The sequence below is a fragment of the Apostichopus japonicus genome, chromosome 14, assembly GCF_037975245.1.
Source record: "Apostichopus japonicus isolate 1M-3 chromosome 14, ASM3797524v1, whole genome shotgun sequence".
Lineage (NCBI taxonomy): Eukaryota > Metazoa > Echinodermata > Holothuroidea > Aspidochirotida > Stichopodidae > Apostichopus > Apostichopus japonicus.
In genome coordinates, this window is record NC_092574.1 from 20,207,168 (window position 1) to 20,351,346 (window position 144,179).

Genomic DNA, 144,179 nt, shown 5'->3' on the forward strand with positions numbered 1-144,179 from the left:
ACAGGAGTCCTCTGTTTTTAGAATTATATTTGAAAATAATTTTATAAGAAATTACTTCATGCAGAGAATAGGCTACTTGGCTGGTCATCTTCAATTAATAAGTTTTCATTTCCGTTCTTGGTCATTTTCATCTTAGTGCAGAGTACTCTCCCTCTACATTTAATAATTCTTTATCGAAACAAATAACTCATCAAATTTTTACTAGCTGTTTCCTCATGATATTGATAAACATTTTAAATGTTATAATAATAATAATTTGCCAGCTTAAGTTTATTATTTATGTATTATAGACACTATTTTCTTTTAAGCTATAAAGTATTATCAGTATGCACAACATGTAACCTTGAATATCACAGAGTGTAGATAGTAATGTTGTTAGTACTCTTAATAGCAAATTAAGAATACTTCTTACAGATGTCATGGCTCTGATTCCTTTCATATTAACTAAGTTAAAGTTGAAGGTTTGCAATCTTATTTGAGGCCCAGCCTCCCCCCCCCCCTTCCCCATGCAACTTTACAGCCTAACCCCTGGTCATTGGTAACTTGTCACACCCACACACCAAAGTGTGCACAATTCAAACAACTCCTGGGGTCCTAATTTTTTCTTGCAAAATTATAGTAAAAATCAGTACTTTCCGCATAACAGCTCTAAAAGAACAAAATCAAAATTATATATATTTACCATTTACGTTAATGTCAATGAATGTTTTTTTTATTTTCATCAATGTTTGTCTCAAACTTCAAGTGAACAGAATACTTGATCATGATTTGACATTTAAAAGCAGTACTTTGTAAATTCAAGTTAATTGGAAGCATCTATGTAATAGTTAGCATTATAATAAGTTATATTGAACCTTGAAATTTATTGTTAACAAATTGTTCCCTTTGATAAAAGTGAGGTCTTCTTTGTGATTATTTTGCTTTGAACATCATACAAGGAAAGGTGCTGGAATACTGAAAACATGCACCAGATGTAAGTATAAAATGATATATGTATTTTTGTTTATTAACAGCCCATCATGTAGTTATATTTTGGACTGCTCAAGTATATTACATTTTCCCTTTCCACATCCCCTCCCACCACCCCCCCCCCCCCCTCCTTGTTTCTTGGTGCTACTTCCAGGTTTCATATTGAACAGAATAAAACATGTTTTATGTCAAGTAACTGCTAGCCATGAAGTTTATTCATTAAATAAGAATGTATTGAATCGTTTTGGTTTATTACAAATACTAACGTGTACAAACTCTGCTGGCCTTGGTGCTTAGCAAGGAGAATAGCAGAGGTTTTTAACTATACTATTCAGTAAGAATGTGTATAGGTTGTTCTCAAAATATGTCAGCTTTGCCTTCCTTCTTTTGAAATTATCATATCTCTACTTAGCATGCATAAATTGCACACTAAGGGCATCAAAACTGTCACAAATTAGACACCCTAAGTTATGGAATGCCCATGTCCACAATATTGATTCTGGAAAAGTCAACGCTTGATGTGTTCTACAGCATGTGATTTTCAAATTTACAACAACTTCTATTGTCAACAGTAAACTTGGCTAGTATGGTGAATACATGGTAATAAAAGATAATGGAATGTCTAAGCAAAGTTTGTAACTGCTTTAGTGCATCGTTTTTGTTCTAGGTCAGGTGTCTGACGTACAATTGAAATCCTATCAGTAACCTATCCACATTTATGCATACAGTTTCAGAGTGTCTTTATTTCACAATTCCATAACTTCCTCCTAATAGCTACTACATATTTATATATTAATCCTTACAATACTGAACCATTTAATCCCAAACTTAGCAACCCTTCCTGAATGAATTGAACTTTGTAACCCTTAAGGATATTGGCATTGCAACAGCCACATTCTTTCCTTATCTAAACTGCTGTATATGCATCCACATGGCACTTATCTGAATTTAATGGGATCATTGAGTGTTTATAGTCCCCACATAACCTTTCAGTTTCATGCAGTGTAAACAGCTGCTGTCAATCATGAAATTAATGTAGTACACAATGAGTAAGAAAAATGGAAGGGATAATGAAACTAATCTCCATTGAACAAATACTATTATAACTTAAGCAATCATATTGTAAATTAATGAACAAAGATCCATTGTTTCCAGACGTTTAAGACCTTGAATGATGTCATTCCATGCAAATTTTACACCGGTAGACTTTCAAATGGCTTCCATGAAACACTTGGTTGATTAGGAACCATTGGGTTTTAACCCTCACTGCCTTTCCCTTCTACTTTTGACTTTTTCTCTTGTTAACAATATAAGTTTACTTAATAACCAATGGTAGGTGGGTGAGGTCATCATTAATGGTGTTGTTTTATCTCCTGGAGAATTTCAGGGACGGGACAGGATGTATGTTCATGAGAAAGCAGGAGCTATAAATAGAGTGATGTCAACACCACTGTTAACAGCCTTGCTACAGCTACCATTGAGTAAGCTGTACTTTAGATGCATGTCCTGTTTGTCACGTTGGTGTTGAAAGTTTTTCTATAAGTTTATGACACATACATGGTGGTGGTTTCCTGATATAAGTTAATTCAGTTATATGATTTTATTGTTCAATATTTAAAACAGTTTGCTATAAAGTTCAAACACTTAAAAAAGAGGGAAACTTTAACATTAAAATGTTAACTTAATTTAAAGCTTAACATGATATGTATGCATGTTTTCAATGGTATTGTCCTTCAGTTTGGTTGCTAACTTTTTTCTTTGCTTTACCAGTCATTTCATTCCAGTTCCACCTTTTTTGTGTGTAAATGCTACCTTTTTGAAAATTGTCTTCCAAATGCACAGTTTTGAAGAAAGTGAAGAATTGTCTTGCATTATCTGTTTTTTATGCAACTATGGATGAATTTATTTTATGAAAGCATATACAACTCAATATATTAATATTTTATATAATATCCTTACAAGTATCACTGCTCTTAAGAAGAAAAAAAATGTATGTGGTTTTAAGTGCAATATTGTTATCAAGGGATGGTTAATGTGTTATACTGGTGTCCAAACAGAAAAGGACAAACTGCAAATCACCGAATGGTGTCTTTGATGAGGAAAGCTTTATCCTTGTTTGTTAGATAGATTGTTATGTGGTATGTTGACTCGGGCATCGTTCCCATGTAGTCTGGAAAATGGGGAGGAAAGGAAAAGAAAGCAAAGAAGAGAAAAAAAAATCATGGGTCTAATTAATCCTTAAAATCTGAAGTTAAGTCTGGAAACTAGTAAGGAAAATCCTTATTTGAACACTTGTTACTGTTATAGCTACTTATATGAAGTTTCTGTTTTGGCAAAAGAACATTTTTGTTGCCAGAGTGTTCAATTTTGGATGTATTGGATGTATGACTTAGGCTTACTATACATTAGCCTAACATTACATCCTCATTAGTGTGCAGACTTCATGGTAAACCCATAAAACATGGTTTGGTCTTGAAAAAGTCAGGAATTTGATTTGTTGGAAAGGTTGGGAACCATCCTCAGATCGTTTCAGCATTTAGCTTTGTTTTGCGAAGTTGTTCTTAATGTGCAAGCATGTGGTTTGTCTCAGACTTGAATTGTAGAAAAACTCAAAGAAATAATTTCTCTCTAAAAGGAGACGAAATCTGTATTATTACAAAAGGTAAAAAAAAAAATGGTGATTTAAATGTTTCTCCATCAGGATGGAATAGCTGACTTTGAAATATGTTATGAATGCAAAATGTTAAAAAATTCTTGAATTATTAAAATCAACCACTTATATTACCTTATTATGTTTTCTCATGTAAAGAAAACAGTTGATACAAAACAAGAAAATGGTACAAAAGGTGATTAGTGTTGCCACAAAATTTAAAAGAAGAAAATGTGCCAGGTGCTGAAAGTTATTTCTCTAGAATGTTCAAACCCAGTGTGAGAGGTAACATGTATTATTGGTGGCAGCAAAAGACTTTCACCATGAGTGGCCAATGCTTGACTGTCTAGATTATTTGGAACTATGTTATCAATTTTGACTTATAAGGTTGATGTTTAATTCAAATTATACCTTTGATACCATGAAAACAAATGATACCACGTATCACAGAATCTTATCCGGTATGCTTAAAGAATAATAAGACTGTTAATAAAAAAGCTTACTAAGCAACAAACTTTATGTGATTTGCCATTATTTGGTGCCTTTTCTGAAATATGAAACTTTGTTTAAAGTACTTGCATACACTGCCATGTACCTCACGGTCAGTATGTGGGTTCTTGAAGTGGTGGCAGCACACTAGAATCTAATTTCTTCCCTAATTTTGCGATATTAGCCTATACATCTGGATAAACAAATTTGTAACAACCATGTTTACTTGTAGGTGTATATATGTCTATGAGCCTAGAAAATACAGTGTATAAGTGGAAAACAAGTTTATTTGGTCTTTTATTTTATTGGCTTCTTTGATAAAGCACTTCTCCATTCATCAAGTACCATACATAACTGGTCTTGCTATCCCATTCTGTATTGTTAGTTGTTAGATTTATTCCCCCATAACCCCATCTTACAACATAAACACCAGTGGTGTCTGGTGCAAAGGTAGGGTGGGGGGGGGGGAGGATGACCTCACCACCAACTAGCATCAACTCGGGCTAAAGTTGTCATATGTAGTTTGTTGCCAAGATTTGACAACAAGGTTCTGTCAGAAAAGATTGTAACTTTGAATGGTTTATTGTATAGTTTGTGTGCCGACTTCGGCTTCACATTTGTTGACATGTGGTCATCTTTCCAGGGTAGAAGGGATTTGTTCGCCAGGGATGGTTTGCACTTAGCTAATACTGGGGCCTCGTTGTTTGGTAGGATGGTGAATTACTCTGTTGAACAGCTATGTTTAAACTAAATTGGGGGACGATGAAGTCAGGAATTAGTTTGGATAAGGATTATGTTCCTAGTGGAGGCGATTATAGGCGTTTTGAGAGCAAAATAAGTGATAGTCATAGTTCTAACTTTAGGAGGCATGCTAAGGTACATAGTTTCAGGGATAGGCTGAAGATTGTCTTTACCAATGCTAGAAGTATTCGTAAAAATTTTGCTGAATTTACTGTGCTTCTCGAGGATCTGAAACCGGATGTGTTTGGTATCACCGAGTCTTGGTTAAGGGAGGACATTGATAGTGCTGAGGTTTCTCACCCGGGGTATGTTGTGTATCGTCAGGACAGAAGGGATACTCATAATGGGGTTGGTGGGGGAGTTTTACTGTATGTTAGGGATGACATTGTAAGTGTTGAGAAATCTCAGTTGCAAGGGTCTTTTGTTAATTCTGTCTGGTGCGAGTTGTCCACAAACAACTCCAAGAGGTCCAGGGACGTTATCACTGTGGGTGTTGTTTACCGCTCTCCTAACAGCAGCGATGATAATGATGTCGTGCTGTTTGATTCAATTAGAAAGGCTGCTAAAGGTGATATTGTTATAATGGGCGACTTTAATTTTCCTGACATTAATTGGATAGATGGTTCTAGTAGTAGGAAAGGTAGTAATTTTCTAGATGTTGTGCAAGATTGCTTTTTACATCAACATGTTACTTTCCCTACTAGGGGGGATAACATCCTGGATCTTGTTTTGAGTTCTAATCCAAGCAATGTTGTTGATTTGACCGGTCTAGGAAAACTAGGAACTAGTGATCATGATATACTAGCTTTTGATGTTGTTTGTAAGGTCGTAAGTTCTATTAGCAAGGAAAAAGTCCCTGATTTTTCGAGATCAGATACAGAGGCAATTGAAACTTTACTAAAGGGTACAGATTGGATTAATTTGTTTAGGGATATGAGTGCTTCTCAGTCTTGGATTTGTTTTGCTGATAAATTAAAGGTCATTATGGAAAATCATGTTCCGTGGAAGAATCGTCGTCGTAAAAGCAGTATGCCTCACTGGATGAATAAGAAAGTTAGATGTGCAATTAGGCAAAAACGTAGAATGTGGAAGTTGTTTAGGAGGACTAAATCTGAATCTCTTTTGGCCAAGTTTAAAATTCATCAGCTGAAAGTAGAATGCTTAGTCGCTGATGCAAAATTGAATTTCGAAAAAAGCATCGCCCTAAAAATTAAGGATAACCCAAAGGCCTTCTTTTCTTATGTCAGGTCTAAGCAGAAAGTTAAAGATGCAATTGTTTCCCTTAGGGCACCACAGGCTGATAAGATAGTTACTGATAGTCAGGATCTTGCAGATCTTTTGAACGACTATTTTGTGTCGGTTTTCACAAGGGAGGATACGAGTAGTATTCCAGATTTTCAGGGGGGCAGTGATAGGCCTAAACTGGATACGGTCTTATTTTCGGATGACGTTGTCTTAAAGGAGCTGCTTCGTCTAAATGTTTCTAAAGCTTCTGGACCGGATGCAATCCATCCGTATTTGTTGAAGACTTTTGCACACTATTTCTGCGTTCCACTCTCGTTGATTTTTAGTAAATTTATGGATGAAGGTTATGTTCCTAGGGACTGGAGATGTGCTAATATTACCCCAATTTTCAAGAAGGGTGATAAGACTAAGCCCTGTAATTATAGGCCCGTTAGTCTCACTAGTGTAGTTTGTAAGGTCATGGAGTCTATTGTTAAAAAGTCTTTGGTCTGTCACTTCAGCAGTCAGTCTTTGATCAGAGAGTCTCAGCATGGCTTTTGTCAAAAAAGGTCTTGTCTCACTAATATCCTTGAGTTTATGGAAGATGTAACAAGCTCACTAAATAGGCAGAGGTCTGTAGATGTTGTGTTCCTGGATTTCCAGAAGGCCTTTGATAAAGTTCCCCACCAGCGTCTTTTACTTAGGCTGAAGAGCATGGGTGTCATAGGGAATTTACTGTCTTGGATCGGGAATTGGCTTGGTAATAGGGAACAGAGGGTGGTAATTAATGGCTGTGCTTCTTCTTGGCAGAACGTTACTAGTGGGGTTCCACAAGGGTCTGTATTAGGTCCCCTGTTGTTTGTTGCCTATATAAATGACATCGACGGAGATATTTTGTGTACAGCTAAGAAGTTTGCTGATGACACCAAATTGTATTCTGAGGTCTCTTCCAAAAGCGATTCTGAGAAATTTCAAGCGGATTTAGATAAGATTTTTTCCTGGTCTCAGGGGTGGCAAATGCTTTTTAATATTGATAAATGTAAGGTAATGCACATTGGTAGTAGTAACCAAAAGTTTGCATACAATCTAAATGGTGTGGAGTTACAGGAGGTCTCTGTTGAAAGAGACCTAGGTATCTACATTGACTCGTCTCTGCAACCTTCCAAACATTGTCTTGAAGCTGCTAAAAGAGGTAATAGGGTTTTAGGTATGATCAAGAGGAACTTCAGTTTTCTGAAAGAGGACATCGTAGTTAGGCTTTATAAGCAGTTGGTTAGGCCTCATCTGGAGTATGCTGTGCAGGCTTGGAACCCTTATTTTGCTAAGGATAAGGAAGTACTTGAAAAGGTCCAGAGGAGGGCTACTAGGATGATTAGTTCCTTAAAGAGGGTTCCTTATTATAGGCGGTTACAACTGTTGAATCTCACTACACTGGAGCTTAGGAGGTTACGTGGGGACTTGATCCAGGTTTTCAAGATTGTGTATGGTTTCGACAATTTATCCTTTACCGACTTTTTCATGTTTGCAAACAGTAGTTGTACTAGAGGTCATTGTCTTAAACTTCAAAAGTCGCATAGTAGGATTAATATTCGGCATAACTTTTTTTCTAATAGGGTTGTGAATGAGTGGAATAGTTTGCCTGAGAAAGTTGTACTTGCAAGTAGTGTCAATGGGTTTAAGAATGCTTTGGACAAGCACTTTAAGCATTGTAATCGGGTCTGAGTGTTTGTGTCTTCAGTTTTTTTCCCTCTCTTTATAGGGTCCTTGATGGGGACTTAAGTGTCCCTCCTGATCCTTTTTTCTACTAAACTAAAACTAAACCTACCATTGTCTTTCGGGGAATAATGATTCGGCCATTGCTACGGGCGTATACACACTACTATGCAACCTCACACAAAACAAATCATGTGTAATTACTAGCAAAAGCTTGCTTTCTAGCAAGTTATAGACCTAAGTTATAGTCTAAAATATACCACAGAACGCACCATTTGATGTCTCTTTTTTCTAGGAGGACCCTAGATCCCTCTTATGACCCCAAGAACACACCAGTCCTTTACAAAATCTTGATTTGCCTATTTCATATATGACGTGATATTTCAATGGTCAGGGGATCCCAGACACCGTGTAGGAGTCATCGTATCGTTTTCACGACAATGATTTTCACGCGACGTTTCCAACTCTACTGAATTCTCCAGTCTTCTTGAAAATGACTACATACCGTAATGACCTCAAAGTTACCTAAACAAGCACAATGTTGTTCATATTCACCTTTCAGTGAATCGTCGTCTCTTAATAATATAATTATATATATTAATTTTTCAATATAGAACTGTTAGTTGTAATAATTTTCTGTTCCATGCACTTGAGTTTTTAGATAAAACGCATTGAAACGGAGGCAGGGTATAGTGTCGTTAGTAGAGGGATTCGGTACGGTGATCACCTATCAGCCCTGGCGAGAAATTTCGTTTGTCAGGTGCGAACGGATTGTGTTTGTAGCAAAAACAATTGCACAAACCTAATTATTTTTTTATGTTATAAATAGAGATTATACGTAATTATGAAGTGTGGAAACTTTGCAAGAACAAAGAAATAAACCAAAACCGATCCCTACAGAAATTATTATTTTATTAAGTATCAGTATTATCTTGCTTTAGAGGGCCTCGGAGATATTAGCACTTTGCTAGCCGAGTATTTTAACCCTCTTAAACGTGTGTAATAATAATAAAATTTAAAACCCCTCAACGGTCAAGAGAGGAAATGTGCACAGTGTTGTTTTGTACATAAGGTATAAGTCCCTCTCAACCGTGACTAGTACAGAGACGGCTTGATATTAGCCGAATTTCATGCTTGACCATCACGTGGATAACGTTTGAAATGCACCCATTCCTTACACTCGAGTTCACCAGGCGCGTCACCACCGTTCGTACTGGTGGGGGGGGGGGGATAAGATGTTAATTCGTAAGGGGGAGGAGTCTATAAGTGGAGGGGAAAGCCTTCCCCATTGAGAAATTTTGATAAAATGGAGGGTGCTTAGATGAATAAATGGTGCTAGTGCTACTTTTGAAACGATGTTAAATTTTCGACTGTTCAAGTTGTACTACACATAGGCCACATCATCTATTTATGTACTGTACGTAACTAGGTATTCTGTATTTTTTGTATATTTTTCCCGGGGAGGTTGATAAAGCCCTCCCCCTTCAGAATTAGACGTCATTCCTGCCATGGAGTTCACTTAACTAAACTATTGATGCGATTTTGCGAGTTCAACTATATATCTCTCGTTCTAAAATAAACTAGCTTCAAGATTTGTGAAATTTGAGAGAGAGTTTCGTTTTATACCAGTGTGCCCTCCAACACTGTTTGACTTACTTTAAATCGTTTTATTGTATCTTACAGATTTTCCTAGCTGTAGTTGAACATTTTTGACAAGGACAGCGGCATCCCTTTTATTAGCAAATCACGGAACCAAAAGAAAGTGGCACGATGGCGAATGAACCTGGACCAAGTGTATGCCTTTTACATTTTTTTTCCGTCTAGAACATCAAGTTAACACACGTAATTCGTGTTGCTTCACAGTCACAGTTCTACCAGGGCCTAACGTTTAACATTAGGCTACGACCTAATCATATTACTACTACTACTACTACTTGTACTAGGCCTACTGACCGTACTGTAGCGTATTCTATACTGTTGTAGTGTAGCCTATGTAAAGCTGGGCTTAAGCCGTAGTCTGCCGGTAGTAACATCGTGAAATTTATACAAGTGAAGGAATCAATGTTAAACTTAGGAATATGATTCCACAAGTAAATTAGTAACCATTTTGCTATGTGACCGATACCGGATAAATTATTGCCTGATTTTCCCTCTCCCGGAAACAGTGAGGGACTGATACAGATAGTTTCCACAATAGTGTTAGTTGCATCACATATTTAGCAGAAGGCCGTGGCTATTCTTACGAAGAGTCGTAACAATTATTTATAAACTATTCTTACGACAAAGGCAAATTCAAGAGCAGTAAAGTAAATAAAGCAACTGCGCATGTAGTAGGGGTAACCCTAACCCTAAACATAACCCTAAACCTCGATCCTAACCCTAACCCTAACCGGAAATTATTGTTACTCCTCGTCGTAAAAATAGTACTCCTGGTCATGAAAATAGCAACTGCGCATGCGTAGTCGGAAATTATTCTTACGACTAGTCATAAGAATAGCCACTTTGTTAGCAGAAACATCTACATCATTTTAAGTTTCATAAAGTCAATTGTAGTCAGGAAGCCTTTGCACCGGTGAATAGGTCAGTGGACAGGTTCGTAACATAGGATTTATATCAGAATAGTATGCCAAATGATGTGATATCATATGCATTCATTTCATGGAATTCAACATTGATCAGTTAAGCTGTGTATACTGATTGTAATGCTTTGGGTAGGAACTTCTATACCAGTAAGCTTAAACAGCAGATTCTATGTGGTGTCTGCTCCACAAACTGAATGTAATAAGGTTCAGAACATCGATAATGTATTGAATTTTCTTCATCATATTTTTAGAAGCCAGATGATCATCGACGGAAGTGGGATCGAGATGAATATGAGAAGATTGCAAGAGAGAGGATTGACAAGGAGCTTGAGGAGTTGGAGGAGAAAGGTACTGAACAGTCCTATCTTAGACTATATCATGAATGACATTCCAACTTAATAAATCCATGCATTATTCCAACATTCAGAACCTGTAACTTTACACTGCTGTTATATGTTTGCACTTTTCTTGGGTTCTTTATAGTGTTGCTGCTTGTACCACTGTCCAGGTATGTAATGTAATAAAAGGCTACCAATTGTCACCCATTAGCCTATGTGCAAGTTCTATTTAATCAAGAGTTCTTCCATGTAAATGCAGAAAATTTAATAGTAAATTATGCTGTAATTATTTGAATAACCGAGAGTAAATCCTGCAGAGGTGAGATGTCCAATGAAACCAGTTGGTGATTAGTTATGAAGGTATTGTGTGAAAGTGCTGCTCTTCATTACCAGAATATTCTTAGAAGGTAAACTTGCACAAGTACTCTTCAGTTATATAGCTAATAGGGTTTATGCTCAGACCCAAACCAAAGTTCGATGATTGTCATTCCCTCATTTGACACAGTACAGTAGTTGTGTTAAATATTAATGGCCACTAACCTGTTAGAAGCAATGTTGAGTCTGAGCTCCTTGAAACTATTTCAAATTGGATGTGGTTGGAAGCCTTCGATTCCTCTCAATAAATTTTCAGTCAGACATTGTTGATATATGTTTTAGTTATCTCGTTTTAAATTAATACTTTTTCCCCAGCATTCTGTTATCCCATTATTTTATTTTATAACTTATTATTTTAATTTCTCTATTATTTTGCTCCTTTCCACAGAAAGTAAAAAGAAAGAACCTCCTGTCAAGAGAGAGCTGCTGAAGAGAAGAGAATATAAAGTGGATCTCGAGTCCCATCTCGGAAAGAGCACTGTCATCACCAAGACGACCCCTGCCTCTCAAATGGGCGGATATTATTGCAATGTCTGTGACTGTGTCGTGAAAGATTCCATTAACTTTTTAGATCACATCAACGGCAAGAAACGTAAGTAGATATGTCGGCTCGTTACACAGAAACTTGGTAGTGTTGAAGTGTTTATCTTGAAATGGTATGAATTGTATCTTTAAAGGTACATCACCTGCTGTTGTACTTCCTGTTTCAGTGAGAATTGGGGAGAGACATCTAAGACATTGAGTGTCTATGAGAGTATCCTGTATGAGTACTAGATATATTTGGTTTGCTGAATCACAAGGGTCTACTTCATGAGACATGTGGTGAAGTTGGGCTCGGAACAGGGAGCTAAGGTGTTGTAAACTTGAGATCACCTTAATAATGTTATATACCAGTGGTCCTCAATACTTTGTGTTAAGGGAAAATTGCCCCCCACACAATTTCAGTCCGATCCTCCAAAAGAAAAATTGTTCCACAATCATTGCACTAATTGGGTTTGCAGGCTGTGAGAACCTTAGACTTGAGGTCCCTACTCACCTGCCCAAATACATGGCTCAATCTATGTAGAGTGAGTCTTAGATCCTGTCTGGCTCTTTGATCTGACTAGTGGTTTACCCCGGCTTTCATAGAACATTTGTTTTACAGAATCACTGATCATTTCTCTCTATTGGCATTATAGCATTGCCACTTGCATCTAAGCGTTGCAAATGTGACTTAAGATCTAATGATATTATGTATAGAATCAATTACTACTACTGTAGTAAGCCGACATGATGTTCACATAATGTACAAATGTATTTATAGGGGAGTCCTATTAACCCGCTTTTTATTTACTTTGTACCTGCCTAGACCAAAGGAACTTGGGTATGTCCATGAAGGTCGAGAGGTCCTCTTTAGACCAAGTTAAAAAACGGTTTGAATCAAACAAGAGAAAACTAGACGAAAAGAAAAAGGAGTATGATTTTGAGGCCAGAATGGATGAGTTAAGAGAAGAGGTAAGTAGTGTTGGACTATTCATACTATTCAGAGGGGTGTGGGTGTGGGGGGGAAGGTCTTTTCTCTCTTATCTGCTTGCTTGTACATGTCAGTATTGCTTATTGCAGTGGATGAGTTAAGAAATAAGGTAAGCTGTGTCAGACTATTCTACTATTCAGGGGGGGGAGGGGTGGGAGATCTTTTCTCTCTTATCTGCTTGCTTGTACTTGTCAGTATTACTTATTGCAGTGGATGAGTTAAGAAATAAGGTAAGCTGTGTCAGACTACTCTTCTATTCAGAGGGGGAGGGGGGGTGAGTATTTCTTATTGCAGTGGATGAGTTAAGAGAAGAGGTAAGCATTTTCAGACTATTCCTAATATTCAGAGGGGTGTGGGTAAGCAGTGTCGGACTTATTCACTTAATATTCTTTGTAAGGCAGAAGGGGGGGGGGGGGGAGGTCTTTTCTGTCTTATCTGCTTGTCGGTACATGTCAGTATTGCTTATTGCAGTGGAAATAAGCAAATGGGTGAAAATGCAAATCATTTTCATTTTGTTTAACAAACATTTAAGTAACAGTTGACATGTTTGACATACCACAAACAAAGTAAGGCAGAGTTAACATTCTGCATTGTATTTTGGATGTAAAGATGGTATGAACATTAATCTTTTATGTATAAACACTCCTTAAAAGAGAAAATGGGTTTCCACAATAGCCAGGTTGCTGCATAACCTTCCAAAGTGTGTCTAGCAATTTGTGTCTAGCAATTTGGCCAGTTTAGAAAGCATTTTGGTTTTGAAACCAGACAAGGTATTTCCCTTCATGAAGTTCATATAGACAAAACCTGTCATTAATAGGTTCAAATGTATTATAAATAAAGAGATTGCAAACAAAAGCTTTATCCAGACAAGATTTGAAGACAATCAAAACCATTTCTTGTACTGACCTCCAACTGATTAGGGGTCATGACGTCTTGTGTCAATTGCTCAGTTTCTTTAATGTTCTAAAATCTTGAGTAAGAACTGTTGTATCATTTCGGTTCATCTCAGGAAGAAAAACAGAAAGCTTACCGACGAGAGAAGAGGAAAGAGAGGAAGAGGCGGGCAGATGATGACATCGATGGAGATCCAGAGATGGCAGCCATGATGGGATTCTCTGGTTTTGGATCCAGTAAAAAGTAAGCTTGGATGAGATGGACATTGCAAGCAAAAGTAATAATAATAATTATGAAAGGGAAATCTGAGCTCCTTCCAGTTATCTTTTGCTTGCATATGTATATGTCAAAATTTTCATTTTTTTTGTTTTTTTGACTACCCCTTCCCTGTTGAATTCCTGATTCTGTGAATGAAAAAGGCAGGTGTGATACTGTGCACATGGAATGCAAGGTCCAGTGGCGTTTGATCGTCAGTAGCAGAGCAAGGGTTCAATGGATAACTCAGCTTGTGCAATTTACAACACAGAATTAGTATTCCTTAAGTCACATGTTTAAGTGAAATTTTAGCCAAAAGTGTCCTTCAAGGTATTGGTAGTAGTATTGGTATTAGAAGTGAATTGGTAGGGTGGGGGGAGGTTGGGAATGGGATGGGATTTAAGGGATGGTTGTGGCATTTTATTTGGGATATATAGTTCAATAGCAATATGAAAACACATGACCCTCATCTTGTGTAAACTACTCAATATAGTTCTTTTGCTTTTCCAAGAGAGTTCCTTTGCTATACTAAAATTATAAAACTGGCACACAATGCTAAAAAGATTTCTAAGTCTGTGACACAATTTCCTTTTTCATGAACAGGAAATGAAGACTGTTTGTAACTTCAGATGTGGCAAGAGAAGAAGCTACACTGGCAAACTTCAGATATCATCAATTGCTGTGTACAGTTCTGAAGATTATCTAGAATTTAATTATATTTGGATTTTGGACGATATTTCATGGCAAGACTCGAAATTGATGATTTCGGAAGGACTCAAAGATATTGATGTGATCCAGTGCTGTTCACATAGGTCTGTCAATTTATAAGAGGAAGAGGGACATCCTACACGGAGGATGCCGGGAAGTGGATAAGAGGATGCTACTACCGTCTCCTCATTGTCAGTCCTTCTTCATCTTTTGAGATGTAGTCGTGGAGCTGTGGCCCTGTTTTTCGTTTTAATGAATTTACCTCTTCTATTTTAATTTTATGTTTTTACACATTAAGGTCAAAAAGGATATTTCTATGGCAAATTTCCTTATCTGTAGAAAAAAAAGAGGGTAAAAACAAGCAATACTTTGATTTTGCCTATCAAAATAATTCTTATAAACTTCTTATGTCAAATAAATTGTGGTCAGCTTGTGTAGGATATTTCCAAATTTAACTCAGATGCTACACTTCACTAGATCTACCTCAAACTACATAATCTCCCGAAACCTTTGACAAAACTCACAACATAAATCCAGAATACTATGACAGGGTTACCAACTGAAGTAAGTAGAGAAAGGCTCAGGTTGGGGTATTGGATAAGAATGTGGGATCCAAATTTAACTCAGATGCTACACTTCACTAGATCTACCTCAAACTACATAAACTCCCGAAACCTTTGACAAAACTCACAACATAAATCCAGAATACTATGACAAGGTTACCAACTGAAGTAAGTAGAGAAAGGCTCAGGTTGGGGTATTGGATAAGAATGTGGGATCTGTAAAAATTTTATTGTGGTTTTGGAGGGAGGTGAAGGAAAATGTTGAGGTTGTAATGGTTTGCAAATGAAAGGCATGATAACCTCTAGATTTATTTGTAATATGAAAACAAGTTTGAGTGTCGGTAAATATTGAGTCAACTCCAGTTCAGAAGTTGACGATACTGTTTCTGAAATTGGAGGCTGTTTATGTTGAACCTGGTGACAAAACCTCATTGATTTGGTAACTATTCTGTTTTCATTTATTTACAATAGTTATTCTGGTATATTTGGTTATGCATTTGTCTGTAACTCTAAACCTTATTTGTTAATGTGATGCATTCCCATTTACCAAACTATTCCGCCCATCATAGTTAACGAGTGTGCATTAAATGGGGTGAGAAGGCATGAAGGGGGAGTATGGAGGGGGTGACCAAGAGAAGGCAGTGAATGGGGAGGAAGGAGGGGGTGACCAAGAGAAGGCAGATTTGGGGAAGGAAGGAGGCGGTGGTAATGTTTAACATTGCTTGTAGGTTGAGTATATCTTGTATATGTTAAGTTATGAATTTGACAAAAACACTGGCAAGGTATTAGAGTAACAGAAGTGATCTGGCAGTGTCCGTATCACCACTTTTTCTGCCAAGTTTAGGTAGCTCCTGAATGTTGCTGTACTTCTTTAAGTTCTCTCTCTGTTTAGGAGCAAAAGTAACACATTTTTTATGCCGTTTTACGCAAAAACGTTACTTGAGAGCTGATACTCAGGTTTGTGTTTCTTGTAATATCCTTTTTTCACATTGGTGTAACTATTAAAGAGGGGGTGAGGGAAGGAGTGATTTGATAGTTGGGGCAGGGGGAGGGTGCAAGGGGATGTTCCCATCTTCCCATGCAGATCACTTTTGCCTATAAGCCTGCACTTACTTGTAAAAATATTTTGTTCATTTCTGTTATTCTTACTGATGAAATGCATTCCATAGATATTGAATGAATAATAATATATGAGTGTTTGCAGAGGGGTAAATTTCATCTCTGAGTAGGTGTTTTAAATATCTTCACATCTTATTCTCCAAGTGTCCAATTTTAGAAATAATAGATATGAATACTTAAAAATAAGATAGATATGTTTATCATTGTTTCAGTTTTTGGAAAGTTTCCTGTTTGCATTTGTGTGAAGCAGAGGTATGGCAGAGGCCCTTTAAATAATTTTGTCTACCCCATCCCCTCCCTCTCTGAAGTGACAATTTAGAAAGAATTCAGAAGACTTGCAAAATAGTAAAGCCTCATAGTTTGTGCTTAGTATTTAAGCATTGATTATGTTATGTGTACTATAGCTGTTGTAAGGAACCAGTTTTCATTGTTGAAATTTGAGTGCACAAAGATTTTCACCTTTATCTCATTTGCTTCGTGTGCACACACTTACGTTACCCCATGGTATCCTTGGCTTTGATTTAAGATAGTCAAGTGTGGCAGATGTGGGGGGGGGGGAGGGGGAGGGGTGACTGCATGAAAATGGGGTTGATTTGTATATGAATTCTATAAATGTTAGGCTATCAATATCTTGGCAGGTGTGGCATAGGTTTGGTGACCCTCTTTCCAGGGCAGGATCCAGGATATTATAAAAGAAGGTGTGGGTTCATTCAAACCATCTCACATGTAGGGACGACACCTGCGAACCTACCCCAGCAGCAATATTGAAAGTTTTAATTAGGTCTATAATTAAACCTAAACAGTGGCAAGGTTGTGGTCATAACTACTTTTGGATTCTTGTGGAAGGTTGAAAGTAGAGGGGAGCATAACACATCCCCCTCCCCACCGACCCCCCCCCCCCGAACTCACCACCTGGTATCTGCGGCTGCCAAAAGCAGCCAAACAGGAGACATCTAAATTCAAAAGACTCGTTACTTGAAGGAGCAAAAAGTAAACGATACAATTAACCCATTTTAATTAGCTTTGACTATCAAAATGACCATAATGCCAAAATGTCATTTCAAATTCTTAGCACTTGTAATTTATCTTTCCAATAATGCAATATCCACCACTGCAACCATCTACATGTAGCAAGATAAAATCGTCCGATGAAAAGAAACATATACCAAATTTGCCGTACCGTGTAGATTAATTTGGGTGATAACCAGATATACGACATATTTGCCTACGAATAGTATGTTTTAATTCCACATGAATATCTTACAATGCAAACCTTTTTAATTTGAAGTAGTTTTGTAGTTGTATCAAACAAGTAAAGCAAAAATAGTAGTGAAATGTACTCTATCAATATATGAACTATTAAATTACAGTAGTATTAATTATTTAGATGAAATTGATACGACTTGCTTTTACATACAACACCCAATACTAAATTCAAGCTAGCAAAATTTAATTGCATATATAAACGATTTAATCCTCCTTGTACAACTGAGTTATGATCCAGCGAAAGATGTGGGTAGGGGGAGTGGGGATGGGATGTCCAAGCTAAGATCACAGGACTAGGCAAGTTTCTCGTGACTAAAATATAAAGTACATCTGATTATGGGTTAGCTTACTGTCAGGAGTATATGATAACTGACAAAATCAGTTTTACCCTCCCCCCTCCCACTGATCAAGCCTAATTATTGTACAATGTTTGACTTAATTAATTACGGACGTCAAATATCAGTATACAATTGCTGTTTCTTCTCGATAATGTAATAAATCGCCACTCTTGCGTTATTCAGCTTCGTATAGGTTACACATGATGCAATAATCCCTCACTCTTACGCTAAACATATAAACTGTGACGGGTATATAGGCGTAATATCAAATAGAAGTCTAGTATGGATGATAATGCAATTAAGGTTTAAAAAAAATCCGCTCAGTTATGTTTTCTAGGTTACATATGCCATATACATTCACCCCGATTAGTTGATACCTAAAATTGGCTTACTTAAAAAATACTTATCATAAATGAAGTTAAACAATACACAATATGAAGTATTATTAATGACATGTATGTACGTTAATTTGAGCGCAAGTGCTCAACCAATTTGAAACCGCTGTTCCGACGTTTCTGGGCTGTAAGTTCTCAATCCTTATTCTCGACATTCGTGTGATCCCCCTGAGCTGTAGACTCGCCTTTGACCTTCGGATCGACCTTTTCCGTAAATTGATCATTTCCGCTAGAAGGCGCATCACTTGCAGCTGTCTTAGGTTCGTCTTTCACAATCCGCGGTTCCTGTTGAATAGGAATATGTCGCTCATTTTGGACCTCAGCTTGTTGCAATCTTGGTGCCTCGATGTTCAGAATACCTTCGGCGGTGAGAGTCGAGACAAAGTTAGTGTCATCTACATCCATGGGCAGGTTGTAAGAATGTGCAAATTGACGATTTACGTAATGGCTATTGTCTCCGCGTTCTTCATGTTTACCTTCAATTTGCAGACATCTCCCAATAATCTTCACTTTGATTTCCTCTGGTTTAAATACCTCACCAACTTTGAGAGAAACTTTGAATATTTCGTTTCCCTTGCCATCCTCAGGAGAAATCTCTTGTCCAAATCCAGGAGACTCTGTACAATTTTTCGCTTGTTTCTCACCATGATTTGTCGTGGCATCGGACTTTGCGGGGCTCGGTTCATCCTCGCACCAAAACGATTCTGCAGACAGATCAGCGATGCGGTTAAGATTCTCAAACATTTGGGAGTGTTTTTCCAAGATTCGACTTAAATTGTGAGGTCCAAAGGAAGGCAACATCGCAGGATGTCCCCATCCACTGTGCATCCACGGTCTCATGCCCCAATGATCATAACATACGCGCGGAGAAACTTCCTTAGCCAGTCGACGGGCCAGGCGGAAGGTAGGTATCAGTCGAAATGAAGACATTATTCTTGTCAAGTTGTCAACCCCTTGGAATCGAAGCAAGAATATTAAAAGTACACACTTTCCAATGGATCGAGTGAGTGTTAAAATGTAGTGCGACAAGATGGTGCTCTAAACGAATGTTATCCGCAAATTACAGGCACTGCAATTTATATACTAGAGAATTTTCTGGTTCATTCGGTCGTGTGTGACGTAATACAAAGCAGTTATTGCGAGAAACTTCTACTGAGCTGCTAAACGAAACTTCTAATAATTTTAAATAAAATATATTATCATATTACATTAATAAAACCACAATTATTAATATAAAAATATTTATTTACTATTTTAATGTATCAAAAGTTATTCATTTGCATCTGTGTCATAAAACAGCATATTTTTGTAGACCTTTAATTTTGTTATTTGTTTCTATATGGCAACGTAAAGTTGCGACATTGCACGGTTTGTGTTGTGAATTTTCTTGCATGGTAAGGCATATTGGTATTGCACTACTACTAGTACACAGTGGTTTGCATATCACATGCGAGTCCATCAGGGCTTTTCACACCATGACAACATATCATGACGAAGTGGAAATTGAAGATTTCGAATACGATGAAGAAGCAGAGACTTACTACTACCCTTGTCCATGTGGAGACCGATTTGAAATAACGAAGGTTCATAAAATGTCTTGATCTTTCAGTAATTAATCACTTACGTAAGCATTGTAATTTGTATCTACGCCTAACCCTACTTTGGCCATATTAGGGAACCTGTTCCACGAAATAATTTCGGCCTACAGACATCAACTTTGCACAGATTATCTTTGAACACATCATCTTTGCATACATTTACTGACATGCCTTTTAGTTATTAATACAAGTATTGAATATTAAGTTAGAGTTATGGTTAGGGAGAAAGAGGTTCAGTGCAGAGGTTACCATTAAGGTCTTATATGAGTTTTAATTATCAAAGAGAAAAGGCTAAATTCTGTGTAGCCCCAACTATAGCCAGGAAATCCCAAGTGACTGCAACTGATGGGCTAGACCAGCCACTGGCCATACATACTAGAAATACCATCTGGCTGAGTTGCACATCATGAATTTTAAAAGGTAATTTGAAAAGTTCACACAGAAAGTGTGAATGCTACTTTAAGAAGTTACCATAAATTTATACATTATCACATGTGTGCATTCCACCACTTTGCACGTAGGGGTCTCAAAATTCCACTTTTATTCGATAGTCGAGGAGACGCCCCTCCAATTATGTCCCTTCCCAATTTTGTGGTTCACATTTATAGTAACCAACATTGTATCAGGAAAAGTTGGGAGCTATGTAGACTGATCATGCTGATGTTTTGATAGCCTAACTTGTGTATGCATTGAGTTAAAGGAGCTTAAACCATTTGTTTGGTTATCACTTGGTCAGTATAATTCCTCCTAATGAAAAATAATGATTTGTATAATATCGGATGTAGATGGTGTTTGCTTTTAAGTCTTTGGCCTTAAATTTTTTGGAAGGCCTTATGTAGGCTAATTACATATTCAAATTGACAAATTCATATTGCAAAAAGTTACCAAAATGTATGTTTTAATGAAGTTTAAAAGAAAGAAAAGAAACTATACAGGTTAAAATCATAATGTGATTATTTTATTTATATCACAGGATGACTTGGCTAATGGTGAAGATGAGGCTACATGTCCCAGCTGCTCCTTAGTTGTTAAAGTCATCTATGACATCGTAAGTAAAGATCTTCAAAACCTTACTTTCTTTTTATTATCTACTTGTTGATTTATGTTTCCTTTAAATATGATATATTTGGAATTTTTCTTTGTTGCCATTCTGCTGTGCATTTAGAATTTCATCAAAAGGTTTAGGGGCCTTTTCCAAACTCGCCGTTGCGGTATGCCGCGGAAGAGCACAGCTCGTGTGCACTCAGGTGTGTCTCATTATTGCAGCAAGCTCAAGTGATCACTCCCGAGCCTTTCCGAAATATTCCACCACAGAGCTAGCATGCACTTAATCCGATTAGAGTTACAAAGAAAGCACTGCTGCTAGGAGCAGAAACGATCGATACTCTCAGTCCAGGAAGTTATTATACTGTAGTGATTTACTGAATTTGACCTACTGTTTCGTCAAGAAAGTGTTTCCCCACCTATTGTTGTTTACAACATCGTAACTACAACTATCGTAATACAAGCACCATCAGTATGCACCTTGTCAAATTCGTAGGCATGCATGAGCCTATCCTAGGCCTACATTGCACAACAACGGCCCACAATAAACTTTCAAGAAAGGAAAACTTTGACTTTCTGTTGAAGTTGTCACTTCCTAACAAAAATCGATGTTAATTATTTTTTTAAGTTTATGGCATATATAAAAAGGTCTTAAATGCAACCTCTTGGTAAAAATTGTTCCGTTTGTACATTTATTGCCCTTATCGAGCACTGAGTTATGGCCAAGTCACGCAGTTCATTGAAAAGCATCTAGCCTAGCATGTGTGAAATAGCGTTATGTGCTGCGCGTTTGAATATGGAAGTGTTTCCAGCATATCTCTCGCCGCCTAGCGCTAGTTTCCGTCAAGAAAGGAGTCCGTGGCTTCGGCCTTAATTATATTTAGACGCTCAATATGTACTGCGCTTGCTGCTTAGTATATGTGCAATGAACGTAATTTTATCAGAGGGCAAACAGATCGAACCTATTATACTGTACGCGTGCTTCCCATCGTCGGCATAAATTTTGTCTGGGTGTTTTAACTCCTTTATTCCCAATTGTGATCATATAATTGTTCCCCTGGGGGAAAAATATTAACACATTGTAATTACTTAAAATCTGTTCATTTTGTCAATAGGGACCCAAGTATTGACAAATAGGTATTGAAATGAGGTTTTAATTTTTATAATTTTTAAAAGTGTTGTTTATTGATGCAGCCTGCAGTCTGTCTTATGTGCAAAATAAAGCTATGGCAAGCTCTCTAGTGTATTCCTATCTCGAGTAATGACTTTCTAAAAACAATGGTCCACATTTGGACCATCTGAAGGGAGGGAGTTAATACCGATAACTTTAAGAAAGCCATTTATAGCGTCCGAATTGACTAGCACATAAAACTTTTGGCTAGATAATTTTTTATGTATCTTTTAAAACAACATTCTGTTACGTTTTCATACCATCATAAATCCAACACAACTTTATTATTTTTCACCTTTATCGACCAGACTATAAGGACTTCGCAAAAAACAGACCAACTGACACCCATCGTTAATATATTGAACACAATCTTTATTACAAAACATTTCTTAAGACAAAACAGCAAGAAAATATAAAGAAATTACAAAAGAGCTAGTCTTCGTCCTTCTGACCTACATCTGTCGTTTATTGCTACACGGAGTTTACCGAAAGCTTCGGTTGTTTGTGTGCAACCCTGGAACTCCAGCTCTGCCTGCCTTAGAATGGCTTTGACCTTTGAACGGTCCAACTGGAGTTTGGTTACTTTTCCCACACCCGTTACAACTAATCCCCCGTCATAATTACTCTGCAACATCTCATCCGAGCTAAAGAAATGAGGCATCAGCCTGCGAACAAAAGACGTTGCAGTGGATGATCCCAAAAAGTATTGTTCGTACTTGTCCTTGTCTACAAATATAGCGTTCTGGCTATCCACCGGTATTTTCACCAGATTGCCAAGGAGGGTTCCGTAAAAAGGAGAAATCCTCCTAGACGATCTTCCAGTTGGCGTCTCAGGGGAGTTGCAATCTCCGCGGTTAGGTCTGCGAGGTGTACCGTTCTCCGATCCATTCTTGCGGTTCACTCTTTGAGTTATCAAATTTTGAAGAGAATCTCCCTGGTGCTTGACCTCAGCAATTGCTTCAAGCATCGCATTAAGTTTTTCCTGAAATGTTTCAGTTATGCTACTTTGAAAAAGTTTGAAGTCCGATTTCAGCTCCTGTACGTCTTTCCTTACACTTTGAAGTTCGCTTCTAAGTTCATTGAACTTTTTCGCAGTCTCAAACTGAACTGCTGGATTGACGTCGTCAAGGCGTTTATCTGCAATGTCCGTTTCCTCAAGGCGAAGACAAGGTGGCTGGGTGTCTGCCGTCGGTGAAACGGAGCTTCTAACTTCCGACTCTTGTACGTGAGGTGGATGGTTTACCTCTTCGCCACCACGAGAATTTAACAATGTCGATATCGGGGCATCGTCCTCAGCATCCAACATCGGTTCTTGTTGAACCTCGTGCTCACCTTTAAATGAAAAGGATTGGGAGGGTCAGGAAAAACATATATGTTCCTTGATAAATGGTCTATCTTACGAACACTGCATAAAACTAAACATTTATTGACTTGGTGTACATTTGACTTGAGGAGGGGCTAACAAGATATGTTACCTTTTTCATTCATTTTTTTTTATATTTCGGTGACAATCGTATTATTAATATGCAAAGCGATGTTTATTTTGGAAGTTACTATATAGTTGTGTGTACACGGAAGTGATCCACGACAGAGGACTATACATAAATCTATATGACTAATACGTCATCAGATAAAAATAACGAATGGCTTGGGAATATGAAGAAATGAATGAAGCTATCACATATTAAAGTTTGGTATAGTAAATCAGGGTAAAAAAAAACAGGGTAGTTGGGGTAAAAAAAAGCCACCCCCACTACAAGTCGTGAGAAATTGAAACACATTTTTGTATGGTGTATGTGAAAACCATGGTGCCCAAGTCAATTCTGACATACTTTATATATTGTTACTATTCTTTTCCATCAGCGTACCGATACTTTTAGCGCCGATTTTTCCCATACTCTAAAAATAGCAAATATTTAGGTTCTGAACACTGTCCTTTAACTAATTTATCCCGCCAAAAAATATTAGAACTGATATAGAGGATTTTGTTTCTTGGTTATGATAACAAGAGGTGTACCTACATGAATCAGTAATGTAATTACCCGCACGATCTGCCAGTTTTCTCGAATGACGTGGATTTTTTTTTACCCCAGGGTTTTGTGTCCGTTTGGGGTAAAAAAAGACCAATCCTATTTTCCTCCCAAAATGGTTTTTATTTATCACAGAATGTTAGAACTGCTATATGATTGACACAGGGAGTACATCTATGCTCCTCTAATTTCTACCAATATAATAATTTACATTTTTATAACTAACTGTTGCCTGTTCTTAACCCAAGTTATTGCTATGTTAGCCTAGTGTTATAGCCTAACACAATATATGTCTGTTGCATACGGTTATCTTGTTATATTTAGAGTCCTAAATTATTCTCTACCCTAAGTCCCAACCCCACAGCTGGATGTGATACTAATATATAGGTTAAACTTTAAGGAAACGGGTTTTTTTTTACCCCGTCTTACTATATATATTATTTCGAGGATCAGCTGTTCTGAAAAGGATATTCTAAGAGTATCTGCTCAATGCTAAAGCCAATGTCATTAAACAATTTAAACATTATGAGAATGATGAAAAGTATGAACCTACCATCTATGGCTTTGATCACTGCCTTATAAACTCGTCCTGATGATCGCCACCTCACCAGGGCTGTCACACCGATACTTAGCTTACTTCGGTGGGGTTTTAGCACACATTTTGCCCGGACAGTGGATTCTCGCCCACGATCCCTTGCGGGTTCCATCCAGCAAACTACAACGGAAGTGTTGGCTGTGATTTTGGGAGCCATAATGTCACAGTAGCAATATGGAATAGAGTAGATCCAAATGAAAAAGGCAACGAGTCGTTTTCGCCGAGTGGTAGGTGCAATATAGGGACACTATCGTCGCGAATACTTTTTTAAACCAATTTTAAACCGCATCAAAGCGCAAACATGGGCCAATAGCTGCACTGCTCTAGTTCAACGCACAATTGCGCGCGGGGGATCAAACAGCAAATACAATAGGGCCGTTTAGGGTGTAATAAATTTGTTTTGTCTGGGGATTATCGGCAGGGTGAATGAAGTTAATAGGGAATAAATTGTGCAGAAAGCTATTATACCGTTCAATCTCGGAGAGTCACTATATCAATACATCAGTTTCAGTCAAGACCAAACTTTTCCGATATCAATTTAATGAAAGTTCAGCGTTATATGCAGCTACCAAACTTCTGAATATTTCCTAATCAAAATGGACGCAGAAAGTGATTGTTCACTTGATTCGTGGCTCGATGCTCGATTTGATTACGAAGACAAGGAAAACTGTCCAGAAGAATTTCCGACGTTGACCTCGATATGGACACAAGAGAGCAGAATAAGTGTAAGTTCATAATCCATTTTGATTCCGACCAAGCATTGAAGAAGCCCCTCCCCAGTTTTTTTTTTCAGCACGCCCTGTATAAATACTGTATAACACATTAAGTTTCTTATTTCAGAAATATAAATACTGAGGGAAAATTATACTTAAAAGAATCTAAACTAAGAAGAACAACATATGCAAAGTCCGCCGAAATACCGTTTTTTTTTCTAAGTTAATATACATTAAAGTGTGTGGCGGAAGGAAAAAATCGCAGAAGTAGTACACATACTGCATAGTGTTTCTTAACATAGAAAGCCTATATTTATAGTATAGGCCCTATCCAAAAATCATTTTGATAGACCGAACGCCGTTTAGTATTATCTGCTGCCCATTAGTTTTTTAATAAATTACGTCCTATATGAGTGAAAAATTTAAGTGTTTCATGGTTGTAAATGAATTATTACTAGCAATGCTTTGGAATAATGTAAGTTTCAGTATAAACTAAATAACGTACTAACGTTGATCAAGGTGGTAGTTAAAGGCTATACACTGTAAGCTACTGTATGTAACGCCACGTCGCATTACACTAACTTTTGGTTATAAAGAGCTCGCACTCGTATCTCTAAGTGACGAAAAATGTAAACGCTCTTATTATTTTTTTTTATATCTTTTTTCTTCTGGTTGTACCGTACGGCAACCTGTGTAAAACTGAAAGTAGTTCGGCGCATTTTTTTGTAGATTTGGAAAAATATGTTTGTAAGCGTATTAAAAAATATTGATTCACGGTGAAAATGCTAAATGAAGATGGCTAATTTTTTTTTCGTTTTCCGTCTTCAGATACCTCTGCCTGAGGTGAAAACACCACCAAAGGTAAAATTACAACACCGACAGGACCCTAGGCATAACAGCGGGAGGAAACCGTTCAGGCTTACGTTTCCCCACCTCGTTCCTACCGTGAATGAATTTATCGGAGACAACGGATTTACAGCACACGAAAGACGACGATCAACGACTGGCAGAAGTTGCGGAACGTCCCTCGAACAACTTCGACAACACGTTGTGTGTACTTCAAAGTGCCCTAACGAAGTAAGTGGAGTTACTCTCCGACGATTAATGGAGCCACCCTCGAAACTCAGGAACTCTCGCAAGCGGTACAAAGGGCTGGTGAAGGCAAAAGTTGCGGCGAAGAGGAACGATGTTCGGAAAACTAATGCAGACGGGCACTACTATGCTGCTAGGATCCGCTACCGATTGGAGTTTGGAAGGGAATTCGAGGAAAACACCGTTGTTATGTCTGCCGATTGCATGAACAAGGTTCACATTGGTGGGTTAGCAGTCAGCAGATACCATCAGATTCGACGGATTTTCCCTAACGATGACCGACCAAACGTGCCTGACCATGATTTCCCGATCAGCAAAGGCTACAAAATTACGCCATCTGGTTACATGGTCCTGAAAAGCAAGCCGGGTTTCAAGAAGACCACACAAGACAAACTGGGCCGTGAGGTTTATCAGTTTCCCAGGACTGGACCTGCTTTTGTTTTCAACCGTGTCACCAACTTCCGTAAAGTAAACATTCAAAGTCACGTGAATGACATGGACAACATTTTGAGTAGAGAAGGTGAAGGGAAGACAATGGTGATCTTGTCGGTAGATGGAGGGCCAGACTGGAACCCAAAGTCGTGGACCGTCCAGCTGTATTTGCAGAGACTTTTTAAGCGAAGGGACCTGGATTTGCTTTGTGTGTCGACGTACGGCCCTGGACTTTCTGCTCTTAACATGATAGAGCATCTATGGTCCCCATTGTCGGACAAACTCTCGGCAGTATGTCTTCCAGCTGTCTTGCAGGGAGAAGAAGTCCCGCCCGCTCTTCAAACAGGACAGACCGAAAAGCAGAAGGAGGAAAAAGAGGTCATCGTCTTTGATACGGCAATGGATCGATGCGGAGAGTACTGGAAAGGCACGACATATGACGGGTACGAAATTGACGTCATACCGGAGTATTGTAATGGTCAGGATTTTCCTTGGGCGGATTACGACACAGTACATGCTGCACTTCAGAACCCAACTAGGAAAAGTATGAGGAACCACCCTGACATCCTAAGTGAACTTAAATTCATTGCAGCCCATTGTGATCGTCGGTTGGGTGAATTTACGCTAATTAAATGCATGGAAAGGTCATGTACTCACTGCAGCCAGCATCCTGTAAGAAACGCACATGCGATGGAGAAGATCTTGGGACAGGGAATGCCTACACCAACCATGGACGAATCCCTTCAAACACCATCCCCACATTTTTTTACTTATATGGAGGCGCTGCAAAGACCATGGCAGACAGCAGATGAGGAGATGCAACTCTACAAGTCTCTCAAACTGGGCCGATGTTCTGAATGTAGATACGTATTTACTTCGAAGAAGGATAGGAATCAGCATGTCTCCATTCTCCACAGCTGAATGTTTGTGATGTAGATAATATATCCTCAATTTATATCATACCATATATTATAATTTTTCACCCCCACCCCGTCTGATAGGCTATGACTGTTCATATTTAATACCGTAATTAATTATTATTGTGGAAGCATAAATTAATAAATGTCGATGATTTTAACAATAACCTTTTTCCTTATGTGTTTACAAGTGAAGTGATAAACCAAATAAACGAAACGAAACAATCAAAGAATTCGTGTTCGACCTAATATATCATCTGTCAAGTTTGTCATAGTCTGTGTTGCAATCCTCTTCAGTAAACTGACAAGTGATATTTAATTGAAACATAACACGCTGCATCAGTTAGTTGGTAGCTTAGAATGTATAGTTTTTAAAGCCTAAAGGTATGCTGTATTATATATTATTGCTGTATTATATATATGCCAGAAATTCAAATATGGTCACCTTTGGTCAAATTCTTTAACTGTTTTTATTATCACCTCGGAGGAAATTTACCTCACTGGAACATTCAGTCATCTTGTGTGTTCATTTATAATGTCTGAGAACAATTTGGAGAGTAAAGACATTGAGGTAAATATCTTTTAAAACTTCTAGCAATTCAAGCACGCTATAATTTGGGGCCTATATACAGGATATTGAATTGAGGGGCCCCCGAGTTGAAAGAGTTTACTGTGAAGAAAATGAGTGCGCGGTATCGTAGACATTTATTTTGCATATAGGTTTCAATAATAAACGATTCACGTGTCATGATATCGCTACTAAGAAACAAGTATAGTAGAGCAGTCAAAGCTAACACCGCAGTTTGCCAAATTTCCTTTAGTCTTAAACACCGTTTCCACTATTATTCACGTGTAACGGGCCACATGTACTTAGGTCTCCTGCTAAATATGATTAAGTATTCATTGATTATAACACAAAGTAGTTACAGTTCGAAATTCGAAGTTTCGTCGAACACCACACACGCGCGGCACGAGTGTTAACAGTACATATGGGTGTATGTACTGTAGGCAACGTTGTCGAACTCCTTCAGCTACTGTACTCTGTTCACTGGCGAATCGATTAAAGCGTTTAATCAGGGAGTTGTTATGGAACAACTACCCGCAAAACAACTCCCTGATTTAATAAAGATTTCGGTTTGTTTTTCAGGGTATTAAATATCAAATGGCATGTGAAATAACATAAAAAAGAAGCAAGCAAAAAAACAAGTAAGCCAGGTTGTGTTTATTTCTCTCTCCGAACAAAATAAACTTGCATTGCAGGACCGGGTTTCACTCTGCTGAACACAATAGGCATAGGCTAGGCCTACTCATTCAATCCACGATAAGCCGTTCTATTCAGTGCAGGCTGTCCATTGTGCCAGCAGACAATGCTCTGTCCGCTGACTACCTAATTAATCTTCGGGACTTATCGGTCAAAGCCTAGTGATGTCATTCAGAATATTCATAGCCTCCGCGGAAATTCGGCTCTCCGCGGCATACCGCAACGGCGAGTTTGGAAAAGGCCCCTTATGTAGAATGGTGTTTTCTGTGACCAAAGCGTGTTAAACAAAAGCATTTTCAGTTGAATTGGCACGATGACATCATCCACCCAGCTGTTGCCAGATGCCTGCACAAAATGCCACCAAATTTGAAAAATCCATATCTTTGCCATCAAACATGCTATCAGGATGTGATTTTGACCGACAGATACAAAAAATCTGTAGTATTTATATTAAGCAATCAACTTCAGCCTCTGGAATATCCCTTTGAGTTACCCAGTGACATTGAAAAAGTCCATTTTCAAATGCTAAGGAAATGTTCATGCTAACATTGCAACTTTACTATATCTCATCTATTTCTCCAATTAGGATGATTTCATGGAGGGGGAGACAGTGCCAGCTGTCGGACAGAGAGATGTAGAGGTTGCCACGTGACAAGATCTACACAGAATGATCACTGCTAGCTTCTAATGAATGAAGATGAAGAAATATCTCTCAGGGTCATGCCTTGGTTTAAATCTTGATGAAGTGTTCAGGAAACTCGGTGCAGACACTGCTACATTGCAAGTTACTGTACCTGTGTGAATATTCATATCCATATGCAGTCTCATGCAAAGTTTGAATTTGGATTTTGTAATATTGCCTTTACTGTACAACATCTTTGAACATATATTCTTTGAAGTGCTATGCTGTAATGTATAGTATGTTGATGCCAGGGATAAGAGAAACACAAACTTATATTTATTCATAGTTTTGATATATTTTAACAAACTTTTAATTAGAATAGCCATTGTTGCAGGTAGTTATGTACATTATAGTGGAGAGGCAGGCAGCTGAACACATGGAGGAACCTTTCTAAAGGAAAGTGTATGTACTGTATGACTTTACTGTAAGGAATGAGGTACATGAAACCCGTACAAGTTAATGGAGTCAATGGACAGAACTTACATGACTACAAATACCTTACTGTACATAATAAACATATATGAACAGCAAGTTCATTTTAAGATTTGTGTGTTAACAAAGTCTATGTAATGTGTTATTTAATATTGAAAGTCTTTAAAGGGAAATCAATAGATGGTTTGAAGAGTTTTAAAGTAATCTCAATTGTTTTATCTATAAGCTTTTATCCTTCATAGCTTATTCTATTGCTTACATTTAAAAGGTTTCAGTTTATATGGTGAAGGATGATTTGACATCAAAATTTTCTTGAGTATTTACGGGACCCTGTAGTGAAGAAGTACTCAAGCTATACACAATGTCAATAGCTGGTTCCGCTAGCTGGGACAATTTCACAGTACTATTGGTACTCTATACTGTCCTCCCATTCCGTGCTTCACAGCACTCATACTAACAGTATGAACAGTTTCTAACCTTTTATGTGATAGAAACATGATATTCATATGGCTCATACTGACAGTACAATTGCTTTGAAGTGGGACATGAAAGTACAGTGTTGAAAACATTTTCCCAACTAAGTGGCTGGTTCCATGAATAAGTGCTGTGTGTGAGGGTTCTGTGAGGCATGTGCTTGCTATTGTAGAATTGTTAGTCAGTTAGAGGAGAGTGTTTTAGTGTGCATCAGTTCTTAGCCCCTTGAAGCTCCAAGAGTAAGTGCATTGCAAAATATGTGGCTGATTTTCAAATCACATATTATTATTAAATATATTTGTACAAGTAGCATACAGGTATGGATATTATTTAGCATTAAAATCAAGCTGAAAACATAACTTGCTCAACATAAAGTAATTAGTTTGACGTCAATTGCGATAAATTTCATGACTTACTGTATTTTAACATTCCTGCCGAACTCATAAGCACATTTACAGATAGCCAAATAACGTAGTATATACTCATTATTGTTAAAATGTTATCTGTGTCACTATACATACACATATAAACAGGGAGAGTTTCTCCTACATCTTTTTTGATATCCACTCGCCCTCCCCACACTCTCTATGAAATCCAGCAAAAACTGCTTGTTTGAATTAGAAAATTTCATGGTGATTTAGGAATAGGCCTTTACTTCTCAATTAGGGTAGTTTTATATAAATCATGTAATATCTGTGATACTACTGTAGTTTCAATGATGCATGGAGTGCAATATGTATTATGCATGATAACTGGGTGGAATAAAAGTTAAAGACAATTGTTATTTTGTACGCTATAGTGTTTTTATTTCTGTCGCCCTGGGGTACCCTTATGCTTCCTGTACTGTAAAGTGACTTAAACCATTGTCATCTCCTTTTAAACAAGATTTAAGTAAATTTTTTTAAGGAAATTGATTCGTCAGTTTTAGCTATTAATCAGGAAGATGGAGGGAAGAGGTATAAAAATAAACAGAAGCCCTAATACATATGGGCAAGACATAACAGTAAATGTGAAAGGATCAAATATGGTAGGAAATTGGCACCCCACTGTGAATTTCATTGGAATATATGGAGTTTGATGATAATGTACTGGGAGTGAGCTTTCTTACTCTGCCATTTTTGTCAACTTCTTTACTATTTTACACACTAGGAGCCACCAAATGAAAACTCTCTACCAAAGTCTGCCAGTCTATTGAGAAAAAAAATATATTCAAAGAACATATTTTTTAGAGATATACATAGTTAACATCTTAGCTAACAAACTGTTCACAGTAAACAAAAGAGACCAGAGAAGCAATATAAGAGATGATTTTATGATTTATTATGATTCCTCTTGAATTACACAGAGTCATATAGACTGTCATACAGTATATTGGATGTAAGCAGTACTATATATAAGACATACTGAATCTGATCTCAAAAAAGTTCAAATTATGGAAGTAGATATACCAAACTTCCAGGGTTTGTCTAGCAATGATGTAAGTAGTAGTAACAAGAGATGAAACCTATTGCAATTTAAGAGCTTTCAACCTTTAACTCCAATTTACTTACCCTCTCCCCCTTCAAATTAGGACGAATATTTCAAATTCCTACGTATACCAATCACTGTATGTTAGTATATGAGAAAAATATGAAACAATTGTTACACTTAACAGAGCTATCAAATATTAATTCCAATTTCATCTGTACCCTACAACTCCTCCCATGCTATCCACCCCTCCCCCCTCTCAATAAAACATAACCATGCAAACTGTCAACACTCGGTATATCTAAACAAATCAAAGTTGAATTCCTTGATCAATTAAAATCTTGTTTCTTATCATTATTTCTTTACAATGTATTGATTCCTTCATTCATAGTCATGTTTAAAGAAAGTCACCTCAAATGTTTATAACACCTCTTTATGTCGTCCAAACATGAAACCATATCATGTATTCCATAATTTTGAAACATGGCAGCTGTGAGGCTTTGTCTTAATTGCATTATTTAATTCCAGAGTTCTTCATGGATGGTGCAGTAACCACACCCTTCCCTTCCACTTTAAATGGTGCTCCTTTGTACGTAGCTACTTTCTCTGCATTGGTGTTGAGGTCTGGCTGGATCTGCTCAAATATCTTCTTCTTTGGGTTCATCTGAGCTGGGAACTCTTCACTCACTTCAAAATGAATTAAAATGTAAAAATTGGAGGGTGTTCACGATTTCTAAAAATCATCATGAACGAGCTACCAGTGGGAATATAGATAGATGAGACTAATTGAACATTTTACTACTGGATGAGCTTGAGGAAGTTTGTTCAAACATGGACACATTACAAAATTCCTGAAAGGAAACTGAAAAGGATTGCCGTTATATGAAAGAAAGAAAGAATTGAACTCACTTGGATATCCATCAAAGCTAACCCTATCACCAGGCACTGACCCCAGAGGGGGGTCTAGGATCTCCACCTTATCTGGACTACTGGCACACATGACCATAGCCTGGCTCAAGATACCCCTCATCTTGGCAGGTTTTAAGTTACAGCACAGTACCACCATTTTATTTTCCATCTGACAAGAAAAAAGATACATAGAGGAAACAGCAAGAGCTAAGAATGGAAAAAAAACAAAAAGAGCCCAACAGGCACTATGGTTCCTTGCATAGTGGAATATTAAAATGCTATCTGTCATCATCTAATTTTTACACCCACATGTACCAGCTATTAATATACAACTTATTCCAAGTTTGGATACAATCTGATTTAAGGTTGTGGAGCAATTTTAAAATTTTGGTCCCTCCCAAAACAAAAACAAATTGCCCCCATAAACGTTTGCGCCTAAATGGTCCCAAACAAAGTGGCTCAAAAATATATTTTCCACCCCCCCCCCAAAACAATTTGAACCCCCAAATATGTGGGCCCAAATGGTCTCAAACATAATGGGCTCCACAAATTCAGGCCCAAAGAATGTGTCCCAAAATGCATTTGAGGTGGAAATAAAATTTGGGTCCACCTAGCCCAAAAATGTTTCCGGAATTTGTTGGCGCCCAGATGGCCTACATGTACCAGCTATTAACCAACAACTGTATACCAAGTTTGCCTACAATCCAACTTATGGCTGCAGAATTATTGCAATGTAAAGAAAATGTGGGCCCAATGGTCCAAAATTATTGGGATCCACAAATTTGGGCCCCAAAAATGTGTCCCAAAATGCATTCCATGGATATTCCATGGGAGTATGGAAGGGAGGGGGAGGTGTGATACTCAAAGCAAAGGAAATAATTCAAAACTCTTCTGGAACAAAATTATTGGAACTAATTTGTTCTTTAGTCATTGGAATGCCATACCTGTTCAATGGGGATATGCTTCACCAATCCAGACACCACTGTACGAGGATTCGCTTCCCCACAGTCAACTTCTTCTACATAGAGGGCATCAGCATCTGGATGATGCTTCACTGCTTTTATCTGACCCACCCTCAGGTCAAGCAATGATACGTCCACCACAACTTCTATTGCAGGGGTTCCCTTTTTGCCACCTCCACCACCTTTTTCGTTAATAAACAAAACAAACTTTTGAATATTAGCTCAAGGTTTGAATATGGAGTAACCAGATTCATTCTGGAATCTACTGCAATATATGCCAATTAATTATGTTTACAAATAACCAGTGAACCACACTGATGAATCTTGTTTTTATACCATCATAGACTGTAGTCATCAATGGTATACAAGCGACATGTCATGTAACGCAGTGATAACGATACTAATATTATTCTTTCTGACTACTTTAAGTTTTTATGACTGATACAAGAAACAAGAGAAATTAAATAGTAGATTCTACCTTTCTTTTCTCCTTTAGGTTTCTTCTCCTTCTTTCCTGCTTTCTTCTGTTCTTCTCCTGCTTGGACCTCTGTCTGCTTAACCTCTGATGGCACCTGGTTCGGTTTGGGAACATCATCAATCTTGGACTGGTCACCCGCCAAAGGCAAGGAAGATTTCAAAGGTACTTGAATTTGAATCACTGCCAAAAACAATCAAGTTTTATACTTAAGAAACTTATAAATTTGTATCATTCCCAGATGGGGAATTTGTGCTTTTGGGTCCAGTTCTTCTCCCATCCCATAGGATTTCCAATAAGAGTGATGTACTAGTTACACTTCAAACAATTGTTTCATAAATTCATACTTAACTACCTGAATAAAATTAGTAGGTTGCAATGAACACCATGTATTGAGAAAGACTAGTTTCATCATATATATAATCTTGTTTGTGACCAAACAATGCTCTAGATGTACGAGTATCAGACATCAATCAAAAATCATTTTACATTGGTATCTATGGCAACAGTGACAATACGAAGGATGGAACAAATTCGGAGGAGACCAACTGATCATGTAATTCAACAATTATGAAATTGTCATATCTGTTTAACGTGAGCAGAAAAATATTTTCCGTTTTTGTTGCCACTAAAGCATATCCAGCAAGTTTGGAGTTACTGTATTTAGTCCCAAAAAAAGAAAGGACCAGTTTGTCAATGGGCCTACCCTCTACTTTTTTTAAATATCAGTCCTGCTTACCCTACACAGACCTGTCACCACAGTATGACGTGAGATAGTCACTGCTTTGGTATTTGCAAGTTCACTAACTGATCATACTTACAACCATTTCTTGCCTCCAGTATGGCCAACTTTTCCTTCAGAGTGTCGACTTCTGACAGCAATTTAGCATTTTCTGTAGCAAGACGTCTCTCTGGACCTTCAATAAACGAGAAAAGCCATAACAAAATTGACAACAAATTACTTTTCCTTACAGATTAGTACTGAAATATTGCCCATTTCATCCTTTTCTAAAAAATATTCTCATGCATACATTTACCTGCAGCCTGTTTCAGCTCTTGAAGTTGGCTCTTCAGTTTTGAAATCATCTGATCAGCTATATGAGATCTTTGCTCCAATCTTTGCAGCACCTCTGGTGAAGCAGCCATGATGAGACGGCAACCGCTTCTCAACCTAAGTAATCCACAAAAACAAAATATGTAATGGAGAACAACTGTCAAACTGGGGTCATAATGTGCCTGTCGCATGAACTAGACCTGGACTTTGGGATGAGTCCTACCTCTGAAGTCATTTAAGAGGCCACCCTACCAGTGTATCATTTAATAACCTCTTTTACACCAAAACATACTTCCTACTTTTTCCTAGGTGAAAGCCTGTTTAATGTTACTTGCTAGTGTTACTGTAGTGTTAGACATACTGTACACTCCCGTAGGCCCTAAGCATACAATACCTCTACTGAGGCTAGTTATGCGAAACAGACAATATGCAATATGCCCTAGTTTTCATAAGCTACCGAAAACAAAATACCACATACATTTACTCCAAAATATGTAACAGTTGGTTCCTTCCTTTCTCTACCTTACAATAAACAGCCAAATGATACTAATAAGGTAAAATTGTTCGTTACACGTGCCGAAAAATCGTTTGCACGTGCCGTTTCAGTTGTCACCTCTCTAACTAATCTCTAGAGTCTAAGTCTCAATGTTGGTGATTCAAACCCCCATTCAGTATCTGTAACATTTGTTCCTGTAACTTGTACAGATCATTTTTGAAACATTTACTCCGGTCAACAGAGGGAACATTATTAGCTTCAAAACTTCTGAGTTGGAAATTATACCTTGGATAGAAGAACTGAAATACTAGGCAAAACTCGGTTGAATGTACCAAGTTTTAGCGATCAATGTGTCGTGTGAGTTGTTTTACATCCGTGTTACCTATAGACTCAACTCTTCGAGTAGTTGTCTGTGTTACGGAGACATGGCGAACCCAACCCTCAGGACAGTCCATTTTGTATCCCCGGTACTTCGGGGTTTTCGACAGATACATTTTTCAAGATTCTCATCTCTAACATGCAAAACAATTGGTTCCCTTACTTGCGAAAAAGAAAGGTTGGTGTTCTGGTATCTCTCTAAGAGCAATCCCCATGTTTAGTCTTTCGCTGTCGCAGTCCTAGGTTTATAGGCCTAGCCTATACTTTAGTAGCGCGGTAGGCTACCGTTTAAAATTTATGCCCAAGTTGGGATGATGGCAATACTGTAGGCTAAGTATGGGCCTAGTATTCATGGATTGATCTACATATTCTAGAAAAGAAAAAGAGCTATTAGCACCGTAATGGGAGGTACATTTATTGTAATTAGACCCTCTATAAATCTGAGTGGGATGGTCCTTCAATTACCCATAAGGCCATAATCCCTCTAATGGAGGACTACTGTACATGAGTGCAAGCATTGTCACTCTGCATAATGCATGGCACCACCATACACTTGTTAACAACATATCACCAGTTATTTACACTGATTTCCTGATGGTAGGTTAAATAGCCGTAGTTCCATCCTTGTTTTCCTAACAATCAGGTAAATTTGGTACAATCATGATGCCTGTTTCACCCACTGTCAACTTAGTTATAAACAATTGATGCGACCTTTATTTTACCGATGATTCGGTAAATAGCTGCCACCATTTCCTAAGTTTAAAGTTGAACTTCTTTGCCTGGCATTATGCACCGTGTGTAAGTGTGTCTAAGCTCTGTTGGCATCAGTCAGTCACAGATATATTGTAAAAACTTCCTGCACCTCAGATTTATATTTGGGCTCAAATTGTATGGTCTCTGAAAATTTATCTCTGCCAGAGATATAATAATGTACATTATATGTATAACATGCTCATTGGTTTTAATCTTTCAGTCTCTTGGATATATACCGACCAGTTATTACTGAAGCGAAACATGGTGTTCATACAACATCTTGTCGTGGAAAATGGGAGATGAACAACTGTAGGAAGTACCCCCCGCAGGGTCCAGAAGAACCTCGGCGACCAGCGGTGGGTTTTCAGACTACTATATAGGACATTAGGTCATATCTGTTGTGCTCAAATGAACTACTTCATGTTTCTTCAAAAGGTCAAAAATCAAAATATAAAGCAGAAAATGTCTAACAGATTCTCGTTGTAATGATGACACCAAAACTACCTGAAGATGAACTCATAATTTTATGGATTTGCTGTATGCAAGTTTTATATTTCCAATCTAAAAATGTTGCATAGTTTTGGAAGATTTCCAGGTCTTTGATCATCGACATAAACTGAACATTGAGAGCATTTTATGCTGAGGCTCACATACACACTTGTTCTCAGGAGGCTGATAAAGAAAACTTTATGTATGGAGAATTTTAGTATACTGTAGACAGAGTGTGAAGAACTTACAGTAACTAAAGGGCTTTCAAATTCACATTTTTAGAATTTCTATCTTGTAATTTTCTTTTCAGGAAGTATTTTATGTAAAGAAAGACATCAAACACAGCAAGCGTAAGATGTGGTATGCTGCTTCATTTGTAAGTGCCAAATGTGAAATTATACAAGACAAAGAACTTTGCGTTTGCCCTTTATTTGATTGCATTGACAGATTTTACCAACTATTTTAACCAGAAATGAAAATGCCAATAGTGCAACTCACCTTTTTTAATAATTATCCAGTTACCATCCACAATATTACATTATCATACAGTTTAGATCATGAAACCAAAGCTAAACCTACCAATAGAAGAAAACAATATATAATTTGAGTTTCATTCTGAAGTTAATAGTGGTTGGAATGTCATCCAGCTCTAATTGTGATGACAATGTCAGTTTTTGTAGTATGTATGCTGTATATGTTCGATGTGCCTTGGTTAATTACATTCTGCTTGTAGACACACACAAGAGAAGCTTGGACAGATCCCATAGGGTACTGAGACATTGTGGATGCATTACACTGAGTAAGAGAAGCATTTTGCTCTTTGCTGGAGGTCTTTAGTGGTCCACACTCAACAGAATGTAAAAGCTAGGAAACATGGATAGATGTGATATGTGACAAGTTCATGACTTATATATTAATTGCAAGACGTCTGTTGTTGTTTGTCGAGGTAGGAGTTCAGTCAGTGTCAGCCAAGGTGACAATTTGAGAGGGTGGTATGAAACAGGCCATGATCCCCCATCCTCTGGTTTCATTATTGTTGTGGGTTTTTCTTAGCATAACTTGATCATTTTGATATGTAATTTGGTCACATGTCTTACATAAATTGGTAGAATTTGTTACATAATTCGCTCATTTTGTTACATGATATGCCAAAAGATGCTATATATTTAATGAGCTGCTAACAAGTTGATATTCCACTCATGTCCCAAACAGGTCAAAGGTATGATGATCGATGAGGCCCTTGTGCAATTGAGATATATCAACAAGAAGGCAGCGAATATTGTGAGCGAGGTAAGCAAATATGACATACATCTTCCACACTTTGGTAGTGCAATTAACTTAAAAGCTATTGGCATCAACATTGTCAACCTGGTTTTACAAGAACTCAGTGTTGTACTTTTAACAGGTACATTTTGAAAAAAAGTGGAGTTTGTTGCCTCTGTTACTGTAGTATTATTGTGCATTGCCCTGAAGAGGAAGTCCAGTCTTTGACTTCAACCAAACTGTAATACTGTTTGTTTATACACGTTAAGGGTTCACCAACACCAGTTGTAATTTTTTTTAATTATCATAGTCCTACAATTGATTTAGGTGTGATTCAGTGTATTTTCCATCCCCTTGAAGACGTCATAATCATCGGGTGGTTGTGTTTTCGTGGGCTTGCCAAAGTTCAAACCAGAGTGTATGGCTTTAAGCATTGGCATTGTCTGTTCTTACCAATTACAGGCTCTCTTGGAAGCTCAAGAAGAAGCAGTGAAGACCCACAACGTGGAGTACAAGAGTAACCTTCATATAGGTCAGTTGTAGTGACTGGCAGGGGGATTGGGGGGGGGTGGGAAATTCTGTTATGGGGGAAATGCCCTTGATCATGTAACCAGAGAGTCCAAGTCATTGTTTATGTTCTACTGGATAAAGGCAGTGTCATATTAGAAGCAATGGCACCTGCCATCGGGAAGATTGTGAGTTCGAGCAGTTAGGTTGCTTTTCTTCATCTTCTAGGTTCAATCCATGGTTTCCTGTCAGAAGTGTGGTCGTGATAAAACAATTGCACTGATCTAAAACTTAATAATTGGATGACCTCGTAACTGAAGCATAATAAACTAAATCCATCTTGTTGTCCAGACAAGCACATATGGTGCTTTGTTCATACAAGAACTTTCTACCAAACTGTTTGTTATGAACTATCCTTAAATAGAAACTGTTTCCCCACTCTACCTCACCATTTCACTTTCACTTGACCGATTTTCCTGGTTATTTCACAAGCTTAGTTGTGTTTTTTCATAACCTACTGTTTGCATGCCTTACTTTAGATACCATCCCTGTTAACTACCATTCCTTTCTTGTTCCTCTTTGTGTTATGTTATAACCAAGACTTCAATATCCATGCAGAGAGTATCACAAAGTATTTCTATCAGTTTTCTTTTTATATTTCAGCTGCTTCTTTTGCTACGAGAGCCAAGTCAGACCATGCCATTCGATACCATGCCAAGGGAAGAAACAGCGTCCTAGATTTAGTCTACTGTCATTACTTTGTCTGCCTCAAGGAAGGCCCGCCTCCAGAAGAGCAGAAATTCACTGGTTACGATCAGGCAGAAGACTACGTGAAGCTGTTGAGAGAGAGAAAAATCTTAGGATCCTTGTAAGAAAGATAAATCCAAGAGGTGGACGGAACCAAAAACTTCATATTTTTCTTGTAAGTAAGACAGGGGTTGTCACCAGGGCCTTTAATGGCTAGTGAGACCTTCTGGTAACAGATATGTGACGATAGTTTTTTGCTTCTTATGAATCTGTGAAACCATGTTTTAATTTGGAAAGCAAAAAGCTATATTTGATTGCATGATTTTTAGATGGTCATTATTGCCTTCTTAGACCAGTATGTACTAGTTGCTAGTGCAGTACTTTGAAAAGGATTATAAACATCCTAATAACAACTAAAATTCATGCTTTAAAGCAGTGGTCTGCAAACTGTTAAGCCCACAACCCAGAAGCTTCCATGAGGACTGAGCCACAATCCACCGACTCTCACCCCTCAACGTTGATGCTCAGAACTTGGACATCAGCAAGCTCTGGAGACATTCCATGGGCTACCAGCAAGCTCTGGAAACATTCACTGGCTATCGATAAAATGTTCTCAACCCTCTCTTGGGTCTCACCCTTGAGAGATGCGTAAAGTGTGCTAGCTTGTTGTTTGTGTGATTAGCCAAAACTCTGGCCAAATTAAAATGTAGCTCTAGGAATAGAAAAATTTGACCAACCATGGCTTAAACTTCTGTAGTTTGCCATATCATTATGGGATATAGAAGCCCATCCCTAAATAACAGTAAGCTTCATTCTGTTTATGACTCAGATCAAGCTTGGGAACTAGCAAGAACTGTTGTGTACAATATTAATATCATCAACCTTGGAGATGTCAAATTTGTTGACAGTCCCCCCACCCCCCAAAAATATATATATTAACAACTGAAGAGAAGAAAAAACAAGACCTTTATTACTTTTGTGTGTTTTCTTTTTTTGTTAGAATGTTTATTTGATAATTATAATGTAAATGAGATGGGTTTTTGCATCAGCAGGTCTAGAATGTTCTAAGTTCTTTAACATGAAGTAATGTTAATACCGCCAATGGTGTCAGTGACAACACTGTCTTGCATGCACACATTGCAAGTGAAATGTTCCACCTTCTAGTGGCAAAAAATAGCATTACATTATTTGTCAAAATGGCTGTTCCCTGATATGTGATAGCTTTGGAGCAGAGCAAGAATTGCCATAATATTTGGGACTTGATCTTCACAGATCTTATCTCCATAACTTCACCTAATTTATGATACATGGATATGGTTTTACTTTACATCATTTTATTTCCTGGGTGCCATAAGTGTGAAAACCTAACAAAAGGGTTCTTTAGTTGATATTGCAAGAGTTTTACTATTTGTTAACTTCTTGGTTTGTTTCTCTCATTACCTTTCTATGTCACATATTTTTTTCCCTTCGAAATTCCATGTTTGACTTCAAGAATGAAAATTTTCACTGACTCACAGATGCCTTAATAATAACCATGATTGCTGTATAATTGCTCCATGTGCCGTGATAAAGTCCGCTAACACATTTCTTCATAAATTCATCGCAAGAATTTGAACCGAAAACCCCCCCAAAATGGAAATTTAAGGCACCGCTTCCTTTGAATCTATGCAATTTCACTTACTGTATGTAGATACTGGGGGTGGAGTCACCTGCTGGTGTATAGGTCATGTTTTCTAGCAGATTCTAGCAGATTGACAGACTTATTGTATGATGACAACACACGAAATGTACAGTCACCCCCGATTGATGGATGTTTTTTATGCATTGTACAGATTTCAAGATTTTCATCTCTATTGTATGTTAAAATACAATAAACCTGGGATATCTGGCCAGTTATTTCATTCTTGTTGTGGTAAAAGAATTTCTTGTTGTTTTTACAGTTTTCTCTCTTTTTCTAGTATTTCTGAGTTGTTCTGTTATAGTGGGAGGTTGGAGTCATGGTAGTATCAGGCTAGATATGGTAGTGTTAGGTGGCATAGCACTGCTGGTGGGTGGGAACTTAACAAACGCAGGAAGGATGATCCTCCATTTTGTATTGTGGTGATTACCATCGTGGCAACATAAGTGTTAAATTGTGACTAATTTGGCGTACGATTGTATGAAATGTGATAATGTTGTATTATACAATGTCATCGGATAACACTAGTGTTAAAGAGTGACAAATATGATGTATGATTGTGTGGAATTTTGATTAGTATTGCTGTAGTATTATGCAATGTCATCGGGTAACACTTGTGTAATTGTGACTAATTCAATGTAAGATTGTATGAAATGTTGTGATAATGTTGTATTATACAATGTCATCGGATAACACTAGTGTTAAAGAGTGACAAATATGATGTATGATTGTGTGGAATTTTGATTAGTATTGCTGTAGTATTATACAATGTCATCGGGTAACACTTGTGTAATTGTGACTAATTCAGTGTATGATTGTATGAAATGTTGATTAGTTGTTGTATCATAAAATGCTATTGGAGTAACACAGGTGTTATAGTGACTGATTCGATATTAATATTACATTGTAATTATCATTATAATACAGTACCACAGAGGTAAAAATAGTGTTATCGTGACTGAATCTGTTTTAGACTATTTTTTACATTGGGAATATTACTGCTGTCATCAAAGAAAAACACTAGTGTTATTGTGACTAATTCAATAATAAGATCATATAAATTAGGATGATCATTTCTGTTGTATAATACAGTGCCATTGAGGTAATTGTGAGGCCTTATTGTGAATGATTCGATATTTAGATTATATGATACGTTGTGGTTAGTATCGTTGTTATACGACACAGTGCCATGGCGGTAACACTGGTGTAACGTGACTGAATTTGTGTTAAGTTTCTATGTTACATTGTGATTATCATTGTTGATGTATGATATAGTGCAATCTATGTAACACTAGTTATTGTGACTGATTCCTGCTTGTACGATATGATGTGATTAATGCTGTTAGTGTATGGTGTAAGACCATAGAGGTAACAACTTGGTGCTATAGTGACTGATTCGGTGACATTCATTCTTATACACTCAGAGGTGTGATTGTGACTGATTAACGATGTGATTTATGCTGTTAGTGTATGGTGTAACACCATGGAGGTAACAGCTATTGTGACAGAGATTCAATGTTATGATTATATGGTTTTGTGTCATGATGTATTCATTTCATTCATTGATTGCTATCTTCACAACGTCGATACAAAGTAAGTTATGTACATTTTAATAGTTTAAAACAAATATAATGATATGCTATTGGGGTATTGGTACATTGTTAACCTATGGGTTTGATATCACCAAATACTGATATGTTTTACTTCATATTTTCCCCATTCTCTGGGGTTATCTCGCATCGTGGTTAATTTGGTGGTCATGATTGAAGTAAGTCTTTCTTCGCTATGAAATCATTCCTTCAAAATGATTTGCAAGTTGACATTTTCGTGATTGTATTTGAGTAATTCTTGCAAAATAATAGCAATTTTTGTATTTTCAAGATTTCTCTCACTCATAATTCTTTTTATTTTGAAAAAGAAGATTTTGCTCTTTTTTTTTTGGGGGGGGGGGGTTCGTAATGTTCGTACATAGAATTATGAAGCTTTTGACATTACTTTGCGCCAGTGATTGAACAAGTTATTAAAGTTTCCTAAGGAGAGATATTAAAGCAAGGAGTTGATCGATGTATCTGTACATGTGCTTCCAGTTAACTTTACATTTACTGAACATTACATTTACATCTTGTCGTTAAATTTTGTGGATGACTGAAATTTCATGCGAGTGGAAAATCGTATCCATTTTCTCTATGAATGAAAAGAGGAGAACTTATATATATAGAAATATTTAGGAGCCGAGAACAATGAACGTGACTTCAGTTTATCTGCCAGATATAAAACTTGTTATTTTTGTTGGTTTTCTAAATATATTTCTCTAAATAGTAAAGTTCGGTAGCGTTAATGTGTTGCTTTATGTGATGGATTACATACATATAATATTCACACAATATTTTATGATTAATTTTATTAGCTTATTTTACTATAAAGCAGGTAGTGGGGTCGTTGGGACCGACTACTCATGTAGGTAGGATGAGAGCATTCTCTCAATCTCTTCCATATCTAAACGCAAGATGGGTGCTAATGAGTATACTTTTTCAATTTGTGTGTGAGGTTGAACAGGGGCACGAGTGTTCTCAGATGTTTTCTTAAAAACGTCCGAATATTGTATCACCACAGATTTTTTGCCAAAGTTAGCTATAACATTTATTAAATTTATGTAATAACAAATATTAAAATTAGCGCTAACATTTATTAAAATTTAGCAACAATTTTAGTTATCTCAAACAGATCATACAATTGACAGTTCAAGAAAGTTCGAAACAAGGGTTCAAAGAAGAAACAGCTTGGAAACCCTTCAACTTCAAGGCATGAGATGATCTATTCGACGTCATGACTGACGATATACCAACCAGTAGAGTTAAGATCTGTGTACCTGATCGTGCAAGCTTGCAAATTAAAATGTCGATGTTGACACATGTAATATATTTAATATATGCATTACTTCTGCATTACTTATGCATTACTTCTGCTTAATGACTTACCGTCTGTTGTGCTCTTTTGTTTTGCTTTTCTTGGTAGCCCCTTTAGTTTTTCATTCCCTATTACCGACATAAAGGTAAAAACAACCGGGTTGTTATTAGTGTTAGACGGATCGACTTACATAGTAATTAACCATGATTGGCTATGTGGTAATAGATGTTTCATTCACCGCTCCATATTTCCTCACTGACAAGATGTCATCGATTATCTGAAGTTACACGACCATCATCTTGTGGCAAAAGTCATTTTGTGTGGAAGGCACAACGAGCACACAGTCAGCAAATTAAAAGGAATTGCGAATCCACACAATAACATACCCATATACAGGGTCAATTGTCATAAAATACCAGAAATCCGTATTTGGCTGTTTTCTACTTAAGTTGGCCGCCACGATAGTGGCCGGTTTTGCGTCACATATAAACCTTGTTTGTTAAATCGAAGTTTTCAAAAACTGATAACTTGTGCCTCGGGCCCGCTCTTCGGAGAATTCCTGGATCTTTCGAAACTATATCAAAATGCTGCTCTAGATAACGTATATATTAGGGGGTTTTCTTATCACTATACCAGAGACCACTCCTCATTACATTAAACTTGTTCAGATATTAGTTTTTATGTATCGACCTTATTCGCCGTGATCCATACAATTCGTTACAGCCTATATTATCGTTCATAACTGGCGCTGAAGTATACTACCAGGTTGTCAGCAAGCTGTAAATGACATACATCTGTTGGGTATAAGAGCGTTGTGCTTGCTCACTTTTTGGAAGGTGGAATACTGCCACTCCCTGATGCGGTAACCTTCAGAACTTACCTACTTGTTCGAGTAAAATGCGTTAGGTCGCGTTTCGTTCGTTGGGACGTAGACGCTGTGTTAGAGCATTATGAATGCGTTAGTTGGGCCACTGTATGATTGGAACAGCAATAAATTAAGAAAATATATCTTGTTGACTGATATATTAACAGTAGGGAACTAGTTCATGTGTACCGACGAAATGTTCCAAATGTATATAGGGAGGATGAGGGAGGGGAAACTATAGTATCCACTGAGTAAGAGATCTAGGGTGAAGCATTCTATCATCAAGATTGGAGATGGAAACCTTGCCTGTCTTGTATACCTGCACTGAATGCTAGGCCAATGAAGCGATTTACGGTCAAGTATGAAACCACATTGGTTCCATACCAAATAGTTTACTATAGCTTGAATGCTACACAGAAAGTAAACAAGGTAAAACAAAAGTAGTTAACCATTTGCGTTACCGGGAAAGGCGGTATAAATGCAATGAGTGACAGAAGCTGCTGTTAAATTCCTCGAGCATGCAGCTAAGATTAAAATTATCGAACTGCTCCGAGGTTCGACACAAGTCTGAGATGGGGAGGGGAGGGGGTGTAGGAGTGAGATCAATGTTCGTTGGTGTTCAAAGTACCGTACCGCCTGGGGTGGTGCCGGGGTTCCTCCGTTTCGGTCGTCGTTCGTGCATGGGGTCATTCATACTGGTGGTCCTTCCTTCTACATGGAGCACAGCTTCAACTCTCATCCACCATTAAATTGGTGGGCCGTTATATATATCAAAACCTTGGTCCTAGTCATAATCAAAATCCCAGTAGCTTGGCAGGCAATTCCATATATAGTGCTTGACAAATATTAAAGGACACAGTGAAATTCGGTAGAATTTCAGCCCGTGATACGTAATCATAATCGAGTTCTAGACAAAAGGGGAAAATGAGAGCTGAAAATGTTTTTTATATAGTTGTCCCAGTTTTCAAAATATGCTATCGTGTTATGATATCCTGTTCTATAGTAGATCATTCCCGAAATCCAACTTTCACTGAATATATCATGCATGTGATATCCATACAACGTGAGCTGTCAAATCATAGGACTATAGCCTATATAAAGACAACCCCACTCACACCACAATCCATCCACAGAATTCCACTTCACACTTATAATGATTTATGATTCTTTACAAAAAACAAAATGTGGCTAAAATTTTGTTAACCTTTTTCTACCTCGTTGAACGGCAATCTTCATGAAAAAGAACGCACCGTCCCCAGCCGGAGGCGTTTTATTTGTTCACTCTTCCTATACTGCTACCGCATGCCCATAATCTCTTACCGACCTATGTGTAGCCCAAGGGTTTGAGGTGGAAAATACCGCTAAATTCAGTTTCCCGTTAGGATTGCCTTTCAGGTTTTTACACTGTTAGCAACCCGAATTTGCTAAGAAAACTTTATCCACTTGAGCTGTGCTTATATATAAACATGGAGCTACTTATCTCATAGAAATCGTTACCAGTAATGAGTCGTTTCTATCCAACGAGGAATTGGAGTATGTTTGTCAATAATCTTATATCAAAGCCTATACATCCGTATATAGGCCTATATACGCTCTTTACATGCGGGGCACGACTATCCCATTCATAAATCAAGCGGTACGATTGGGTTTTTCAAGCACCTTAGAAAAATCGATCCCTTTGCATTCATTCATTTTGGTGGTGTTACATAGGTTCTCTGATCTCTGCCTGTCGGCGTTTGCGGTCCAAACGTAATATTGCGAAAGTTGGTAGACTCCTTCTGTCGTTGTTATAATGGGTTAGATATAACCCAGTGGAAACTGTACTTTTTGGTGGTCGGTTCATCGTAATATCGTGGAAGATATACTACAACCTTTGTAAGTGGCTTTTCGGAACTTTTTCACTATCCTGGGGAATCGTTGGACTTTTTTTTCTCGGTCACAGTTGCCAAATGGGACTTAATTTGACCTTGTGAGAACTGATACGTTTGTTAGCTGTGCTCGAAATTCAGTAACTCAGCTGTTACACCAGGGAAATATTTTGCTCGGCAATTGTCTAGCTATACGAGTTTGAAAACTAGAAGGGCGCTTCTTCATTTATTGCGGTTTGGCACTTGATACGGGAGCTGGAGATTTGTTTGGAAAGCTTAGCCTCCGAACAACCTGAGATGATGTTTCTACAGATGTCGTAGTGGTAAAACTGTAAGTGGATTACACAGTAATCTGTCCGTTTGTATGTCTGTCTGGTGAGTTTGGAGGACAAGGAAAGAATAACGAAATTCATTGAAGTGAACCAACTAGAACGATCTTTCAAGGACCCTCTATACTATATAGGTTCAATGAGTGTAATTGTCTGCTGCTGTATATAGGCCTGAGTGAGACTGTTGTATCCTGATAGAAGCAGGGCAAAAAAGGGAGAAAAACCGAGGTAAGATGTATGCCAAAACTTTGTAATAAGAAATTCTACTTTCTTTTAAGTTTTTCTGAGGATAGGCCTACAAATCAGTATACAATGTATATAGCATAATTGAATAATACTGTGCTTCGTACATATACAGACATTCATAAAATAATATGTTGTTGTGCATGATGCGAGGGTAAACTTAGCCTGCGTTTGACAGATAGTAGAGGACAACTAAAACAACGGAAGGGAAAATGAATTAGGTCCTATTTAGGTAGGTGTTTGCATCTCGCCATAACGTCATAAAGTTTGTACCCTGCTGGATATTTCTAATTTTTTTTTATAAATCTCAGATGGGTGGGCGTTGTGTGTATATGAGAGTATGGTGGGGTGGGATGGGGGGGGGGAGGTTGGGGATGTCTAGCCCACCGATTTCAAGTTCTACATTTCTGACTTTCTCTTTGAAACTTTCAGTTCCAGACTCAACCATCTGACTGATGTTTTAAGCCTTTGTTATAGTCTTGTCTTACCAACAAAAAAACAAAAAACGGAAAAGAAAAATCGGTCATGTTATCAGTCACAAATAAATTCTAAGCCTGACATTAGGGATGTCAGTCATCCTACTGTTTTCCCAGACTCTGGTGATGCTGACATTTTGAGATATGTTATCATTTTCTAAATTGGGCTAAAGTAAACGTATTTATCAGCTTAAACCACAACGGTACGTATGTTATGTACAGAACAAAAGGAAAGGTGCACAGTGATAGGTAGTCATGCGTAGCTTCACCGAGCTATGACCCCATCAACAAAGAAAAAAGAAAAAAAAAGAGGCAAAAAGGTACGGCCTTCTTTGAACCCAAATGGAACTCCAAAGTAATTCATTTTTAAGTCATCTATTCCTCAACAGCTTAGTTCATGAATATATGTACAAAACAACGTCACTTTCGGTATTGGTTGATGAAGCATTTCAGTCAACTTTCAACCCCAGAGCTACTGTACTCGTCTCTGCTTCATTACCCTTGTCTAATTTTACTTCCATATAGTTACACTAACAGTATTTCTATATTCGAGTTAGTATTCTAAAGTATACGAATCGGACTCTGCAATCAGCCTGTTATATGCATTCAAATTTGAAGATAATAACAACCTTCGCCCAGAATTTAATATGCAAATTAGATTAGATTTGTCTACATATACTACGGAATTATTGAAGGCATATATCTAATCCTATATAACTTCATGATGATATGATCCAATGTTGATAATGTTTTAAGAACTATAGAGCAGATTAATTAATGCTCATGTTTTTGTGTGAACTCTATGTTTCATCTGCAACCACTGCCATATAAAGCAGCGTTTCGCCCTTTGACCCATATATCACTTCTTTATACGTTTTCTCAACTCAGAGAATGTTCTCAAGATATTGTCACAATCGTTCTATATACGTCGCACAGACAATTTGAAATCCAATTAGACAAGTCAAGTTCTATGAAGTTATCAATTGTGTTGTGATGGATGTTTTGTATCTCAATGTATCAAGACTTGATCAACATCGTGAGCCAAAAGGTTGCTTTAAGTAGGTCGTACAATCCGACAGGGCAATCGAGGGCAGTTGAATTAACAGACAGTATGAGAGGGCCTGTATGTATAAATAAGACTCCTTGAACTGTTATGGAGTGGGAAACCTCAAGCCTGCGGTTACATGCTGGTATTTTCACGCAACCCCCTAACCCTCTCCACTCCGTTTCCAGAGACGTGAAATCTGGTTCATCTAGACGCTTTGATATTTTGATATTTGGGTCATTTCTTAGCATGCTTTAGCTGTCTGGGTTTTCGTCATCTCTTGAAGTCCTCATAGACTCAAGTCCGCGTTCTCCACTGTTTTATTAGGTCATCGCAAACTGTACGGTACTTGATGTGGCTCGCCACATCATCATGACTAGAAACCTGAACATTTCCCAGATGTTGACGGTGCGAAAGTGACTAATGCTAATTAATATGTACTGGATGACTAATGTCTTAACTCCCAGCATATATATATATATATATACAGTATATATATATATATATATATATATATATATATTAAAATCTCTGGTTCGCCCACCTAGGCCCAATATGGGCTATGTATGAACCCTGTTTGGTTAGCCCAGTTGTTTTTCAACTCTTCAAGTAACCGATAGCGTGTAAAATTAATTAATAAGGCATCAAATCACGCTGTATATAAAATGTCATTACCATTTCATATCCTCGGTACAGAGCTTTGATATAGCCTATACACACATATTGGCTTCGAATCGCCATACAGACTGGCTTTATTGTCCAATGGTCGATTGTCGAAGAACGGAAGCAGTCGTAACAATAGACTATATTATATTTGAGACTGTATACAGAAACTTTAATTACTATGTATACCAAATGGACACGCGACCTCTGGAGAAACTTTGACCTTGACTGTTTACAATATTATATCAGTGTTTATTGATCGTGGTATTGATAAAGTAAATAAGTTTTTTTGGTCCATTCATTATACAATAAATTCGTGATTACGTTATGTACAAATAGGGTCTGTGCAATAGCCTTTGCAATATTCTTTCTTCTTATAATCAACACAGTCGCGATGTTGCAGGCAATGCTTTGGTATTCAAACAAAAACAGTTAGCCATCAAAGGCCTTCCAGTTATCGATACGTGTTTAATTACAAACCAATCGTGTCCTTTATATAGACGTAGTGCAAGAATGGTGACGTCAGCAGAGTACAGCTTGTTGAACTTTGAACATGGCTGATCATTTATTTGACTTCCTATATATAGCGGTCTTTGGAGGAAGCAATGATAGCCTTTAGCAATAAGAGCGAAGATGCGCGATGTGCCCCCCCCCCCTCCCCGTGAGCGAGGAAGCGCGAGGTGGGTTTAGGGTGCGAAAATGCGCGATGTTGGCTTCTTGTAGGATAAGGGTGGAATGATTTGGAGCCATGAGGAGATAACAGCACTTGCCGTTAAACTTGATCGTAGTATAGTAATATACAATACTCTTGATTGTATAGACAGCTCATATAGGGCCCGTGGAGTAATCCCGGTGTAACCCCCCCCCCACCCATATATCCCATCCCATTGTCACTACCTCATGGCAATGGAACTACAAACGTCGAAGAATGGCGAGGATTTACGAAGCTAACGATATAAAGATGATGAACAAAACAAATCAAGCACGGAAAACTGATAGGGAAACTATATACACACATTTTATTGAAATTTTCTATTTTAAGAAAGAGACCCAAAAGTTTTGCTCTTTTGAAAGAGATCAAAGTTGGTATCGGTTTTAAATCACTTGTGCATGATCAGAAAATATGTATAGCTTATATGGGAAACAGGTATACCTTTGAGACTGTGAATAGAATACAAGTCTGTGTGTAGACTTAATATGAAAGCTGCAGCTTGCGGACATCAACCAATACCGGTATTTATCATTTCTCAGATTTGAAAGCAAACCACTGTTTATTCAATTCTTAATTCTATCAGGGAGTTTCCATAACAACTCCCTGATTCTATAGCTTCTTTATAAGAGGGGTCTTCATCTGTCTGCAGAATGTGAGCCTTTTCTGCAGGTTCATATAGTAAAACCTAGACTCCTGCAGGCTATCATAATTTCACTGTCTTTCTGGGTAACTTTGCCGAGAATCAATTATTTCTATGCTTCGTGAAAAAAAAAAGATGCAACAGGTCTTAAAGTGATTTGTAGGTCATGGATAAGAAAAGTGATGAAAGATAATCAGAACAAATAAAGAGATGTTGTGTTATCTTATGAAAACGTTAAGAACAATAATGGATAAGAACAGCGATGAAACATAATCAGAAGAAATAAAGAAATCTTGTGTTATCTTATGAAACCGTTAAGATTAAACTTGTCACACTTACGTGTCACACGTGTCAAACGTGTCACACGTGTCACACTTATATGTACTGTCACTATAAATAATTGAATGAAAATATGATGAATGTGATTTAAGAAAGGCGCCCTTCATGGGGCGGATGTAGGATTTTAAAATGGAGGGGGAATGACCCTGGGATCCTGCTCACCCCCCCCCCCTCCGAAAAAAACAATAAATTTATAACGTGAAATGGTGAATTCTGAGGAATATTTAAGCTATTAGTTAGGTCTGTATTTTGGTATATACGAAAGAATGTGCTTGTCATGTATCTTGTCTAAATTAACCAGGTTCGTGTTAGGAATTTAAGGCAATTTTTGAGCTATCTTGTAAAATATGAAATCCAATAGAAGCTATTAGCCTATATAGAGCGTTTAAAGATTGACTCAACAAAAACACAAAGTTGATTCAAAATACATGCCGCAGGCTTCGGGGCCTTGTAAAGGACTGGTCAGATAGATTCGTGGGGCAGGAAGGTGCTATTTAATGGATCGAGAGATTCCCTAATTTAACAATTTCTATATAGCACACAAATTTAAAAGAAATCTTTGCCGTAATAAATGTCATCTTGCAAACATTCGAAGGAAATTCGGAAGGGGTGAAAGTTGTCTATTGTCAGTTTCAGAGTATAGGCCTGTAATATGTTTGGTTCCTTGCCGGAACGGATGGAATCTATGTGATGGTGATGGCATTCGAGTGTGTGTGTGTGTGTGCGTGTAAGTAGGTATATATGTCTGTGAAACTTGCTTGTAAACACGGTAACTGGTGGATTACTTCATACTTGGTATATTTGATCAGTATAATTGGGTACAAGAACATTATTGGTTTCTGTGAAGTTCAAAGGTCATTCAGGGTCAACAGAGGTCAAAGTCTGAAAAATTTGTGAACACGATAACACAAAAAGAACATCTTTGTTGAACTTCATACATGGTATACAAATCCAGCTTGGTGAGCCTACAGGAACCCTATTAGTCAAAGTCTGAAAATATAACTCAAGAAGTTTACGAAAAAAGAAAGAGAAAGTCAATCATGGGAAGAAGTGGTATTATGTTCACTCCTAAGAGAGATAATGCGATACCCCTACCCTTTCACTTCCCTCTCCTTCTGCCTCTCCCTCTCCCTCTCACACCCCAAAATGAACATGTTTTACTTCACATTTTCAGTTGTAAGTCCAGTAACTTTTGCAATGCCCTGTAATTGCAAAATATCAATAAATGCTTGAAGAATGTCTTCAAGCAAACTGTGTCTTCAGGTATGTCTTCAAGTGCATCTTCGTACTCATAGTACTGAACAGTTCTGTCCCGTTTCTTGTATTCAAATTAGGCTATATATCCCCCGCCTGCATAAGAAAGCGTATATGCTGTGTACCTAGAATCTGTTAGAAATGTTGAGATATTTGATATTTACGAAATAAAATAACGAACTTTTTTCAAAAGTTTTAAACATCACCTGTGGCATTAATCTGGACTATGTAAATGAATAATGTAATTACGAAGACAACCTTCTTCATGAAGAAGGGGCTGACAGGGGAATGGACGGGTTTAGTCCGGGTTGCGAACAAACTTTTGATCTGTAAAATTATGCGTTGGCCTGTATTAGGTATGACAATATTGGTTTAATTTAATGACAAGAAAAGTGCAGTAAATGTTGTGCACTAGTTTGTATAGGATCTTTGCATTCATTGTTCTCATTAAGAAAGTCACCCAAGATCGTGCAAGATCGTGCTCACGAACACCAAACGAAGTGTTCCGGTCTCAACCCCCCCCCCCCCCCCAAGTCTCGTTGAAGGCATGGTACAGCTTAATACGATGGAAATTCAACAAAGTAATTGTGAAATTCGCTGCCAGAGACCATTATTACTGGACAATGTTTCATGGCAGTTATACTTACACCCATCGTGATAATGAAAAGTTAATGAATCACTTTGTTCGCTGCTGATGTTACGTTACGGTATATACCGTACGCGAGCAAAACAATAACCAGATAACGAAATCAACAGGGGTTATCGTAGCAGTATTCAATCCAGCAATTTAAACAGTCTTTTGTTGTGAACAATGTAGAAGAATGTGACAATGAAGATGGTCTAGTGAGTGTATGTTTACTATGGACGTGCTATAATGACAATCGATACGAGACCCGGTAGGGCGTACCAGGAAGGTACGTTTACATCTCATTCAGGGGTTTGACACGCTCACGAGAGCTCTGATGGCCTTTTCGAGAGAAAAAAATGATAGAAAGTCACCTATAATGTTCAAACTTCAAAAAGCGTTTTAAGACGACTTACAGACCACCTGGGCCTCTCTTAGATGTTTATTTGTCTAATTGAACCCTTAATGAAAGTATGATGTTAAGTGTCAAAACATCCAGGAAAATACTTTACAAAAACTCAAAAAACTTTGGAGCAATACTGATCATATTTAGCACCTGTATGTACAAGGCACTTCCGGCCCTCTCGGCCATGAGGCATAGAGGTGATATCTGTAACAAAAACGACAAGACAAATATGCGTATCATTTGCGTACAGTCAGGACCGGTGCTAGGCAAAATCATATTTTGACTTCGTAAAGACGGAAGAAACATTAAATCTTCACTAGGCTAAAAAGCTGACCAAACGACCAGAAGTTATTGGAAGCGAACCCTCAATGTGCTCAACTTAAGAACACAGTACTAGCTAACACAGTGAATTAAACTATATGGAAAGGGTGTGCCACAATAATATCCCACATAGGGCCTATAAATATATGCACGTTTCATAAATCAAATGAAATCCGCCCCTATTTTTTTTACAGCATAATCATGCAGGGGGTCATTAACCAATGAACCTAACCTAATTTTTGGTAGTTTTCGGTCATTTATACGAATATATGACAAGTTAATTATACCTGCATGGAGCAAAATTGTTAGTAATAAAATATGAATAGAGAAAAGTATACGAGCTAAGCGCATGACTAATTGTCAATAGGTAATTGGCAGTAAAAAAAACGCAAAAAAAATCGCGATGAATATTTAATTACTCTTTCTTCTTGTGGATATTTTTTTATACCTGAACTTACTGTATTTATCAGAATTTGCAGGTATTTAAAAAGCCTGTGGGTTATTTTGTGTTAATGTAGGGTATAGTTCATTGCCTTTAATTAACACGTTTTAAGTGTTGTTGTTATAATATCAATAGAAAAGGGAACTATCTTTTATCTGTGTAGTCTAAGAGAGTAAAGATAGCGCCAGATACACAACCGTGCATATATACGCATTCACTATTTTTCAGGTGTAGAGCGATATCGAATTCGACTAGCATTTTGATTGAGACCGACTAAGTGACTTGCCGAGCAACAATATGAAAAGTAAACCAACAAAAGTGGCAGTTTGTTTCATGTTGTTCTTGGCTGGGACAACGGGGGATGGGGGTGAGGGGGTGAAATTCCCCCGGCAGATGAAGCACTTGGAGACATTTATTGTTCTTTCGCTTTCTTAAAAAGAGAAACTTCCAGAAGCAGTGACATTTGTTTGCCTTTATTTTAGCCAAATATGGGAAATGTAGATGGAAGGGAGAAACAGAGGGAACGATTTAATTATATTCTTCTTCAGTTTTGCTTTATGCCCATGACGGCATAAGACCCACGATTGAATTGGCTCCAATTTGAAAACGGCATCGATTTGTGACCGACTTTTGATTTTCGCTAAGTTGGGGGTGGGGATGGGGAGGGGTGTGACACCCACACACACCCCGTATGTACGCCCCTGTATAAAGCGTAAATAATTATGAATACAAGTCTATATATACATATCAATGCCACGCTGCAGTAGTTCTATATCAAGTGATATTGGTTCCCATGCGCTATATCCTCCGGTAGGACAAACGTCTAAAATTAGAATTGTTCAGAAACGGAGTCGATTTTGGCATTTGCATGGGTCGTGACAGAGAGGGAGAAAGTAGCATATGATTTCATGGTATGAGAATAGTCAGTCTTTGCATGGGTACAGGGGATAATTTTGTTCAGGTACACCCTCCTACATGGTTCTCTGTTAAACAACATGGAACTGTCTTAGGAATGTTATGTTTTTGCACGATGAGATCGGACAGGGAAGGGTACAGGTTGGGATGATACGTGGAGTAGGAGAATCCATACCCTAATATCTAGTGTTATTCTGGATTGGCTAAGATTGGGGGATTACGCGATTCTCTAGACGCATGCATCCTTCACTTCTCCGTCACAACGATTTCCGTGGAACGCCGTCATCATCGATTGTATATGAACGATTGTATATCACTAATTTATATACCGTTGGCTCTTATAGTGGGTACCTAAAATATGAATATCGCCTCTCTGATATAGGACCCTATATACTAACATAGGATCGGTTAGCAAACAGTGTACCTCATCGACCAATTCCATGACCGTTAAGTGTATATGTCTGTCGTACCAAAAGACATTGTCTGCACAGTAGGTGCCAAGCCGTAACCATGGTATCACTCTAACCTTTTATCAACTTGTCTACACCATAAAAAGTTTACCCGTTTAACTAAAAAGCGACGACCCCGAATCATAAATATTGTCACCAATTGTATAATATATGCCTATATAGTAGATTCCTCAAAATCTTATAACAATGGCCACCCAAGCACGGTTATGGAGGAAATTATTCTCGGAGTAACGTTTTGTGATGTCACAGATCAGGAAGGTGCAAGGTGGCCATCGAAATTGTAACAAACGAGTTAAAATCGCCTCTCTACCGTGTAAGTATAAGACTTCTCCAGACATTTCTTTGTATAGCAAGATTGCTCTTTTCACACTTGTAAGTGTTCTGTGTTGTGATACTCCGGAACAAATATAACAATACAATAAAACACGTTTAATATAGCTCCAGGGCGCTTCTTTTCTCGACATAAAGAAAAGAAAGGAGGAAAATCGGTTGAATAACTTTGGCGCAATTTAAAGGGTTTGATTGACTGTCGGATTTAGGGCTACGGCACGCTGTGAGTTCGGGATTACGTTTTAATGAGACGATTGCAGAATGGATTCGGGTCATGGCTTGGATGAAAAGATATGTGATTGAACGTTAATGTAATCTTAAAGGGTGTTTAGAATACAGGTGCACGACAAGCCCTCCGGCAGGAGGTTCCTTGGTATCATGAGGATAAGACGGGAGGAAAAAGAGAGGAAAAGGAAAGAGGTATAGCGCAGTTTTCTATTGCTTCTGAGAGCAGGGAGTTAAACTTGCTATGATAATTACTACCTAGTAACGAGCCTTCGGCATCATTCACAAACATGAGCAAATACAAAGACAATAGACAAAGTTATTTTTGTTGATTGAATCAATAACTACTCCCTATAGGCTATGCGCACATAATATGCATTCACTGCACCATTTTACAGCAGGGGGAAGTGTAACAGGGTCATTACTGCTTCACGCTAGTGTCCTATACAGTTTTCTTGTTAGAGTTACGTACAAAGGCTTGAAGACATTGCCTCTAAATATAATCTATTCAAGTTAAAAGATTAAAACATATGCCTCAAAATTCTAGCCGGTGTTGAAAAATACTTACAGGTTTCAACGGTGCTTTATTGAATATTCTGATTTTCCGAACTATTGCAAGTTATTAAAAAGTGTAGTAAATGAGAGACAATAACATGTTTCATAGCCCAGACTGGTGTCGCAGTAATATTTAAATTACAATTGCACATAGTGAGCAAGTTTACGCTAATACTTATTATTAACTGAGGCCGATGACGTAATACGTAGACTCACTGCAGTAAGTCAAACAATGTACACTATCTCTATCATTATTAAAGCATAACGCATGTAGAGTCGAGGTTGAGCCTATCAATTCAATATGTCATCAACAATCTCAGAAGTCAAACACTTCACATTATAAATGTATATAAAGCTAACGCGTGCCAAGTTTTCCAGAGTTAAAACACTTCAGTTGTCCAAAATGCGCAATGTAGTATATTGACAGACAGTAAACAGACATAAGATGACACACACACACAGACGCAAAATTGTAGGTAAATATGAGAATTTTTGGTTCTTGAACTTCTTGCTTTATGCGTGTATTTTACGTCATATTCACTGAAAGTACTATCATTCTTCCCATCATATTTGGTAAAATATTTGGTTCAATTTTCGGCTGTTCGAAAACGTCAAGTTGAATACCTATAAGAACGATATTGAGTTTGAACATTAACAAATTCAGTGAGGCTTTCAACAGCCTCCGAGTAGACGACTTATACGAAACCTGAAATGTCTCGTTGAATTTAGTCGTTTCTTGTTTTGGCCTTAATTTGAATGAATAATTCACAAAATGAAAGATGAAGGGACTTGAGAACTCTTGAAATCATCAAGAGCAGCCGTAAGACATCCCGAAGAGCTCTAAAAGTCACTCAAGTTGTCTCGCGATGAATAATTTGGTGAGAAGCAAATCAGTTTATATATTTCCTATGATTGACCTTGTACGTGATTCACAACTAACTTACTCAGGAATGACGGAATCGAAGGATATGGAACATGTCCTCTCGATTTTTTTGTCTTTATTGAATACTTAAAGGCAGACTCCAATTTTAAAGGCATAAAGTTATAATATATAGCATGTATATATATATATATATATATATATATATATATATATATATATATATATATATAAATGTAGAAACAGAAAAGTGAAAGGTCTCTTCCTAACCGGATGACCACAACGTATTCGTTATTTGAAAACAAATAGTCTTGATCTCTTTAACATGGTAATTGAATTTGTTGATATAGCAAGCTGTGTCCTTTGTTAATGTATCAAAAAATGTCCCCCCCCCCTCCCTCCCGGTACAGTTCTTATGATCTATTCATGTCTGGGGAGCTAATGGCATCCTACTGAGGCGTCCTCTACATTCAACCGATTTTGCATTCTTTGCTACGAAAAAAAGAGATTATAATAAATAAAAAAAACATCTTTGGACGTAGATTCATCTTGCAAGGTTTTGTCCTGTCAGCCATACAAACTTATCTGGACTAATTTAAAAATGGTGTAAGTTGATCGCTTCTTTGTGTTGAGGTTTATCTGCGAATCACCAAGATGCCCCATGTGAGTAACCAGAAACCTGAACAATTATGCTAGAGCAGTAAACTGCTTATTGGAAAGAACTGCTGGGAATGTTGGCAAGAAAAAGTCAGAGCGATCCTGCATGAAGTTCTAGAATATTAAGATTACTTTAAGGTCTCGACCCAAATATAGAATTATGAAAGAGGCTATAATAAAGTCTAGGATACGACAACAGCTTCTTATATTGATTTGCTAGTATTGGATGGCTTAGCCTGTCATACAGATAATGACTCGAAGAAGAGAGGGAAACGATCTCTTTACTTCGCCCTAACTGCTCAGTTTCCCTCCTTATTTCGCTTTTCATGCACGTTGTTACCATGCGCGTGGATTTGGGCCGCTTGTTTTAGCCAATACTCGAGAAAACTCAGAGAAGAGGGTACACAAGTAATCGGTCAGATCATTTCTTCTTTATTCCATGTCTCCCCAACCCCCCCCCCCCCCCACCCCTCCTACCGAATATCACCCTTTTACAAACCTGTTCTTCCCATCCCGTCAACCCTCAGCCTCGCAGATACTACACTGTCTCTTTCCACAACCTTAACTTAACACCCCCCCCCCCTTCCAGTTTCTCCCCTGTTTACATTTCATACTTTCTTTCCCACGGCGTCTTCTTTCTCCAGCCATGCCCCGTTCAACCTCATAACAAATACCTCATCTACGTTTCCATTTTTCAATTTCTTTAATTCTGTGCTTCAACTGTTCCACTAGATAAAATAAAGAGCACTCGGATTTTCAAAGGTTTTCATATATAATCGCCTCGTACCAGATACATACTTTACTGCATGTTGTGTGTACAGTATTGAGAACCAGCGAGCTCGGACCATACTCGAACATCTTCCCGTATGAACGCAAATCGGTCCGTGATATTTCTGTCATTCGCAATCATTCACCGTTCTTATCTTTGGACAAACATTCTTGATCTCTCGTAAATTTTTGGTGACCTGACGAGGTGAAATCTATCAAAACAGACGGTGTTGCACGCCTAAGTGATCCTGAATTCCTTGTTACTTCAGACTTAGTCCGAACGTAGTATGGCTGAGATGTACAGGTAACACCAAAATGCAGATTGTACTTTTGCGTTCCTTAGCAACCTGCGTGTGTATATATCATGCGGACTGTCGTTCGTGGTGCCTTTAAGAGGAGGACATCATGATGATTGTAGTTCCTCCTCTCATCAATAGGATATGGATGATACCGACTGCAGTTCGTCTTGCATTTCAGGAGGATATCATTCTGAATTTCTGATTGCAGTTTGTCAAGAATTATGGAGGATTTAAAAGCGACTACAATTCGTCCTGCCCTCATGTTGATTGCAGTATACCTCCTGTATTCACACACAACTGTAATTTGGCAAATGTTTTGGAGGCGATCGTTCGGACTGCAGATCGCCGATACTTTCAGAAAAAAAAAATATATATATATATATATATATATATATATATATATATATATATATATCTTGTCGATTTCTGTTCGTTCTGCAATCAAGAGGATATCCCACTGACTGCAATTGTTCAAAGCATGTTAGGATGATATCACGTGGACTGTAGTTAGTTGTGCATTCAAGAGGACATCATAACTTAATTCATTTTGAATTTAAAAGAAATATCATACTGATCGAAGTTTGTCGTGCATTCAGTATAGGACACACACTGACTGAAAGTGTTCAAGCAATTAGCTGGATTAATTATATTAATTATTAATTATTAATTAGCTGGATATCATAATAGTATGATTTTATTCAGCGGATATGATATTGACTGCAGCCGTCTTGTATTTATTTGGAATAGACATCAACGTAATTACATGGCCACGATAAATATGTTTTATGATCAAGAAAAAGTATAAGAAACAAAATAAGCACTTAGGGTATAGGCAACAAAATAAGCACTAAGGGAAGCCTACAATATATTTACATGGTTGTTATGTAACTTGCATATACAATTATGGACGGATTTTGTCTGATCATGCTACCATCCAATTAACTGTACATTTTGAGTGAGGCAAAATACTGTATACTTGGGACGTTCATACGGGAGGACGGGCACCTTTTAGTTAATCGAGTGACTTGGCGGGAATGTTTTGCGTATACAGTTGTAAACAGTAACGTGTTACACGAAACGCATCTACCACCTTTAAGTTTCTCTTTGAGAGCTTTTGAACCATACGTAGTACTGTTTGTTCCTAATGAAGTAATATGAGTTCAGTATGATGTTGCTACATATACCCATTCTGAGAAAAAAGTCCCTGACGTCGTGATAATTGCAGTATATCGCGTGGTTTAGTGCGTTGTCAATATGGCAGCTAGTTTCTATTACGGTATTGATTAATCACAACTTAAATATTAATCTATGTGCAACATATTTTCAAGATGACACAGTTTGAAGTCATATGATCGAGCCAGTAATGCGATAAGGGGGTCATAAGAGTGTAAAGTTGCACTGTTCTCGTTCCTCTTATAGCTCGGCCTGGTGGCACTTATTGGTGATCGAAACATCACCAACATAATAAAACAGAACGTTGTGGCTGGAAGTGTAGCTGAAAGGGGTTTTGTTGCTTCAGTTGCAGAATAAAACCTTTTCTGTAACTGGAGCTATGCGTCCAACTTTCAGTTCAAGCAAAAATAAAATAAAAACAGCCTCAACGTGGTTAACTTACTTCAACCCAGGGGAGGGGGGGGGGGAGTATACAAATGAATAAATATATTGAAACAGTCTCCGAGAGACACATGCAGACGGTACATAGAAGTCTTAGATTAGTCTAGTATATACACGACTCTAAGATGTTCGTATGGTTTAATATACTATAATAAGTTTCTGTATATATTTATTAATTATTAAGTAAATTTCTGTATGTATATATTTAGGAAATTTAAAACAAACGCGCTTATACTCCTCTACATAAATTTCATTTTTGTATTATGATAACGTGCATTGGTGTGATATCTTATGGTTATGTATAGACATACTGAATCGTGTTATATATGTTATTCTGTTTCCCCCACGAGACATTATAAGATATACCTACCAGTTGCGCTGCTGGATATGTGTAGGCAGTTCGGTCACATAACTAACACCGAAATAACGTTTTAATTATGTACGACATTAACATTAAAAATCCTAGACATAGAATGAATAATGATGTGTGCTTATATAGTACCGTACCGATCACTCCTTCAAATTTAGCTTATGTGCTTTGGTCACGGATGATTGGTCTAGCCTCCCAACTGAACGAGCCTAGGGAGATAATTTCTATACTGGAAATGTCAACCCCCTAACGGCTATATGAATAATTCGATCGGTTGTAGGGCCATAAATATCATCAGAAAATTGGAAAATTATTGATATAATTGATTTTCCTCAAGCCTTAATTCATTCACGGTTGGATTTTTATTTTGTCTGAAGGGATAATACTCGTGCTCGTAAATAATGAGATAAATAGGTTGATGATTGTAACCCTGTAGTTATTTACCAGGATGCAGTAGATTTATGTATGTATGTATGTATGTATTTTAGATCCTCCTGCAAGCAGGAACTCGCGAAGAAGCCATCATTGGCATACCAAAGCCGCAAGGTGACCGAAGTCAGTCTCTTAGATTCATATTTTAACGTCCATGATTATGAATTGTCAATTGTCAACAACTCTTGTAACTGGACGACTTATAAATTAATCTTGGGAGTGACTCGAACTCGGGACCTTATGATTGGAAGGCACCGGCGTCAACCACTGAGCTAACACTCCCTAATGTCTATATGTTGTCTGGATATTGAACCTGTAATTAGTTTTGAGTATTTACTTCGCTCCTCTTCAATACCTGTCTGCAATCTACATATGCACTTCCCCCATCTACTTGAGCTTCACGACAACCCCCTTTGCCCTTATATTAATCCCACTTCCGGGACACCGCCCACTTTCACCCTTCTTTCAGATCTATACCCATCGGAAGTAGACTACGCATTTATTTCTACGGACATTTCATCCAAGATATATTCATTTCGTTTGTCACATTATAGTGAACGTGTTTTGGAATTAATTTCGCACGCTCATAATTCCCCCCAAACCAATACGTTTTTGAAGGATTTCATCAGTTGAAAATGGTATGTTATACGTTGATTTGAAAGGCCTGAAGAGACAGTGTAGTGAAGGGATCTGCAACGTCAGGGCCCGAGGTCAATTAAGGGGCCAAAATTATTTGGAAGAAACTGAAATTGTGGGTATTTTTCGCCCGAAATAAGCATAAAAGTCTTGAACGTGAATTATTTAAAAAGGTGCAAAATAATTATAACACCATTTTGCAAAGTAAGCACCCTTAATCATATAATAGACTCCTTTTCCATGCCGCAACATCCTCCACTGGAGGGCCGCCAAGACGACGGAGGTGATCACAAAGCAACACAAGTTTGAATACTAAGGATTTAATGAATAGACCACACATGCAAAACACCTAACGACGCTATGCTAAATCATGGAGCTATCTGTTTATAGCTCCATGGCTAAACGTACACGAATTTTATCTCCCTCTCACCTTCCTGTCAAGAGTGTTCACGTCACACTCTTGGGTGTTCCGCATTTTGTACCCGTCGTGTCTTCAGTTCTCTTCGTGAGTAGTTTTTGCCAAAACTCACGCAGTTACATTTGACCTCCGTAATCAAAATGGACGCGCTTCATTTACAGAGGTCATGACCCCTTAACCAGGGTAGGCCAGCGTAAATCACCAAATGTGTCAACATAGGGAGAAGATTAATTTTGTATTTTGGATTCTACTTGTCGATTTCAACAAGCAGGTACTACCTAGGTCAGTATAGGTTAAATTTCGCATAGAATTACGGAGATCTCATCTAATATCTGAGTTTTTATAACGTTGGAGGACATGATGGGCAGGTGTGCCTAATGACAGGGGAGAGGGGTGGGAGGGGGGGGGGGGTAAGAGAAGGCTTCATTTTCGCATAATTCTTTTCTCTCAATATTATGCAATGAATTACACAACATACTCTCATTTGACAACCATCGTCAATCACCATTTATCAACAAAGTAAACACCTAGTAGTCGCTGATTAACCATTCGTTGTATGAACATATTGTTTAATAAAAAACTTTAAAAAAAACTCGGTTACTTACTCAGTGCGACGCTTTAAAGTCTTTTTTTTCCGCTCTACCCTGTCACAGAAATTGTAAGTATACCCTGAAGTATAATTCTTCGATCCATTATTGGATCGATATTGTGTGACTTTAAGCTTGACGTAAGCACCCAGAGATTGCAGACATGCAGCTGAGAAACGTATAAATGAGTACTCCTTTTCCAGTCCTCCAGTGTTCCTTTCATATTGATGAATAACGTTAGTTTGTAGCATAAACAAACAAAGCTATAGTACAGTATTATGGTGCAACTCTTCCTCTTATACATATTGGAATTAGTGCCCGACCTGTCATCTCGAACACCAGGTGTTCAGATGTCATTGTGTTACATTTGGTGGTATAAGTGCGTTATACTGTATCTACCCGTATATACCTAGCGCATCGATACCTCGCAAATATATAATCATTGGCGCTTGCAAGGGGGTACGGTGGGAAGAGGTACATACAGTGCCCCTCTAAATGTTCGCTAAACCCCCACCACCAAATGAATTTGTCATGTCCACAAAAACATAGGCAGGATAGGACACTCCTCTTTGACATCTACTGACTAGTTTTACTAGTTTCTACTTTCGTCTACCTCCACATTCTGCTGATTTAGAGCTGAAAAAAAGTTCTGGAAACGATGTAAACCGCAGTTTCAGGGAGGGGGGAGAGGGTCCACCCACTTGACCTCCACAAGAGGTCCAATGACGTGCCTTAATAGACACACCGACATGACTTGCCTCTATTTCATCTCATACTTTGCTAATAAGTTTGATGCCCCCCCCCCCACCCCATATAGGCCCTGATTCTTATGAAAGTTTCTCTTTACGATGTATAACTTGTACATGAAGAAGAGGTCACGGTTCATAACAGATTGCTTACACTTTATGAAAATGTTAGTTTGTGAATCACCTGATTTCCATTTCAAATGAATCTCATTTGCATTTAATTCCTGGATGGTTCCCACTGTCGTCTGCTGCAAGGGTAATATGATATAGGCGTAAAGGGTTATATCTGACAGTTCTACGCCAACTGCATGCCACAATGTTAAAGAGGGTGTCACATCACTGTGTGTGTGTTTATTCGATGTTGGTATAAGCAATATGCTTATATACCTATACCGTAATATATATATATATATATATATATATATATATATATATATATATATATATATATATATATATATATATATATATATATATATATATATATATATATATATATATATATATATATATATATATATATATATATATATATATATATATATATATATATATTTATATATCACAAATGTTGATCTCTTATTTCTAACGTTACTTTCATTTTTGGTACCGTACAGTAAATCAATGATGTGTTACGGACTATAAACAAACTTTCAGCTGTTGCAAGATCAATTCCCTGTCCACGCCAGTCTAACTATATTTAATTATTTCCACCAAAATAACACATTATGAGGAACCTTTTCAAACCATAAAAAACTTTCCAAATGTGAATAGCACATTTCTATGAATCAATTAATCATTTTTGTATCTACTTTTTATTGCACACGTATGCGAAATAAATTACCCGTGGTTTCTCTTTAAAGAAAACTTTGTAGCACTCTATTGGTGAGATAGACCGTACAATATTCCCGGATAATGGCCCCCGATTTGATTTTTAGAGCAATTAAACCGTTAACGTGTAGGGGTGTTTCGTTCTGACTCACCCGTCACTGTCAAACCGTTTAGCTTCAGCCACTCGCTTTGCAGTGACGAGGAATAAAAAAAAAAATAAGAAGAAAAACGAAGAAGAAAAGAATATCATGTATCAAAATTTTAGTCATCAAATCGACTTTCCTGTCCGAATATTTTTTTCCCTTCGAGTTGTTATAAGTCGCCTTCGGGATGTTAGTTTAGTGGTTGCGGGACAACTTGAAGTTCACGGTTATAACATTTCAAGAAGATATTTTGAAACGGGAGATTCCGATCCAAGAAAGTGGAATATAATTTAAGTGACGCCCAAGTGTGAATTAATGCACACCTGGGTATTAATTTCATGTCTTGGTATCTTGTTAGGCTCGTCGTAATGTTTTGTAAAATGCGGTGATTTTACAGTTATCAAGTTGACAGGAAGCATCGAGTAAAATGGCATAAGAATGTTCGCTGTAGAAGTTTATTGAACGCATACGTGTATATGCTGCAGTGAATTATTCGTGTTATGCCTTCTGTCTATATCAGGCTCACGGGTAATAGCGTATATAGGGTAGCTATAGTGCTAAAGGTAGTCAGTATAGGCCCCAAATTATAACATGCTATAATTGCTAGAAGTTTTCGAAAAGTTCTTTCCTGCAGGTCTTTACTCTCCAAATTGTTCTCAGACATATTTAAGGAACACACAAGATGACTGAATGTCCCATTGAGGAAAATTTCCTCTAAGGCTGTAATAAAATCAGTCACAATTTTGACCAACGTTGACCATATTTGAATATCTAGCATATTTTGGGCCAATACAGCATAACTTAAAGATCAATTCTGCCCCCAAAGTATGCTGGAATCATAAGATATTGGTGGATCATGCTCAAACAACCACTTGATCATTGATTTCAAATGTATAGTTTCACGATAGCCTATGTTCAGGACTATAGTGTTGGGCTGAGTTCCACGAAATAATTATACGTGTACTTTATAGCACGGTGAATGTACTTACCTGGGAAACAACACTGCTGTATATATTTCATTGATGTAATGTCAGCATTTGAATATCTTTCTGAATTATGTTAACATAATTGTTGCAGGACCATAGAGTTCGCCACATTCCGGTAGCATAATTTCAGGTGCGGATCCAGAGGGGGGGGGTCCAGGGGGTCCGGACCCCCCTGCTCTTGGCCAAAAAAAAAGGAGAAAAAAAAAGAGAGAAAAAATAATTAAATTAAACGCCAATTTTAAACATGTAGGACGTCAGAAGGGCGGTTATCCTTACAAGTCAGCCAGGTGTGTCTTTTCCGTTAAATGAACTATAGTGTGCACGCGTGCCACACGTGCCTAAAATGCCTAAAAATCTCAATTTTCAGACCGAAAAGCTAACTCGTACGGATGCAGGTACATTTCGAGTGAGTTTTTGTAGGTGCTTTGCATGGCTAAATTGAAGGGGGTTCCCTGTTGTACTTAAATATCCAAGGATTTCAAAATGGATAGAGGGAAACCCACTCCCCTTAGACCCTAGGATCACTGGAGGTCAAACCTCTCACCCTTCCAGAGTCCTGGATCCGGCCCTGCATCAAACAGTGGTGACGGAACGGGAGGGGGATTGGGGGCTAAAGGCATTATGATTTTTGTATCATCTCAACTCATCTGATATGTATTACCATATTTCATAGATTGTTTTTTTCTCATCAATTGAGAAATTGCAGACATGAGATCCATATTTTCAGGCTAGGTACATGCAGCTTAGAATACTCAGAAGTGCCGTTTCCGGCCATCTGGGGGGTTTGTAAAGCCCAAAATTTTCTGGTACGCTCCGCGCCAACTGATGGTGGCGCTCCGCTTAGATAGTTTTACGTTCAGGCGCGGCTGGACCAGTCAGACCCCCCCCCCCTGTCACATAAATCCTGCATCCGCCCCTGATCATTTGCTGTGAAGTTTTCTAAATTGACAAGCATTATATCTCTATATCAAATATTCCTTTAGCAGGGTTTATGTGGTGTACTCCCACTTCCCAACCCAATCTTTCAACACCACATAAAATATAAATAACTAAAAGTTATTTCACTGACGTCTATTGTATTCTGCGGTGGGGGAGGGGATGGGGAAGGGGACCCCACTCAAACGACTGCAGGGCCGCACCCATCCTTTTGAAAATCCTGGACCGCCCCTCATGAATGTTGTCATCAGTGACGTATAGCATACGTGCATATGTGTTGTTTACATCATACAGCCTAACTACCAGTTTACATTATGCACAACCCATTTAGAACACGGACAACTTTCGAAACCTCATTCTACATTTACCAAGTCTATCACCCTACACATGGAGTTGCAACATCCTAATTGTTTGTTAAGACTTTTGGCTGAGAGGTTTCAGTTATGTGATTCGGCCTCTCTTTTTGTTGTCATGTTTTCATGAGCTGTGGGGGATTCTTATGAATGGTTCCCCTCTATAATGATACTTTGTCATCGAATTAGGGCTGTACGTGCCGTTCCCGTTTAAACATTACTTAATTTCAACACGTAGGCGAACTTTAACATCTCTCTACTCTCTGTTTACCGAGTTGTATTACTAATTGCCATACCTTCGGGGAAAATCACATAAATTGTTCTGCACGTTAAAGCCTGTAAACTAACGATTTGAACTGACGATTGATGATAAATGAGACTATAGAATATTAAAAGGAGCAATAATTTATTTTGAAAATAAAGAAAAAGAAAAAAAAAGCCGTTAAACTTCCATTATTAAGCGGGGAGTACCACAGCTCCATGGCTAGGCTATATGAACCATTGGGGCCGAAAACATCACACAGTACTTCCATAATATAAAAGGATTTATGATTGTTGTGATTATACATGTTACCACAGTCTTTCTCAATTTGGCGTATTCCGTGTGACGTCATTATTAGTACACCCTCTGTACTAACAAGCTATCCTTTCTATGCAGGTTATCTATAGAAATTTGTTGGTCTAAAGTTATCTGCTCGATTGAAGCCTGTATGTTATTTGTCTCTATATATGTTTTCCTCTTTTTCTACCTGATTGGGAAAACAACACTTAAGCATATCAACGATAACGTGTAGAACGCTGAATTATACACAGAGACACTTTTTTAAGAAAAGTCATCCCAGATAGACTCTGAGCATGAAACCAAACAATTTGATCCACTCTTAGTCTTAGAGATAACAAAACACACATCAACATGTGCTTGAGAGAGTTGGTGTAGCGTTTTTACGGAATTTAAAAGTACTAAACTTATGATACGCCGCAAAGATATGGACAATTTATGCGAGTGTACACAATTCTAAAACTGTCCTGTACACTGGAGACAAAGAATTTAATTCCGCGCTGGCCTACACCTGTCACATCACGAAAGATTATTGTTAGGCACATAGCAACTATCGTCACCATGGGATGCCGTACTGGACAATTCAATAAAGACAACATGAATTCCAAGAGGTTAATAGTATAGGCAGTATATAAAACCTTGGCGGTAGGTACGCAAAGAATTTTGTGGTGAATCTTAATTTGAAGGTTAGGCCTATATACACTCCATTGAATTTGTCACAGTTCAGTATCAATTATACACAAGACTATACTGTTAAAGATATGTCACACAGATGGGTACCAAACGTCAAAGCGGCTATTTCACCGTTCTGATCCTCACCAAGACTTGTATTAGTCTACAGTAATTAAATGTTTAATTGTCAGGTAACTGGTTAATAACATTCTAATAACTAAATTCTTATCACTGCATGGGGGCCGCGGAGACGGAGGGGGCCGCGGAGACGGAGGGTAGGGTACAAAGGGGGAACATGCTCTCCTACTTCTTGAACAACCTGACACGTGATCTTTGTTACATAGGCTACTTTTCTTATACATGTGTGTCAGTGGAAAGTAATATTAAACTAAACGTGAGTTTTATCCTGAAAGAAAACTAAGCTACCTTTGTTGGTTAACCTGCAAGTGGCATTTTGTTGAAAATAATAGCAGCGGGGACGGTGGCTGGGGGATAAGCACAGGAAACATTGAGACTGCTCCCTCTTCCTTAATTCTATGAAAACCTTGTTAAAATTCCATTTTCATAATTACGAATGCCTCTGTTTGACACCCGTCTCACTCCTCTCCTCTCCTCCTCGTCCCCCTCCGAGATACAATTCTGTTCCGCCGGCGCTTGATGCAAATTACATATTGAATTTCTCTATGTCTATAAGCACTAGCTTTGATAAACAGTTTATGTTTTTCTAGTATCCTGTATATACCATTACTGCACTGTTTTTGTATGTCTATGTATATGCGAAATATATTGACTGAACTAACTGAACTAATCACGAATATAATTATATAGTTCAATCTTGAGCATGCGCGTTTGAATGTAGGCATGCATAAACTATGTCTTTCTTATATATATGGCGTTATGGCTCTCTCCCCGTCCAGCAATGGGATCGTCCAGTGGTCATAGGTCATGATTTACATAAAGTAAGATAAATAGTCGGTCAGCACCTGCTTTAAAAGCTGTCAACTTTTACGATCGGTCGATCATGGAACCTTATCAAAATGTTTCACGAATGCCTCTGTATGCAAACCTAGGGGCCACTGTGCTTTAATAAATCATAAAATGAATTTCATTTCTGTCGTTGTATGTGATTGCGAGGTATTTCATCTAAGAATGCACAGCAATCAATCGACCAAATACATTAAGCCATCTCACATGTCGTTTCGCACATGCGCAGAATGAAATTGTAGGCAAGGAGTAAAAACAGAAGCACTCTTTTTCTCGCGTATGCCTTCAGTGTCACAAATGTGACTTAATCTATTCGTATTCAAAAAACAGCTTGATGTAAACTGAATGCCTGTAAATGTCTGAAAATATAAGAAACTAATAAAATCGAACTTTTCTCTCTCGTTGTTCACATTACTTACAGCCTACGCCAGCTGACGTATAGCTTTCGATGTATGTGTTCTTCTCGGCCGGGTGTTTGTATATCAGTTGACCTGACCCGGAACTACTGTATGTCACACAAATGCATGCGCAGTTTCAACTTAAAGAAAATATGTCGAACTATGCATGGGATGAATCTTATCGGCATCTCGATACCATGCACATATCTCTATTCAGCTGTACAGCTATACCATTCATGCACACTGTGGGATCTGTATGTTAAAGGTATATTCAAAGATGAGCAGAGAATGTACCGCTCATCCTAAAGAGAGCAATATTCCACACTGTTAGGTGGCAATTCCATCTCCTGTCCCATAACTCGCGATGTGGTTAATGAAATGTAACCAGCTTTGACTGGCTAAACCCTCGATGCTTCCATGTAGGAGTCATAGTCCGCTGGTGATCTGCATGGGATGTGTTCATATCTTCTTCAATAGCTTTATTTTCCTTTTGTAATTGTTAGTGTTGATTTCTCATTGAAAATGTGAAACATTTGGAATGTTTGCTTAACTTAACCGCCAATGTTCTTTGTATATCAAATTTCATCGAACTGCAAAACTGCAAATATTAGTATCGTCCGTGAGTAAGTTAGTTAACTGTTATAGAGTAGAAACCACACTCTTACAGCTCAGCTGCCGAGATGAAATCATTTCACCAGATGCAATCACAACATATCCCTCCATGGACCTGTATATGCTGAAAATGTTCCCGCATTTTTGTCCAGCCATCAACTCTAGGAATATCCTTATAGAGTTTACGTGACGTCATCGATAATTAATTCTGGTGAACCTATAGAGGTGATCGACTATAAAGACAACGTCGTAAAATTTGTGTCCAATCGATTTTATTTCTGGCTTTAAACTTTACCCTATCATACGAATCCAACTGTCCCGTGTTGGCTAGATCTTCAAAAGTATGTCACATAAAAGGATGTCAACTTCCTCATCAACTCAAAGGAGGTCTTTAACATTTAGCTGGTGTTGTTTATACAATGAACTGCAAAAGTAGGTTTTTAGCTAAATCTTAGCCTGATATAAACCCTGCGCGCGTTTGACTGAAAAACAACACAATTTGTCTAATACCTTAAAAGCCACCTTTGCTAATCAACGTAATACCTTTTGCTTATCGTATAAAACTCCACAGGTCTCCGAATATTTTTCCTGCTTTTTTTGTCTTTTCTTTTCTGTTAAACCAAAAAAAAAAAAATCATCCCTTTTCCCCTTTTCCTGACAGAATTATTCAAATTTTGATATCTCCTCGGGAGCATTTGTCAATTTTGAAGGTAAAAAGAAAATTGTACCGTTTTCTCTGATCAAACTCGCGGTCATTGGCCTCTCATTAGGTTCAACGCTTGGTTGGTTCGTTTCTTGACTCATGCGACGGAGCTTCGTTAGTCTCTCTCAACCGAGAAACCCCGTGTAAAAAGAATATCCCCATGGCCTCTCAATGAAAAAAAAAGGCAAACTTCAACCCGATAATGGAGAGTACTCCATGTTTATAATTTTCTTACTTTTTTTTTTCCTTTTTTGCTTTTTATTTCCATCAAATCCAAAAAACAGGAGATGCACTGATAAATAACGACGTGTAGTGTTTTGAAGCTTTTACGTTATTCTTGCGTGATTCTGTTGTTCCCCGCAGGGTGATTATATTGAATTCTTTTTTAATGCAGAAATGTACGTTATTCGCACAGAGAAGTGACTTATAAGCGGGAAGCTTATAGCTAATACATACCGTATATAATGTATAGAAACTATAGAACGATCTCATGATGAGATTTACCACAGACGGTGAGGGAGGGTAGGGGAGGGGAGGGGGGGCGGAGAGGAACTAGTGTGTAGTGGAAGAGGGACGGAGGGAGGGGTATTGATTGGGTTGTTTTGGATTTTACCTTAATACAATAAGTCATAGGAATCTTGTCTAACCTTCTGAAGCTTAGCTAATATATACCGTATATAATGCATAGAAACTAGAAGAACGATCTCAAGATAAGATTTACAACAGACTGGGGAGGGGAAGGGGAGGGCCGGAGAGGAACCAGTGTGAAGTGGAAGAGGAAGGGAGGGGTATTGGTTGGTTTGTTTTGGGATGTACCTTAATACAAGAAGTCATAAGAATCTTGTCTAACTTTCTGACCAAAATTATTCATTTTACAAAAGAAGTGGAGAGTGGCTTGATGAGGTCTGGTACAGGGTGGCTATAGTATCTGACTGATTGTGCAGCGACCCTTTTGGACGGTGCAGTGGGCTACAGCGTGCACATAAGTATGGCCTGTCTGATATTTTAGACTAAACAAGAAAACTAAGCTGGCATATACCCCGTATCCATAGACTGATCTCTAATACACAATATGGGGAACTAAGGGGTAAGAGAGGGGGTGGGGGAGGGGGTGCGGGAGGATAAACCGAGACAAAATTAAAGAAATATCCAAGGGTGTATAGCTCACTTGTAGTTGAATTGTTGATCATGAAACACTAGATTACTCATTCAAATAATTAATTAAATGAATAATAATAATATTAATCATAATATATAACTGTCATTAGATTAACTTTTAAATTTTATAGATCTATTAACAATATAATAAATTGTGTTTAATCTTTGTTCTTTAATTACAGCTTCCACGGGATTCGGCTAAAAGTGACCCTTTAATGAGAGACGATATCATTTTAAGGAACGCATATACGAAGACTCAGATAGGGAGGGTTCTTATTTGGTAAGTTTAGTTGTTGCTTTGATGATATATAAGGTTAGGAAGACCTGCGAACATGAATACGCCGGGGTAGGGGACATTTGACAAAAATGCTGAAACTTCTTAGTTCCAGTTATGTTTATGTAAAATGTTTGGATGAACTGTATCGATACGGTACCTATATAACTGAAAAGTGACTTATTAAATGTTATTACATATAGCTATTACCATATCAGACCTATATGTGTACCATAGCAGAAATACATCATTGCTTGTACACGAATGGACTGTTCAAGTGAATTTAATCAGTATGACGGTATAGCTTCGAAATTATATCCAGTAGTTTCAAAAAGAGATAACATCGTATTCCGAGTGTTGTTAAAAAAAATTGTACGGTTCTATAATATGTCGAATTTATAACAAATATTGAAGTATACACAAACTGACCCATCAACATGAGCTTATATCACAAATATCTTTGTAAAGCCTATAGCTCTTCCAATGAAAGAGCTAAGAAACGTCTTGCTCCGTTTGGCAGATATTTATGTTTAAAGGTCATGTCAAGGATATGTCACTTTGTAAATCACTAATGTTATAGTGCCACTATGGGATTTAAAACCTTTTCTTTCTATTTGTGTGTCTTTGTAACGTTTTCAAGGTAATTTTGTTACAAGTGTTGATAATAAAACCAATGCCATTATTATAGGTCAGTGTATAAACAGCTTCAACATTTAGATTTAACCTAGTTTACAACTTGATCTCCATTACATGTAAAAGCATGCTAAATTAAATCACTGGGGGGGCTCGATGATGTCATAGTTATACTTGATCAAGTCATCAGCCTCAGTGTGTGTAAAGGAACATTGAATACGAAATATCTTTCATATGGAATAAGATTTTCTTTAGCTATTTGGGAAAAGTGTTCATGACAGTTATCTCTACCACATAAGGACAGTTATGATGATTGGGTTTGTGTCTCTTTAAATACAAATTTTAAAGAATTGCTCAAATCAAATCAGTTCTCAGTTGTATGGTTTCCATTTCTATTACACGCTCCATCAATATGTCATGTATGATATTTAGCCAGTGCTCTCTACGTGGGGTCGGAATGTTATATCTGACGTCAGCATCTGTTTTCATCAACATCATTGCAAGCATATTGGATACCAGACTTGTCTGTATACGACGAGTACAACAGCATGAATACTAGTACACGTCCCTAATCACGAGTACTCAGTTAACATTGGACAACTCCATGACTGCCGGTACACGAGAACAGATATAGCTATGTTAGAATACTGTGTATGAATGTTGTGACTCACTTAATGTTTGACAAGTTATCAAACAAAAGAGAAGGCACGAAATGTATGACCTTGGACCCTACAGTGTTTATTATAACCTGAGGTACAATAATCCACCTGGGGGATGTGAGGCAGGACTCTAGGGGATACGAAGCTACATGTATACATAACAAATTTATAAGCAAGACAACAGTTGGTGAAAGGGAATGGGGGTGTAGAGGAGGCTGATTTTTTTTTCAATTGGTAAGGGGGTGCGATAGGTTGGAAAAGTTAAGAAATGTTGCCATAAGTAGACCGGCTGCATGTTACTATTTCATGCACCAGTTTAGTTCAAGAAGCTTTTTTTTGTTAACACTGAAATGATATTTGTATAATGAAACTGCTCCTTTAATAATGAGAATTTGATCTCGTTTCAACTGCTTCGCCCTGGCTGCCCTGCAAATGTTCGGGTCAGAGGAATGTTTCATAAATCTTCAGCTTTTGTTGATAAGCAGCCTTGACAATGCCGTTCTCTGGTATGCGTGACGTCATCAGAGACATGATAAAACATCACCACAGTTTGAGTTAACTGACTGTGGCAGACGTGGCGCTTGATTTATGGACTTGTTCAGGTCGCCTGTATCGACAAATGTTGATTTTTAATTGTCCGTTGGGTGTAATTTAATCGGAAGACGAATTGTCCCATGCGCCGACAGTCCAATGCGTTTTTTTATTTTTATAAAGGTCCTCAGTAGTACTAAATAATCGTGTTGAGCAATATGATTTTCTTTTGTTGTAAGGCGTTCAGAATTATCGCAGAACTGGTTCATGTACTTTGAGATTACTTATTATTGTTACCTGTAAACCCTTCACGGCGAACCTTTGCACATGATATTTATAATGGTTATATTTCACGTGTCTTTGATAAGTGAAAGTATCAGAAATTGACAATATTTATGGAAAAGGAGTTTATAAGCGTAGGCCTATATATATTATCTTAACCTTTCTATTACGATAGCCTATGATTCTGGCAAAATGCCCATGGGAAATATACATATATATATAGTCTACTTTTCATACCTTCTTATAGTTTGCTATCTGTGATATTTTAACCGTGTACGTTTACCCAATACACATCCAATACACATCCAATACACATCCAATACACATCCAATACACATGGGACCCGACACAGGTATTAGATAAGGAGACCGAGGCAGCAGGAGACAGACCAGTTTTCAGCTAAAAAATTACCGTCAATCGATGTGGAAGTTTGTAGTGCCGGAGACACTGATAGAGAACTATATATATAATGTCCCCTAGTTCCAAGGACCCTGATCATAGAGAACTATTTGTAATGTCCCCTATTTCAAACGACCCTGAGCATAGAGAACTATTTATTATGTTCCCTAGTTCCAAGGACCCTGATCATAGAGAACTATTTGTAGTGTCCCCTAGTTCCTAGGGCCCTGATCATAGAGAAGTAATTATAATGTCCCCTATTTCCAAGGACCCTGATCATAGAGAACTATTTATAGTGTCCCTAGTTCCTAGGGCCCTGATCATAGAGAACTATTTATAGTGTCCCCTTGTTCCCAAGGACCCTCTCATTTAAGAAACCATTGAATGTTGTGGCCTATCATAACAAATTATGATTTCGGGTGGGGTGAAGCGTCGGAGAGAGGCTGGTTAGCTCTTACGATGAACGAGTAGGTCACCACACTTACAAATTTAACAAGAAATGGGCCGGCCCATAAGAAGTGCATTTCACTGCAGGGTAGTGGTAAATTTATAATGTCTAGCACCCACCCGATCGAACTTAGTGGTAGTTGATGAATGTAGATCTATACGAAGTTTTTCATCCCCAAAGTCATTTTCTCACCCTTGCGTAACCTCTGATTCCCGCCCTGACCCTCCCCCACCCCTCCTTCCTCCTATCGTCAGATCTTCTGGTCTTCGGTTGTTCACTCAGGAGAACCATCTAGATTTCTTCATGATTTTAGGTTTACCTTTCCCACGGGTTAAAAATTACTTCTTTTTCATTATCTTTTGAGAATACAAAGACGTCATGAATCAGCTTAGAGCTTTTACAGCTCGACAATTATCTATAAAGGGCAGTTAAGTTAGCCAGCAAATTCCCACACCTGGCATACTAGCCGCTTTGCTATTGTATTCCTATTGTGTAGAGTGCATTTAGTATGTGGTACCGTTATGCAAACAGTAAAGACAATATTGAAAGGCAATATTGAAAAAAAGGAAGTTATATACATAGGCAGAGCAAATAAAAGAAAGATACCAGAAAACAAAGCCTTTTTATATCAGTTAGCCTTAGTTTGTTAAACTTTTGTTCAACAGTTCACCAGCCATTATTTAAGAAGGTTTTCTATAGGTATAATGATATCATTTTGTGGGCGTGATCCCCCTCTCCATGTGATAAGATCTTTTATATTCCGTGAGATCTTGCTATTGTGTCATTGTTCGTCGGCCAATATAGGCCTGGTAATAGTAAACCATGAGAGCAACACAGTTGTCTTAATGCGCGTACACGTTAAAGCCTGGTCGGAATGAGAACTGACAAATTCCATTGCTTGAATGATGTTAAGCACCCTGTGTTATAAAATGTATTTCTTAGCAACGGTTGACAGCTTAAAATATGATCTGGCTTAGATTGTGATTCGAGATAATCAACTGTCAACTGATCGAGAACTATCTACGATTACACAGTAGCAAAAAAGCAAAAGAAGATAAAATATGTATCACTGAGCTGTTAGGACCCCCTGTGTGTAAGGTCCCCCCCAGTAACCTCGAAGATCAACAAAACTTTAATATTAGGTAATTGTAGTAAGATGGGCAGTCCTGGTCCTGAAGGATATATATGGGACTATAATGGTCGAAAGCGACCAATGGCAACAGTTAGTGTGGGAGGGGCATGAGAGGGGAACAAGGTGATGTGATATCCGAAACATGCAGTTCTTAGGTCACAAATGTCAGAAATTAATATTAACCACATATGCCAATTCAGACGACGGATGGAAGAGATGGGGATCATAGGAGTGGAGGGGGGGGGGGAGAGGGGCAGTAGTGGGGTAAGGGTTTTTCCTTGATTGGGAATTATGTTATGTGTCGTTACGTGCGTGTACTGATACAACCCATTCCGTTAGTGAATATTAGGCTGGAGATAACTTTCTCGTAGCATCCTCTCTCTAAACAGTAGCAGTTTATCGATGAAGACTTACTTTGAGATGTTTCGATGACCTTGATCATAGTTGATGTGTGACACATCTATCCTTTTCTATACCTCGTTACATACCCCCAGGCTAAATAGTATGCGCCGATCCCAGTTTTAACCTGCCCTTGGTGAACGACTGTAATTAAATTTACCGTCAAATTTGTCCCTGCTTTTTTTTTTTAACATAAGAGACGCAAATTATTTTCTTTTCCATCATAGGATATCGAGTTCTTGCCCAACTGTATAGAAACCGTGAGCGCTCCATAGAAGCCCTGGATCACACAAAATGCAAATATGTACATAGTGTGCTACTGTTACATCTCTCTATTCTCGTCTATAGCCCACCCTCTCTCAATTCAATTTTTTTATGTTTATCTTTCTTGATTCCTGGTGAATAAATATTGACATCAATTTCAAGTTTGAATTCAGAGGCAGCTATCAAATGTTGATCTCTATATTATATTTCTACCCGTCGTACCATGTTTGCTATAGGTCAAATACATGGCATTGTCTATACAAGAGTCTAACAAATTTCGTGAGATTCGTGCACTTCTGGGTATAGCTATTGTATGGTATATATGTATATCGCATATAGACCCCTATACTGCCAGCCTGCCAGGTAGTATAGTATTAAACGGGTATATATTGTACATCTAAAGGTATGAATAGTGTATCCTGTATACATGGAAGCTAAAATTCACGATGTGTTCTTTGTTCGAAGTAGTTTAAAGGAAATACCAGGAGGACCGTCAGGACCAGCAAGTGGTCACGTGTGACATTCAGTTAAGATCATAGTCCAGGGGTGAAGTTATGTTTGGCTAAGGAACGAGGAACATAATGTCGTACAATACGAAGGTGTCTTCCGACTGTACAGCTTCCGCGCACCATATATGTTTAGTTGCATCGATTACGAGTGTATGTTGAATGTAATGACTTCATAGATAATTATGTAACGAACGATTATAGACTGGGTTGGTTTTACCTAATTGTCCAAATAAATATAACACCCAACCCCATTCCATGGCGAACTATCCAGGGATATATATATATATATATTATAGATATATATATATATGTATATATTTGTAACTTATATCCCACTGTATATAAATTTATATATATAATATACGTAACTTAGTATATCTCACTATATATTGTTGTCAGAGATAATAACCTACCTCATTCGTAAATCAACTATAGGATTACTATATCGCCTGCTATTCCTTCCTCTCTATTTTTTTTTTATCCGTTTTAAACCTCCAAGAAATTGACGAGATAGATGTTGTCACCAGGACAGGTAGAAGCCACTCAATCTTTGTTGCCTTTGCATATTATTTCCCAAATCACGTGGGGGTCCATTATCAACAAACGTGATCTGTCAAACTTTGTCCCATCTTCCTCATCTGATGTAAAGCCTGATTTCATTTCATCCTCTTACTGTCTAATGGAGGCAGTTGAAGGTATCTCATATCATATCAGAGAAGATGGAGAGGAAGAGAAACAAAAAAAAAAGTTATTCTTCGTGTAAACATCCGTCGTGAATGATGTGACTATTATACAATCAAATTGAGACTTTCGAAGAAAAAGGTATTACAATTTTGATATAGGCCTACCTGTTCTTTTCGATGACATTATTAAATCGACTTTGAAAGAAAGTTGTGTATAACTAGACAGCAGTATGTGTATGCTTCTTTCTCAAACTTTCGTCGAACGTCTTCTTAAAAACACAGTTTTTCATGTTACTTTAATTATTCAAAAGTAAACAAATAAATGAAAATACTTTTTGATGTCAAAATAATCCAGATGGGAAATTAATTTCGGATATTAGCATAATGTGGTTGATTTCTCAGTTTGACTCGGTCTTCCCTTCCTTGTCGAAGTTTTGCCTACCGTGTATCTATTGTCATAATGAATGTAACGAGCTGGGAAGTGTATAGCATATCCCTATACCAAGCAGATCAAATGGATTGCACGCGGCGATGAAAAAGTAAATCGTTCTTTTAAGGGAAGCATACTTAGCTTGGCAGAATCTTTCAAACCAATCCGGTCAAAATACAGTGCTACCACATGTACGTGAGTCTTACTATACCTACGTGAAGTGTAGAGATAGTAATTTAGAGATTTTGAAATGAACCAAATACATGTGCCGATTACTCTTAATTTTCTACAAATCCAAGTCAAATATACATATATTAGCAGTGATGATTTTGCACAGATGATAGTTCTGATGAATATGTTCATGAGTTTTCAGGTAGGCCTCATTGGTTTTAACATATCTGCTGCGATTGGTTTCTGGACCGCGAGATATTACCGCCTTTGTCATTCCACTTATATGTGGAGAGTCTCGACTGAACTCTTATTGTTGAAAGACAAATTGAAGAACTTATAACTCATTGCGGCATATCGTTCGGATAGAGGAAAAATAAAAGAGAATACGGAATACCTGATACGGATTGATCAAGTCATATCTCTGGAGTATAGTAAACGAGGTTTCTCTCCCAGCCAATTAACTTTGCTTTCATAACATCCCTTACAGAGGTTGATTAAATTTACTTAGGTAAAAGCAAAGAAAGTAACACACCTGTTGTTATGGATATATCAGTTGAAATAACGTCGATGAAATCACTATTTGACACCTGGATGACACCAAGAACCAATGTTTATATGGCCTTTGCATCTCTGGTCATGGAGGGTCAATCGGGTAGTTTCCTTATTTTAGTATTGCTCTGATATTTTGCGGTATAGACCTGGTTACCTAACAGCCTATAGGATGCGACGAGTTTATCCTAACCATAGAAAATTGTGATCCTAACATGTAGCCTAAGCTCAACTTCCATACAAATTGCATGAACAGTGCACGATCGTTAGTGCATGATGATATCATACTGTAGAAGTAAAATTGTAAGCGATCATGCCTGTTTGTCTATTTGCACACTCTATATTTTAACCTCAACAAACCGCCTTTTAAGTTTATGTCGTACATAATTATTATCCCCATAGTTAACCTTCTCAGTTAAAGACAATAAGAACGTCAACCCGATCAAAGTATACAAGTCGGTTGCACTGTACGTAGCTCTGAAGTGGAAGTGTGATTGCTCAAGTCTAGCTAAGATTCGATCTTGTTTTTACCACCCCCCCCCCCTTAATCTAGCCAAAACTAAAGTTTTAGACAAGTTTACCCTACCTGCCATAACAGTAAAACAACCTAATAAAATATTTTATTTGTTCAAACGAATCCGATGAAGGATACTGCAAGTATAGCTGCTTGAGCAGAACAGAACGAAACAAACGCAAAAGCAACCATCATCATTGGTCTACATGATGGAGATACGTGTGATGAGCAACCAATCCTACAGCATAGAAAATATCTTCTTGTTTGTGAAGCATGTAATGTTGATGTTCCTTCATACGCAAAATGTAAGACAATGGCAATTAAAGATATGATATCACACAGTCACATATGTTTGATTTTTAGAAGGATTAATTTTATTTATTACAACGTTTGTTTTCTGCAATAGAGATAGGTTTTACACATATCTTAACGTGACCTAATACCGGCGATTACTTTCAGTGTCAACAATGCTAACATTCACTTTGAAACTGCCAAACGGGCAACAAAAAGAAAGTAAAAGATTGCACTTCTAAAGTGTCACTATATTACATATTGCTGCAATTGCTGTTATACCATAATATCTCATAAATGGTGCAAGATTTCCCTTAGACCTTTGAGGGAGTTTTTCATCACAAAAACTCCGACCGTTAAAGGTGTAATAAGCTTTGACTGTCCCTTAAAATAAGTTTACTGTTACTGTTACACCCGCCCCCCCCCCCCACACACACACGCACACAAACACATAAACACACGCACGCATACACGCACGCACATATACAACAAACTCAGTTGTTTCCACTTACTTTCCTCCCCACAGTAACTTTCTTCTCCGGAAAACATTGTGTATGACCCTGGTTGTCTCGGTCATTATCCTATAATTAATTTTTTGAATCCTTCGCTTGTCGCCAAAAGCCCGAAGAACGGTGCCTTTCATATCCTCCGAGAGCAGAGTTTGTTGTACACTAACTGTCATCTACCGCATCAGTTAGTAATAAATAGTTGTCATTATAAACTCTACTACGCCATTCTATTGACCTATGTTGAAATTTATTTTTCTTGCGATCATTGTGTATACGATAGCAGATACGATTATTGAATTAAAGGGCTTATAGTACGGTATGGCAAGAGGGAACTTGATTTAACCACGAAGTTAAAAATTTGCTTTGAGAGACAAGATATCAGTTTACAATTATCTGTATATGAATTATTAATTCTACATAATGTATATTAATTTACATTCATCATATTTTTCACGCTGATGTGGAAAATCATTATTTCGTGGAACTTTTAAACCAAGTATTTTTTCTCCACAAATGGATTTCCTGTTCAGAGCTTACATACGAATTATTGTATTTTATACAATTATCATATTAATATTGCTTCTGTCTATTTGGTAGCACCGAGATTTTATTATCTACCTTTAGTACTTTTGATCCATACAAGATTGTCACACTACTATACATGACAAGCCCGGCTTGTTTTCGATTATATCAAGCCCTGTGAGTTGTCGGCCATTTGTTTCTTGTCAGCCTTGAAAGTCTAAGAGGAATGTTGTAGTTCATTATCGGATGACCCCGTCAAACCAGGGAGTTGTTCCATGACAACACCTTGCTCAAACCAAAAATTCTTTTCTGAATATTATGGTTTTGTTTAGTAACGTGCTACCTCTCAAAACAATTGTACTAAATCAGTACTAGAATCGACCTTGAAACTCTACTCTTTGGACGGAAACTTTAAATGGGCCACATGTTTATAACAACCTTCACTTATATTTAATCTTCGCTGTAAGGTGGTTGAATATATAAGCTTGTTAATTTGTAATCTATTTTCTTTGTTTATCATTTCTATCTTGTAATTTATATTTCCACATAACTGTACTTTGGGTTAAACGATTGAATAATCATAAGGGAAGAAGGTATTCCAGGCCTGTAGCTATAGCCTATACTTAACCTAGGACTTTGACTTGGAACACTTTTTCGAAAAGTTTGACTTGTTTTGAATAAACGATGTGTAGAAGACACCGTAGAACCACTTGCCCTTCATTCGGAAACTGATAGCTTCTCCGAAAAGTGAAGAGGGTGCAGGATAGAGAGGTTGTTGCACTGTAATGTTGATATCCAAAGAGACTGATGATTTCTGTCGGATATACGGTTACCATTTCTTCCCAGGAGAGTGTAAAGACATATTCCATTTGACAACTTTCATGTTGGAAAAGTTCACTTTACTGATGTCAGTTTACAGATACGGTCACCAGGATATTGGCTTCGCAGTTTCTTCTTGCAAACGAATCTAAAGTTACAATAATATATGTACAATGGATTGTCTGTAAGCGTGTATGTGGTATAGGCTATCCACAAGGCATTGTAATACCGATACGGGCCTATGCCGTTTACAGCCTAGGCTACACTAAACATGGAATAACGATATAGCCCCACCGGTTAAATGGAGGGTTGGGGTGGTAGATGGATGGCCTCCGATCATTTTCAATGTCAATGATTTTCACGCGGGCGTGGTACCGCAAAAGGCTACAATTTCAACTCCATTGAACATCGGCCCTCAATCTAAAACCAGTATCGCTGTCCATGAAAAAGAGCATATATAAGCAAATTAACATCTTCATATTTAGTAAGCTGGTTTTCTTCCTTTTAGGAGATATCTACTTTGTCTTGCGTTTTACCTCACTCATGATAGTGTCCTATTTGAACCTGAAAGGGAAATACAAGATACTTCAAAATGTACTTAAAGTAATATTAAGGTGGTGGGGGTGGGGGTGGGGTTGGCACTTGAATGAAAAGTTCATCTCAATACACATTGTTCTGAACACTGGACATTATTTGTTTGCATTAATCTTAGGCACTTCTTAATCTATTTTACTGAAAGATCCCCCCTCCCAGTGTCCCCTCTACAAAACGTCGTAACCTCCAATTAAAATAAAGGTGAAGGGTTCTAAGAAAATTAATCCGTCACTGGTCGACACTCTTTATTCTACGAAAAGCTAGAGAGGAAGAAATGGGAGGGCGGCGGGGTGTAGTGGTGGGGCGGAACAAGTGGTGCAAAATTAATCCCCTTTACAACTATTCAAGTTCGCGTTAGGCTGTATGCTTATCGCAACGCGAAGGCGGGCAAAATGAAGGGCGTTTGGGACCACTTGGTGCTTCAAATGTTCTCCTAATTCCCTTCCTTGCCAGGCTCAGTTTCCTTGAGTAATCCACTAATCGAAGCAAAAGGTCAGAACATGCTACTACCCCATCAGCCTCCTGGCTGGAAAAGTAGTGCGGTTCGTGGCGTAAAAAATATCGTTATTGCCTATTTTTATGTTAACATGTCTATATGGTTCATATATTTAAGTGTTTAGTTAAGCTACAGAGGCCCTATGCATAGCAACGCCACAATGCTGCATTCATTAACTAATTGATCGTTAGTATAAGAGTTAAATATTAAGATATTCGGCTGTCAAGTATACTACACTACGTGGTCGCGTACACTGATCGCGTTATTATAGAAGTTGTATATTGCCTTAGCTTAAAGGTCAGTATTTTCCCCGAGTAGTTTGCATGATAATCTTTTGTTTCTTAAAGTTTTCCAGTTCTGTGCTGGTGGTTCTTGCTCTCCAATTTATTTCTATATAGAGCAGGGGTGGGCAACCTTTTTGAATGAATGGGCCAGATTTTAGGAGTGAAAGATTGACAGGGCCACACCTGACCAACGACCTGCTGTTGATTTCAAACCTTTGATTCCGAGGACTTTCAAGCAATAGGTGTGTGTACTAATCTGTATACACAAAACATAATGTCAATACAGTACAGTTGATAATTAATGGTGATAATAGACCTACCTGACAGCATCATTAGTGCAGATAAATTCTAAGCAGCTAGCTCGTTTTTTTTGTGATGATGTAAAATATATTGATTTTTTTCTTTTCTTGAGACATCTCACGGGCCGCAAAAAATCACTGGCGGGCCGCATGCGGGCCGTGGGTTGCCCACCCCTGATATAGAGGAAGGTTCAGTTTGACAATACTTAAATGTCAAAGACAGGAAGAAATGTTCTTGAGGGTGGCAGTATAGTATTGACATAAGTTTGAACATGGGTGAACATTATTAGACTTGCTAGCATATTTGGCAACATTACTGGTTTGCGTTGGGATTCTTGTCTTTGACTTCTTGGTGCACGGCCGGCAGTTTTGAAAACATAATGATAGTCCATAATAAAGAAAACTTTAACAAAACGGATCATTCTAGTTTTATGTTTCCATGAATGGACACATGGAACCGTTGTAGTGGGCCTATACTGAATATGAAATGAAATTATAATAGGCCTACAATGCAAGGCAGTGCAGTAAAAGGGAGGGATGTAGTCGTACGATCGTTGAACCCCCCCCCCCTCCCATGTCGGAAGGCTATAGGGTAAGCACCCCTTAACAATATATATTTTAAAACAATTGTAGACATACAATGGTGCATTTTGAGGCACATTTATATTATAGGATTAGGTCTATAAATAGTGTAAACATATATAGTTCAGACAAAGGGTGTGCATACCCCCCCCCCCCCGGATCTGCGGCTGGAGAGGAATGGGAAAGGAACTGAATAGGTTTTTATTTGATCAAAGCACGAAAATAAGAATAAAACATTAACTTCCTGTCCTCAGAAATTTTTGTTTTCATTAACATTAACTAGATATTGAAATAGAAATGGTGAAATAACTGGTTCTGCCTTGGTTAACTTGGAAGTCCCATCTTACCGCACAAAATATCATGTCATAATTAATAACGTATTAATCAATTATGACAAATTTCCAGTCGAAGGTTGAAAACCCAATTAAAGATTCTAAAGACGGAAGCAGACATTCGATCAAGTCAATAATGTTGAACATAATTTTCTCCTCTTATACATGTTAACCTAGTTCTAATTCACTAGGCCAGTTTTCCATCTTAATAGCAACAGACACCTCATAGAAGTCGCGTTAAAAGGCAATTGTTATAACTTTCAATTATTTGGTCACCTGCTGGGTTCAGTTCACTTTCGACACCTTTAAACATAATGATTTTGTCACTTTTTGTGATATTCACACTAATGACAAACCTCACTTGTGCCTTGGGTTCATTCATACACGTCTGTGTGTATTTCTGTACGTGTGAACGTGTATGTCTGTACGTGTGAACGTTTTCGATTCTCTCCTGTCAGTCGCCTTGAATGGCACTCCACCGACAAGTTTTGGTCTACCGGAATGCCGTTCTAACCAGTGTAACGGCTGAAATAAACACAAAAGACCATTGGAAGGTCTATTAATGACTTGGTATATAGTATACGTGCAACACTAAGGTATACGCATCGGACTTTTCTGTATATGCAATACCACAGGAAAGTATTTCATTTAATATAAAACTAGTGACGGTGCTACTTATTCTTATCGTTAGGATTTTATTGTTTTACGAAAAGGAATTTAAAAGCCACAAAAGTTAGCAGGATTCCAGTTGCTATTTGAGTGTCTGTTTATCGAGTTTCAATGGGTAGGTACATATACGTATATACCGTTAGTTTATCGATGCGGCATTGTTGTGCAGAGTAGTGTGTGTGCTACTATCTACTAACTCATTAGAATTCTTAGAATTACAATACAATCGAGAATTTTAACTGTGTGAGACAGGAATATTGTTAATCAATATAGTGCTGAAATTAATAAATGGTGGGATGTATATATAAGACGTTTGCTTCTATGGAAGGCTTTATTAGCTCGTATTTCGTTACAGAACTCTAATATTATGGAGCAACGTTAGCTTGCTATAGCTATGGTAAAGCTATGAATAAATTCGGATGGTGGCGCGGGCCGGAAGAGGGGGGGGGGGGGGTTGTGAAGATGTTACATGCCTATATACTGTTATCAATAAGTGTACTGAAGTATAATTTCGTCATGAGTATTAACTTTGTAATAAGAATTAATTAAGATGAACCTATATAGACCGGCATTATGCATTTATGGGTTTGTGAGAGGGGACATAATTTGGTAACTTTTGGTGTATGGGTAACTTGTTTTCTCCACCACCGTATGTTGGAAAATTTTGAACACCTCTGTTATAGGAGCCAGAAGAGGAGAGGCGTAATGGGGAGGGGGGGTGGTTTCACTGTCTAACAGAGCAGACCACTCTGGTCTACTGTTCTTTGCTGCTTAGTAGTTTTGTCTGACCAGTTAACTATGTTTGTTATCTTGTCAGTTGCTATAATTCGAAACTATGACAACAATAACTTAAACGATTCGATCATTGTAACTTGACTATCATACGTTAATCCTGCTTGTAAGACTTTACAAGCAGCATTACACATTACTTTAGAGCTACTTCGTTTCTTTGCTTACCTGTCTCCTCACGACCTTTTCACACTCGTTCTACCGTACTCCCGTGTATTTTAGAATACTATATAATGCTAGGTCTCGATATACAACGAAGGCAATTCGCACGCTTTTCGTTTGAATTTGAACTGAAACATGAAACTCTTACTGTAATTGGTCAGTGTCATAGAAAAGTAAAATATTTGTCATTTAATTGGGTAGGCTATATAACATATGCAAAGGTATATCGTATGAACAAGCTATCATGGCAGTATATATATAGTAGGGGATTTGCATCATGAACAGGATAGGCTACATAACAAATCCAAGGGTATAACCGATATACACGCTATGTAGGCTATATAGATGTTGAAGGGGAGTAGCCTTAATATATAGGGTAGGCTATATAACGAATCCAAAGGTGTAACCTATATACACGATATATAGGCTATATAGATGTTGTATAGGGGATTTGTATCATTATAAGGGTAGGCTATAACAAATCCAAAGGGATAACCTCTATATACGCTATATAGGCTATATAGATGTTGTATGGGATTTGCATCATTAAGAGGATAGGCTACATAACATATGCAAAGGTATAACCTATATACATGCTATGACTATAATGATAGTGTAGGCCATCATGTAGTTGTAATTAAGACCTCTCATTAACTTCAAGTACCTTATTTGTTGTTGGCAGAGCTATAACATGTTTAGACACACGAATGTAACTGAAATGACACTACACAGTATGTTGGTTCCATACAATAAAGACGTACACCGGTAGCCTACTCTGTTATAGAATACCAATTGATCTTCAATGGTGAATGTATATGGTATGTTTGTCGGTATTTCAGGTAGTTTGAATGTCGTATTTCTCAAAGATCAAACTAAAAACAGATATCAGCCTAAACTGATAACTGTTCAAGTTAAATAGAAATGCCATATATCCTATACACAAATTATGCAATTCATCTACAGTGGATGTTAAACTGAATATCGGTAGCATTGTATATACTAGGCTACGTATATGATATCGTTCAGCCTATCCAATTTATTATTCTCATACAATTTCTACAAACATGGAAACATATATATATATGTCACCACACCGTTGTTCCTAATACACAATAAGTCTTCACAAACATAAATGGTGGGCACAGGCCAATTTATGTTCTATTTTATTACATCTACTTGGCATGACATAGAATGTAAATATAGATTCTTCTCTCTCCGGAACATTTCTTTTTCTTTATTGATGTTCTTGTTTATATTTTAAGATTGTAATATTGATATATACCATAGATGCTTAATTTCATCCCGGGTAGATTTGTGATGACAGGTCTGACGCGACCATCCCCGACTACTGATTTTTTTTATATCTCACGCGTAAACAGATTCCTTCGAACATACAGTGAGGATAGCCACTCATACGTATATATATACCTCCCAATCGCTCCCTAAAGGTATCTCTGGTATTTGGCGCGCAATTAAGATGGAAAACCGACACTTAGCTTTTGCTCCCAGACGAACTATCCGAGAGGATTGGGAAGAAGAGGGTTTGGTGATGGTGTTGTTTTAAGTAAAGGTTTGGACAGAGGCGAATGAATCGAGTTGATAGAACACTTATGTAGTGTATGTATGGCTATACCTGGATGGGAGCGGTGCTTGCTTTAAGACATAGCACTTAGAAACTTTCAATAAGGAACTCACGTGAAATGAAAGATTGATTTGTCGTCTTGTATGTTTTCATCTCTCACAATGTGAAGGTGAAGAAAGCGAATTGACAGAAGTCAGGTTAGGGTCACTATAGGTTTGGTCTTTTAAAGAGAGGGCATTAGAACAGCAGCGCCGTAGATTCCAAGTTGCAGAAAGCAGAACAATCTTTCCTTCAAGTTATAATTTTATAACTCTGGTAACCGTTGTTTACTCATAAGGCAGGTTCGGTGTCTGTATGTTTGTTTGTAGGGGGAGGGTTACACCCTCCCTTTCAATACAACAAATTAATAGTACAACCCTTTCTTATCGACCTAATTATAGAGCAAATACATTGCCTAAATGTACCACAGAATGCACCATTTCACGCATGTTTTTTTTTTCTATAGTGAAAACACCCCCCTTCCCCTCCCACACACACACAGACAGACACACGAAATTTACCGTTATATTATGTTTGCCGACATCATTGTCAATGTAAAGCAATCATCAGAAGGAAGAACATTACATACTTGTCAAATCTGACAGAAATTTCAAAAATTACAGATATCCACTTATCCTAATTGATCTTTATTCCTTTTATCATTTTATCTTATTTATACCTTTTTTCGTTTTTATTTATTAATACGACCCAATCTTGGCTTCTTAGTATTTACTCCAGGCCATGTATAACGCATGCATTTGGAATAACGGTTTCCTTGCAATTAAGGGCCTATGCACGATATCATAAAACAAATCGTAAAAACAAAAAATATGGATCTAAACTTCATAGATATATACTTAATTTTATAATCTTATTTCTATAATTGCATGTAAGTTTTATTCTCGTAAATTTGGAACATTTTGACCCAGAATTAACGACGGCCATTTATCTTTATATATACAACGTTATCTTAACGACTCTGTATAGTAAAGTCTATATGACACACGTATACCGTTTTAGATAGATTACACGAAATACTGCGATCAAATAATTGAGACGAATTTAATGCAACACGATCTTCATATAAGTGTTTGACTATCATCGCCTTTCTTCAGTTTTATTACTGGCCGTCGAGGGGACTCACGAAATCATGAGAACAGAATCTTTCATTTTTTCTCTAATATATTGACGTTGGTAATTTGCTGATGAAAAAAAAACCCCAAAAATACAACATCTTCACTCTCAGAACGAGATAACCAATAATCGCTGGAATGTTTACGATGAAATTTATTGTTATTTCCCCAAGGGTGACAAAATCCAGACTACGGAGCTTTTTGTTTTCCTCTTCTTCTTCTTCTTCTTCAATGGGATTCGATCCCGTTCTGAATATGAACGTGTTGGCCAATAAAAATGTTATAAACAACTAGACGCTTTTTATTTACCAATCATGTTTGAGTCAGTCCGTGCATATCGATAATTCTTTTGTCTTTTGTTTATTATTAGTAAAATTATGTTTGAACTTTGTTAATGAACCAATTTATATACTAAAATAGGCTGACCAGTTTTACATACCATATGTTAGCTAGACAGAGGAGAGAAAAAAATATCCAAAGAAATTGAAAATTGAACAATTCTGTATATTTACAATTGTCTTATTCTCTATTCATAGTTTTGATTTGCTTGTGAAGCTTGATATATTGCAAGTGTAGCCTATTCAGTGTGTTAAATTACAAAATAGTTTTTTTTTACTCTTTCATTAAATTTGAATAAGAGTAATGTTCACAATGTAAAGCAATATTAAAAAGACCATCTCTTTTAATGAATATCAACAATATATATTTCTTACATTTATTTCTTACACATTTATTTATTTCATCTGTTTCTTGCTAATATATTAAATTAATCCTGATACAGGTTTTTTTAAGTAGAACGAAATCCTCACAATATAACTGAATCATTAATTACTCACTGAAATTATTAATTGCTCACTGAGAATATTAATTGCTCAGGTCAAGTGCAAATTTAGCTAGAGTAGAACATGTATAATCGCTTAGGCTATTCGTAGAATATTAAGGAATATAGGCCTAATCGTCATAACTAGTTTGGGTGGGGAAGGGGGGGGGGAGTGCGGGAGGAACTATACTTCGGAGCTTCTGCACAATAATTGGTAGTTTGGAGAACACAAACATGTACACGGCAAAACTAAGTTTGTCTCTGCAGGCTCCCTTAAATTCTTTTTTTATAACTTTCCCTATATAGACTTAAAAGCACCGGAACCTTGGCTACGTGAATGAAATATGGTTTGTGATAACATATTAAGCGCAAGTTCAAATATCTTAAGCTTATCCAAGATTGTTTTCTAGGTAACGTGTATGACTCAGAGATGTCGTCTTCATGAGACGAGGAATATATCAGCCATATGAATCAGTGTTCTCCCAGACGTATTCATAATCACAACCATTAGTTTGAACACGATGAGAGGTTTACATGCATGTATGCCAATGGAGGGCACCCTTCGGGGCTAAATTTCGTACCATTTTTCATATGAATATATATATATTTATATATACATATTAATATATATATATATATCTCGTAAGTTATATACGGTACTCCTGTGACAGAAATGGCGGTTTTACATTATATTTAAAATAAAAGAAGAGAAGAGAACAGAAAGATTTACTTCGCTCCTCTCTTACCTGTCTCCTGCTCCCCATCTGCACATTTCCATCTACCTATAACTGCACATGTTTTTTTTCCACGTATCATGTTGAAAAATTCTTTCATAAATAGGCCCTGTATGCAAATTTGTCAAAGTATATGATGTTTATTCATGTTTATTTCATTTTTTTTTCCTGTTGGGGTCATTCACTGATATCTTCGTTTACTTTGATTTATGGTTGGATACAAACTGATGGTTACAAAGTTCTCACGTTACAATGGACAATCGTTCAGTTTCGAAAAGTTGAAGAATTGTATACTCAACGTAGGCTATACTGCTTTAATAAAATGAGAGAGATAATCGCATTTGCCGATTGGACGATCGAGACCTTTCCTAAGTAATTAAATTCGCCCTACATATCATCTGATGAGTTTGTCAAATCCTCGAACCACCACCACCACTACCAAAAAAAAAAAAGTGCGTGGCTGATGAATGACTAGAGGGTCTTAGCCTTAATCCTTGGATTAAACTTCTAATCCGTTATCTTTCATTCGAGATCAATCTTCGATTCCAATAGTAATCTGCTATCGATAAACGACCCACGAAGGTCAGTTCTGAAGGGAATAATTTGAAATTAACCCGTTTGAAATACTCACGAAAATAATTTTTTTGTTCATGCTTTATTCTTTGAGACAAGTTCAAGTTCTGATGACCAGTGTTATCGATGGAGTGGTTAAAAAAAAAGGACATGTTCGCTGGATTTGTTGCTCAGATATTTATATGCAAAGAAGTAAAAAATCATAGGCTAAGTTTGAAGTCTGAATAGAATAAATGATGTTTTTTTTTCGTGCATAAGATGTGGTACCACAAAATACTTCGTAAGCCCCTTCACTAATACACCATCTTTACACGCACAATATATATAGTTTTCATATGCATGCCCTTTTCGTTGTAAGTCAAGGGAGCCCTATATGCCTGTACTACGATATTGTATAAAAGTGCATTGTATGACGATATTATTGCACTCAAATGTATATGAATACATTTTTGAAAAGTTTTATACACATGGCCTTAAGTCTTTATCGAAAGTCTCTACAGTATATATATATATATCTCAGAATCTATACATGTTTAGACTTCTCACTTTATACACGGGAGATAGACTATTAACATATCCGAGAAATTTTATCTTTGTTTTAATGGAGAAAAAGAAACAGATATTGTGTTGAAAGGGTAACATAAAGTAATTTCCAATTAGTATAAGGTACGGTATCTCATAGGAGTCTGCTAAGATCATAAAGATATGTGAACGGCCATTTCGTGCTTTTAACTGTACTTTCATTCATATTTTATAAACCATAGTTAGACGTTTTTACTCCGGTCCCAGTGGCTTTGAGATATCATTCATTTCAACTTTATCGATGTAACAAAAGAGAAAGACCTCTCCCCCCCCCCCCAAAAAAAAAAAATTAAAAAAATTAAAATAAAATAAAAAGAGAGATAGAGATGACATGTAGGCTATACGTTCAAATAGAACATGATATTGTAGAGAGAAAGGTGTCAATGACTTGACGACAGGTTCATTTAATATATCGATACATGTATAATATACATTTATTTTTTTATTTAAAAAAAAAATTTTCATTGAGGATATCACTGCTCACGAACCACAAACTATAATCAAATTTCCATATTTTTAATATAATAAATGTATATCATGTATTCACCTTGTTTCTCCATTTCTGTTTTTTAATTCACATTAAATCTAGATGATCTGAAACGATATGGATGAGAAGTTCACAAAGGCTGCTGTGACGTAATCACGATGAAACTGACGACGAAGGCGACGGTTAACCTTAGCTTCTGGCGACGGGTCTTTGGATGTTTGCTATTTGGGTTGGTGTCGTGTTTAGGTGAGCTGCTACCCAAATATAATATTAGATATAGCATAGACCACATAGCTTTTCCTGTATACTATTATCCTAGATTATTACTAGCCATACTATTAGAACGTCTTCAAGTACCAATAATGCCTTGAAATATCATATGTAAGGATTGTTTACCTTTACCTTCATACAAACAGCAATACATGTTTAAACATGTTACAAGATATTATAATCCTTTTATGTTTCCTATTGAGTTCTGTGTTGCATCTTATAAGAAACTGACATAATGGTCTATTCTCTAGACTAACTATAGTCAAGTCTCTTTGATGAGCACCAGATGTTCAAGTGTCATTTCTAAAATAATAATGACAGAGGTAAAAATGTACAACCTGGACGGCTTAAAGAGATCATCGATAATGATGTACAACATATCAAGCTTGACCTCTGTGCCGTAAGTTATCCTTTAAAGTTGTTGGTACACCTGGAATATCTGTAATGGAAATTTAACCCCACCTGTGATTATTACTTCAACAAGATCAGTAGAGCATGAGAGCCCTGTATGAAAGCTTCCTTAAAGCAGCTTGATGAGTCTCGAAATTATTTGTGATTCCTAAAGTCGGAGCTCGAAAGAGATACTTTGAACATACTTTATGTTAATGAAATGGACTTGGTTAGCATCATGTTTGATCTCTAGAGTAAGGCAAATATGTCACCAAAAACAAAAACAAAAACAGATACAGGTGACGAACGCCTACAGTGGAATTATGATCTTCCTTACCGGTTTTGAACCTCTTGACATACAATCAGCGTCCATAGCCTAGTTGGTTAGGGTGTCCGCATATAAAGCGGGAGGCCCGGGTTCGAATCCCGGTGGAGGCTGGCAGTATTTTCACTGTTCTTGATTTTCCAACTCATTACGATTTCAATTATATATACCTCCATTTCAAATATATATATATATATATATATATATAAATGAAAATCGTAATGAGTTTGAAAATCAAGAACAGTGAAAAAACTTTCAGCCTCCACCGGGATTCGAACCACGGGCCTTCCGCAAGGCCCGTGGTCCGAATCCCGGTGGAGGCTGAAGGTTTTTCACTGTTCTTGATTTTCAAACTCATTACGATTTTCATTTATATATATATTCATTTGCCTTTGTCGTTTACTTCCATTGCATATATATATATATATATATATATATATATATAGATATATATATATATATATATATAAATATGTATATATATATATATATATATATATATATATATATATATATATATATATATACGCGCAAGATTGAAGTTGTGTTGGAAAGTTTTCAAATGATTTTCTCCGTCTGACTTAATTTAGTACCTAACCGCTCTTATGAATCGACTATGCTTTCAAGGTATGTATACACAAATCAAATTGAGAAACCTTTGCCGTTTTTGAGAAATAAGTGCTCTTAATGATCGCTAGTTGATCCAATCCTGCAAACATGCTTTCAAGAGACATCGTAAACAGCCATTTATCAGACACTGGGTAACAGGGCACCAGAGGGAAGCTATAGAATCTGCCAGTATAAACTTTTGGACGATTTTCATGAGATAATTGAAGGAACGATGGCTATAAAACTACGGTGAATCTCAATTAAGATGGATGATCTAGTGACGCCCAATTGATGAAAGCAACGGAAGCTTTGGATAAACTCATTGATCAGTCATTCCGAGACCGCGGTATATCTAAAAGCAGCGTTTCCCCGCATGTTGTCGCTAATTTCTAGAATTTGTTGCCATTCCTACCGAGGCGTACTGTACTTAGGGTACTAAAGGGATACAACCTAACATTCTAGATATTTGCATCAAATGAACGTTACAATTAGCCAGTATTCAGAAAGATTCTGTGTGATTGAAAAAGAAATCGTCACCCAGACATTTTATCTCAGTTCGTTTAAATAACATTCAGGCAGCAAATCGACGTTTTCTTCATCATATGAATGAGAGGTGTCATACTTGTGAAGATAATAAATATCATTGTTCTGAGAGTTTGATATGTTATAGCCATATTAAATTGAAAATGTTGAACGTGAATAACATCTTTAACATTAATGACGTTATTTTTATTTAATTTTTGGAATGTTTACATCGACGATGACGTCAGCTCCTCGGTCCTTGCCTGAACGTGAATCTACATATAATTTATAGAATAAAAATTATTTTCATTTAAACGTCTAGAATACAGCAGCAGAGGTCCGAAGCCTGAAATACGGTTTCTTCATACTTCCATTCGTCCATGACAAATTTTTTAATCAGTATATTTGCAAACGTGTTATTTGAGGCTATCAAAATCTGAGCGCCTGTGTTAGATATTAATTTTCCGTCGCTTTTGAGTACAGTAGATAGTCTGTGCACAACTATAGGCTACTTGTCTGCAACGGCAGCCACAATCATTAATTGTACACTAGGAATATTGTCTTTGTAAATATTATGTCTGATAGTGGAGGGGGGGATGTCATCCCCTTTATGTTTCTGGGGTAATGTAGCGCCGATCCCCAAAGTTTACATGATTGATATCCGTATGGATTAGTTTGGTGCCTGTTTATCCTTACTAAGTTTATACCAGAGAACCAGGGTGACAGTTCCCATGTTTACACGCTGTGAGAAAACTTGTTCGGTATTTCTAATATAAGTTTATGAATGATTCTAACAAACTGCCAACTTCTTTGACGGGTTCACAAGCCTCGTTTGAAAGGGAACATGATACACCTGTATAAATTTAGCCAAGGCGTCATAGATATAACAATGATCTAACACCTATATAATAACTCGGGTACAACACTAAACGTTTCTCACTATGTATACACAAAGATGAAAGCCGTACACAAAGGTATGCATGGGTTGATCTCAAGAATTATAGCGAATAGACGTCCCGAGGCGTATATCACCTCACCCATACCGTAAACCCCGCAGGTGTGCCTCGTTGCCCTCTGGAGCACGACCTTTGACCTGTCATCCTCACGTGAATACAAACAAAGTACTATATTTCTGTAAACATGAAAATAATACAGAAATGAGAGGTGTGTGAATCGTGTGAAACAAACATACACATGTACGAATTGCACACTATACAGTACGTACTCGATGTCATTGCGGATGGCGCTATGAGTCTTTTAAATGACTTTTTTGTTGGTTTACATATCTAGCTAGTATTAAACAAACGACTTCTAGATAAAGAAACATGCGCAGAGGAATAAGAAATCAATAAGTAAAACGGAAGCGGAGTCTAAAGAGGAAAAGAATAGATAAACAACAACAACAACGACTGAGAAACAGGCGAATGAGGAATAGAGAAATTTAAATCAGCTTTATCAGTTGACAAGGATAATTCATTTCTTCATTTACCTGTCATATCCCACAACGTTCGCACACACGCTGTAACGGGTGTCTTTATTGAATTGTATATGAAGGGAGATTGACCAGTGGTGATAGACCACTATGGGAGGTCAGTACAATGATATGATACCTGACAGGTTACTCTAGAGGCTAGACACGGTAGTCTATACTGCAGACTCCAAGCAGGCTGTTGTTCCAAACAATTCCCAGCTTGGAGCAAAACTCCCTGCTCCAAGTCACAGAAAGCAGTGATTACGGTTTTATAAAGTCAATATGTTGAATGAGCACAACAAACCTCTGATTCCCTGTTGAATCTTGTCCACTTTTATCGTGCAACGAAAACTTGGACTATCGTTGACTCACATTTCAATATTTTCTGATTATCGGGGAAAGGATAATTTGCTAAATCTATACCTACAACAATTTGCTCTATCAATTGATGTAACTGAGTTAACAAACAAAATGGTCCCTTTTAACATCGATTCGTAATAAGTTTTTATCCGCTGCCATTTGGAACAATTTTGCTAATGCTTATACCACCCTGTACTCTCCTCCCACGTAATGCTTCAAAGCACGATTACTGACAGTGCAAACAGTTCCTTACCTTTCTCTGATAGAAAACAGGATATTTAGACTGCTCTGTCAGTACGAGTGCTTTGGGGAAAAGCAGGACATGAGAGTAAAAACAAATGTCGCAATAGAGTGATACTTGACGCAGCATATTTGGATACTCATCTTTTCACATATTCACCAAGTATCGTGCGTCATTTTACCATGGGAAAGTAATTTTCAGTTTTCTTTATTTTTCTTCACAGTTCAAGATGTAATCGCTGCAAGCTTAGTCGCCACACCCCAAGATTTGGTCGCTTTTACCTCTGACGTCACAGTTATTTATGAATATTCATCAGACGAATCAGCCCAATCTCCTTATCTAGAGCTGTACGATGTTGCTACGGAGTCAGTTCGAGCGACTGAAATTCTGAGAGAATTTTCAGGGGAAGTTACATTTAATTGTGTATTAATCGATCACGCTGGTGTCTTTGTTATACGCATGCTCAGTTCCCCGAACGATGACGTCATCACACAGAGTGCCAATCTAATGGTAACCTGGCCCTCTTTCTCTTTCCGCACACCGGAGAAGCCGGAAACCTTTTCAACGTTAACGGTAGTGGCACAACCAATAGGTGGTGATTTATGTACTGAAACCATCGTTGATTCTTTAACTTTAGTTTTGAATTTTATTGGACTAGATGATTCTTTACCCAACAGTGAACCGAGAGGTGAAAACGTGGCGAGGACGAGGATAGAAATTCTAAATGATGAAATTGTCGGAGAATTTCCCTGTGACGTAATTACCAAAGAAGGCTTCTATACAGTGAGCTTAGAGTCCGTATATCAAAGTGCTATAATAAGCACGAGTGATATTTTTAAAGTCAAAACATCATCTTCGATATCGTTTACATTTTCATCCGATTTTACTGCAGACTGCAGTAATAATTTAAATGTCACATATGCATACTCTGCAAGTTGTGATTTCGTCCCCCAAAAGATCGTGGTATACGTTAGTAGTGACCCAGCCGTTTCCTATAGTGACCTACCAAAATCGTCATTGGATGAAGTAACATCATACGTGGCAGATAACTTCGGAAAGCTCAACATTGATTGCGAGACTTTTGAGACCGATGTTTACTCAGGTTATTGCTTTAAATTCGAGGGCCTTTCTGGAAGCGGAGACGGTATCGAAGCGACGACGAGATGTTTGCCCACCCGTCAACCTGGTGAGTGATGCTGCGTCAATTTCCGCCACGGCTTGTTTGCTTTGCCGAGATCTTTAAAAGGTTCTGAGGCACGAGGCGTAACTTTTAATCAGATTTTAGTACAAGTAGATCGCTCAAAACCAACTGTTTCATGTCAGAATGTGGACACTTTAGTCCAAAAGAAGAAGAAGTGGTTTGAATTTCATTGGAGTCAATGTTTGTCAAGATTGTAATAGCGAGAAATTGCATCATATTTCTCTCATCACACTTGTACTCTTAGCACATTTTTTCTTGTTAACATACCTAGCAACGATGTAATAGCATATTGTAAAAAAGCCGAAAATACAAATTTTTACTCTCCTTCTCCTGTTTATATAACATTGATAATATTGATAATACTGTTGATATATATATATATATATATATATATATATATATATATTTATATATGTATATATATATATGTATATATATATATATATGTATATATACAGAAGAAGGAGAGTAAAAATATGTATTACCGATTTTTTTATCACTGAGTTTATAGTTAAATTAAATAGCCCAATTTCCGAAGGGTTCTTCAATAATTCCCAGGGCACATAAGTGACTAATTATAGCATACACTAATAGAATGTGACTCATGCAACTCATAATAAGAGAATACTGTTGATAACCAACCGAGCTCGCTAGCTTCACCTTTTGATAATAGTTATGCCTCGGGGATATTGTCGCAACTTATGGTCATATCGATGTGCTATCCTTCATTTGGCGCTATGAGGCATTTATGAAATTACTCCATAGATACAAAATGGCGGTAATCATGTTTTTCGGAACATTAGATTTGACCTGATTAAGGTGTTGATCTGTGTTTATCTCCCCCGTCTCAAGGGGTGCAAAGGCAACCGTATCGTGTGTCAAATAATAATGAAGCGAAGCGATGAGCTGGTGCCCGTAATTCGCAAGGGTCTTTGCTGGATGGTAGCACGAAACACTTTCGTTGATGCAAGAAAAGTTAACAAAATTATATGAACAGTATATGAACGGAACTTCTGTTAGTTCCAAGATAGATTCGCTATCGTCGTCTGTCATATAAAGAAATATACATCGGTTATTTTTCTCAGCAAAACTGTACGTTTCATGAGCAATATTTCTGTACCAATTGCCGGCGCTTTGTGTGCCTACTCTGTATAGAACGCACATAAAAGGCTAGATAAGCTTTATGCTTCATGAAATCGTTTATGATGTAAATAAGCATAGGCTTGTATCATCATTAATTATAATGTGTTAGGCTATCCTTCGGTTTTACTTCTTCTCTTACAGAAACTGATGGATGGGGTCCATGGTCTGATTGGGAACCGTGTACAGCCAGCTGTGGAGACAGCATACGTCGTCGAACCCGGCTGTGTATCGGTGACGTGGGGAACGTTTGTCAGGGTAATCCATACAATGTAGCGAATTGTGAGGTACCGCGATGTCCAGATTATGACGGTATGTTTTACAGAATTACACACAGTATCCATAAAGTACGGTTCAAACCTTTAATCTGCTAGGTCATGTTTTTATCATTGATCATCGACTAATCTTATGCATAATCATACATGTGAACCGGATGCAGGGGGAACACAACGTATATATAAATACAACTTGCGCAGGCAATTAAAGGTATGCTGTATTGGCCGCAAATATGCTAGATATTCAAATATTGTCACCTTTGGTCAAAATTCTTAAACTGTTTTTGTTACAACCTTGGAGGAAATTTTCCTCATTGGGACATTCAGTTATCTCGTGTGTTCCTTAAAAATGTCTGAGAACATTTTGGAGAGTAAAGATTGACAGGAAAGTACTTTTTGAAAACTTCTAGCAATTATAGCATGCTATAATTTAGGGTCTCTACTGACTACCTTTAAATACGGTACGAAAGGTTAACTTTATGACGTCCAATTCTCATAATTGTGTTTTCAAATATGTACAAGTTAATATCACTCGTTATTAATGTATGAAATGAAAACCGTCTCCTAGAATGATTCAATCCTGATATACCGAATTGATAACGATAACTCCGTCTGTAACAATCAATTGTTTAGACTAGTGAACTCGATATTTGAATACCTCCTCTATCTATATCGTTTTGAATAAAGTGTAGATCAATCTCCTGCCAATTTCTGCCGACTTTGATATGCACTGATTCCCTTAGTAACCTATCTCCCATAGCTTTAACGAGCATCGTTCGATTTTATGGTCCCAATGGAGGTTCTCCTCTTTTTATTATTTCTTCATTTTGGACGAGAGGGAAGAAGAAAATAACCGCCTCCATTAAATGATTTAACTTGACAAATCTAGGATACGAAATCACACGACTGCCTGCACACTTAGCATATATCACTAGGTGCAGATGACTCAGTTCCAGACATAGAGAACATATACGCTCAAACCGAACACAATTGACAGTTTAGAGAGTTTATATGTTAAGATTAACGTGGATTTTTAGCTATTAAATGACGTCAGGTCTATATAATGTTTTGTATTTTTCTTTCTTTTTTGTATTCCCTTATCTTGTTCCGTTTACAAAATTGATTCCTATATCAGTTTCTTCCAATTGGGAGAGGCGCATATTTTCTATCTCTACCTGAACTGGCATTAACGCGGCAAGCTAATTTGAACTTGTATAGCGTATGTATAATCACATTTAAACGACTATCACACAGCCTATACATATAGCATATGTTCCTACCTAATATACAACTGTTGTGGAGCCTTTAGGTAATATTATTACACAGCCTATACATATAGCCTATGTTCCTACCTAATATACAACTGTTGTGGAGCCTTTAGGTAATATTATTACACAGCCTATACATATAGTCTATGTTCCTACCTAATATACAACTGTTGTGGAGCCTTTAGGTAATATTATTACACAGCCTATACATATAGCCTATGTTCCTACCTAATAAACAACTGTTGTGGAGCCTTTAGGTAATATTATTAAAGGAGTGAGTCATTCCTCCACTCTTTTCAAGTGTACCAAAGTCGCTGGTATAAAGTTTGAATCTATCGCACCAAAGTATACAACACTAATGCATTAGCTAAAGTTTCAATCTCCAACTTACAAAATGCAGAAGTTGCCTCTACCCCCCCCCCCCCCCGAAGCCACCGCCAACCACCCTAAGTCAACCAAATATTCCCAATTGCCTCAAAAGTCCCGAAATTCCTCAAATGTCCCAATTGGTTTGCTTTTCATCGTTTGTTGTGAGAAAAATATCAATATTTGTATTCTTTCGCGAGTCAATGGTCAACACTAGTATTATCGTTAGTATAGCATGTATTTTGTGGCAAAGATGCAACGAGGAGTTTTCAACTGTGTCAATACGTGTTCCCTTCTATCTTACAGATTTTCCTCGCATTATACCTCGGGATGTGGACCCGGAGGCAATCACCCCTCCATCATGCAATTACGCCCTCTCCACTATAAGTGGCACCATTGTTGCGTCACCACAATCATGTCCTCGTGGTGCCGCGTGGGTCATAAGAGTAGCCAACAACAAGAGGATTCGTCTGGAGTTTTTGACCTTTAACCTTTATTTACCTCAAGAGTATGTCCGCATACGTGATGGGGTCAACGCCCGTGCCAAGATACTGGCATTTAATACTGGCCAGCTTATACCAAGTACGGTCACGTCAACAGGGAACCAGATTTACGTAGAATATGAGGTTTTTGCCAAGGGGAAACCCCCAGAGCGAGGATTTTCGGCGACCTACACGTCCTTAGGTTAGTTTTGTTTGAGATCAACTTTAAAGAAGACACACACCCAACCATCATTATTGATCTATGTGATAGAAATAACCGTACTGAACATCTCAACAGCAAAATAGTTTGTTTCTATTTGATACTCTGTGAATTGAGCATAACATCTTTTGTTGATATATGTAGACATCTTGCTTAATGGAGTATCTTAAAGCCGTTAACAGAATTTCATTTTTCTTTCGTTTCTGGCAGATCTTCCAAAGCCCAAACCATCCGCAGCTGGAGCTTTAGCTGAAGGAGATGAAGACGCTGGTGGGATGTCTAACCACACAACTATCATATTAGCAGTTGGTATCTCTCTATTAGTTCTGCTCCTCCTCCTTAGCTTGGTCATGACCATCATTATCAGATTCAAAGAGGAACGCCATCAATTTAATACCGGCGCTATCCAGAAAATCTACACGGGACCCCGAGGCAGTTTCAACTCGTCGACAACCAGGAGCAATCAAAGATTGTTCGGTGTTCCAGGACACAGTACGACGTCCCCATCGGAACATTCGCATCAGTCCGTCAGTAAGAGAGGATTCCCGGATGGGAACGGCAATGGTGATCGTAGCCAGATGTATCTAATCCCTGAGAATAGTAACATGCAGTACTTGCCCGAAACGACTCTCTCATCTCCATTTAAATCACCATCTGAGATGCAATCGATAACGGAACTACCAAGTCCGTACAAAGAAGAGACTGGTCCAAAATGGCCGGTCCCGAAGAAAGACTTATCCCTTCCATTTCACTTTGGTAATCCAAATCAATCGGTAGATAACTTTAGCAGACAGAGTGAAGTGACTGATAAGAATACAATTCATTTATCTAACAAGACTCCTTCCGAGTATACTACTCGAGGCTACAGTGCCCGTGGTAGCACGAGAGGTAGCCGGAGCAGTGTAGATAGCAAACGCACCGACGCAAGCAGACAAAAGAGAGTGCATGCTAACGTTGTCAACTCTGACAACACCTCTCCCTTCGTCAGTCCGAACGGGGAGTTAACTCCAGAAGGGATGAACGCTTCTGGAAAGGTGCTCAAGAGACCAACACGGTTAAATAGAAGTCCCGAAGGAGCAGAGAGTCCGGATAATTATCACCATAACAACGGGACCTTGACTAGACACAAATCGAACCATGATCACGACGGTCAAGGATCGGAGAGGAAACATCAGAAGTCTCACCGTAGTGGAACGAGATCTTCCAAATCGGGATTGTCGTCTGATGCAGGTCTTTACTCACCAGATTCAACCGCAGATAGATCTGGTGGGTCCAAATCGGGCTCGAGCCGCCCCTCCAGAAGTCACCGACATCATCATCAGGGTGGTAAGAGGAGAAAAAGTCCATCCAAAGAGGAACACATATCAATGAAAGATATCAATTCAAGCAGATCTTCGTCTCAGCATCACAAAAGGAGACATAGTCCTTCCTCTCCGAGGTCGAAATCCAGACAATCGGAGACAAAGTCACCGAGATCGCCAAGGTCGCATTCAAGTTCAGGAAGTGGAAGGAAATACCGTCCAAATTCAAATTCTAGAGCGCCAGCTAAGCACGGAACCAAATTATATTCTCCAGCTACTTCAGAAAATTCACGCTATAATTCTTTACCTTATTCTCGCGGAACTGATAGTTCGATGGGTAATCTATCTCCAGTAAGTGAACCTTCGCCTATACGATTACCTAAACCTCTCACGATTAAACAGAATCGAGATCAGTACAAACAAGTATTTATAAGTGATGAGAGTCTCATGAACAAAGTCGGATCAGGGGCAGATCGATCTGGTGCAGAAAGTTCACGGTCGGGTCTTTCCAATCGACAACTCCCGAATACACCTTCTTCCGGAAGTGGTTCCCCGACGAAAAGTTTGAATGTAAGAAGGGTGTACAGTGATAAATCTCTTTCCCCGGAAGAGCCAGCTTTTGATAATTATATGCCATCTATACCTGGTTCATATTTTGAGAACCCATATCCCCAGCATGTTCCAAGTGGGCCGACATCAGGTGGTAACTTATCGGTGGTTTAATAAACATAGTAAGGATATTTGATACTTGTCTTTGAGGGCTTTAGTTTGTACAGAAATGTTTTTAATCATTGAGGATGACGTATATCCATGATTGTTTGTTCTTAGCCTAAGAATATGTGGTCCCTAAATGTGATCTGGCGCCACCTATTTTAAAGTAGGCATATTCTTACAACAACATTGAAGCTAACTAGCTCCAAAAATTCCTTCTCTTATATTATTACAAATGTTTGATAGTTATTGATTCGTAGGAAGTTGTCCCCACTTAGTTCAACATTATAGTAGAGGTACGTATTAGTACAATCATAATATAATTGGCAGTCGGATTCAATTTTCTTCTGTGTTAGAAGAAAAGTAAATACTTAGAAGAGATTATAATAGTGTTTTAACATAACAGCAAGTCACTGAAATAATTCCTTTGAGCTCTGTTAAACGGTATAATGGTCGCTACTTCAAAATAGCAAAACGTTTGTAAATTGTATGTTCTTTGTTTTCATGAAAATTCATTTTATGACAATTGACCTTGAATATGGGTCGGAATTGTGTTGGGTTCGAAATTCGTTCATACTGGGAGGGGCAGGGGGGGGTCTCTTAGATGAACATTAGGGAGGGAAACATGGTGACAAAATTTCAAATGTTTTTACCAACATTTTTTTGGTTGCAATCTTGAGTAGGACTGAACAATGAGAAATGGTTGAAATCAATGTTCTTTGGAAGAGTTTAACTACTTTCAGCCTCCGACCAATTTTTACTCCGACCAATGAAATTTAGAGAAAAGAACGCCAAATGTGTCCTTGTTTGGCGTTCAAACGCCAACTGACAGCGCTGGTTTGGAGCAACACCCGTGCTTGGCATGATCAAATATTACAAGACATATATTGAATTTAGAAAAGCTGCCGTTGACGTTCGGTTAAAAGTCTAAGTTAAATGAATCGCCAATAAAGAGCACATCATTATACTTGACAACTGTCAACTCCAAGGAAATTTAGAAGGAAAAATATTTATTTATTCGTTTTGATGTTCACAGTTCGTTTGAATCTGTCGATGACTTTGGTGCTAACTTCAAGTTGGTCGCATCAACCCGCATGGCATAACTGTGTGTATAATAATTGTAGCAAATGCTTTCATTGTTTATTAAATGACATCATTCTTGTATTATATTACTAAGATCTATGTAGAATGCACGACACAGCTTCGCAGTTTTATTTTTTTTAAATATATGGCCAAGGCTGGAAGACGTCGGAACATAATAGCCAATTCTTTTTTTTTTGGGGGGGGGGGGGGGGGATTGGCGGCATTCCTGTGTGAGGGTATTAAATAATATTGATAGAGGGCAATGTGTATAATGTGCATCTATATATATATATATATATATATATATATATATATATATATATATATACCTATATATATATATATATATATATATATATATATATATATATATATATATATATATATATATATATGTATGTATGTATATATATATATATATATATATTGATATATATTGATAGATATATAGTAGACAAAAACGTATTTGACAACGTGAAACCACTCTATTGGAATTTTGGTGGGAAAGTCGAATTACAATCTGATATCGTTCAGTCTTGAGTGTTTGTTCTTCGGGGTGAATTTCTGTGGTTATTTAATTATAATCTAGTAAGGCTGCACATTTTACGTCAAAAAGTTTATATTACTTGTCTCTGTAAAATATTTTATCTGTTGTAGATACAATTTGGAATACGAAATAAATTCTAAATTTACCAATGAAGAAGATCAGTTTGAATTGTACACTTTTAATTGGGAGGTTCATGCAATTTTTTTTTGCATTTCCTGCCCAAGGAGCTGTATAAAATCCTTCGTCCAGCTTTGCAATGCTAGGAAACAAGCGATGTCAAGTTTTCTTTGCTGGCCAGACCCATAGGTAGTTAGGGTTTAGCTTCTTGGAATCCCTTGAGACAATTTCATTGTCATCATACCTCCCGTTATTTTCTACTTTATATTTATGTCTTTATTCGATAATTTTCTGCCATGCGCTGTTACCAACACTTTCATAAAATATATTTTGTACAGAGATATTTAGCTCTAAACGTCCCCAATTTGGATACAATAACCCCCCCCCCCCCCCAGTAAATTGCAGTCCTCCACGGGGTGCGGACTGGGTTTATGTAAATTGATCTCGTGACGTGGCGAGGTGTGTGACGAAATGTTACCCTAAATGAAATGATGGCGGCACTGGAGAACTGAGCATGCATAAACTCCGGATGTGTGACCTAATTAATGATGTTAGTGCGCGCTACAATGTTGGCATAACTGGCCAAGTGAACGATACCTGTACATGACTGGACGTTGAAACTTTCATACAGTTTCATACAAAAAGTTTCATACAGTCTCTGTACATTTGCAGTTTCATAGGTTAGCTGCGTAGTGATTCTGAGCCTATCATGGCGCTCACACGCGCCCTCACTTTTTAGGTACCTACATGGCTCACACTCCCTGGTGTGTTGTCCGCCCAACAAATAAAACCACGAACAACCGAAAAGTTCTTCCTAATACTGCAAGCACTCTAGGCGCACTACAATACTGCGTATTTAAAGGCAAATGCAGTTGTAGCTCTTTTTGGCTTCGGCATTGAGTACAACGTTTCTGTATGATGCCGTGTTGGACGAATCTAACCGTAATAGTAATAACCGATTTTGCGATCCACGTTGTAGTCATTGCCGACTTTGCAATCCACGGTCCCTCTCAAATTTGCAGGGTCGGTAAGAGTGACTCAAAGCTTTCCCTTTCTAGAAACCAATTAAGGACTTTTTTATACATCTGGTCTAAATATGCAAATCATGTGCAGCGGGCCTTCGTACGATGGCTATCGATACATGTACAGCGTTGTGCAGAGTTTGAAACTGTGCTTTCAAATTCCTAGCACATCATCTTTGTTACTGTATTCCTTGACAGGGCTTCTTTGGGGGGGGGGTCGGGCTTTGGAGGGGTGGTGAGGCGGCAGTTGCATGAACCATGATTTAGGGGGAGGAAGAATTGGAAACAACGAAATAATTGGATGTAGATAAAATATTACTTCCTTTAAATTACCGATAAACGTATTTAATCTATCAAGAGACATGTTTTCAGTTTTAGGTGATAGAGGTGGGGGGGGTGGGGGAGGGGGTGCTATAAAGTCATCTTAAGAAAGGAATGGAGCCTGATAATGATGGAACGAGTAACAAACACGGAATGAAAACCTATTTCGTATTGATTCAATAGTTCATCGAAAGGACATGTTTTGCAAATAATTTCGGACACGTTGCCTGTTAACTTGAGGGCGCCAGCTACTATTAAGGGGGGGGGGTCAAAGCCATAAATGGAGGGCGCTAGTTTATATTCTATAGCAGAGCCGTAGGTATCTATGAGTTGCTGCTCATTTCAAAGTTGAAGGTAAGCGGAAGGTTTGCAGAATATTTTTTATTTTCCATCAATGTAATATTTATTTAAATATTAATTCAGACTAAAATATCTTCATAAAGTGTATCCAGTTGGCCTGGAGTATACGGAAAACTATCTGTTAATCTAAGGCTTCACTGACGTAGCTGAACGACTATTTACGATACTCTCATTTCTAAAAGGACTACTTGTCCTTCTTTTCCAAGAGAATATAACCTTTGTTCATTCCACAATAAGGCTACTACTTCGCTGGCCCCAAAAGGGTACACTCACATGATATATTTTGCGTTATCCCTTGATAAAAACCAGAAGTCCAGGCAATAAAATTCATAATGGGCCGATGTTATATGGGTAAACCGTCTAGACAACTAGTATATATTGAAAGCTTTGGTCATGTTTGACCTTCTCAAACATCTGTTGTGACATTAATGTAAGAAACGGAGGGCGAACTTTTTTATGTTCGTTCCCCAAGAATCTAACGACTATAAGTTACAAACACAAAGAGATTACTGGTTAAACACAGGTTGAACAGGATCAATACAAAAAGGCAACTTAATTTGAAACTTCATTTTGGTTTCATTTATTTTTGATGTGTACTATTAAATTACTTAGAATGGAAGATGTGTATGCTCAAATGGGATGGCGAGCCTTAATTCTCCTTAATTCTGGCCTGTCATTTATGGAAGTTGTGCTCCGCCGTCTGGACGTGGTGGCATGTCGGTACCTTCATCACCATCTCCGCCTTCTGGACGTGGTGGCATTTCGGTACCTTCATCACCATCTCCGCCATCTGGGCGTGGTGGCATGTCGGTACTTTTATCATCATCACCGTCATCTGGGCGTGGTGGCCTGTCACTTCCTTCATCATCATCACCGTCGTCTGGACGGGGTGGCCTGTCACTACCTTCATCATCATCACCGTCATCTGGGCGTGGTGGCCTGTCACTACCTTCATCATCATCACCGTCGTCTGGACGGGGTGGCCTGTCACTACCTTCATCATCATCACCGTCATCTGGACGGGGTGGCCTCTCGTCGTCTTCATCTTTAGGTGGTTTGTCTTCACGTGGAGGTGGTCTTGGTTTACCAGGCCTCCAGCCTGGTCTATCACCTGGTGGTCGGGGCTTCCCGCCGGGGCGTCCACCTGGGCGTCCACCTGGGCGTCTTCCACTGGTCGGTGCAGCCTCAATCACAGCTACCACCAACAAAAGTACCACTGCTACTCGAATTGCCAACATAATGGGAATCACCTGCAGCAGGAAAGAGAATAAGACAACATTTAAATGCTCCACTCTCTTTGTTTTATCCTTCCAATAACACTGACTTCAGAAATGATTTCAACTCATGCCGAGACGATGTATTAAAGGGATCCCTGTTTGATCAAAAGGTAAATCATAGATTACCTGCAAATACCGTCCGTGTAAACAAAAAGTACGAAACAAAACAAGAATGAAGAAAATGTTTCATAATTTAAAGAAAAAAAACGTCGGGTCTCAACAAGCACTCACTAAAACTAAGCTTATAGTTGTTAGAGCAGACGATATAATATTACTGAATTTAAACCATATAATTACTTGACAGACCACTAGAGTTTAAGCTCTTCAAAATCTGTTGGTTTAATTTGAGACCGAAGTGTAGTTGTTTTGTTATAAATGATGTGTACTACTTCTTTCATGTTGTAACGAGGAAATTACAACTTATTACTATTCCTCCCTTCGTAATTGGTGTAACATCCCAATTAACCTACACAAACTATCACTATATGTAATCGAACGACGTATAGTCACGTGAAGAACTATATTAGCCATGTATTAATGGTGTGACGATATACAATGTAGCTATGTAAACTATCTACACAATTAACTGTGTAAAGATATACTACCATAAAATGGTTGCTAATTATACAGCGTAACGTACTCTGCCATACTGGCTAAAACGACGTCGCATTTTATATATATATATATATATATATATATATATATATATATATATATATATATATATATATATATATATATATATGTATATGTATATATATATATATATATATATATATATATAGATATATATATATTTATATATTTAATATATATATATATATATATATATATATATATTTAATATATATATTTATATATATATATATATATAAATATATATATATATATATTTATATATATATATATATACATACATATACATACATATATATATATATATATATATATGTATATATATATATATATATATATATATATATATATATATATATATATATATATATATATATATATATATATATATATATATATACATACTGTAGTTTCCTAACTAATATACTTGGTCCATCTGTGGCATAACGATGCAGTTACCTAAAATATAAATTGTCCTTCATAGGGGTGTGGTATAACGACCTTTAGTTTTCCAAACTAACTATATATAACTACTCGGTTCATTTGTGGCATAACTATGTAGTTAAATAAACAGTAATTGATCTTCATAGGTAGTTATATATAACATTGTAGTTAAACTACATAACTACTTTATTATAGTGGTACAACGACATCATATGGTAGTTATAGATTAATAACTGCTCAGTCAATTTGTAGTATAACTATGAAGTTAAAGAAACTAACTATTGTAATTCATTAGTACGACAAAGACATGTTGTAGTTATGTAAAGTAAGTTACTCATATAATAATTTAGTTACAGAATATAACTAACGTAAGGCATTGGTGTTATTACGACATAATGTAGTTTGATAACGTAACTGCCCAGATTCATCGTGGTGTGCCGACATAATCATAGAAACTAATTCTATTGTAATTCATTAGTCAGTGCGATATTCGATTTGATAATAAACAATCCAGCCTTGAATACTGTCAAAAATAAAGATTATTGTCTAAAATATTACCAAAATGTAGAGAAGAGTTCAATTTCTATGTGAATGTATACGCACTTGTAAATATAAAATGTATAAGTCATGTACATAATGTCATAACAATGATAAAGTCAAATCAATCAGAATAAATAGCAAGCATCATTAACCCATAGCAGCTCTCCATGTGAAAACAAAACTGGTTTTATTTTTTAGGAGCCCTGGGGTTTCTCTTTTAAATTATGAGCCTTTTTGCTCTTACTTAATATTTTTGAAACGTGTAAATAAACTTTTTGACATGACTTTGACAATTTTCGGCTACATCGTTACCCCCCCCCCCCCACACCCCCATGATTCCACAAAGAAAACAAATCATCGAATATAATATACTGCTCTTCTCTCTTGGTTTGACATGGTATTGAAGTCTATAAGATACAGGAAACTCAACTGTTATTAAAATGCTTATTCATATCGGGCAGATTGTTCCACCCGAAAATTTCGTTTCTTAGTCACTATCATGTTTTTGTTTTCATTAATTTTGTTTTTATTCAAATCCATATTAATTTAAACATGAATGTTCTTTAGATATCAAGATATACATACTTATAGGTCATGTGCACCTACTAGCAAATATGCTAGAAGTTCAAATAATGGTTACCAACCATCTTCAAATGTCAACAACTATATATGTTATTGCCTCCCAGGCCTTTCAACAGCATCTCCCTCAATAAATGCACACCGTTTTATTTAATACACCCCTCAAATTCTGAATAGTATAGGATCCCCAGGAATATGCTTTTGAAAAATGTAAAGTATACATTACTTTTTAACAAAATGAAATGTGGGTGCAATACTTTTTACACTTTGAAATGTACCTTATGGTGACTGAATAATGAGTACTTATATACGCTAATTCACGTGTAAATATATATATATATATATATATATATATATATATGCTATGCATCTCTTGGAGTATTTAGCTGTGGTATACTTTTAAAGTCATACTTATGTACCACAATATCGAGAGAGAGAGAGAGAGAGAGAGAGAGAGAGAGAGAAACATGGAATATATTTCTTACCTTTGCTTTACTCAATAGTATATAGAAAATGTGGTCTCCTCTTCTCGGATGAAGTTCTCTTTGAGGTGATGCTGACCCTAAGGAGATCCTTTTAAAAGTTTCTACCACTTCGTGGCCTATTATCTTTAATGACGTAGCAGAAAGTATTTACTAACGGACATCGTTGATTGGTCGATCCAGGTAAGTTTGCTTGACCAGAAGAAGGCCTAGGAGACCATATAGAATCAATAAGCTCTGTTTGTCACTTGTTTTCTCCTTTCAATACAGAATCGGATTTTCGTCAAAGTGTCCAGGGACAGGATGGTACATCCACTTCAGACCTGAAGAATCATGACTTGCCTATTACGTAAGAGAACCACAATCAACTGTTAAAGACTATTAAGAAACCGTTTGTCCTTGTTTATATATTGAGAACTGAAAACAAGAGACACTATAGAATCATGCCATGTACCAGTTTAGTGAGTGAGTCAGCTTATTTTCCACTTTCGAGCAGTGGCGTACTGACCGGGGGTGGGGTGGTGGTCCGCCCTTGTAGAAGTGAGGGGGTACAATGCCACAGCCTCCAATGAATATTTTGAAAAAACAATAGGAAAAAAAATGAGAAACGTTCACTTAAGAATGAGAATTCCTATGTAAGCACCATTTTGCATCTAAGCCACCTTTCATAAACAAAAAATTCTCAAAGGGACACCTCCTCCCCCTTAGACCCCTCCCTATGATGTCACCCCACCCCCGCACAGGATGACAAAGGAAGGATCCTCCCCGCCTGTCAACTATTCTAGGCACGCCACTGCTTTCGAGGGGAATACTTAGGTTGTCTCCAATTTCTTTATTTTCCTCTGCATTCATAAAAATTAACTTATCGTTTTTTTTTTTTTTTGCGCTTGCAAATACTGCTTTTCTCCCTTTTGTCTCATTCGTGGTATATACTTTGTGCAGACCTCTTTTTTTTAACAGATTCTCCGTGCTTTCTATTTTGTTGCCATTACCATTATCAATTCAATTTTTTCTTTGCACGATAAAATTAAATTGACAAAAAAAGGAATAAACATTTTTGTTTTAAAACCAAACATAGAAAAGCCCAGTCAATTCGTTTCTCATCTTGATACGTTGGCTTTAAATATTAACTAATGCACTTTCTGTATGTGCACTCGTTGGAACACTATAGGGGGTACCGCAAATCATGCATAGGGGAACGAATGGTACTCTATACTTCGGTCCACTATAAACATGGGTGGATCCGGGATTTTATCAGAGGAGGAGATGTAGTCCTGAGATTGTTGAGACTGATCCCCAGAGGAGGCGTCTGGGGGTATTCCCCAGACAAAATGCATATTAAAATTATAAATTGAAAGTTTTTTTTTGTGTCAGGTTGAACAAAACTAAGGAGAAGGGATGTACCCCCCCCCCATCCACTGAATCCGCGTCAAATATAATCGTGGTTGTGATTGTGCATGGAATTTGGGGGGGGGGGGAGTGGGTCGGTGTTAAGGGAGAGGTCTCTTGAAAGTTATGTTCTATCGTATCAAAAGTTTCATTGTTTCCAAACTGTATAGATCTACATTTAACCAAAATGAAGTTCACTTATTTAGTAAATCGGCATTATCTGTCAAAGCCCCGTACGCTCTTATATTTTATTGTCTATAAATTTCATGCATGCAGCACTAAAATCTGCTATTTTACTGTAACGGAGAACAGAATCTCCGAAGATTATCTACGGCCTGCCTTTCTTTTCTTTCCTATTGTGAATAATTTGCTTTGTGATATGGTGTTTGCTCGTGACTGGTAACAAAGTGGCACAGGTTGTCACGGGCCCATCGGTTACACGTATTGTCATTCAAATGATAGAACTAATTCATACAACAAAGGCAACATTATTGACTCACTGAATGGGTTGTAATGGGGCGGGCAATCATGAATACGGATATACGTAGGGAGTTGTTATGGAAACTCCCTGGTATACGTCATGGCTAGTCTGCACCAGGTACAGTCAACATTCATGTACCCTTATTTATTGCCCCACCTGAAAGGTCATCCTGAGCCAGGTCGGACAATTATGTCGCGGGGCTTTTTATTTTTAAATTAATTTATTCCTCTTTTTGTCTTAAGTATATTATAAAAATATGGTAATTCATTCTTTATCCCATCTTTCTTCGCCCCCCCCCTCCCATACAGACCCCGAGCGCCCGAACTATAACCCCAGCCATCTAATCAGTCCTGCCACCCCTAGCTACCACTCCAACAAATCCACATCACAATCCAGGCTCTCCACCGAAATGAATTCATGCGGTAACACATTCCACTAAATAGAGCTTCATAGTTTTACACATACTACCTTCTGGTTCCTTATGCCCCCCCCCCACCCCCATACATTACATTCGTCACTAAGAAGCTGATGTAAGGATCGATCATTAATAAATATAGTTCGTAATTTAATACTTGTTTTACCTTATATTATGCATAAATTATTTATTTTATATTTTGAAATCTATCTTGCAATTACTTTTATGGAACGTTTTCCTTGACGTGATATGAACTCTCAAGGAATATTTGGATCATGAATATTATGTAACACTTCATTTTGGTAGCAAGGTTTGGAAAATTAGAGTGTTAGTTATTACACTGTACACTAAAATAAATTTGTTAAGGTGATAAATTGACTAAATATGCTACAAATTGACTGAAAAGCGTTTAGTTGGAAATCCGCTTATATTGGAAACATTTGAACACTACAATTTGATTGATTACCGATGAGAATACAAGCTAGTTGGAAGAAAGAAAAGTCCAATATTTCTTTTGCGTTTTATTTAGAAATAACAGATATGGGTAACATTCGTTTTTATTTTGTCGTGGATATCGCGATTTAAGTTCATAATTATATATATCATATCATAATTATATGTTTAAATTCGATTAAACATTCCAACTATGTTACTTTTGCTATCCAGGAACCCCGAATCAATTTTGAGATGGTGGGGGTGAGGGGAGGTTGGGTGAAGGGCGTCAGAAAAAAATATTGTTTATATATATATATTGAAATTGCTATGGCAGCACCACGCCATCGTGGAAATTGTTGCTTTGAAAATTGCTGTGCGTGTATGGCAAGCCATGTGGGACAAACACCGCATAATATATCCGCGTATTAATTCGAATTTATACGCGTATTAATTCGAATATAATATGTGTTGTATGTGTAAAGTTTCGCTTTATGAAGCGATCTCGCGAGCCCGCCAAAACATTTATCGTTGGTATATGTACACAGCAAGAGCGGAAATGTGTTTTCGTGTATATTCTAATTAATCCGTGCATATATTGGATTTAATCCCCATATGTATTCTATTTAATACGTGTATATATTCGAATTAATACGTGTATATATTCGAATTAATACGTGTATATATTCGAATTAATACGCGGATATATTTGGGCCATATGATTGGCTAATAATATATACGCGTATATATTCCAATTAATACGCGTATAAATTACTATTAATACGCTGATATATTATGCAGTGTTTGTCTCACATGGCTTGCCATATGCGTGGACATGCCTTCTCCATCCCCACCGCCCTCTCGCACCACCCCCCCCCCCCCCAGCTATCATTGTCAGGTTTATACATTCGTCTCATACAAGAAAAATCATTTAGAAGATACCATCGTCCACTGTATATCACTATTAAAAGGTCCATTCGTCAAACGCATAGTCTTCCCTTACAATTGATTGTCCAAAGACCTTAAATTCGATGTACTATAGAGGAGTTGGCCATGGACAGATAAGATAACCGTGAAGTTTTGTTCTCTTCAGATTTTCTGCATTTGATATTTTCAACCAGCCTTTCACAGAACCATTCATCGGTGATCATTATCCAGCCATGGTAGAATTTAATCTAAAAAGTTAATAATCCTACATCCATGGCTTTGGAGCTAGTAATCTTACAAAATGTGATCTGTCGTGTGTTGTGTATAATTAATGTAACATGTCGTTCGGCGTTCCATGTAGAGTCACCCTCTTATTTAGACTTTGGTAAATATGTTTGTCAAACTTCTATACAAGCTGACCGTATCACCGTGGTAACTAAGGACACCCTGAGAAATATCACTGAAGAGATAGAAACACAAGTAATATCGCTGAAAGTTTGTCACAACAACAATTAATTGTAGCAGTATGGTATTTATACGCTACCGTATATAAAGGCCGGAATTTTGTAAAATGTATTAACAATATACGAAATGCCCAAATGTTAGAACTTATAGGAATTGAGCAGATTTATCGTAACTGATAGTGTACACAAAATGTTTTCTTTTTTATCTTTTTGGAAATTATTTTTCAAAATGAATTTTGTTTTGTGGGTTTATGCCCTTCAAATCGATTCAACTGAAACATTTAAAAACACCTACAGTAAATAAACGAACTACTCAAGGTAAATCTTAAACAGAATACTTGTTGAAAGTTTAAATACGTCAGTCACTTAGTTTTGTTTTCCACTGAATTCACTGGGGGGGGGGGGGTCCGGATGACCTTTGAAAATGATGTGCGTCAATCAAGGATATTTGTTCCAAACGAGCAGCACAATTCTGGAAACATTGTATACGTTTTCTGGTTAATGAGGAAGTGTTCTGGCTGAGAAAACCCGATTGAATCGAGTTCAGTGACCTTTTGTCATTTGATCTATATTTAAGTAGGTATATGGTGTTAAAAGTTAGTATAATTAAAGTTGCACTTCACACTTGTTGACATTTTCTAAGGGAAATTGTTTTACGAACAAGTACCCTCACATTAAAGATCGCTTCCAGAACATTTTGACGATTCTGTAACCTTACGACTATCTGAAAGGGGCTTTTATTTTCGAGGGGGGAAGGGGGGGGGGGGGGTAATTCTTTTCACAATCGAGGAGAGGTTTGAACCACTTCCCTAGCTGTAGAGTAGCAGCCTGTGGTATTATATTCGTGTATCACTGTTAAGAGTTAGTAGTAGCCGAATGGGGTGACCATATCTAATTTGATGGTTATCCAATTATCCAACTATTGTATGACTTTATCAGGGTAATACAAATTTTTTAACCATGCTCATAATGAGGCAGCTTAATGAATGGTGAGGTATCGTATCATTCCGAGTTATGTGAGCTTATGACTTCAATAGGAGTGTTAGCTCAGTGGTTAACGCCGGTGCCTTCCAATCATAAGGTCCCCGGTTCGAGTCACTTCAACTTTAATGTACGTCGTCCAGTTACAGAGTTGTTGACAATTGACAATTCATAATCATGGACGGTTAAATATGAATGTAAGAGACTGATTTCGGTCAGCTTGCGGCTTTGATAAGCCAATGAGGCTTCTTCGTGAGTTCCTGCTTGCAGGAGGATCTAAAATGCAAAAGAAAAAAAAATAGTGTGCGTCACTTAGTATAGTTTGCGTGGAAACTGATGGGATCCAATCCATAAGCAGAATAGGTTTCCGCCGTAAATAGTGACTCAAACAAATCAGAATGGTGGGGGGGGGGCGGGGGGAGGGGGTTGGTGTAAGGTAGGCGACAAGGGGAAGGGAACTGTATATAGAGTGGGGTTGTGCTTACATAAATGACATTGGCTGATATGTTACATGTTTAAAGATCTATCTTGTTTCTAAACTAGGCCAAATAGTTTCCGAAAACTATTTTCTCTTTCTGCGGGGTGAATCATTGACTTCAAAGAAACTTCGGTTGACGCGTAGCGCAGCAGGAAACATTTTGGCAAAAATGCCTCTTAGATTGCCGAGAATGGCACTTCCCAGGCCTTGTAGGTGTCATTCTTTAATGTGAGATCTCATGTTTTAGAAATTTACACTTCCCGAAAAAAAAGGGAGAGAGCAAAAGTGGTAAATGAGAACAATTGTATTCGGTAAAATGTATAAACAATGACTTTACGTTACTTTTTAATCTCTGCTTGATTCATTGTTTTACACATGTTATTGAAGATATGAAGTACGCTAGGGCATTCTCATAGTAGCCGTAGCTTACATATGCTGACGGGAAGCCAAATGGGGAATTTAGGTGTAAGTTAAGTTTTAAACTTGTGTTATCAATATTTTACGTGTCAAAAAGGGACCTACTGAGAGGGGGAGGGGGGGGAGGTGCAAAATGAGCCGAGTGGGGTGGGCCGTGTAGGGGGGACTGTGCCTCTATTATCTGAGCTAAATCATTTGAGCATTGCGCCCTCTACACAAAAAAAAAATCGTGCCCCCAGGTGCCCTCCAAATGTGATTTGTAGTGTTAAGAAAACACCCAAACAAAAAATTTATCTGCCTCAATAACAACTTAAATATCGGACAGACTAAGCCCGAAAATTCTTGAACGTAAAGTTACTTTTAGTTGCAAAATATAGCACCAGTTTGCATCTAAGGACCCTTAAGTAATCAAAAATTTCTCAAAGGGGAGGAGGACACCCTCTCCCCTTAGAGTTCCCAGGTTCATTCTTGTCTGGACTTGACCTAAAAAATGACCTTGTGCTGTGTTTGAACACCATTTCTACAATACGTGCCTAGAATCTTGAGGTCACACACTATTGACTAATGAAATCAGAAGAAATGATATGAACAAATCGCTAAAACTAACTTAAATAGTTGATACTGTCCAGTTGTTCACATTATCGTATAGGCCTTCATTCATTAGAAAGTATAATATGCTGCCCGCCCCCCCCCCCCCCCGCGCAGGCTACGACCCTGTACTTGGCATCAGTTCACTTCATCACAAATAAATACTTTGTCAACATATGTACATAACTACGCAACTAGAACTTAGGTTTAATGAGTAAGAAGGTTATCACAACAACATGGCTATATTTTTTAGTATAACTTAGCAACCAGGCTTAGCACCCTATATGTATCTGTCTCAAAACTCCCATGAAATATGTAATTATACACGAGTCAGTCACTAAACCCGGGGGGGGGGGGGGCATTTGATATTGTGTCCCCCATCATTCAGAAAGTTAGGGGACGTGTGCCCCTGCCCCCCCCCCCCTCCATGATTGACGCCCCTGGTGGTGACGAACACTGTAACTGTATGACTTACTCCAATATAATCATGAAGATAATGAAGCTTTAAAATAATTTTTCTTTACTGTTTTACAATTGTAAAATTTATCTCCTATTTGGGTCCAACCGAACCCTAAGTGTATAGTGTATGATGAAGAATGAGTGCCGAAATATAATAAAGTTTCATCAATATGTTTCTTTTTCAATAAGTGCCTGAAAAATAGTACATTCGATATGATACGTGTGCTCTCAACTATAAATTTTCTTCCGTGAAGTTGGTTGCGCTAATTTTACTAGTATATTTTTGAATTCCAAAAAAATGTACAAATGTTATACCAGCCATAATAAATCGCTTAATCATTACAATTTTGTTTTGCACGAATTACAATTTCACGCCTAAAAGATCGTAACATTTTGCGCAGTCACTCACTATATTGGTATCAAATGACAAAAAAAAAAAAAAAAAAAAAAATTCCAAAACTTATTTCAAAAGCAGTTGGTATTATTACTATAAATAAATAAATAAATATATATATATATATATATATATATATATATATATATATATATATATATATATATGTATATATGTATATATGTATATATATGTATATATTTATATATATATATATATATATATATATATATATATATATATATATATATATATATATATATATAAAATCACCAATTCTCAACCGCAGAATCTGCTTTTCGGTCGTTCAGAGAAAAACAAAATGATAAACACTGACCATATTATGCAGGTTCACTATACAATAATTAACCATATACTGTTGGAAGGAAGAAAAGCATTATTTTCACTGAAAAAAAACATCAACGATTGTTTAAATCAATAACATTTGCAAAATGAAAGTCATGACTTCGAGAGAATCAAAACATTAATGTTAGCACAACATTTATTTTTTCGTATGTTATACAGCGTCGTAACCACTGTATATTAGATAGAAATGTATGCTTATTCTGCTTTTCGTTTCAGGAATTACCTTGACCCTTTAATCATCAACAGTTAACAGTATCAATGAAAGCGACTGGACTACATAGTCTAGACGCATTAGGTCAGCTCCTTATAAGCAATCCGACCCCCCCCCCCCCTAAAAAAAAAGTAATAATTAAACGTAATACTTTCATGGCCTACAGCGTTGCAATGTATTACACATTTGTGATGGCTAACTAGTGTTGATGATGATCAAATTTGTATTGAGTTGGAAGAACAGTTTCTGAGCGAGTACATACAATTTAAGAAACCGACATCACCAAATGGCAAGTGATATTAAATGTGATCCAAAGCAGCCTTGTTGTTCACATGAAGTTGAAAGAACATGTTTTTGCTTGAGTTATTAGAACTAATTAAACAATGCGTTAACACTCTTTTAATCCTTCCATGGGAAGCTGACGTCATCATCAATTTAGCCTTAAAATAATTAGCATTCCAGCGATTTATCCGTCTTATAGGTGAAAATATCTTGAAAACTGGAATTAGTTATATGTAAACATTTACTATAGACAGCACTCAAATTTTCCTTTTATCCTGGACTTTGACATATACTAAGACCAAATCTGTATATAAGTCATCTTATAAGAAACACAAGACAATAAACAACCCAATATTCTTGATCTTATCTGATAAGAGATGATTGAAATGAACTCTCCGTGTCTCCCAAACAGATGTGAAATACCACCTGTCGGTTTGGGAGATATCCTGGTTTAAAAAAATCATAGAATCATTGTCTAAGTGTGATTTAACATAATTGCATTAGGTTGTAGAATTTTCTTCTTTCCAATTTTTCTTTTACATTTAAGATTTTCGTAGTATATAATTATTGATAATGATGCAATAAAGTGTTTTTTATTTTTCATTTCTTCAGCAGAATCATTTGCAAATATCAAATCTAGGGAGCAACATCACAGTAATTAACCAAGAATAGCACAACTTTTTAATCCCTACAGGGGCTGTATAATGTTTTGGCTTATTGTGTGTGGACGGGGACGGGGGCGGGGACGGGAGGGGGTGGCTGCTCATCATAATTATCTCTACCACAGATATAAACGATAATGGTTGGGCTTACTTCTCCCTTCATATATATATATAGATATCTATATATATCTATATATATATATATATATATATATATATATATATATATATATATATATATATATATATAAATATATATATATATATACATACAAAGTGGCTTTTCTTACAACTAGTCGTAACAATAATTCCCTTTTACGCATGCGCAGTTGGTTTAACGTGGCTATTTTTACGACTAGGAGTACTATTTTTACAACCAGGAGTAATAATAATTTCCGGTTAGGGTTGGGGTTAGGGTTAGGTTTAGGGGGAGGGTTACCCCTATTACATGCGCAGTTGCTTTATTTACTTTACTGCGCATGAATTCGCCGATGTCGTAAGAATAGTTTATAAATAATTGTTACAACTCGTCGTAAGAATAGCCACGGCCATATATATATATATATATATATATATATATATATATATATATATATATATATATATATATATATATATATATATATATGACGCAATGTTGCGAAATATTTGTGCGAAAACGAAGGAAAAGAAAGAAGAAGTGAGATCTTAAGATCGCAAATGACCTCAGTGACTTCAGTGGAAATTTCTTGTTACGGAAATCCAGAGGATTTTCCTTTTCCGATTAGAAACCAGTCTGAGGTTTTGAAATTAAGCCAAGCATTTCGAAGTGGGTGAATGAAAATTTTACTCTTAATCTCTGTATTGAGTGTTATAATTAAATTTAAATCAATATATACCATAAAACAAATAAAACGGGTGTCTCAGAATATAGGCAATCCACTGACCAAACCCAACCCGAGGAAAGAATTCAACGCGGTCCGCGCAGAAAGAAGGGGCCTATAATAGTTACGTTTAGACAGTATTTTCTTTGTTTTTCTCATTCGCTTCATGATACGCAATAAAAACTCAGAGACATTATTTAATTTCTATCTTTAAATCTTTCGAATGAATCAAATATACACACATTTAAAAAAGACTCCTTTATGTACAATAATTTAAACCAAATTTTGAGTAATATACACATTTTTAAACCAGTTAAAACAGACTGACATTGCGAAATAACAAATCGCTTTATTCGACGCTATATTGGCGTGAATCGTCTTTATTATTTGTGTCATGCATATGCATATTTCATTTAATGTGAATGGCAGGAAAAGGACCGAGCATTGCATCATAAAAGATGATACTTTGAATTAAGTCCCATTAATAATGTATAATATATAATTTTATATAAAATATTGTATTTAACATAACAAATATTAGCATATTATAAGTTTTAAGTCATTTATGGTTAATGTTAATTAGATCTATATGAAACTCATTTACAACATAAATATTTCAGTTGTCATTAATATTCATTTATATGGTCAGCAGGTTTGAATATTCAAAACCAACGTCATGCCATATAAACGCCACTTTGGCAAGTCCTTGAAGTAGGTAGGCTACTGGTATTAGAGTGGGGCGAGGGGAGGTGAGGTGAAGGGCTGTAAGTTGTAAGATGTAAACGAAAATCTGAAAGTGGCCGGGTTTCTTGCTTGAAACAAGAATCGGCAAGTATAATTGACTTATAAAGTGAATCTATACGTCTAATCATTTTTGTTTTGTTTAATAAGGTACGATATTTTACTTACCCTGAATAATTGAAAACATTTCGCTGTAGCTTAGTAAGTACGGTTATACTGTAAACTAACTAAGTTAATTAATGGTAGATAGCGCCATCAATTATTAACGCATCCAGGACACTAGATGTGTATACGATAACATTCTACAGGTATCCAACTGCAACATCTACAAAGTTACACACCGGTAGTTGTACAATAGGTTCATACAATAGATAATAACGAGGAAGGGATAGGGTGAGGGGGGGGGGAGGTGCTGGATTATTGGATTTACAGAAATTTCGAAAGTCCATATGGAGGTTAGTGAGAAATGAAGAAAGGTAGTAGCAATTGCACATTTGTTCTCAACACTTACAACAAAGTAATGACTTCTAAATAGGCCAACAACTCAATTAATTAATAGTTATTACGCCTACATGTTCACACATTGTAGAATTCATTTGTTCCGAAAAGTGGATCATTTCATAAATTCTGTTTTAATTTTCCGAGGACTGTCATTTTTTCTTATCAAGTCCATGGAGGTATTCCACTCATATCCATGCATAATGTCCGCGTATATATGTGCATACAAGTATATGTATTATGTTCGTGCACCATTCATCGAGGTAGATAACATTACTTGCGATATTCATTATCATATTAGCTGGTTCCATATCTCACTGAAAGTTGATGGTCTACCTGTATTTTGTGACAGGACTCCACAATCACCGATTAGTTTCATAAAATTTGCTCTAAAATATACAATTGTTTTCAATTGATGTTCAAGGGTCAATGTGGATTTCTTGCAAGTCTTTAATACATTCCCCAGATTGCTCATGAATATGCATTAGTTCTTCAATCTGCTTCTTTTGTTCTTCCAATGCATTGATCTCTTTCATCAAGGCCTGGTTGTCGTCTTCAAACTTCTCGCTTTCCTGAATAACAAAGACAAATATAATATTGATATCGGTTTGAATAAATTTCGCATTGCGAGCGTTAACATAAAAAAATGAATGCCTAAGGTATTGTTTTATCCAAAATGAAAAAGTAAACTAAAACAAACAAACAACAACAACAACGGAAAACTGATCCCAACCTGATCCTCTTCTCCTAGAAAAGTTTCTGTGTAAAGTCTTTGCGAAGAGGCCTCTTGCCCCTCGATTGATAATAAATAAACTTTTCATCAAGTGGTAGTGCTGCTTACCCGTCCATTACCTCAGTGGCAAGTTAAACACCCGACCTCCCCAACGTCACGACCGCCCGACCGCGCTGGTCCTAACATATAGCAACTTGTATTGAACAACGCAAGCAGTGGAATTTCATTTATTCAAGTATCTCAAGTATTGAGTCAGAAGGCCCCCCCCCCCCCCAATATCCACAGGTTCAAAAGGTTTTGACAAAACGTTTGCAAACATAGCTGACCATATGGCGCTATCATCGTTTGCTTATATCGGTAAACTTTTAGAAATGTGATAGCGCCGCCGATTTCTTCTACGCGAACCTGTCTTTAAAAATTTATGTTATCATACAGTCATCGTGACACATGACATCACAAAGTTTCACACAATGTCTTTTTAAATTGGGGAAGAAGTGCGAGGGATGTGATGGAAGGGGTGTGGAGGGCGTACTTCCGAATTGTATGTAATTCATATGTCTTATCAGTTGACCTGACCCGAAACCGGCATGTGCCATTATAAACTCCAAACGGCTGATTTACAGAATGAGTTCAGTCAGACTATTCAACAAGGAGTATATTGTACGTACCTGTACTAATGCGTAAGTTCTTTCCCGTCTACGGTCTCTACATCTTGATGCTGCTTCTCTGTTCCTCTCTCGTCTTTGTTTTCTCTTTACTTCACCTTCTGGTGTCAGCTTTAATGCAAAGTAAAAAAATGCAGATATATCATATTTTTTTTTTATTACCAACAGGTTACATTTTTCTGACAATTGACGCAAGTTGACGAGGATGCTGAGCTTCAAATGTCAAAGGTTATTCGGAGAACTGATACAATCCAATTGTCAAAGACCTAAATTAAAGTAGTCTTGGCGTCTTTTCATCTGTAAATTGGGAATGCAAATCATAACGTAGGATAGTCCTAGTGAAGATTACATTGACAAGAACAAAACTATACGTGATCTAAGCCAAAGGGGGTGAAAGTAAGCAAACAGTTTACCTGTCTTCGTGATAATGGTATTTTCGACCAGTTTATGTACCTATCCAGTGTCTCTAGTGTACTGCCGAACCACCCACCACACCCCCGGTTGCCCATCCCATCCAGTTCCCTAACAACCGTTGTTTCGCTTACCTTTTGAGGATATCTTGCTTTCCACCGACAGCCAACTAATCCTTCCGAGAGTTTTTGTTGTAACAATCTCAGCTCTGATGGGATCTTTCCCGAACCGTCTTCGGAATCGCCACTTGTTGAAATACATTCGATATTTCCCTCAACAGAGGGCGGGCTTGATATTGTATCCGACACCATTTCGACGGCGTTGTTTGTATCATTCACTGTAGGGTCAATGGGTTGGTTTGTGGGGTCTTTCTCTTTTGAACACATGCTCTCACCCAAAAGCGCTTCCAGTTCTCCATTGAACAATGGGATTTCTTCAAGAGGTGTAATAAGTCCTGCTGTCATCGTCGGGTACATTATCATTGTCAAAAATAACCTGAAACATTACAAAAAGATGCATCACTATTTAGTTTGCAGCCTGTAGTACACGTAATATATGGTTACAAGTAACTTTAAGTTACAAAGAGTACACACTGCACTATATAGTTGGCGCGGTGGTAATTCATTCTATATAGAAACTGGCTCAATTCATTATAAATTATAATAACTGGCTCAAGAGCGTTGGAAGAGCTGATTTGAATGAAGGAAGGGGAGGTGGGGGGGGGGGAGTACGACCTTCGAGAGGCAGTCATGTAACATATGATATATATATATATATATATTTATATAGCCTATATACATAGCATATATATATATATATATATATATATATATATATATTCTATATAGCGTATATATGTAGCATATATATAGCCTATATATACTTACAGGCTATATATACTTATATATAGGTTACATATAGGCTTATATCGGCTATATAAAGGCTATATATAGGCTATGTATAGGCTATATACATATATATAATGGCCATATATTATATATATATATATATATATATTATATATATATATATATATATATATATATATATATATATAATATATATATATATATATATATATATATATATATATTTATATATATATATATATATATATATATATATATATATATATATATATATATATATATATATATTTATATATTGAAAGAATTATTACGATACGAAATGTATGCTAAATAGAAAAGACGAAATATGACAAATGAAATAAAATAAAGTTAAACATTACTTGTTATATTACGGTATCCGTCATTGTATAACGAATATAATTACACTGAATCATTTCTTTTCATATACGGTACCGCATATATATACGTATTTGTACGTATTTGGAATTAATTGTGTACTGTAACTAAATTTCGCGTAACTGATCTATGCGCAGCTGTATCAAAAACTCAAATACCGAGACCAACAGTGTGAATAAGGAATCTATTCTCGTTCACAGGATTTATATATTTATCAACGGTATTTTATCAGGAAGTTCGTGGTCTGCATCATGACTACTATAATAATACATCAGTATATGGCACATTATTTCACGTTGATGCAGTTATTATTTATTGGTGCATTCTAACATTATATTCACAAATTTATGAAGACCTTTACATTCTTTTATAGACTGTTTTATTTTCTGTTTTTTATGTTCGTTTGAACTAATAATAACGATATAGTTTTAGAATTTTATGGTTAAAATGAAACGTAATTTTCTTTGGATAGATTTAAATAATTAATACAGCAATCTTCATTGGGCAATTCAATTAAATAGCCGAGAGTTTCAAAGTCAATGATCAAACGGATACATTGTATAAGAGAATACACGAAATACAAATAATGAAACTCAAATTATTGACTTTGAAACAAATTATTTTAAGTCATTTTGTTTAAACCCTGGGTGTGATGCTTCCTCATAAGCTTTGTGATAACAAATTACACTATAATCACTAAGGAAAATCTAGATCTTCTAACTGTTTGGACATCTCTGGTTTCATATGTATATATAATATCATCGACACAGTACAAACAAAAAATTGAATATTTCAAGTACCAAGTAGAACACACAAAAAAAAAAAAAAACAAGAAACGGATAGAATGACGACTCTATAAATCTCATATTCCAAAAACTGTTTTGAACAACAAATTACTTAAAGTTAACAAATATAACCTACAAAATATTATCAAGTTAAAGGGAGTTAGTGGTTCAAATTGAAAAGATACTCCCAAGACTAAAATGAAAGAAGAACAATCTTCTTGGTGAAATTTGCATTCGGTTCATATGGTAAACTTACCATCGTTAAGAACATAACTTAAATTGTCACAATTTGTATCAAAAGTGAACTTTACAGGAAACTGGTGCATTTGCTGTTATACATATATATTTAGTTGTAAACTCTGAATGTTGTAAACTAAATTTATGTCTTATTTTTTATTCTTTCACTCAGTTGTTTTGATCTTGGATAATTGTGTAGGGTCCGGAGATTAATTTATATATATATATATATATATAAATATATATATATATATATATATATATATATATATATATATATATATATATATTGAAGTTTTATCACTGTTCTGTTTTTTTACAGTTCCAACTCACTACAATTTAAATTATAAATATATATTTTTATATATATTTATTTTTAATATACTTATATTTCATGAACATGGACTTACCTTATTTTGAGTTTCTTCCGAAATTGAACACAATAAAGTATATAGCAGTTCGGAAAAAAATTAAACGTATATCACAAAAAGCCTTGGAACAAATGTCTTGTCTGCAAATATCTTAACCTGTATTTCGTCTGTCAGCCAGCCAGATAGGCTTTGCTATTTATACATTTTCCAAAAAGATAATTCCGGTGAGGTCACTCTGTCACGTGACTGGAAAGTCAGCAGCGTTTCCGATAATCGGAAACTATTGTGTGTGTTTACCATATGAAAATTGGTATTCAGTACAGTTCACCTTCAACGTGGTCCGGGCAACATTTTTTGGTTTGTAAATAAATAAGGTAAATTTATTCCATTTTTAGCGAATGTTGGCGAATTCAGCTATACATGACATAGGGTCACTGTGAGAGATGAGGTATGTTATCATGTTTTGCCCGTTATCATCCAGAATGATGAAAAAGCAGAGGTATGAAAGAAAAGCGGAACATATTTAAAATGAAATTTGTTTTTACCGTGTTTCGTTTTTACCGTGTTCACTTCTCAAGAGCGGAAGGAGGGAATCTCCGATCGTTGAAAATAGTTTATGAGTCACCAATTGACTTACAATTTAATTATCACAATAATCAGGTCATTGATGCGATGTGTCATATATTTCAGTACCAAGATGAGTCATCGGAGATTAAAGCTCGTATTTAGTAAACTAATTAATGTTATACGATATCAAAACATATGTATGATATTCAAAAATACTTCATCTTTGTTTGGGAAACAATTTCATAAATAAAAACAAGCTATATTTTCCAACCGAAACACAATATGGTCATTATACCCTGGTTAATGTGCCACCCACCCCCCCCCCTCCCTTCTACTTAATCACCTTTACCTGTTTTGACCAAGAAGGAGAAGTTGACTTGAAATAATTTGTCATTGCATAAATTCGAAGCCATTCTTATTTTCTGTGTTAATTGATTCACTAGTACACATCAAACATAAACATATCAGCCGACGAGGTGGGGCGGGGATGGGGTGGGAAAGGATTACAGCCTGGGGTCTGGGATCAATTAGAGCAGTCCTTCTCAACCGGGGTCTATGTGAACCCCAAGGAGGAATTGCAAAGTCTTGGGGTGAATTGAGAAGAAAGAGGGAATTGGGGTTGGGGGGGGGGGGGGATAACTCTTAAGAATCGTGGAATCTGATCTGAGAAGCAAACTCTTCTATAGTGCTTGCACGGATCCCATTAATCATGGATCTGAACACAAGTTGCCTACTGTTATTATTCCATATCCAAGGATTACAGATAACGATCAATTCGATTTTATTTTGTGTATTGTAAAGTGAATTGTAACAGATGACATGAATTAACGTTTGATTGAATCGTAATAATTGCCGTTGCAGTGTGTGCTTTGCATGAATGATTTGAAAAGAAAATATGGTACGTTGTTGTACAACTATTTGGGGAGGGGGGGGGGACGGGGAATGAGGAAACAATTTTCACGCAGGTGGGGAATATGAGAGAAAAGGTAGTGAAGCACTGAATTAGAGGAACCGGGAAATAATGGAGTGGGCCAGGGAAAATATGATTTAAAGAAATAGTGTATTCTCATTTTCATGATTTAGAGTGTCGAAATGGGATGTAACGACAAGGAGGAGGTCTGAGCGAGAGGAGGTCTGATGAGGCTACAGTCTCGGGGCCCGGGCCAATTAGGAGTCTCCCGAAAATCGGGCCCGGAAACAAATGGGATACGGAATAGTGTATCCTTCTATCCATGATAGGCTTCAGGAAAACGAAGTGTGCAAACGGGGAGGAGGAGGTGGGGGGGCACGATGACTTAGTTGTTCCCGGAACCTGGACTGGTTCTCGACGCCAATGAGTTTAAGCAGATATTTTACGCAACAAATCCCTGGAAGTGTATACCTATCTCGACAAGTAGGCCTAACATTGATTTCAGGGAAATGGCTGTCCGTATAAACATGAACCTGCTTACTTATGAATTATGTCTATATAAGCATCCGTCAAGATACAAAAGTTTAGCAATTCCTCAAATGTTTTTGTTTTGCTTTTTTTTGCAATTACGGTGTTTGAAATCAGCCCAAACTCCCAACTGACCCGTATCAATCGCCTGACAGCAATCATTTCCGATACAAGATCAAAGGGGTTTGTAAGAGTATTAGAGTATAGATTTTGGCCTGTTAAGCACCCGGTGAGTCCCACCATGGAGGTAAAACCATTGTCCCACCGATGACATTGTGAATGCATTTGTGTGGCTTAGTGTATATAAGCGGGTTACTGTACTATGAAGTAGTGAAAGGGTAACCTTCCTTCAAAGAGAATCTCTTTGGTTAAACATATCCATCTCACTAAAACATCCATCTATATATGAATGTCCATAATATGGACATAACCTCACAGCCTTTCTATATGTGACTCATTTCTTGTTTTGGTCTCTAGCTTCTTTACACTATGTCAACAATTGATGGTTTACACATGGGTCTACTGAGTAATTCGTAAACTACTCCTAGCGGAAAAACGTGGTGCATTAATAAACCGATGTATACAAACAGAGGCATTATAGCTGCTATAATACTGCCCGGAGACTAATTGTTGTCGTATCATAGGCTGTTGTCAGGAGGAAGTCTTTCTTCTCTCGATTTGAATGTGATTAATGCCAAATTACTTCGTGACTGCTTCGGTGACTGCTAAGTGACAACACATCTGGAGGTACATACGTCATACGGCACCAATACAGGTAGCATACCACAATTATATAAAGTATAGTGTACACTTGATCCGTCTAGAGGAGTCCCTACATTGGCTTACTGCCACCAGATTCTCATAATATCGTACAATGATATTGTATCCTAATAATATACAAATAATGAATGGTTATGAGTGCAATAGTGCAAATATTTCATGAGTTGAAAGATGGAATGTTCCATCCAACGAGGCGCAGCCGAGTTGAATGGAACTAATTACATCTTTCAACGAATGAAATATTTGCACTATTGCACGAATGGAAACCATTCATTATTTGTTTTATACAACATATTATATTAAGATGGGTAAAATGCACCCATGCAACATATTGTTTTGAACAGACAGGTTTCTCTGCTCTCTTACCATTGAAAAAAAGTGCTACCAAAAAAGTATAACCCATGGTTCTATTTCATAGAGTGGAATAGAGCGGATTTTGCATGCAATCAACGAGCAATTGACGAATCAAATGACCAGACTACAATTAGGTGTTGTATAATGTAATATGAAACATCCACAATAATATTGTTGCATACAGTATTACCCATTTCACATAGTATTATACAATGATATTGTATAATAATAATGTAATATGAAACATCCCCAATAGTGTTGCATATAGTATGACCCGTTTCACATAGTATCGTACAATGATATTGTATCATAATAATATAATATAAACATCCACAATATTATTACTGCATATAGTATTACTAATTATATATATATTGTTAATTATGTTTTAATATTACAGTACAATAGTATGCCTATTTATGCTAGCATGTGAATCAGCTGTTACTCTCCATAGTAACTTCTTTGGTTTGGTATGTTTACGGTCATTATCATCATTTTTTATGCCTGGATGTTTGAAGAGGATGAAATACACTAAACATAATTATTAAAATAGATACTAAAGGGGGGGGGGGGGCGGGAAAGGTGATTTCAGGCGTTTTTAGTAATTATTGGGTGAAAGAGGAAGAGTCCGTAACTAGAGCTGACTGATAGGATGGGTGGGATAGCCTATCGGCTATAGACTACTAAGTTCATGTTTACTTCTTTTTCTATAGTTTATAAAAGGTCAGAGTGGTTAAAATTACATGTGCCACGAGCTATCGTTTGGTGGGTGGGTGGGACATATCCATTGAGACTTCCTGTATATGTTTTATTGACCTTGGTATATGACGAGTTAATGTGCTTTAGTCGATGGAGAAATGAATAATTGTGGGTGCGACGCCTGCATGCTATTACCGATACGGTAAACAGCATTGACGTAGGAAGACCGGGCCTGCAGCATGGGGCTAGGACCACAATATGTCCATTGTATTAGTGATGGTGACAGGTGGATAAGGGGGGGGGGGGGGTGGAGGGTAATATCTTTGACTATTGTACAGGTATTTCAGTACATATATACTTAATTGTGATTTTGTAAATCATATGAAAACTTATATGTGAGTCAAATTATATAGTGATATATTATAACCTTGGAGTTGGTATAGATTTGCCTAAAAGCGATGTCATTTGATTACTAAAATCAAGATAAATGCATCATTGATATCATGCTGCGAAGAAAGAAGGGAATACTAAAAACAAAGTAGTGTTAAATAGAAACCATGCCGAAAGGAATTGCATATCATGGTATTTTGAAGGACATATCTGGTTTACCACAAGCTATAGTGTTAGGCCTTGTTTGTTAAGCGTCATAAGTTACTCTTATCTTGGTATTCTATGGGAGACAGGTATATATAGGTAACCACTTTCCCCCCTTCCGAACCCAGTATTAGGGCGACCAGTAGACTAGTTATTAATGGGGCATTCCCAAGGGCGTAGGAACCGGGGGGCTGGGGGGCGCCAGCCCCCCAGTGAACAATATGGAGGGGCGGAAGTATCATTCCGCCCCCCCCCCCCCTTCGCAAGTCTGAAAACCCTTTTTTCATTTCCAAATGAGAAAAAAATCTCATTTGGAGCACCAAATTGCATCTAAGGCCAGGTGAAAATGCAAAATTATTTACAAAATGGAGTGGGTGTTGAAGTGTGCTATATTGCACCAAATTGCATCTGAGTCCACCTGGAAATGCAAAATATTTCCAAAGGGGAGGGGGACACCCCCTCCCCTTAGACCCCTCCCCCAGGCCGGCCATCAGTCTTCAGCCTCCCCACTCAAAAGTACCTTCCTACGCCACTGGGCATTCCTATAGTTTATCACTGATATGCCGACTAGGGATGGACAGGCCACTTTTTTATTGAGCACTGTGCTATGTTATTTCTATGATTGCAACATAGGCAAGTAATTGTGTGTTTAACAACCAATTGCGTATTACAGTATATGTTTCTGAAGGTTGACTTTATTATTAATATGTTCGATAGTTTTATGTATTGCTACGTCGACTAGATATGGTAAGATACACCGTAATGTTTCACTCTGTATTGAGGTGACCAGGTTGAATCTCGTATATGCTAGATGGATTGCTATGTCGACCTTATTTATTATCTTCTTGTACTTCAACGTGGGTTAGGTATAGGAGAGTCTACCCATGTCAAGTTGTGCCTTCTTTGTGTATATTATTTCACATCTCATATTATTTAAGTTTACCTTGTTAGTTAGTTTACTTATCGCAGGAAACTGTTGACCCCTTGAACCCTTTGTTATAGTTGTATTGTAATTACAGAGTTTAACAACATTAGTAATGTACAGTAGCCATTCACTCCAAGCTGCCATACATCTGTAGTAGTGACAAACCAGAAGATTATAGAAAATAATTATATTAATTTCCAAACAGTATTTAGGTTATTTATGTTATAATTACTGTGGGAGTGGTTGACAGTGGCGGCGGAACCGGGGGGGGGGGGGGGGGCTTGGGGGGCTCAGCTCCCCCCCAATGAAAAAGTTGAGGGGGCAAATGCATGATAAGCCCCCCCAATATTTACCAAGGCTCCGAAACGTGCATCTGCCCATTTTTTAATGCATACTTGTCGATCTGTCCGATGCACACGTATACTATATAGGTGTAATAATTAAATATGATAATTGATTGTCTGTATCATGCCTCATCGAATATTAGTGTTTTAAATAAGAGGGTAATAAGCTAAACGCTACACTCATCAACATTTGCGTTTACACTACGAGTACACACAAGGCGTGGAACATGGCTTTATGTTAAACGCAATCAATTATTAAACGAACAAAAACACAATATTAGCATTTCACCTGTACTGTATAGGGTACATGCATTCATGACATGATGACAGTGCTAGGTCATAGAAATTTGTTGGCAACTGCACATGGTTTTGGAATTAACCATTTGTTGACATTAAGAAATGCTTTCTGTTTTTTCTTATGACATTTATTTAATTCAGGGGCGTCGGAGCCGGTACGGGCAGGTCCGGCGAACGCCGGACCAATATTCACGACGCAAAAAAAAAAAAAAAAAAAAAGTGGGACTAAAAAATGGAAAAAAAACTCGGAGGTATATGTTTCAATAATTTTCAATAATGATGACGGCAAGTAGGCTAAATGTGACTACTCTGGCATGGCAGGGGTCTTGTTTTCAAGCTCGTGAAGTGCCATTTCCTGCAATCTGGGAGGCATATTTTCAACATTTTCTCCATTACGCTACGCGCCAACCATGGTGGCGCGTAGCGTAGTTTCACCTACCAAACGTCCCCCGATAATTATGATAGTTGGCCACACTCTAAACCGCCGTACCAATCAAAAATAGCTTCCGACGCCCTTGTAATTATTGCATTTAATTGCAAGTAGTAATTTACTACACTCAAAAACGTCTTTGCGATTACACGTCGAGTAATAGCTACTCTCTTAAAACACCATCGAATATACAAATTACAATGTTTTTACAGATTTTTACGTGCAATTTGAGAAATTGCAGGCTTGAGACCCATGTTTAAGGGCTAGGTATTCGCAGCATAAAACACTCAGGAAGTGCCGTTTCCGGCCATCTGGGGGGTTTGAAAAACCCAAAATTTTCTTGTACGCTCCGCGCCAACCGATGGTGGCGCTCCGCTTAGATAGTCTCCACATATTAGCCCCCCCAATAATTTTCCCGTTCCGCCGCGCCTGGTGGTTGACGTTTACCCTAGTCAACGCTCTTCGACGAGGCTGTTCTTCGATGCCGGCTCACCCACTCATGGTCCTGTGATCCGAGGGAGCAGTGTACATGTACCCCTCCCCCCCCCCCGGCCACTAGATGGTACTCGCCGATTGAGGGACCATTGGGCTAGGATAAGATGGGCACGCCTCTGCATTAGTAGATGTTAAGTATTTATTTAGAATGATTGTTAATAATAAATGTTTTTAGTTATTCTCTTGTATTTAATTCATGGTATAAATAAAGAATATTTACCCTGAGGGTTACCGGGAGAATATTGTGTTTTGTACTCATTTTCTATATATTTGTACTTATATCCTCGCAAAGGTATAGGCGACGCATTGCAGAAGTTGAACCCAGCTTCCCCTGATCAATTGTGTTTCATTGTTGCGTTATAAGCAAATGCCGGTTATTCAACCATGTGGTACAGAGATGTATGAAAAACAAATGACTTTGCAAAAACGGGCCTGCGTTCTATCCAAACATTCTATTATTTCTCGTTTTAGTAAATCCGCTGTCTGTATATGTGAGTCTGCACTCCTGTTTCCCGCTATATAAGTTGTTTTCAACCCTTTTTACACCCGACACCCACGTATATCATGACTGTTCCCACAATATAGATAAATGCGATGAAACGGCGTTTATTCAGTGATGTTAGGTCAAATACGATAGTGGGTAAACTTGTAAACCTAATATGGGTGAAAAGTCACTGTCAATTTAATACAACAATAATGATTCCACCTCAACATTTCCACCATCACATTCATACGATTGTATGTAAAACATTAGCTTCTCAGACCTATTAAGTCATGGTTTTCTTTCAGTTTGGGTTGCAAGATACATAACCCTGTGACGAAAAGCCTGTAGCCAGGAATTCTAAGTTGGCGGTGGAGTGGGGAACCAACAATTTAAGGAGGGGCATGAATAATTTAAGGTGGGGCACCTATATACTCATGTCCTGTTACTTTTGTAAATTTTTCGTACACATGAACGCCGGTGGAATATACAGATGAGTGATGGGACTGGGGGGGGCATATTAGCCTGAAGGGTGGGGATATGGCCACCGATGCCCCTGTCTGGCTACGGACCTGACGTTGGTTCATGCTACAAACAAAGTTACGGTGGTACAACGTTAATTAATATGTATCGTACTTTATGTTCTTTTCAATTTTGAATATATCTTTGTAATCTGTAGTACATAGATGGGACCTATTAAAGGTTTAGCTTTGAGAAACTCCAGCAGAACATAAAACCTGTATCGTTGGTTGTTATCTCGAATAAATGTGCAAAACAAAGTGAAAATGTGTAAACTAAATTGTAATACTTATGAAAACAGTCATAACGATAAAATGTATAGGCGTTTTTAAATGGTGAACTTATCCTATATGTGACGGAATTTATCCACTCGACCATAAACCACAATCGATTATCAACAGCCTTGAATTCAAGAGAAAGAAATAAATCGTACCGAAAAGAGAATAAATGACTATGCACTCTTTTTAAATGTGTGGCTCAATTGCGACTGCATTGTGCAACTAATTTTTGCGCTAAATTTACTACGCTTTAAGGATGAGTAACATTGTATTGCGACAAATTATATCATCTTTTCAATATTTTTTGGGGGTCAAAAGTGAAAAATTTGCCATATCACGAATGGTGGAAAATTTCGCTTTCGACCAAACTTTGCAGCAAAAAAAATTTTTCTTACTTTGGTTCGTTATCATTATTTTGAATTTCGTCATTTTGTTGACATCATCCAAACTTTGGTGACCCCTATGAAATTTCTCTCTTGCTACGGGTCTCATCTATAATATAAGCATACAACTGGTAGCCTGGAAGATAAATCCTTATGCAATAGTAACGTATTAATACGTTCATCAACAATCTTAAATTCCTTTTAAAAGTTTTAAGAAAAGAGAAGAAAACAAAATAATTGTCTAAAGGAAACATGGAACAGATATACCCAAATCCAATAAAAAAACAACTTGCATCACAATATAAGCAACGAAAACAAAAGCTTCCAACAAAACTACCAACCAAAAGCCTAACACGGGGGACTTGGGAGAGGTATATGACGAGGGGTCCTCACCCCCTTGAGACAAAATGGCAGGGAAGGGGGTGCTTAGATTCAAACTGCTGATATGTTATAAAACTTTTGAAACAATGCTGAAGAATGTTGTACTGTCCAAAAAAAAAATTTCCAGCATTTAGAACGCTATTCACACCCCAAAGAGTGTACCATAGCGTGTACAACTTAGCCCTGGTCATTGGTAACTTGTCACTCCTACACACCAAAGTGTGCGGCACAATTCAATCATTCTCTCCTGGGGCACCACAGTGCACCACAACCACGTGCCCCTCGCAGGGCTTCCCATAGGGTGCAGCCACAAACCGGCGCACGCAACTACATTTAAAAGTTACCCCGCAAGTCCCCATTTATACACATGGGTGAAGAGAGGCAATGGAGATAAAGTGCCTTGTACAAGGACACAACGCAATGATCTGGCCAAGGCTCGAACCTGTAATCCTTAGATCACAAGTCCACTGCCTTAACCACTTGACCACAACGCCCCACAATTAAATAAATATTTTGCTTACCACTGGGGATTTTTCTTGTAGGGGACGGGGATCTAAATACACCCTGATACTTGGCTGCGCCCTTCCTGTATAGTGATTATGTGGAATACGTAGTCATGCAAATGGTCTAATGTACATATGTAAAACGGACATGTCGAGAGACTTCTTTTCGCGTAAAATGCTTTCAAGTATTATTTTGAAAATGTACCGTTTCTATAAAACAGGCTAACGACACAGCCTTGAATATTTGTTGACAATTGGATTTTTCATTTGCTAAATAATTGCGAACTGGTAAAAATGTGAAGCAAAAGGTACCTAGTCATGGTTTTGCAATATCATGTTTGTTATATATTATAGCCAAGATAATATTAGCCGAAATTAGTAGCGGCTTAATGATCAGCCTGGAATGCAGTTATTTTATAACGCTAAACAGCCACATGTATACTGTGGACGAGGCCGAATGTGTTGTAACGTACACTTCAAGGGAGGGGCGCAACAACGTATACTAACGGGAGGAATTTAGCGCCCCTTCCTATAATAAACTCAGGGGTCTCAGACCCACTCCCCTTTGGCAGACAGAATACCAAAATTTCCTTTCAAATGTACAGTATACATAAATATATAAAATGTCGAAAACAGTCGACTGCTTCACAAGTTGCAAAATTTGCCACCAATTTGCCCTTAAGCAATACCAATATTTCTCAAAGGCAGAGGGGGAGCCCTCCCCTGGGCGCCTGAACATCTTATCCCCTCCCCCTCTCCTCATGTACAAACGATGTGGTTGTACCTCTACCTCGCATCCCGGTGGCTTATCCAATTTACAGTTTGAGCTTAGTTTGGATTTTGTCAAATTTCGACCACTTTAGATGGAAAGCCGTGAATTTCTACTGGATGAAAAAGCAACCATACTTTGGCCGACCAGGGACGAACCCGCCAATATATGTTCCACTAACCGATCCACTCAGAGATTACAGTAACTATACTGTGAAATATCCCCGGTATTTGGTCGTGCACGGTGGTCATAAAATACACTATGCGGTTTGAAGGAAGGCAATTGTTTTAGCAATCTTGTGACTGTTTTCAGTTCAATATGAAAAACATTTCTTACTAACCAAAATAATCAACACCACAATGATCAAGCAGTTATCACTCCTCTTTACTCGTTCACAATCACGGCGAAAAAATAAAAATAAGAAGCAAAAAATTTATAATTAAAAAAATATAGATATGGAGGGGGGGGGGGAACATATATAATAGCTATTTACGGTTGTCTTGAATAGTCACACGGGATGTAGACTAATTGCTGCTTGATTATAATACGACAATAAGAACTATTACGTCACTCTCTTTTTTAGTTTAAAGTATGCCTTATATCGGTCTACATAATCTCTTCTCATGCATGCGAATAATTTGGAAAGATATAATTGGACACCCATGCAGTACCGGTAACTCGCTGAGTTGGCATTCTTTGCTTACCAATTGGTTCTCATCACTTTTAACCCTAAAACAATAGCCGTTTCTTTTCTTTGTAATATTCATATACTATGCGTCGTGCATGTCAGCATAGAAATTCAAATCCAAAAGATAAAAAACAGAAGTGACATTTACTAAAAATAACGTAAATTTCACCGAATCGATTATGTAGCACTTTTGCTCTATTTTCATATTGAATGTTTCGATGAAACTCGGAAAGAATTAAAAAACATCATATTAATGTAACCTTATACATAGTGGCGTAATCGTGTTCATGTTCTTCCTCATTGTAGAAAGATTTCTTGGTAAGTGTAAAGTTGGCAGTATATTACATATGAACATTCCGTTGATTGTTGTATTGTTGAGCGGAAACTCGAGTGATCAGTTCTTTTTTTCTGATGACTTGGAGGCCGGTAATTAATATATTCCTTTTAAACCACACAGTTCAAACGTCACTGCAACCTTTTACCGTAGTTATGGCCAGAAGGGGAAGGGAGGGGAGGAGGAGGGGAGGGGAATGGTTGCAAGTTTTTTTTTTGGACTTGAGGTAACGTGTTAAACATGTCTTACGATGGGGGGGGGGGGGGTAGGCCAGGGAGGGTTGATCGAAGCAAACTTGTGAATTCATCGAAAGAAAAATAACGAAGCCGTATGGTGCCAACTTAAATGATGTTAGTCAACTATTGATTCCTGTTTTCTTCCATGCATAAGGCGTCCACTGAATCATTTTGAAAGCAAAACAGGTGACTGACTTAATACATTTCTAGGAGTGTTCCTGTTCCCGACCCCTCCTCCTCGCCCCCCCCCCCCTCGCTCGTGGACACCCTTTTTGCGATATGCGTATTACCAAGTTTCCATGATATGACAAGCCGTTTTAACATTTAACCTCTTTATTTTCTTTTTAACTAGTATTACTTTTACTTAAGTAAAATACAATTAAGCTTAAGTTAAAACTTATAATTCCACTCCAGTAGAATTGTATTAAACTTATGCTTAACTGATTTCATTCTGAGCTTTATCTACAGTATGAGTGAACAGGCTCTACATTCTCAAGCAAGCGAGATGCATTAATATCATGTGAATGCATCCATGCCTGCAAAGAGGTGTGACATGCATGATATATACTAGTTGCACATTCCTAGAACACTGGGGATGGAGGGGAAGGCAGGGAATATGGAGGACAACCGAACACAAGTGACTCTTCCATCAATCACATTACGTCCGTGTAGTCCTATTGTTCCATCAACACTTTGTCCATAAGAGTGGACCCCGTCACAGGTTTGAGATTAATGGGTAGTGGGAATTATGGAGAAGTCAGGGTAATCTTCAGTCTATAGTGTTTTAATAGCCGCCTGTGGCAATATCACACCAGTGCCTAGAAAATTATTGCAGCTCAGAAAATGATCGAAGAACCATGGTCCCGCAACTTGCCTCCCGCCCCTCCCCTGCCCCAACCCACGTATCAGGCGTCCTGCATATTATACTCTCGGCCATTTCTACCCCCTTGTCCCATCGTCTTCCCTCTTAGAAACCGCAATTCTTGCAGACTATATACAAATCAGTACTGCTTCAAGTAATTTAGGCCTCTAGTCCGAATATGGGGTAGTATACATATAGGAAACACGGCTGTTGAAAAAGCTTCTCGTGTTAAGCTAGACTGATCAGTTTTCGATACTAGTCCTAATTACTGAAACCTCCATATACCAACACTGTAACGTGTCCTTTAGATGGAACATTATAATATTATATTTTTATATCTTTATTTCAAATAATATCGAAAAATATCGCAAAATGTTAAAATTCACTTTTGTATGTATGGTTAATACTCAGTATGATATGAGCTTTTGATTACTTAAATCCTTTTGACGAGAAGTACTTTTTCGCTTTGAATATTCATTTGAAATTTTGGTAAATAAATATACATATTCGAACGTATACCTTGATCACTCTTATTTTATATAACAGTCGATGGACTAAGCTTTGTACAACAATATAGCTGGTATTTTCAGGGTGTTTTAGGATATAAATGGGGGAGGGGAGGGAGTAGCACAGGTGGAACCAACGCGTTTAGTGTATAATATTATAAATTTTATAACGAAGAGACATCGCGCAGTATTGCCTATATATAGCGCATGTGTTAGTGATTCATCTGTTGTTTAGCGGTTGAGCTGAAACTTATATTACCCATCACGTTAATCTGTCAGTTTCCTGTGAACAGGCGAATTATAGAGCGTTACCTTCTCTGTATCAGTGAAGCGATCATTAATATGTGTCAAGGTTTGGTTAAAGTATCTCATTATTCGGTCAAATATTGGTTACGTTCAGGAAATACGCTGGATTACTACTGGTCTCTTCGAGTATATCATCCATGGTGAACTCCCCCCCCCCCCCCCTCTCCCGGTCATTTGAAAATGAGATATCTGTAAATTGAAATGGAATTACTATACAGGCTAGTGTATTAACGAAAAGCATGGTTAGAGGGCGCCATGAATGAATCGGTGAAGACTACTCAGTTCTATATCTTCATGTGTTGAAGATTCAATACATTTTATGCGTCGCGTACCATCTTCTATTGTTTTCTTCAAATACCATTAGGGCAAAACGTATATTACAGAGTTTACTCTACAAGTTCCGCCTCCATTGTGCCCATGCCTCATGCAGAGGTTTAGTCCCTTCGGAACACTGGCATGGGTCCTGCTTATCGATTCTCGAAGAAAACCGAAACTCTGGTAGTCGAAACGATATGAAACATCAAATTCCAAATTTCCTCCGAGTGACTCATGGAGGGGATCCTTTATGGACTTAGAGGTGATAGGATGTGGCTGTGGGGTCGTAGAATTCGAACCCTGAAGGAGGTTGGGGAGTCGGGGGGGGGGGTGGTCCTCCCCAGAAAAAAATCAAAGTTTGGAAGTCAAATATTACAGTTTGATTTATCTGTAGAGTATATATGATAGATCCATAAGTATAGGCCTAAAACGCACAAATTATGCTGATAATACTTTGAATACTTTGACATTTATAAAAAAAAAGATCACATAACTCAATTTCCCCCCTGACTGACGATGAAGGTGTGAGCCATGGCAATACGTTTCTTATACTATATATCTGTATGACATTGAACACTTCAGAGAAAATTGCAGGTTTTAAAGTAACATCTTATGTCCGGCCACCTTTCATGAAAGTGAGTATCCTAATACAAAAATTCAAAATTGTCAGTTAGGGGAATAAGTATATACACAGAAAAGAATTGAGTTGTCTCTTTATTTCCCATAAAATAGCTGAATTTACTCACAAAATAACATCAGTCCAGTATTACTCTCTTGAATAATCCCACATCGTGTGGTTAACTAACTTAAAATATCAATATTTTTGGCGGAAGATTTCAGTAATATTTCAGTAAACTGGCTTTTATTATCGATTACATGAAACAACAGATCAAAATAGCCTCCCACAAGGGAGTTGCTATAACAACTACATGCACCCACCACTTCTGTGGTTTTTGACAGTAATAAACTCTTCCACTCCAATCCCACACCATTAATAATTGAGTGCCATTTTCTATGATGATTGTGGCAAAATTTAATACCCGGATTGAAGCAATTGCATTAAATTTGGGTATCCTGTAATTGTAAATTCCGCCGTAAACATGGGTATTATAAGATCGTCTCTCCCTCCCACGCAGAGAATGTATCAGCAATTTAGGCTTAATCTCGATGTTATGCCATGTTTTAATAACATTGGATACCATCCTTACACGAGAAACAACAGTATAAACATAACTTGTTACTATATAAAACATACACACTTAAGTGAAAGACCATCCCATCAGATCCGGAATAGTCATTGTGTTGTGACTTTAGTTTTTTCCTCGTTGCTATCTGGCTATAGTTTTAGTGACGTCATCCGGCCGAGACTTACGACAAACCGATTAGTGCAAAGGAAGTCGTACAAACAGACTGGGATATATTTGAACTTGATCTATATAGTGTGACAAATCAGAAACTCATTGGTTTGAGGTCATCGAAGTTATATTTAGTCAATCTTATATCTAATATTCTTCAATTCAGGTTAATAAGCAATACAGCTTTGCCCGTGCATATATTTGTTACATCGTGTTATAAAAGTATAAAGGAGCAAAAATGAGTTGTTATAACAACTCCTCGGGAGCAATAACACACAATAATAAATGAGGTATGCATGCAAGGCCGTTAATTGCCAGGTCGATTTTCTCATGGAAGATTATATTACCGCTAGTCCCACCCACGCCCTTACTTGGAACTCTTAAATTTCCCTTAAGTAAATATTGAGAACGTACAATATAGTATTCTTTATCCCATATTTCCCCTTATTTGATCCCGGGCTGTATGTTTCTGAGCCCCTCACGTCAGCCCTGGACACGTAGGCGTAGGAGCACAATTTGATTTGGGCGTTCAACATGTTAATGTGCATATCATATCGGCATGCGTCGGTTATTACATCGCATGCCGATAACATACAAACATTTGCCGTGTTATTACCCTTCCATATTGGTTATAATTATTGGGAAAGTCGTTACAATAATAATGATCATAAAAATATCAGTTCAACCATTGAAAAACACATAGCAAATTATTTTTCTTTCAGTAGGTGCCCGAAAAATTCTCAGCATATTGCCCGAATTTTCACTAAAAATTTGGTTGGGGGCTGCAGCCCACAACCCCCGCCTCCTACGCCTATGCCTGGACAGATCGATGTCCAGTCTAACCTATCTATGCAGTTGAAATGTTTATGGTCAGAAAATCAGAGTAATGTGCACCAGAACCTATGTACATTCAATGCTCAGTACAGATGATTTACACTCAAATAATGTAGTTAACTGCACGCCCTATACACTCACGTCAAGGTAGTATTGGTGCGCCGATAGTTATGTCAAATTCCCGAAAATACGGGAAGTAGTTTTATTTTAATTTTTATTTCAACCGTGATTTTTAATATTACATTTCGTATGGCATGGTTCATGTCGTTTTGCTACATTTATGTTTAAAATTCGGAACATTTAATTTTGAATTTGGTGGAGTAGGTGAGGATACGGATAAGGGCTTTTATCACTGAGGATTGTAAGCGTTTTGCCTAGTATTTCCTATCCTGGCAATTCGTCACAGATGATCACACTGGCGTGGCCCAGGAGACAAAATAACGTTCACTGGTGAAATAATTGCCGCCTTTGGCGGGAATTACCACCTGAAGATCAGTGCTGCGAAAAATGCTCCCGGGGCAGGGCGCTGTCCGACGGTAAGGCTATATACCGGTAAGATTCAGAATAAAAAGTTCCTTGCTCTTCCAAATGAGCTATTCTGTCCGATCGACGGGGTTCAACAGTTTCTTTCAAAAGTCACCGGATACGTCGCCCTCCAACACCCTAGCCCCCTCCCCGCCGATTGGCTTGGGATGTGGGTGGATTGGATGTTACTTGAGGCTCTCACTTTACCGTAGATGATGTACTGTTGTAACTTGAGCTGTTTCATGTCTCACATTAACTTGTCCATGGCTGTTAATCATGCAGAATCTGACTTGGTACTGCCCCCAACCCCATTTTCTACTCCCCTGACAGCAGTGTATGCATATATGTACACACGTTGAAAAGGAACTACACCGGCTCGTTCATGTGACGTCATGAATACGCCAGCCTACAGGTTGGATTAGAGCAGGGTTGTCCAACCTTTTGCAGAGGAGGGCCACATGGAATGATTATGATGAAGGAGTGGGCCGCATGAACACTACGCTCGATTTTTCGATTTTTTGCCTGAAGCCCAAGGCAACAAAATGCATGGTGATGTGCTCGCTGCACTGTGTGGTTGCTCGTAAGCCAAAGATAATGCGAAACGCAAA

At 37.5% G+C, this 144,179-nt stretch overlaps 9 protein-coding genes and 1 non-coding gene across 12 annotated transcripts; 5 read left to right on the plus strand and 5 right to left on the minus strand.

Annotated features, from left to right (window-relative positions):
• The first annotated feature begins 9,422 nt into the window (after positions 1–9,422).
• Positions 9,423–16,323, plus strand: LOC139979843 (zinc finger matrin-type protein 2-like). 2 transcript variants are annotated; one of them, XR_011797354.1, is made up of 7 exons: positions 9,423–9,580; positions 10,620–10,716; positions 11,470–11,673; positions 12,430–12,575; positions 13,604–13,731; positions 14,347–15,652; positions 15,692–16,323. XR_011797354.1 is itself a non-coding variant. In XM_071990996.1 (6 exons), exons 1-6 carry the CDS (start codon positions 9,557–9,559, stop codon positions 14,351–14,353), a joined length of 606 nt encoding a protein of 201 aa, XP_071847097.1. In that variant the 5' UTR covers positions 9,423–9,556; the 3' UTR covers positions 14,354–16,323. The 2 variants fall into 2 exon arrangements, 1 of the variants encoding a protein (XP_071847097.1); XM_071990996.1 differs by having other exon boundaries at positions 14,347–16,323.
• Positions 16,324–17,133: 810 nt separating this feature from the next.
• LOC139979925 (uncharacterized) lies at positions 17,134–19,179 on the minus strand. Its single transcript, XM_071991167.1, has one exon. The coding sequence runs from the start codon at positions 19,060–19,062 to the stop codon at positions 18,268–18,270; it is 795 nt and encodes a 264-aa protein (XP_071847268.1). The 5' UTR covers positions 19,063–19,179; the 3' UTR covers positions 17,134–18,267.
• A 360-nt stretch (positions 19,180–19,539) lies between these two features.
• LOC139979412 (diphthamide biosynthesis protein 3-like) lies at positions 19,540–31,348 on the plus strand. The gene is made up of 3 exons (XM_071990181.1): positions 19,540–19,715; positions 20,704–20,778; positions 29,572–31,348. Exons 1-3 carry the CDS (start codon positions 19,608–19,610, stop codon positions 29,635–29,637), a joined length of 249 nt encoding a protein of 82 aa, XP_071846282.1. The 5' UTR covers positions 19,540–19,607; the 3' UTR covers positions 29,638–31,348.
• Positions 22,301–24,727, minus strand: LOC139979411 (uncharacterized). The gene is made up of 2 exons (XM_071990180.1): positions 24,529–24,727; positions 22,301–23,277 (listed from the first exon to the last, which is right to left on the minus strand). Exons 1-2 carry the CDS (start codon positions 24,725–24,727, stop codon positions 22,367–22,369), a joined length of 1,110 nt encoding a protein of 369 aa, XP_071846281.1. The 3' UTR covers positions 22,301–22,366.
• A 607-nt stretch (positions 31,349–31,955) lies between the features above and the next one.
• LOC139979413 (aminoacyl tRNA synthase complex-interacting multifunctional protein 1-like) lies at positions 31,956–36,105 on the minus strand. Its single transcript, XM_071990182.1, has 7 exons — positions 35,919–36,105; positions 35,424–35,557; positions 35,208–35,303; positions 34,390–34,569; positions 33,894–34,093; positions 32,950–33,118; positions 31,956–32,727 (listed from the first exon to the last, which is right to left on the minus strand). Coding segments are annotated over exons 1-7 (954 nt in total). The 5' UTR covers positions 35,921–36,105; the 3' UTR covers positions 31,956–32,554.
• A 251-nt stretch (positions 36,106–36,356) lies between these two features.
• Positions 36,357–44,695, plus strand: LOC139979414 (large ribosomal subunit protein uL22m-like). Its single transcript, XM_071990183.1, has 6 exons — positions 36,357–36,492; positions 37,288–37,423; positions 37,867–37,932; positions 38,769–38,846; positions 39,282–39,351; positions 39,990–44,695. Exons 1-6 carry the CDS (start codon positions 36,362–36,364, stop codon positions 40,196–40,198), a joined length of 690 nt encoding a protein of 229 aa, XP_071846284.1. The 5' UTR covers positions 36,357–36,361; the 3' UTR covers positions 40,199–44,695.
• A 2,189-nt stretch (positions 44,696–46,884) lies between these two features.
• Positions 46,885–105,891, plus strand: LOC139979416 (uncharacterized). 2 transcript variants are annotated; one of them, XM_071990184.1, is made up of 7 exons: positions 46,885–47,948; positions 73,306–73,403; positions 93,401–93,544; positions 97,710–98,672; positions 99,972–100,139; positions 102,043–102,420; positions 102,649–105,891. In XM_071990184.1, exons 3-7 carry the CDS (start codon positions 93,457–93,459, stop codon positions 104,460–104,462), a joined length of 3,411 nt encoding a protein of 1,136 aa, XP_071846285.1. In that variant the 5' UTR covers positions 46,885–47,948; positions 73,306–73,403; positions 93,401–93,456; the 3' UTR covers positions 104,463–105,891. The 2 variants fall into 2 exon arrangements, with proteins under 2 accessions (XP_071846285.1, XP_071846286.1); XM_071990185.1 differs by lacking the exons at positions 46,885–47,948; positions 73,306–73,403 and adding an exon at positions 86,187–86,512.
• Trnay-aua (transfer RNA tyrosine (anticodon AUA)) lies at positions 94,324–94,396 on the plus strand. Its single transcript has one exon. It is a non-coding gene; the product is annotated as a tRNA-Tyr (tRNA).
• A 2,015-nt stretch (positions 105,892–107,906) lies between the features above and the next one.
• Positions 107,907–112,018, minus strand: LOC139979904 (uncharacterized). Its single transcript, XM_071991116.1, has 2 exons — positions 111,862–112,018; positions 107,907–109,150 (listed from the first exon to the last, which is right to left on the minus strand). The coding sequence occupies exon 2, from the start codon at positions 109,136–109,138 to the stop codon at positions 108,578–108,580; it is 561 nt and encodes a 186-aa protein (XP_071847217.1). The 5' UTR covers positions 109,139–109,150; positions 111,862–112,018; the 3' UTR covers positions 107,907–108,577.
• A 9,826-nt stretch (positions 112,019–121,844) lies between these two features.
• On the minus strand, positions 121,845–127,721 carry LOC139979764 (uncharacterized). Its single transcript, XM_071990851.1, has 4 exons — positions 127,413–127,721; positions 124,850–125,210; positions 124,308–124,415; positions 121,845–123,478 (listed from the first exon to the last, which is right to left on the minus strand). Exons 2-4 carry the CDS (start codon positions 125,195–125,197, stop codon positions 123,326–123,328), a joined length of 609 nt encoding a protein of 202 aa, XP_071846952.1. The 5' UTR covers positions 125,198–125,210; positions 127,413–127,721; the 3' UTR covers positions 121,845–123,325.
• Between the last annotated feature and the right edge of the window lie 16,458 nt (positions 127,722–144,179).

Bases quoted from the DNA above. Each gene is read 5' to 3' on its own strand.
- LOC139979414 (XM_071990183.1), top strand. From the start codon at position 36,362: ATGGCGAACCCAACCCTCAGGACAGTCCATTTTGTATCCCCGGTACTT. The intron at 37,424-37,866 runs GTGGGTTTTCAG...TTTTCTTTTCAG, and splicing joins AAGAACCTCGGCGACCAGCG to GAAGTATTTTATGTAAAGAA. The intron at 39,352-39,989 runs GTCAGTTGTAGT...TTTATATTTCAG, and splicing joins CAAGAGTAACCTTCATATAG to CTGCTTCTTTTGCTACGAGA.
- LOC139979412 (XM_071990181.1), top strand. From the start codon at position 19,608: ATGACAACATATCATGACGAAGTGGAAATTGAAGATTTCGAATACGAT. The intron at 19,716-20,703 runs GTTCATAAAATG...TTTATATCACAG, and splicing joins ACCGATTTGAAATAACGAAG to GATGACTTGGCTAATGGTGA. The intron at 20,779-29,571 runs GTAAGTAAAGAT...TTCTCCAATTAG, and splicing joins TTAAAGTCATCTATGACATC to GATGATTTCATGGAGGGGGA.
- LOC139979843 (XM_071990996.1), top strand. From the start codon at position 9,557: ATGGCGAATGAACCTGGACCAAGT. The intron at 10,717-11,469 runs GTACTGAACAGT...TCCTTTCCACAG, and splicing joins TGAGGAGTTGGAGGAGAAAG to AAAGTAAAAAGAAAGAACCT. The intron at 12,576-13,603 runs GTAAGTAGTGTT...GGTTCATCTCAG, and splicing joins TGGATGAGTTAAGAGAAGAG to GAAGAAAAACAGAAAGCTTA.
- LOC139979764 (XM_071990851.1), bottom strand. From the start codon at position 125,197: ATGATAATGTACCCGACGATGACAGCAGGACTTATTACACCTCTTGAA. The intron at 124,416-124,849 runs GTAAGCGAAACA...TTTGCATTAAAG, and splicing joins AAGCAAGATATCCTCAAAAG to CTGACACCAGAAGGTGAAGT. The intron at 123,479-124,307 runs GTACGTACAATA...TTTGTTATTCAG, and splicing joins GAACTTACGCATTAGTACAG to GAAAGCGAGAAGTTTGAAGA.
- LOC139979413 (XM_071990182.1), bottom strand. The intron at 34,094-34,389 runs GTAGAATCTACT...TTAACGAAAAAG, and splicing joins ACCTAAAGGAGAAAAGAAAG to GTGGTGGAGGTGGCAAAAAG. The intron at 32,728-32,949 runs GTGAGTTCAATT...TTCATTTTGAAG, and splicing joins TAGCTTTGATGGATATCCAA to TGAGTGAAGAGTTCCCAGCT.
- LOC139979411 (XM_071990180.1), bottom strand. From the start codon at position 24,727: ATGGCTCCCAAAATCACAGCCAACACTTCCGTTGTAGTTTGCTGGATG. The intron at 23,278-24,528 runs GTAGGTTCATAC...TTTCATTTAAAG, and splicing joins AGTGATCAAAGCCATAGATG to GTGAGCACGAGGTTCAACAA.
- LOC139979904 (XM_071991116.1), bottom strand. From the start codon at position 109,138: ATGTTGGCAATTCGAGTAGCAGTGGTACTTTTGTTGGTGGTAGCTGTG.
- LOC139979416 (XM_071990184.1), top strand. From the start codon at position 93,457: ATGAAACTGACGACGAAGGCGACGGTTAACCTTAGCTTCTGGCGACGG. The intron at 98,673-99,971 runs GTGAGTGATGCT...CTTCTCTTACAG, and splicing joins TTTGCCCACCCGTCAACCTG to AAACTGATGGATGGGGTCCA. The intron at 100,140-102,042 runs GTATGTTTTACA...TCTATCTTACAG, and splicing joins GCGATGTCCAGATTATGACG to ATTTTCCTCGCATTATACCT.
- LOC139979925 (XM_071991167.1), bottom strand. From the start codon at position 19,062: ATGTCTTCATTTCGACTGATACCTACCTTCCGCCTGGCCCGTCGACTG.